Source organism: Aedes albopictus, chromosome 1 (assembly GCF_035046485.1).
Source record: "Aedes albopictus strain Foshan chromosome 1, AalbF5, whole genome shotgun sequence".
NCBI lineage: Eukaryota > Metazoa > Arthropoda > Insecta > Diptera > Culicidae > Aedes > Aedes albopictus.
In genome coordinates, this window is record NC_085136.1 from 246,536,604 (window position 1) to 246,664,425 (window position 127,822).

Consider the following 127,822-nt stretch of genomic DNA (forward strand, 5'->3'; position numbering starts at 1 on the left):
ATCCTCAGCGCAGCATCAAGTTCCGGGTGCACGAAGTTCGCCTTTAACTCGCACACCAGGTGGTTCCAGTTGTAGAACCGCTTCTGGGAACGCATCGCTTGAAACCAAGCCAACGCGTTACCGGTGAACAAATGCATTGCCGAGCTAAACAGTTCTGCCTCGGACATTTGTTCTGACTCAGCGTAATGGTGGACACATTCCAAAAATTCGTTGAGTCCCATTCCTTCGTCATTCCCAGCATACTTCCTGATTTTCCAATCGGACACCCGTTGGGGCCGACGCTGGTAACCGGTGATCTCTACCGATGCTAAGCTTCTCGGCTGATGCGGAAGCGCGAAATTCGGAAGAGTAGGCTGTTGGTGAAAGTTCTGGGAATTGTGCGAAGGTCCGAGATTCTCAAAACTTTTGGAATTGTCCGGATTACGATAGTCAAAACGTCTTTGAAATGGTTGATTGGGTAGTCCAAAGTTCTTGCTAGAAGTTTGCTTCTGCAGGTTCTCCGGAGTACCCAAACCTTCTAACGCTTGCTGATCAAAATCAGGCAAATCCGGTAGATCGGGACTTTGTTGCAATCGAAGATCTTGCGTATCTACCGGCAAACTCGGGGAGTTTACTTTAGGAATGATTTTGTTGACGATGTCCTGTAACTCAGAAATCTTCTCGCGAAGTGTTTGCACTTCGCGGTTAGTTTTCTGTAGTCCGGATGCAATCGTACTAATGGACGCAAGGCCGCTACCTAGTTTTCTGACTACATCTTCTAGTGAATCAACTCTAGATGCAGTCCTAATTTCGCTTTGATTGATCTGCTCTTGCGTCCTTTTAATCTCCGCCCTTATGTCAAGTAAGACATCGCGAATTTCTTCGCCCACCGCCTGATTGGAGGATGCTTCAACGATCGGAAGTTGGTTTCCTTTCGGTGAAACATCCTTTCCCGCGGCAATTTGAGCCAGCAAATCCTCACCATCATCTTCTTTGTTTTCCTCGGTTGGCGTGAGAGGAGGCACCAAACTATTCGCGAAGTGGTAGTTATGGAGGGCTACCACATCGCCCAACAAATCTGCAAAGGTCTTATTGGCCTCCCCCACGACATAGTTTTTGACGATTTGGAGCCGAGCACCCAGATGGAGCAATCTGCTCCGGTAAACCTCCTTGTTCGGACACCTGTACCCCAAATCTTCCTTCATGGACTCCAATTTGCCTCGACAAAGTTCCAATTCAGCGTCAATATCCCCTTTAAAGGAGCGGGTAGCGGTCTCGGAGCATTCCTGCTCGCTGACCAATAACGCTCGCAGTTGACGATGCTTTTTGGAACTGGATTGACTCGATCCAGGAGGGATAACAACACCGCGGGAGTTCAATTCAAAGTCAATTTCGTCAGGTTCTAAGTGATCGGCTCGCAAATGGAAGTAGGCGACGTTGAACTCCCCCAACGTCAACATGTCGATCGGCATTTTGACGAATGAGCAACACAAATTTTCAAAATGTGGACGAAATCAAAACTTACCAACTGTTTCGTAAGTATAAATACGGTGAGGAATAATTTTCTAGCTCACTAACGGTTCCAAAATGGTTTTCAGTTATCAGGTTGAATCAAATGCTACCCCAAATAGGCTTAGAAGAATCAAAAATCCCGCCCTGAGAACAAAGAGACCCAAAATGCACCAATTCGTTCTGCAGACGAGACGAATAACCGATTTAGGACACAAAACAACAAAATAAAATAAATAATACGACCACGCGACTGTGAAAAATGTCCCCGCCACTGTGTTTATTCCACCCAAAATCCAAATTTTGGTGGAAGTACCCCTCGCTCAGTGAGAAAAATCGAATTGTAAGATTTAGGACACAAAACAACAAAATGGTTCAAAACACAGTGGTTCACATAAATGCAGAACGAAATTGTAACCGCGGGTTACAAATGGTTCAAACGTCATTCTGTTTATGGAACGGGGTGAAACGGAACACAGAATCAAAACAAAACAGCCAAAAGGGTTACCATCAGCGTGTTTTTCGATGCCCACAGGGTTACTAGAAGTTCAAATTAGAAAATGAACCCCGTTAGTTTGCATGAGGTGTCGTTCAAACCAACGGGGGTAGACGGTAGTGACCATCTGGCGATTCGATACAGAGTGGAACACGGAGGAAGACGGCCACAGCCGAAGGTCATCGACCGTCATCGGGGATGGCTGACCTCGCGATTCGATAAGCCGACATTTGTGGAGCGATTGTTTATGGAGAGTAACACCGACGATCTATCCAGCGAAGATCTAGTCGGAACCCTAAGCCGTGCATGTGACGCCGCTATGCCAAGGCGATCCCTACCCAGAAATGGACGCAAACCGGTGTACTGGTGGTGTCCAGAAATCGTAGAACTCCGCGCATCCTGTTTAAGAGCTAGAAGGAGGATGCAAAGGGCTCGTACCGATGAGGATATAATTGAACGAAGCGAGGCCTACAGGGCGGCTAAACTGGAACTGAATAAAGAGATTAAGACTCGTAAGCGGGCGTGCTTCGAAAATCTCTGCCAGGCAGCCAACACGACCCCATGGGGTGATGCCTACAGAGTAGTCATGGCCAAAACGAAGGGCGCGTCAGCACCCCCAGAACGCTCCCCAAAGATGCTGCAGAAGATCGTGGAAACGCTGTTCCCGCGCCACGATACAAGACCATGGGCCCCCGTTCCCTATAGCCAAACCGACCATAGCGAGGTAGCCCCGGTGACGAACGACGAACTCATTGCAATAGCAAAGTCGCTTAAGTTGAACAAGGCTCCGGGTCCGGACGGTATCCCGACATTAGCCATTAAGACGGCCATCGAGGCTAAGCCTGACATGTTCAGAATGGCTATGCAGATGTGCCTAGACAGAGGCGAATTTCCGGAGAGGTGGAAAAGGCAAAGATTGGTTCTACTGCCCAAACCCGGGAAGCCACCTGGCGACCCGTCGGCATACAGACCTATCTGCCTGCTGGACACCGCCGGAAAACTGTTGGAACGGATCATTCTGTCGAGGCTGATGGTCTATACCGAGAAACCCGATGACTCTGGTCTCTCGGATAACCAGTTCGGCTTCCGGAAGGGTCGATCGACGGTGGACGCTATTAGGGCTGTAACCAAAACGGCCGAGATAGCGCTCCAAAAGAAGCGAACAGGAATCCGCTATTGCGCGGTCGTCACGCTGGACGTTAAGAATGCGTTCAACAGCGTCAGCTGAACCGCCATTGAGTGCGCAATACACCACCTAGGAGTCCCGGTTAGCCTATGCCGGATATTGGAGAGCTACTTCCAGAATAGAGTGCTAATTTATGACACCAAGGAAGGCGAGAGGAGCTACAAAATCACCGCAGGGGTACCGCAGGGGTCCATCTTGGGCCCGGTACTATGGAACGCGGCGTATGATGGCGTATTGAGGCTCAAACTTCCACCGGGCGTAAAGCTGGTTGGCTTCGCCGATGATATAACCCTCGTGGTATACGGCGAGTCGATAGAGGAAGTGGAACTGACAGCAACTCACTCAATTGGCATAGTGGAGGATTGGATGAGGTCGAGACATTTGGCACTCGCGCACCACAAAACGGAGGTGGTGGTGGTAAACAACCGCAAGTCTGAACAGCAGGCAGTGGTCACCACAGGTGGATGCACGATCAACTCTAAGCGCTCACTGAAGCAATTGGGGGTCATGATCGACGATAAGCTGAAATTCGGAAGCCACGTAGAATATGCCTGCAAAAGGGCAAGCATGGCGATAATGGCATTGTTAAAGATAATGTCAAACAGCTCGGCAATAGTCTCGAGTAAGCGTAAGCTACTCGCGGCAGTAGCGGTCTCCATACTACGATATGGCGCCGCTGCATGGTCGAAGGCGCTAGTGGTTAACCGAAACGTGAAGCGACTTGAGAGTACCCACAGGCTGATGTGCCTTAGGGTGGTGAGCGCATACCGCACGGTCTCAAAGGACGCGGTATGTGTGGTAGCGGGCATGATGCCCATAGCTTTAGTGGTGGCAGAGGATGAAGAATGCTTCGAGCGACGCGGCATAAGAGGCGCGAGGCGTATCGCCAGAACCTCGTCTATGCTGAAGTGGCAGAGCGAATGAGATTCCTCCAGCAAGGGTAGATGGACACACAGGCTCATACCGAGCGTGTCCAAGTGGACGAGCAGGCCCCATGGCGAGGTGAATTTTCACTTGACTCAATTTCTGTCAGGCCATGGGTGCTCTAGGTGGTATCTGCACAGATTCTGACACGCAGGCTCCCCCGCATGTCCGGAGTGTGCAGACTGCGACGAGACCGCGGAGCATGTGCTCTTTCAATGTCCACGTTTCGTGGAGCAAAGGTCGAGTATGCAGGAGGTATGCGGTAGAGATATCACGCCTGACAACATTGTTGAAAGGATGTGTATGGGGGCGGACAAGTGGGACTCCGTTACTTCCACGGTTTCTCGAATCGTACTTGAACTACAGAGTAAATGGCGAGCCGAACAACAGCTAGTTGAGTTGGCCCCCCTTCCCCATCCAGGAGCTTGAGTTCAACGGGTAGTCTAAGTACTAGCCAGGACCCGAGCCTCCAAGGGAGAGTGAACAACTTAAGGCGGTAGCTGGTGGAACGCTTACTATTAGAGTGTACTCATGTACGGTCCCCCCCTTCTCGAAGTCATCCCTAACGGACGTACCGCGAAGGTAAGGAAGAGAGAAAATGAGTTTTTAGTGGGTCGATCCCCACATCACCCGAGGAACCACCTCTTGGGTATCTGTTGCAGATTTTCTCATTCTATAAAAAAAAAAAACATCCGGATGGTGTTTGCAAGGTGAGCTATCCTACGGAAGCTGATTGGACAAAAACCAAGCGGACTATGTGATATACAACTATATACAACCGGGGACTTGAAGCTGAGCTTGACAGATGAAGGACCACTTCAAGCCTACGTAATCGCTGATTGTGCCGGAAAAGCAACACGGTATTCATTTTCCAACTCGGCGGGTCAATCAGCTGGAGAACTAGGAATCAACAGAGTTTTACACTCTCGTCAACCGAAGCGGAGTATGTTGTTGAAGCGATTGCGGACCTGCGCCGTGCCTGCCTACGCGCTAGGCGGCGGATGCAGCGAGCACGATCTGAGGAAGAGCGGAACGAATGGCGGGTGGTACTCACCGCTGCAAAAGCTGCGCTGAAGACCTAGATAACGGCAAGCAAAAGGCCTGCTTTGAGGGTTCCTATCAGAGTACTATTGCGAATGCGTGGGGTGATGCCTATAGGATCGTGATGGCCAAGACGACAGGTGTCCCGCAAGGTTCCATCCTGGGTCCGGTGTTATGGAATGTCATATACGACGAGGTGTTGAGGTTAGAGTATCCAGTGGGAGTGGGGATTGTCGGATTTGCCGACGACATTACGCTCGAAGTCTACGGTGAAAAGATCGAGGAGGTGAAGTTGACTACCGACCACTCGATCAAGGGAGGCGTGGATGCGGTCCAGGAAACTGGAGCTAGCTCACCACAAGACTGAGGTGACGGTTGTTAACAACCGGAAGTCAGAGCAGCAAGCGGAGATCAGTGTAGGTGAGTGCACTATCCTGTCAAAGCGCTCCGTCAAACACTTGGGCATTAGACTGTCCCAAAAAAAAATCGATGTTCGAAAAGTGTAACGGTTCAAAATCTGATTGGAATCGAATCTTGTCTTTTCCTCGACTGACTTCACTTTAGCGCCAAGCAGACGATCCAACCGTTTGCATGTTAAGCAGCAATATGCAATGCCCAGCGAGACTCAGGGCGAGTCCATCAAACCACGGAAAGATTCTTACTCGAAACCGTCCTTTCTCACCACAACTCTGACCCCAATGACCCAATCAATTTAGAGCACAGCTAAAATTCCCAACAAAATCCCACTAAATTCCCATCAAATATCTTTCGTCATCTAGAGTAAACTAGCCAACGTTCAAACTTGCATCAGTGTATTCAAAACCGCTCCTAAACTCCTACGATTCCAATTGGAATTTTCATGCGCACGGCCGTGCTTTACTTTGGTCCCTCAGTTCACTTTCTACTTATTCTATCTGACCTTGATCTGGCTCGACCCGAGCTCAGGCGACGACGTCCAACGATGGATGCGGCGATGGAGACGCAGGGTTGATGATAGCGCAACGGGGTTGCTTTTGTATTGGTGGTTGCAGTGTTGGTTGTGCTTATCGATGACGGGGCTGCCTCTGTGCACGCGTGTAGGCTGTCAGTGGTGCGTGTCTTCGCTAACACCAGCACTCTCACATGCGAGTCCGATTGACTGCGGACCGCCAACTGTCTCGAGGCTAATTGAACGAGAATCCGATGGTGATTGGCTTCCAGTCGAAAATTCTCGGGAGTCGTGGAGTCTCCCAGGCCCGTAGGTGCGATGGAGGTTCACTGGCCGGACGACGAGACCTATAGCCTACAAGCCGCCAAGCTTCTGGATCCACCAAGAGGATTCGTAGTGGTCGAATCCCCCTACAACCTACTTCCGGTTCTAGAACCCGGCAGGAACACCTTCGCGTGAAGGATAGAATTCCTTCACGAACAAGAAAAAGAAGAAGCACATACACGGGTCCATTAGGATCAAAAATTACATGGAACAGCACAATTTCCTTTCACGACACGCAACAAATGGTTCACACATTTACCTGAGCCTCGAGCAGCAGATTCAAGGTTTGCTGGAATAGTGACGTCAGCAACTATCTTAATTAAAGATCTACAAAAGGACACACATTTAGCGGTAATCTACATTATTAATTATCATGGCGGTTTTTCTTCACTCACATTGGGAATGCCTTGTTCCCTGCACTTGGGCCAATTCAACTTTCCACAATATATAGCGATCTTTCCGACTTCTAGAACAATTTAAAATTTAGTTTACAATTCTTTTAGATTTTTATGGGCTTTCCCAACTCACATAGCGTTTTCAAACAGTTAGCTATCACTTAAACTTTTGGCAAAATCTTCCACTTATTACTCTGGGACCACGTCCGCTTTAGCTCACTGTTCGACTCGGAAAGACTATTGATGGGGCTTGAAGCTTCTTTGTAAATTTTATATAATAGATTGTTACGGTCATTGTCTAATCCGTTACAAAATAACTCATTCCATGTAAGAAGATTAAGACAGTGAGTGGGTACTTCATTGCTTTGAGATAAGGAAATATGGTATCAATATCGACCACAGGGAGGCGCTACCGTCATAAAAATGATAATTGAATATAATTGCTTCTTTAGGGTACGATTTGACTCAGCCTTTTCCTGACGAAAAGATGATCAATCGATTTTTAAAACAAGAAAGCAGTTTCAATCTTGTAACCATGTTACAAAAGTCAAGGTGCTCAACCCTTTAAATGAAAGATATGCATATTTGAAGCATTTTTGTAGAACATTTCGATTTTCTAAAAAAATCGTTTAGAGGTTCCGCCAGCGCGATTTTTGAAAAATTACCTTTTTACCCTTCTTACACCCATAAGAAGGGTATAAATATCGCTCGAAAAACCGACTTTCGATCCGAGGCCCGGAGGGCCGAGTCTCATATACCAATGAACACAGCTCGACGAACTGAGCAAATTCTGTATGTGTGTGTGTGTGTGTATGTGTGTATGTGTGTATGTGTGTGTGTGTGTATGTGCGTTACAAAAAAAAAGTCACGCACGTTTCTCAGCCGTCTGTCAACCGATTTGAGTTCTCTTGGAAGCAAATGAAAGCTACTACATCCTAGTAGAACGCTATTGAATTTTTTTTCGATTGGACGTTTGGTTACCGAGATATCTCTCGAAGAGTACTTATGAGTCATACTTCTAAACTTTTTAAGATTTTTCACCAAGTGTATCATAATAAATATTTCGGCCGTTTGTCAATCGATTTAAGTTCTCTTGGCACCAAATGAAAGCTACAGCATCCTAGTAGATCACCCAGAAATTTCATTTCGATTGGACATTTGGTTACAGAGATATCTTTCGAAGAGTACTTAGGATTTATACAACTAAACTTTTTGAGATTTTTGACCAATTGTATAATAATAAATATCTTAGCCGTCTGTCAACCGATGTCGGTTACCCTGGCACCAAATGAAAGCTACAACATTCTTGCAGAACCCTATACAATTTCATTAGGATTGGACATTTGATTACCGAGATATCTTTCAAAGAGTACTTGAGAGTGATACAGGTTAACTTTTTGAAAGATTTTGGACCAAGGGTACCATAATAAATATCTCAGCCATCTGTCAACCGATTTGGGTTCTCTAAGCACCAAATGAAAGCTACAATATCCTTGTATAAGGCCCTGAAATTTTATTTCGATTCGACATTTGATTACTGAGATATCTTACGAAGAGTATTTCAATAAATTCTTTTTTATTATTATATTCACTTGTTATCTTGCATTAGTTTTTCACCAGTCTATGGGAAATTATTTTTCAATAAATAATGCTGATCTCATACAAAGTGTATTCTAGCTAGCAGGTTATTGTTTTCAACAAAATTATAATTAACAAATTACAAATACACAGGAATTTTATGAAAACTAACAATATGTTAAATGAAAGCTTTGAGTTTATATATTGTGGGAAAAATGCAAGAACCGGACAGCCAAAATAACTAGTTAATGCCAAAACTGATTGACTTAGTAGATATGTCATTTTTGTCCTTTTTACACCATAACCATGAATATCAAGTACTTCGGAGCTAATTTATTCGACTGATTAAGAGATATTAGACAAAGTGCATCTCGCTGATTTTCTTATCCATTTGTTAATCGATTCAAGATCTTTTGACAGTTAACAAAAGATACAATATTCCAGAATATGTAAGCTATTTTTTTTAAATTTCACACGAGATTCTAGAAGGTGTCTGGCATTTCTGGTAGTTTAGTCCATGGTCCATGATGCTATTTTGGAAACCAATCCTCCAAGATGCCAAATGCACAATATTTTCTAGAACATTTGGCCCATCACACAAATTAAATATGTAAAATACAAATATAATACAACAATAGTTTTAATAAGTGTAAGAAGGGTTCTGTTCACCATAGGTGGATTAAATCGGGTTTTTCATTAAAATTCTCAAAAAAATATTTTTTTCGTAGTATTTTTTCAACTTCTGAATTTTTTGATATTTTTATATTTTTCTATAGACCTAAAGGCATTCTTTATGGGTATTAGTTTTTGAAATAACGTGTTTATATTGACGGCAGCACCTTTTTTGTGCTGATTAAAAGTCTATTTTTAAGCATTTTTCTTCAAAATTTGCTAAAAAAATACATGGACTATTTTTTATTTTCAACCATTAAAATTTCATCTAATAGTACTATTCATATGCGTCATTTCCCTAAAAAAAAGATTAAAAATATCTTGTCTAGAAGCTGAGATATTACACTTTTAGTGAATGGACAATTTTTCAAATATTTGAAAACTTTGTATGTTGGTCTTTGTGCCACCCTAATATATGTATATTAATAAAGGTTGGACTTAAAATAAAAGCTTTACTTGTTAGATGGTTCAAACATGGATTGTTTTATATTCTGGGATGGTTGGCAGTAGTTTCATGAAAGGCTTTTATGTGAATAACTACAACATTGACGGGTGTCGTGATTATAATACTTGATTATATACTGTAGTATACTGGGTGCGACGTATTAAGTTCGAGATTATTTCATGGAATCCCCGACTACTGCGCCCTTTTTTGTTATGTAGGAATAATCGTTCCATTCAGTGGTTACATAATGACGTCGAAATCAATATAAAAAATAATATAAATTAAGTTAAAATTGATTCTAAATAAATTTATAATATTAAACACAATATTTAGCTTTTGTGGAAGTACTTAGTTTTCTGATGTTTAAACATTGATTCCTCAATGCTTCAAAATCTCAAATTTTCACGTGAAACTACAAATATGCTGAATTTTGTGTATACAAAATACAAATAATTTCTGATCACAAGTTTGGGCGTGACAAGGCAACCAAAATATGAAGAAGTGATCGGACGAGGCAGCCCTTTGATTTACACGTGTGTTGCTCTCCGATCAGTTTTGTACATTTTAGTTGCCTTGCAGCGCCAGAATCAGAAACGTTTTGTATTTCTCATACGTGAAATTCAGCATTATTTGTAGTTTTGTATCAAAGTTTGAAATTTTGTATGAAAAACGGCGTTTGTCCAATCAACTATGCACCACAATGCCGAGTTTCATATGAAATCGTCCAATTTGAAAATTGTGTCTTTACCTTGATTGCATTGATTTGTCTGAAGTTTTGCTTTTTGACAGAGCTTAAGAATTGAATTTACAAAACTGTGGAAAGTTCTGGACTTCCTAAGTCGTGATTTGAATGTAATAGGAGGCAATCAGTGAAGTACTAGATTGAAAGTAGTGAGCTGGATTTTTGTATGGTGAGATGATCAATTCTCCATTTCTGCATTGAAATGGTGCAAACAGCGTAGGTTATATGATTTATTGGCTAATTTGATGCTATTTGAGCAAAAGTTTGAATAACTGTGTTGTTGTATTATTTTTTTCCTGCAACTTCAGCAACACAGTTATCCAAACTCTTGCTCAAACAGCATCAAATTAGCCTATAAATCATATAACCTACGCTGTTTGCACCATTTCATTGCAGAAATGGAGAATTGATCATCTCACCATACAAAAATCCAGCTCACTACTTTCAATCTAGTACTTCACTGATTGCCTCCTATTACAAGACCTAGTCTAAAGTTTAACGGAGAAACAGCATTGTTCACTATTTACACATATTTTTTTGTAATTTAAATGCATACGTATTCCTCCCATTCTGTTTGCATTCTAAATTTGTGTTGAAATTAAAAAAAAAAGAGTTGATTCTACCTGCGATGTTTAAGATGAAAAATTCACTTATTTCCACGAAAATTAAATTTGGTCTATTAAATGAAAAGCCCATTTAGAATCTATCTTGACTTTATTAGGTTTTTTATTTATTACATCACCATAACGTAATCTCTGAATGGAATGATTATTCCTATTTAACAAAAAAGGGCGCAGTAGTCGGGGATTCCATGAAAAAATCTCAAACTTAATACGTCGCTACAAGTAATCACGACATCCGTCAATGTTGTAGTTATTCACATAAAAGCCTTTCATGAATCTACTGCCAACCATCCTAGAATATAAAACAATCCATGTTTGAACCACCCAACAAGTAAAGCTTTTATTTTAAGCCTAACCTTTATTAATATACATATATTAGGGTGGCACAAAGACCAACATACAAAGTTTTGCACTAAAAGCGTAATATCTAAGCTTCTAGACAAGATATTTTTAATCTTTTTTTTAGAGAAATAACGCGTATGAATAGTACTGTCAGATGAAATTTCCATGGTTGAAAATAAAAAATAGTACATGTATTTTTTTAGCAAATTTTGAAGAAAAATGCTTAAAAAATAGACTTTTTATTAGCACAAAAAAGGTTCTGCCGTCAATATAAACACGTTATTTCAAAAACTAATACCCATAAAGAATGCCTTTAGGTCCATAGAAAAATATAAAAATATTAAAAAATTCAGAAGTTGAAAAAATATTGCGAAAAAAATATTTTTTGAGAATTTTCATGAAAAAGGGTCATTTTTCAAAAATCGCGCTGGCGGAACCTCTAAACGGTGTTTTAGAAAATCGAAATGTTCTACAAAAATGCTTCAAATATGCATATCTTTCATTTAAGGGTTGAGCACCTTGACTTTTCGAACATCGATTTTTTTTGGGACAGTCTTGGGCATGATGATCGACGATAAGCTTACCTTCGGTAGCAACGTCGATTATGCCTGTAAAAGAGCCTCCATAGCTATTGCGGCACTGTCCCGGATGATGTCCAATAGCTCCGCGGTCACGACGCTCTCTGCGTCATTACTGGTATGGTGCCTATCAGCATTCTTAGCAGTGAGGACATGGAGTGCTTCGAAATGCGCGGCACAAGAGGCATACGCAAGACTGCCAGGATGGCCTCTATGGTCAAATGGCAGCGCGCGTGGGACAGTTCCACCAATGGAAGGTGGACCCATAGGTTGATACCGAGGGTAGATAGTTGGATTAATAGGCGCCATGGGGAAGTTACATTCCACCTGACACAGGTCCTTATAGGTCATGGTTGCTTCCGACAGTATCTACACCGTTTCGGGCATGCGGATTCTCCCGAATGCCCAGTGTGCAATGGTTTGGAGGAAACGGCGGAACACGTTTTGTTCGTGTGCCCGCGTTTTCGCACAATGCGTGACCGCATGCTTGCCACATGCGGGGAGGACACAAACCCGGACAACTTGGTCCAGAGGATCTGTAGGGATGAGTTTGGCTGGAACGCTGTTTCAACGGCTATCACCCATATCGTCTGGGAGCTATAGAGGAGGTGGCGCGTCGACTCGGAGAATGGCTATTCCAGATGCAGTACAAGAGGTGGTCCAGGGGTTCGGACTCGGCTTCGCAGGTCATACCGGTGCCCTGCGGTCGAGATCGACCCTCACAGCGATTAAGTGGCCGCGGAGAGGAAGTCCCGGTAGCGGTGCTGTCGTGGCGTCGGTCTACTGGGTTGGATTCGAGTCCGCGGTTGGAAAGGGGTCCCCGGCAAGGGTCGGGGCAGGTGGAGACCCTGCTGTCAGCAACCTTCTGATGGTGCAACTAATAGGGCCTGAAGGGTAGTGATACCCTTGCCTGCAGCAGGTCAGATCGGGTTGCACGTGGGCATCAGTTCTTGATGTCTGCAAAGCAGTTGGGTGCGGGCGGGGTTGACCCTGCCTGTCTTCGGAGGACAAAGGGAGTGGCGAGGACCACTGCTACCGTGATGGACTCTCCAAAGCGAGTCATCGATGTTTGTTGCTGTAGGCTACGCAGCTAACCTTGAGGGTGCGATGTGCACTAGCCCCTCTCTGAAGCAATGCCTTCTTGGTGGTTCCGGAGAGACGAAGGGTTTGGCGACCATGGGAATGTGTTTTAGTGGGTCGAGGATAGAGTAGTCCTGAATTTTACTATTGTTGTAGAAGACGGCCTAAACCCCACACTACCCTAACCTTCCTGTTAGGGTGTTTGTTGAGCAGATTTTTCCGATTTTTCCCCCTATGGATTAGAAGAAAAAAAAAGCTCCGCGGTGTACGTCAATAAGCGCAAGCTTCTGGCTAGTGTTTCTACGTCCATACTTAGGTATGGCGGCTCGGCATGGGGCACTGCGCTAAGTACTAAATGCTACCGACGGAAGCTGGAAATGTGCTAATGTGCCTGAGGGTTGCGAGCGCGTATCGTACCGTGTCACACACTCTGTGTCATCACTGGTATGGTGCCTATCGGCAATCTTATCTGTTCTAGGACAGGGAGTTCCCTGAGTGCTTCGATACACTGCGGCACAAGAAGCACACGCAGGACTGCCAGAATGGCCTCCATGGTCAAATGGCAGCGCGCGTGGGACAGTTCCACCAAAGGAAGGTTGACCCATAGGATGATCCCGAAGGTAGATAGTTGGATTAATAGGCGCCATGGGGAAGTAATATTCCACCTGACCCAGGCCTTTTCAGGTCATGGTTGCTTCCGACGGTATCTACATCGTTTCGGTCATGCGGGTTCTGCCGAATGCTCTGTTTGTGCTGGTTTATAAAGAGGAAACGGTGGAACACATGTTCGTGTGCCCACGTTTTTGCACAACGCGTTACCGCATGCTTGCCATGTGCGAGGAGGACACAACTCCGGACAATCTTGTCCAGAGGATGTGTAGGGATGAGTTTGGCAGGAACGCTGTTTCAACGGCTATTACCCACATTGTCTTGGAGCTACAAAGGAGCTGGTGCGTAGACTCGGAGGATGGCTTATTGATTCAGATGCGGTACAAGAGGTGGTCCAGGGGTTCGGAGTCGGCTTCGTAGGCCATACCGGTCGAGATCGACCCTTACAGCGATTAAGTGGTCGCGGAGAGAGCGCACTGGTAGCGTTCCTGTCGTGGCTTCGGTCTTCTAGGTTGGATCCGAGCCCGCGGATGAGAGATCGTTACGTTAGATCTGAACCGAAAATGAACGTTTGTCGACCTCCTTGCAGGACAAAAAGCAATTTGTAACAAGTGGGTTGACACGATCTATCGAGGTTCTAACGAAGGCGTTCAGCGATATAAGGTATTTAAGCCCCGTGGTAGTACGATAAGCAACAATTCGATACCTCACACGATGGTGGTAAATTTTGACCAGATGGACGTGGTCACTGCCCTTTACAGAGCGAACTTGGCGATGAGGGACTGGACATGGTCCAACTGAAGGATTTAAGCAGACAACTGGAACGGTGTGCGGACTCCACCGAAAGCTAAGAGCTATACGGCCTCACAGTTGAACCGCGTATGGAGCGAGAATTTGGACAACATGTTACGAGATTTTGGGCTTTAACGAGCGTTGGCACACTCCTGCCTGTATTATATCATCGACGGAGACAAAATACCATGTGTGAATATATATGTATGTGGATAAACTGCTTAGTGCTTTTTTCCCAACCAATCGCCAATCGAAGTTGAAGTTGAAACTGTATTTGATGAATATTTTCGATATGGAGGATCTTGAAGAAGCCATACACAGGTTAGAAATCCGAGTGGGAATGGGGTTCAAGCATCAGATTCGACAAGTCGGTGGCTGCCAATGCGGTCACAGAAACTACGGAGACGTGAAAGATGTCTTGCAAGGACTGTCCGTTTGTCATTCCATAGACAACTCTTCCGTATATTGCGCATGTAGTAAATACCGTTAGTCAATTATCGGTCAATTTAGATAGACAAGAAAAAAAGCCATCTCGGTCAGCACCACGCTAATGCTAAATACAGAACGCGAGATTTTTTCATCGTGTTGTACAAAATACAACAGCGCGATCACTCGAGGGTTAATATCTTGTTAGGTTTTCTCTATTCCTTGAAACACGCATTACATATTACTATCTATTTTAAATTTTATTAGCCAGCAAAACTCCACATTACCGCTAAAAACTAGCCTCGGTACATTTACTAGGAAAGTCATCTCCTGTCTTCTCTTAGTCGTAGCTCTTTCTTCTTCTTTTTCTCCTATTGGAATGATATAACGCCTATAAAGTCTTTTAAATATACCTGTGGTACTCAAATATCTCCCACGCTTTAAATTTTTGGCAATCCAGCGGCAATGGAGCTCTCAATACCCAGATGATCCTCTCCGCGCAGAATCTTGAAGTATCCATTATCTCCCCAGTCGCTGTTCCATGAGTTCGCAATCAGCCAGTACTTGGTTCCGTTATCAACGCCCCAGCCGAGAATACGGATAGCATGTCCACCAAGCATCTTGCCATGCACATGCTGGTAGACACCCTCCTTGTAGTTCAGCAAGTCCTCGTAAACCGTGAACGCACCCTCAACCGGTCCGTTGGTCATGATCTCCTTCTGGATCTGTTTCTCGTGGTTGGCGATCGAGTAGGATGATTTTCCGTACCGCTTGTCCTTAGCGTATGGAACGTTGTAGCTGGCCTGACACTTCTTGACACACTTCGGGGTCTTGCCGCCTTCTCCTTCGCACGATGGACGACTGCCATTGACGTGATGTTCACACGGTTCAATGGCGTACGGTTGGCAACCTTGATCCGAGCCATAAGGTCCACCACTGACCAGGCCCTTTCGTACCCAGTAGCTCCAGGCCGCTCCCGGGAATCCACCGTTGCATCCGAAACCGCACGTATGGCAGCACGATACCAGGTCTTCAGCGGAAACACGGAAGTGCACCTTGCCCTCCGAGTGGATACAGATACGATCGGACATGGCTTCGACGGCTCCGAAGGCCCAGCACGATCCGCACGATCCCTGATCGCGGATCTCGCCGATGGTCGGACAGTTGGGCCACTGCTCGCGCGAGTCGAAGCTCTCCGGAAGCTCGTCGTCTTTCTCCAAGTCGTGCAGCATCACCGGAGGCATGAACTTGTCCGCGTCCTTGTGTACTCCCATCAGGCCGCGGATGAAGCTCATCGAGGTTTCCGGCGAGAAGTTCGGGCCTGCCTTCCAGGTGGTCGCTTTGTTGTTGATCTGGTCGATGAACTTCTGCGACAGCGGATGGATGCGCTGGCCTTTTCCATGGGCAGCTTGACTGACGGCGATCAGTGCCAGAGCTGCCAGCACTAGCAGATATCTCTTCATTGTTGGGCTCTTTGTTTGAATTCTGGAAGAGTGAGGGACAGATAGGGCAAGAATTAATGTGGGTCAGGTCAGAATTGTTTACTTGATTGTGGCACGCGTCTGCAGACTACGCTTTTGTAGGAAGTGGTGGCTAGGCTTGATAAGCTCACATCTGCTCAAATCATTTATTTACTATGTACAATTGGAATTCTAATGCCAACGAGAGACCTCCTAGAGACAGGTTGCATAAGAAAAGATTATTCAAACGAAGTGACTTCCAACCTGGATAAGATTCGCCTGCATTTCTTTTGTTACTAGTTTACAGAAGTCTGGAAACTTCAGTCGAGTACATGCTGTTCTAGTTGAACTTTTGAGTATCTTTGCGTTATAATTTTTGATAAGATCATAGAAGTTTCGCAAGAAGCTTCCGAAATCTGGCAAAAGCTCGCAATTCCGTCAATGAAGGTTGCACCAGTTTTGCTTTTTGCCTGCAAAGGAACGTTAAAACTGCTACAATGACTTCATAATTGATCAACTATCAAAAAAGGGTGACATTAAAAAAAAGGTGGACAACCTCTGGCTCTGACTGAGCTTGACGATGGATTACGCTGGCGAGAAGACCAACATGAATCATTTCCCGTGTGATTACCATATGGATTACCGGCGTGAATCTAATGCGGTTGTTGCTCGCGTGTCTACGTCTGCGAGTTCTGCGTAGCGTGGCGTTCTAATCTACAAATTCTGCAGCAGCCGCAATGCGCTTTGCATTGATAAGCCGGATCGGATGTGAGCATTCGCAGCGCAGTTGAGCTGATGAACCATGTGTTATTCAGTTTTCTCAAATGACGTTATTGGTGTCCTCGTATAGGTGGAAGCAGAGAGTAAAAAATTCGAAGATTCAAAGTGAAGATTGACATTCTCTTTTTTTCATTCGTATTTAGCCACATTCATTGTCAGCTGATTGCCTTTCTTTTTTCATTCAATTCTCTGTCACGAATATTTTTCCGCACGTCGTAAAATTTCCAATTTCTTTTAACAGACGCACAATTCGGCTTAATGGACAAATAGAGAACACAATCAATATTCTAACTAACTACTATACACAAGTTTTGAGGTGATTGGAAGTATAATCGGAAGTTCCGGTCCAGTTATATTTCTCAGTGAAAATTGTCAGTGACAGAAAAATGAATGAATAGGTGAAAAAATTCATTCGCCAAAATGAATTTTATTTTGATCCCTCGGTTGAGAATCTTCAAAGTTCACGTTGAATTTCACTCATTGAAAATGAAAATTTTAAACTCTGGGTGGAAGACAGTGGAATAGTTTAAACAAATATTAATAAATATGAGCTTCTAAGTAATGAAAAATATTTTTTTTTGCGATTTGGGCTGCCAAAAGATATCCAATATTTGCAACTACGAAGTTGTCGAATGTGCGTGAGAGAAAAAAAAGAAGAAACTACTTTTGACCTTTTTTTAGGTCAATTTCGGACACTAACTTACGAAAGTTTCCAAACATCCAAAGCCCAAAACTCCATTAAACAACCGCCATTTTGATTCTTGTCCACCATTTTGAATTTTGGTCCGCCACGCTGTTTATCATTTTTGGACGTCGGACGTCTTCCTCATGTCAATTATTCTCATATTGCATGGTTTCAGAGCCTAAAACTAAAAAAAAACCGCTATCGTAATTTTTGTTCGCTATTTTGAATGTTGGCCATCTTGGATTATCTTATCACAATTTTGGGACTCCGGATATCTTCCACGTATCAAACAGGTTGCATGTTGCATGGCTTTCGTGCCTAAAACTCCATAAAACAGCCGCCATCTTGAATTGCAGATAAGAAAGATTGCAGATCCTCAGACTGCCACTCCCGCCAAGCCGACTGGAAGGGCAACCCAAGAGCAATGTGAGAACGCCTCCGGTATGGGCGGGGTCAATAAATCTCATTCCAAAAGCACCATAAAGGCTAGCCTGTCCGCATCTAAAGGAAAAGCGAACCCCTGTTCTAGTGGTACCATATCAAAGGACCACAGAGGCGAAACCGGCGATCCAGATCGCTACGAGGAAGAGAAACGGCTCAAACTGTAACATCAAACGACATCCTGATGGTCCGCAACATCCAAAGTCGGACAATCGTCGTCTGGAGAAAAGCGGGAACTCCGAAAATGGCGACTCAAGTTCTGCAAGTGAACCTCCACCATGCTCAGAGCACCACGGGTGTGCTCTGTCTCTGTCGGAGGTTCACCAAAGAGAACTTAACTGTAGCCCTCATTCAAAAACTATGGGCCAATAAATTCAGCTTACAAGGTATTTCAATACACTCGTGTAAGTGACTATTTTATTACATAACAACTATTGATACTTTCCTATTTCAGAATTAATAAAAAGGGACATCGTAGCGGTCAGGATGGAGGTACCTTCCACTAGAGGGAGTAGAGAGGTTTTGGTGGTCTCGGCATACTTCCCAGGCGATGTGGACGAAATCCGCCGTCCAGAAATAGCTGCGCTCGTAGCCTACAGCCACCAACACAACATCCCCTTCGTCATAGGGTGCGACGCAAATGCACATCACACTGTATAAGGAAGCGGTAATATAAACATCAGAGGTGAGTATCTGTTACAGTTCATTTCTTCTAAAAACATTGACATTTGTAATGTTGGTGTCAAGCCTATGTTTGAAAACTCCATTCGTCAGGAAGGGCTTGACTCTTATAAAATAGGATCCGCTTCCCTGATTCAATCCCTGAGTCGAGCATCGGCGACCAAGACACTAGAATTGCTGTCTCGGATCCATAAGAGATATAATCATGGATTTCAGGATCTAAAAAAGACGCAATAAAGGTTGCAAAGGAGCTTTCATTCGGGTCAGGGTAGAAAAGGCTGTGAGATCTTTCGAGCTATCAAGTCTCCTAGCATGGATTGAATATTTCCAGTGTGTTGATCCAAAAAGAGAAGAAAACACTGGTTCCACCCTTGGTAGAGATTTTCAGGGCGAGTCTGATTTTGGGACACACAAATCTAACGTTTGGTGTCAAGCCCGGTCATCATTCCGAAGGCAGGTAAGAGAGATAAAGGTATCAGTAGGTCTGCTCCAGAGGCACGTTCTTCTCATTTTGGGAAATGTATGCCATCGCCATGAGCACGAGCCTATTCATCATTTACCTGAGGGAGAAGGGAAGGAAAAAAGGATGGGACAGGGAAAAGGACAGGTAAGGGAATAGGATCGTCAGACAGAACAGCGGGTCAAGAACAACAGAACATCCTCAAGATTCTGGTTTCTAAAGTCAGTTTCACTTAATAAGTGTTTACCGTGTACTCGGAAACGCAGTTGAGCAAAAACTGAACATTTACATATCAAATGATTCGAAGTTCCATAATCTGATTCATAGCTATCACATACAAATGAATCAGCTTGCCCACACTGAGGATACTGTTCGTATGTTTTTCATAGTTTACATCCTATGAATCAGTTATTTTTATTGTTTTCACCATTTCATAGTTCCCGTATGCTTTTCATACATTGAAAAGCGAAATCCATAAGACTTGTCGTATGAAAAATCTCATAAGAAGCATCGTATGAAAATCATAAGATGTGTTATGAAACAATATTGCTGAAAAACAACAAAACCTTTAATAGGCTTCTAACCACTTCAACTTCCGAAGCGTCGATGGGCGAATGAGTAAAGCACGCACTCGCCAACCCCGACGTTCCTGGTTCGATTCCAGGTTGCAATTTTTTTAAATTTGTGCAAAATATTTCATAAAAATATGTATGATAGTCATAAGATATAGTTTCAGTTTTTATACGTTTTCGGTATGATTTTCATACGTGAGTGTTATGAAATTTATACAGTAACAGTATGATAATAATAGTTGGCGCTTTGAATCGAAAATCATAGTTCGTAACTATGATTTTCGCTAGAAATTCTTGTGGCAAAAAATCATAGTTGATTCGTATGATTTTCGGAGTTGCAGTATACTCAGTGCAGCTCAGTACAATACATTTTTTTGACGGCATGACTCCAAACTATCCCAGTATTTTTGTGTTGAGTAGTGGCAGCCCAGATGTCGATCTAGTCTAGTCTACACATACACAGCCATTCATTGAAAGAATCCTCGAAAATGATAGAATCGACTAATTCTACCATTTTTCTTGTCATTATTAATGTTTGCAGTACATAAGAAATGCATTATAAACATTAAAGCGGCTAGGCCTACCGTGCAGCGTTATTGTTTTTACAATAAAGCCATTAAGTGGGGATATCTCGTACCAATCAGTTGAGTGGTAGCCCAGATGTCGATCTGAAACTATACTCAACACTTCGATACCGGTATAACTGGTTCAAGGCCAATGGAGTCATGTATGTGATGCTCCAGTGCGAGCTAACTCATCAGCCAATTCATTTCCAGCGATGGAAGAATGGCCAGGTACCCATACAAGGTGAACAGCGTTTGCTGAATTCAGCTCCTCAATTTGGGTTCGACAAGCGATAGCTATCTTCGACCTAGAGTTGGCTGAAGCAAGTGCTTTGATAGCAGCCTGGCTATCTGAACAGCCCATTACGTGCTGCTAAAATGCTGATTGCACTCCGCACATAAGAGCAAAGATTTCGGCCTAAAAAACGGTGCAGTGTCTACCAAGTGGATAAGACTGATGCAGCCTTAGCTCACGAGAATAAACACCAGCACCTGCTCGACCTTCGAGAAGGGAGCCAGTAGTGTTACATACGATGCCATCTGAAACACTACTCTTCAGATAACCAGATGTCCACTCTTCCCGGGAAGGTAATTTCGTGGAAAATGTCCTATATGGTAAATTACAAGCAATTGTAAGATCACTTGGAACAAGGACAACTTTGTACCAATTCACCAAAAGTAGAAACAACGATGTGTGTGGTGAACTGCGGTTCACAGGTGTTTCCTCTAGTAAACCCTGTACCCATAGACGGTAAGTGCAAGAAAGTGCTTCTTGTTTGAGATGAATGTGTTTGAGATGGGGAAACGTCAAAGAGAACTTCGAGCGCTGCCGTGGGAGTTGAAGAGAAAGTTCCAGACATCGCCATTGGGCACATCCTTTGGAGATGGCCTAATTTTGATTGGACCGTTCTCACTTCGCCCTTTTGCCGCCACACAAGACATCCATAGGCCAATATCGGTCGAACACCAGTTGTGTAGATCCATTTGATATACTTGGGTTTTAGACCCCAAGTTAAACCAAAGGTTCGCCGGCATTGCCCGAAGGCCATACCAGCTTTCTTGATTCTGAACTCAACATGAGGTGTCCTGGTGCCCAGGAAAGCTTGGAATCAAGAATGACTCAAACGTATTTTACCTGTTCAGTCACATTGATTTCAGAATCAAAGAGACGTAAAGGTCGAACACCATTACGGTTTCGCTTTTCCATGAAAAGAACAATAGATGTTTTACAGTGACGATTCGTTCGTTGAGAGCTCGTTAGATGGGCTGTCTCGATGGTTGAATGTTCACTGGTTGGGGCAAACCCCAACTAAAAAGCACTGTCAGTGTCAAAATAGATGTCAAAACTCCTGTATACAGAACGTTTGCGCAAGTATGTGAGTGTTCCGTGACGTATTTCCCGTCACTTGCGTGTGTCTAGAGCATTTTGATCAGTTGTCAGTTGCCCCAACGAACGAACACGATTCACTAATCGGGGCGCAGTCGTGACCCAACCAGCGAATCCGGACTGTAATCCGTGGAAATAGTCCTGCAGGAACACTAGTAGAAATTCCTGGAGGAATCGCAGCTACAATTTCTAGAGGAATCGTTCCACTAACTCCTGAAGTATTTTCAATAGGAACTCTTGAAAAAATCTCAATAATAAATAATGATGGAACCTTGCGCTGGCCATAAACTACGTAGACTCAATTATGGCAATCACAGACCCCCCTCCTCAATGTTCTAAATTTCACAGGTTAGGCCCATCGGACAAAGTGGTGTTTGTGATATGATAATTTTGAAGTAGTAATCGTGTCATGTCAACTTCGGCAAGCCGAAATCGCACGAAGTTGCCGAAGGTGACGTCACGTTCCAGAAGCTGCGAACAAATTTTCTGGCGAACGTGACGTCGCGATCAGCTGATCGGTTTGTTTACATATTTTGGCGACAAATACAGGCAAACATATACGTTTAACCGGACCTGTGAAAAATTGACATCGCCCCCTCCCCCCTCGTAGACTTTCATTCATACAAAATTTTCAAAATTTGTGTGGACTGTACTGCCCCCACTCGCATAACAGTCCCATTTGCAGTTGACACCCTTTCCTCGTACTCATCGGACGCGTTTACTTTTGCTCGTTTACCTCGTATCGAAAAATGGCTAGTATTAGAAGGAATACTTTAGTGGTGGACTTCAGCGTTTTGCCATCGCGACCCGATGTTGAAAAAGTGCATCAATTCCTCGAAAGAGACATTGAGTTGCAACTTTCGGATGTTAAAAGTTTACAGCTCCATAACACCCGTAAATGTGTATTCATTGAAATGGTGAACAATGATACCGCTCTACGGTATCAGAATACGCACAATATAAAGCGTGTCTTTGTGCATAACAAAAAGGAATTCAAGATTCCAGTATATGTTGACAGCGAGGCAGTAAGTGTGCGCGTACATGACTAGGGATGTAGTACCGGTAGTACCGGTACCGAAAATACCGGTATTACCGACCAATTTTTGGTACCGAAATACCGGTACTGACTGAGCATTGGTACCGGTACTTTCGGTACCACGAAATCTCTCCCGAAGTACTGAAATCCGATCATTAGTATATCCAATATACAATGGAAACATTTAAAACCAAGTACTTTGACAAACAAACGTTTTATATTTGCAACAATTCTGCAAATCCAGGGTATCATAGCAATGATTGGTTTGATAAACGTTGAATGTTGGAATTGGATTTACTTGCTTAGATAAAATTTGTTAGATCAGGGTTTCTTGATCATCAAGAAAAAATATTTATATCTTCTTCTGTCTCACCTTGCAGCTATTTGATTTTTGTACATGTAACGCTGTTCCTGCTTCATTTAAACTGACCAAAATACTGCTTGTGAAACTGCACAGAAGCTAAACAATAGCTCCAAAATAAGTTTCATACAACTACCCAAGTAACAATTTGTATCCTTTCTGCTCTTAGACATTATTTATTGAGGTTTTGTCATGGATTTGTTAAGCCCTTTAAGGTTTGCTGATGCAGTCTAAATTGCCAAGCAGCTTTAACGATACAAGCAACTTTAAAACACTTTGTAGATATCTAGAAATTCATTGAATAAAACTTATCTGCTTGCCTTATCGATAAGCAAAATATTTATTGTAACCGAGCTGTAAAGAGCGTATCAAAACTTGATTTAAAAACCTATTTCTAAGCCGCAGGCATATCACGTCTAATCAGCTTTAAAACCTGATAGATTAAATAAAGTCGTAATAAAGCCATCTTAAACCTTTTTGGAATAACCACTGGAAGCATTAAAGCTAGCTATGGAGCCAGCAATGCGATCATATTTTGATCGATAGATTTATGCCACACAAACAGAAAAGGAAACAACTTTGTTTTATTCTATTTGAAGTAAATCTGATGGGAAAATCTCTGGCGGGCTTAATTTACACAGCTAGGCGGCCAAACTAACCTTGTAATGCGCTTTTGTGACCGGGATTTCAGAAGCAACCGATGGGTGGTAGGGATGGCATCATTTGCTCTGGCTCCGGCATCATGGTAGTTCACTTTTATGTGAGAAAAGCCAGATGCAACCGGTGTGCAAAAATCCTTATTGATTTTCACTGTATACTTACTATGCGAGCAAATAAAACAACTTAGAAAATGAAACACCACTGAAAATTTTGCGAAAATGGTTTGTTTACTTTTCGCAGCAGCAGCGACTTCTAAGGAGTATACAGTCTGGGTCCACATTTTATAAAACCTATTTGTGTTTGAGTAGTGCACAAATGTATGCGTTAAGAATAAGTAGGTATACGCTAGTCTTCGCACCGTATTCATAAAGTACAGCAACTCTAGAACATGTTGCTTTTGCACCAAACTGATCTTAAACAATCTCAAACAAAACTAGGAGGGTTTAACATGACGGCATCCATATTTTTCAACACGATGATCAATTCCTGCTTGGAAATTATGTTCGCCATGTTGATGTTTGGATTGTGATTCGAATGCATACTTTAGCAAGCTGGATTAAAATTGTTATATTTAGAATGCCCAATTCCTCAAAATGGCGTGGCGCTTTGCCTTATTCAGAAGTATTTTAATGCATTACACCGGTAATCTTTTTTGGCATGAATTTATATGTCATAGCAACAGAGATTTCCTCCGTGAAAATTGAAAACTAAATATTATTGACATATATGACCGACATAATTGTCGTTTTTTTTATTATCAATAATTTGCAATTGCACTGCCAGTTTATGTGATGATACTTGTTTCAGATTAACTTTAAGACCTTGGCTTTAATAGTTCTTTTAAGATGTTTTTTGAACTTTTAAACGGCTTATTTGTTTTCTTGCAACCTACAAACAGATCTTATCCATGCTGTGTAGTATACTACAAGAATATACCATAAAACCAAGTAGCATGTTCAACGTTTTAAGTAATGGTTTTAACAACCTCCTGTAGGGTGGGCCCTTTCGGGTTTAATAGGGTTTTATCATGGGTTTATTAGAGCTGTTAAAACCACTAAGCTTTAAAACAAGTTTTAACGATTAGATTATAACAACAACTTGTATTCTATAAGAAAACTAAAAATGTTACTTGGGTAATTACTTTCTATCCTTTTTATTTATCTATAATTTTTGTTTAATTCATTGTTTTCTGGATAGCTTTTATGACATCCCTGAAAACCGTAATTCACAAATGCCTGGTAAATTGTTGATTTTCTGTGCAAAGTAGATTACTCTTCATTTTAGTGAACAATTTTCCAGTACCGGTAATTTACCGGTACTACCGGTACTGTAAGCCCCAGTACCGAAATACCGGTACTCATCAAAAGTGGTCGGTACTGCGACCCCTATACATGACTTGCCTCCTTCCGTGCATCACACTACTGTTGCTAATTTCATGGCGCAGTTTGGAGAGGTTGCATCGATTCAAAGTGAGAGATGGAAACACTATTTTCCCGGCGTTCCCAACGACATTCGCGTGTTGCAAATGCGAATAAAAAAACCAATCCCATCCTACGTAACAATAAATTCAAGTCAAGTCGTCGAACAGGTTGGACGCGTTTTTAATTTGCTCCGTTTAAAGTAAGCCGCGTGTGGTTTAATTCGTTTTTATTGCTGCGTAAGTGAACCATGCCGTGCGCGATAATTAATTGTACCGTCAGTGACGACAAACACGTATGGTACTGTCATGGATCGTGTGGGAAAAAAATCCATGCGGCATGCGTCGGCGCTCAGAGGAATCACGAGAAGAGCATTTTATCCTATATGCTTCCTCTATGCTTCGAATGTCAGAAGCGTTTTGTAATGGAGATTAATTTTGACAAGCTCCATAGTCAACAGGAGGAGAGTTTCAAACTAAACAAGCTATTGTTGGAGTCCAACCACAAACTAGCAACCAAATTAAACAACTTGAATATCGAATACGGTTTTGAAAGTATGGAAATGCTTCTTAATGAGGTAAAAACTGCCGTCATCGATAGCAGGAACGCGGTACCGGAGATTGACCTCAGTTTGAAAGCCAAGAATGATGTGGTTGCAATAAAAAATCACCTCTCATCGCTTTTCGATATTTCGATGCAGGCTACAAAAAATAATGTAATGGAATATGTAGATGCATTGACTACTGACCTGACGAGGGAACTTAAAAATATGTGTTCTGAATTTGAAAAGGTCAGTGCCCTAATTATTGATATGGCGAGTCACTGCTCCGACCATAATGCTAGTCACCCGAATTTAGCTTCAACGGTAGATATCGTCGATGAGCTAAAAGCACTTAGCAGTGCAGTCAATTCATGGAGCGAAATTAAGTCTTCGGCTGCCGTCGTGAATTCACTAGAAACCAATACCGTCGTTAAACCATCTACACCAATAAATGAATCACACCCCAGTTTGGAATCTGAGCTGAACAACGAAATTGAACCTGATGATTCGGGCTGGCGAAATCTTGGAGGGAAACAAGTGTGGAAGGCAAGTTGGGCGGAATATGATGCACGCAAGCGCCGGCGCTTAGATCAGCAAAAGCAAGCTGAAAAAGCCAGGAAGCGGCGCAAGCGGAATGCAGCACAAAATTCTGCTACGAAGAGACCCCACCGTTCGAGCAATCATGTAAATAAATGCAACAACGGTTCTGCTAGGGACCCATCGCGCACGGTCTTCAGTAGTCAACAATTCTGTAACCGCACTTTAAACCGCCAGAATGGAAACCACTGCTGTGAACAATACATTAACAACAACAATAATGAAAGAAGCGTTTTCAACAACCACAACAGGGGTAATGCACTTAACCGCAACACGCCTCTATTTCCACTGGATAGCGAGCTGTTGGCCGCAGCGAAGGATCAATTTTCGAGACCACCACCCACATCATACAGGCCAACTATTAGATTCCAGAGAGGGGAAGTTCTCAACCCCTACCCTACCGAGAATCGACCGAATACTTCGAATAGTATGAATAACCCTTATCTTCAAGCCGTCTCTTCAAATGCTCATCACCTGACACAAGGACACACACCTTTATCTTGCGAGGCATGCACGTGTAGAAACGCGTGTTTTCGTCGGAATTGACGCTCTCTTCGGAGGAAGTTGAAGACAACATTTCGGTGACTACCGACGGTCACCTGGACTTGACGATTTCCCAACAACAGGAAGTAGCGGATACCTCTGCGAAAATGGATACAGAAGGGCAATGTGTTCTTAGTAAAGAATTAATTATCTACTGTCAGAATTTCAATAGGATGAAGAGTTCTTACAAAATTAGTGAAATTTATAAACAAGTGTCGTCTTGTAATTATCAAGTAATTTTGGGGACCGAAACGAGTTGGGACTCTAGTGTAAATAGTGAAGAAGTATTTGACGTTCGCTTCAATGTGTATAGAGATGACCGTGACAAGTTACTATCCAATAAAAAAAGTGGTGGAGGCGTTTTGATTGCAGTAAGTAGTGAATATGAATCTGAACAAATTTCGACTGTAAAGTGCAAAGAATTTGATCACGTTTGGGTAAAACTACTCATTAATGATCAAATTCATATTTTGTCAGCAGTGTACTTCCCTCCGGAATATGCAAACAAAGAATCATATGAGACGTTTTTCAATCTTGCAGCTAGCATTATTTCTCAGTTTACGTCAGAGTCAAATGTTCACATATATGGTGATTTTAACCAAAAAGAAGCTAAATTCATTATTGATGACGAAAATGAGTCTATTTTGATACCTGTTGTAGGAGATAATGAAACACTCCATTCTCTATTTGACAGAAGCGCTGAAAACGGACTCAACCAAGTAAATAATGTAAAAAATCAAAACAATTGCTATTTGGATTTACTATTTACTAATATGTCAGAAGATTTCTGCGTATCTGAATCACATGCTCCTTTGTGGAAAAATGAAGTCTTCCATACTGCAATTGAATACTCCATATTCATTCATGAAAAAGTTACACCATTGGATAACAATTTGTCCGAACCATACTTTGACTTTAGGAATGCGAACTACGTTCTTTTAAAAAATGAATTAAACGGTATTAACTGGCAAGATTTACTACGTAATACTAAAATTGACCGAGCCGTGGATATTTTCTATCGAAACATATATGATATTCTGGAAAAAACAGTCCCAATTAAATACAAGAAAAAATCAAATACTAAATTCCCTGTGTGGTACAATAGGCAGATTATTAATTTAAGAAACAGAAAACAAAAAGCTCACAAAACATACAAAAGAAACAATACTTGTGAAAACCTTTCGTTCTATCTTGGTATATGTGATCAACTTAATTTGGAAATGAGAAACGCACATGAAGAATATAATGCGTCAATAGAAAGTAACATTAAGTCAGATCCAAAGCGCTTCTATAATGTTCTATATATGTTAAACAAAAACAAAAATCTAACTTTTTTCCATCAAAAATGATGTTAGATAATGTAACCGGCAAAACATCAACCGAGATTAGTAACTTATTTGCTGATTTCTTTCAAAATAACTATACATCTCATAATAATTCTGAGCGGGATTTCCAGTATTTTTCATATTTACCGCAACATGATGGTGACATTACTGTTTCTAGTTTACCTTTACATCGAATTTTGAATGCGCTTGAATCCTTAGACTCATCGAAAGGTGCTGGACCAGATGGCTTACCACCAGTGTTCCTAAAAAATCTAGCAAAAGAAATAGTGAAGCCATTATTTTGGCTGTTCAATTCATCTTTAGAAACAGGTATTCTTCCACCGGTATGGAAAGAATCCTTTCTAACCCCGATTTTCAAAAGTGGTAAAAAATCTGATATAAGCAACTATCGAGGGATTGCTATAATATCCTGTATCCCAAAACTGTTTGAGTCCATAATCAACGACAATCTATTCTCACAACTAATGCCATTAATAACTAATCAACAACACGGTTTTGTTAGAGGGCGGTCAACGGCAACTAATTTAGTAAATTTTGTAACATTCGCGCTAGATGTAATGGATAGAGAAAATTATGTTGAAGCTTTGTATACTGATTTTAGTAAAGCATTTGATAGAGTGGATATAAGTTTGTTACTTTTCAAGTTGTCTAAATTAGGATTCAACCCTAGGTTACTTAAATGGATCGAGTCGTACTTAACTGATAGAACTCAAAGAGTAAGATTTAAAGGAAACTTGTCTAAAATTGTAAACGTAACATCTGGTGTTCCACAAGGCTCACATCTTGGTCCATTGTTGTTTATTTTGTTTGTGAATGATGTTGAATACGTTGTCAAGTATCTTCAAGTTTCTATATACGCAGACGATATGAAACTTTTCATGGAGATACGTAAAGCATCTGATCTCGAAATATTTCAAAATGAAATTGATATTTTCTTCAGCTGGTGTAGCAAAAATCTGTTGGAACTTAACGTTAAAAAATGCAATTCAATTACATTCACGAGAAAATTAAACATAACTCATAAAGTGGTAACTCTAGGTGAGAAAATTGTTGAAAGGCGTAATCTGGTAAGAGATTTAGGCGTTATTCTGGACTCGAAACTAACTTTTGTTGATCATTATAACAATATTACATATAAAGCAAGTAACATGCTCGGGTTCATCAAACGATTTAGTTTTAATTTTAATGATCCTTATACAATTAAAACACTATATGTGACATACGTAAGACCTCTTCTAGAATATTGTAGTGTTGTTTGGGCTCCATATCAGGTTGCACACATTAACCGGATAGAGTCTATCCAAAAACAGTTTTTGTTGTTTGCTTTAAGGAAACTAGGCTGGGCTCACTTACCGCTACCATCTTATGCAGCACGGAGCATGTTGATTCATTTAGATAGCCTCGAAAATCGAAGAGATTTTGCCATGATTGCTTTTATAAATGATGTTATATCAAATAGAATATGCTCCCCCACAATATTGGAAAATTTGAATTTCTCTACTCCCACTCGTTTATTAAGGAATAGAAACTTATTTTTAATTAATTACCACAGAACAGACTATGCAAAACATGGGCCATTGAATAGAATGATGTCTTGTTACAATACACATAGTGACAGAATTGATATGACTATGAGTAGAGATATGCTTAAGAAGGCATTTTTTGAGACAAGTAGGGTTAGGTGATAGGTTTAAGCAACTATTGTAATATAGTATACATATAATTGTAAAGGTCTACAAATTGATTGACGACAATAAATAAATAAATAAATAAATAAAACGGCGAAGTCTGCTTCGTCGAGCACCAAAACCAAATTAGGACGTGCAAATGGTGTTCCAGAGCGGTCCATCCTAAACAAAAATGCTTGGAGGTAGCTGCAACTGCTAACAAAAATACAGCGATTGGTACAGCTTCATCGATCGAAACCCCGTTCTCCGATGCTGACTTCCCGCCGATAAACAGTCTACAATCCACCAACAACACGCAAGCCACAAAACAAAGACGAACAAAGGCAGACGACGATGACGACGAAGCATTAGTGCAATCCGGGCCGGTGGTGGCCTTACCTACAGATCAACAGATCATCACGATAGACGATAACGACAACGACGACGATTGTGACGGGAATAGTTCTTCATCACCATACGAAACGAACGACTCAACCAACAAGCGTACGAAGGAGAAGAAAAAACAGTGCTATAATTCTGGATTGCAGAATGATTGTAATCCTAATTGGTCAACTAATATCAATTAGATAAGATGTTATGCGGCCCCGTTAAGCCTTCTGGCGTTTGGGCCTATTAAATAAACGAATTAAATAAAAAAAAAGTCCCATTTGCAAAAAGTAGGAATTGAGAAAACGGCATTTGAAAACTTGTTTCCATATAAAACTTTGAAAAATCTCCAAAATTTGAAAAATATTTCTATCATTTCAAAACTTTTACAGATTGCTTTGCACATGAATATATAACTGTAAAAAATATTACAATCACTACAAAGTTAAATAAAAAGAAAATCGGGTTAAGTACGGTTCCTTTGAATTCCACTAAGAATTTGCATCCTTTGACAGATACGTATTTCGACCTCAACTGTAAGGTCGTCTTCAGTGTCTTGTACTTGACTCGACTGTCAAGTACAAGACACTAAAGACGACCTTACAGTTGAGGTCGAAATACGTATCTGTCAAAGGATGCAAATTCTTAGTAGAATTCAAAGGAACCGTACTTAACCCGATTTTCTTTTTATTTACAGATATTCCCCTAACAAGCCCAGGTTAATCATCAACTACAAAGTTGTTCAGTTTTGCGTTACGTAACACAAAAATCTATGATGGAACTGTTATGCGGGTACTTTTGATATGGGACGCTCATAACTTGGTATTTTTTTCACACATTAACATAAAAATTCGTAATTTTTATTGTTGTTTCTAAAAGTGCATCAAAAATGACGACTATTCATAACGTTAACTCAAAAATGATGAAAAATCAAATGGGACAGTTATGCGAGTGGGGGCAGTGTAGACTTTGATCAGATAGGAGGCACTCTCTAAAAATATCCTGTGAGAAATCGTTGGAGGAAATTTTGGAGAAATTCCTCTGGAAATATCTCGACAGCAACTTCTGAAGCAATCTCAACAGAAAATCTAGCTTATAAACCTCAGCATAAATTTCTGGAACAATACGCAATTATTGTAAGCAAGCATTCCTGGATAAATCCCTACCCTAGAACATGAAGCATTGATCTGTACTTAAGGGAATAAGGTTGTCAGACGTTTATAATCGGACATTCTTATTTTCTTAGATTTTTTTATCATTCTGGAGACAAGTGCCTTTCCAGTTTTAGAAATTTTTGAGCCGTAGGCTGCATTCGAGAATGATTACCTAGATTGTGGAAATAACTTCTTTCCTAAGATACTTGGAATATCTTTTAACCGTAGTGTGGCCAGCAAAAAAAACACCCGTAGAAGGCCGGCAACCCGGGTACCCACGAAATGGAAATGATCATATCTCAGCGATTTTTCCACCGATTTTAAAAGTTTTTGCCTCATTCAACTCAGAAACTCATTATCTATCGAGATCGTATTTGGTTGGACCGGTCCGATCACCTTGGGTACCGGAAAATCCGGATTTACGGATCCATGTTTTTATGCAATACAATATACGGGATTTTCGGTAGGTTAGTAGCAATTTCGGTACCAAGCATCGTAAAATTGCTTTGGCATATTGTATCTGACTGGCCTGGAATCATAAAACGTGTTGACTTTGAAACTGTGATTTCGGAACACGCTTCTCGTGGGGCCATGGTTGACCATAAACACTTTAAGATATCCTAGCCTTAACAATGTGGGTTTCAATATGGTAGAGGGACATGCTCCCAAAAATATGGATTTTCCGAAAACCACGGTGATTAGATCGGTCTAACCAAATATTTCCCCGATAGATGATGAGTTTCTGAGTTGAATGAGCTAAAAATTTCCAAAATCTATGAAAAATTGACGGAGATATGATCATTTCAATTTCGTGGGTACCCGGGTACCCTGCCGGCCTTCCACGTAATAAAAAAATGCAGGAGCCCCTCCCCCTGCCCCTCCTCACTTTAAAATTCGGTCAACCCCATTAATAGATGTATATTCACGAGTTCTAAGATCTAACAGAGTTCCAACATCCTAGTCTCAACAACCATTAAAATATCGAGATTTGAAATTGAAAAAGGTACCCGGGTACCCTGCCGGCCACATAAGTGTTAATATTCATGTCTGCACAGATCAGTGCTACATTGAGTTATAGTAAATATCACGATTTATACAAATATAAGAAAAAAAAACCTCTATTAAAATGCTCAATGGCCATAGTAACATGTTAGACGGTAGAAAGGATCATTTTGGCTTTGCTAGAGCTGCTAAAGAAAAGTCACTTTTCCATATAATACGAACACACAAGTTGGCAGAGTCGTGTTTCTTGTCTAGGAGAGATAACGCCGGATCAGGTTAGGCGCAGTTTGAACAGATTTTATCCCGTGGAACTGGTTCGGTGTTTTGTGTGTTTCAGTGAGATCTATGAAGCAAATCAGTTGATAGCAGCTTTATTTGTGTACATTGACATACAGAAAATTGTGTTCTACTTCATGAAGGCATCCTTGAAAGTTGTTTGCTTTGAAAGAAGGGAGCGATGTAAACAGCTTTACATGGGCAGCATCAGAGATGAAGACGGGAGCCTCTTGATGGACGGAGGTGAGGCGATTGAAAGGTGGAAGCAGAACTTCAATGGACACCTGAATGGCCAAAACAACAAAGCATTTAATGCTGTTTTTAGAATATATACAAATGTTAGCATTTCTATAGGGCCTTTTGAAGCATAGGGTATGAGTGCCATAAATTATCTCATGTTCCCAAATTCATCCTATTCAAAAACAAGTGATTCTGTTCTTATTGTTCTCATGCGTGCTTACTTCAAACAAAAATTCAAAAATAAACAAAACAAATAGCGCTTCCATTCTTTGTTTTTCGTAGGATGAAAATGGGTGCCAGAGACACATGCTTAATAAGGGATATCAATAGCATATGTCGGCACATTCCAAAATAGCATAAATTTCTACATGGGAGACTCACAGAGAAACACACGTAACTCTTGGAACAAATTTCATAGAAAAACATCGTAACCAAAACATAACCTCCCAATGTTAAACGTACTGTGCTTGGTCGGGCCATCACTAGGTGGCAGTAGTGAGAAAACGTCAAACAGGAGCAAAAACGACGCCAGCATAGCGAGTGGTCAATCGTCCTACACGGTCAGAAAATTCACTCATTTTCGAGCTAAAGTGGGACAACTCAAAATTGAGTAATTTTTTTTTCCAGCGATAGCGCTGGCCCCAAGTGCGAAAATCTCATCAGTTTAAGCCGTATAATATTCTTGATGATGCGAAGAATATTATACGGCTTAAACCAGTTGGATTTTTGCACTTGGGCCAGCGCTATCGCTCTAAATGCAATTTACTCATTTTTTGAGCTGTTCCAGTTTAGCTCAGTTTTGTGTGAATCTTACTCATTTTAGAGTAACATTTTCTTAGCGTGTACTACCGAAAATCCTATTTTGTTTTCAAAATAACTATAAATAGTTAGCCGTGGAATTTTATTTCAAAAGTCAAATTAAATATAAACTATGTTAATGTATAAAAATTTAACAAACATTTAATAAAACTTTTTAAGCGTGAAATATCTGTATGGACAATTGTTTGACGCACTGTTCATCTTGTTATGATTTTCGCAGCGCAACTCTCTTTTCGCATGTGGGGATTTTTTTTTATTACCGAACAGGTTTGGGCCGGTTTGCTGTCAAAATACTTCATCAGTTTTGAGAACTATCATGACAAACAATTCGATTGGCGTATACTTTGGTACCTAGATAAAGGTATTAAAAATTTGCTAAAAAAACATAAATCTATTCAACGTTTATTCAATCATGAACTACTTGACGGTATTATGCAAACGTCAAACTACAGGGTGTTCAATAAGTTCGGATACACCATATAACTTTAATTAATTTCATATCTGTAATTCAGATTTTCAAAGTAAATGTATTTATTGAAAGGTCATATAACACTGATCAAATATAGCATATGGTTTTGAATAAAGTTTTTTTCTACTTTTTTTTATAAGTCTTAGATGTATCTAAAGTTTGTTAGCTCCGGCACGCTGAAATAATTTTCGATAAGTTGCTCAAGCTACAGAAGTCTAAAACGTTGACTTTTGAGTTTACATCTCACTATACTATATTAAAATAACTAAATTAATAGACAAAACCTTTACACTGCTATTTCAGTGATAATATGGTGATAAATTTGCAAGTTTAGTTAAAATGAGCATAAATCTATGAGAAAGCCATAAAAACATTATATAAAGCCAATTTTGGTTCAAATTTGCCACAATAGGGATATAATCAAGTTTTGGAAAAGATAACTATGGATTAAACTGAGATATAACGCAGCCTTGCTTTTTGACAAAACAAAAATCATTAAACCAGGTACAGCGGCAATTTTAGCAATTTTGAAGATCAAAATAAAATGAGTCCGTATTTCATCCAATCTGAATCTTATAGATTATTTCATATGGCCATAGTTGCTACCACTAATGCTGAGGACAACAACCTAATTTGATTCAACTTAACACCATTACTCAATAAAAGCTAGACGAAATACCAATGACAGACGTGCGTGCCGGCCAAAAGGAACTTGAGACACATTTGCAATTATTACGAAAGGATAAAGGACAGTTTATTTCAAAACATATACTGTATTTGATCAGTATTATGTGAGCTTTCAATTAATACATTCACTTTGCAAAACTGAATTACAGATGGGAAATAAATTCAATTTTACTGTGTATCCGAACTTATTGAACACCGTGTAGAACATAAACGATCCAAACTATTCGAGTAGCCCAGTATTTGCTTTTCCTACTACCCATAATATATTTGAATTAACCAATGAATCGGAGCACGGTTTAAATTATTAAAATATTGTCTAAAATTGTTTAATGCTCTAAGATGCCGAGTAATTGTTTCATATTAAGAAATCCTCTAACGTCCTCATTTATATTCACATCCTGTACATTTACGAAGCTCCATTGATCAATATTGGGTCCTTAACTATATCTTTTGAAAATTTCTAGTATGCTTTCTTTATTTCTGAACGAATCAAAAGAATTGTAATAAAAAATACAACAAAAATAAACATTTTTGTTACTTACGCAGTTAAAAATATTACATCATTTAACCTGTAACAAAAGGATCTCGTCGTATCGCACACATTTTTCCATTGGGTTATAAATTTCCAGCTTGCTCTCAGTATGAAGCTTGCGTTCAACATTTCATACAAGAAATTATATGACGTAAAATTCAGTTAAGATGAAACAAAGCATCGTTAAGCAAAAACTCAAAAACATTTTTTTCGCTGAAATCTCAACCAAAAGTTAATAAAAAATCATCACTGCAATCTGGCCACCATCTGGATAACAGAGAAATAATATTCAATTACGGTTTTGTGACTTAGAGGAAGAAAACTGCTTTTGAAAAATTGATGATTGTTGATGACTGAATGATGATTATTTGAGCCTTAAATGAGATAGAAATTCGCATGTATATTTTTTTTTCGTCGGGTATAATTTTCAGAATTGTTTCTGTGTAGTAACCATTCTCCGTTAAAAGTTATTCGGTTTCTTAAATTGAAATAGAAAACATATAGGGGTTTGAGTGCAATAAGTAATCCCACGTTCACCGGTGGCATTCGCCTGTTGTAAACCTGTTATTTGAAACACATTTTAGTTACAAACCCGATCATTACAAAACGTGGCTATTCAATGCATTTAAAAGGCACTCAAGTGCCATAGATGCGCAGTCAGTGCACTCCGATACACGTTAGTGTCAAAGTTACGTTGCAATGAGCGAATGTCACTTGCTCGTTGCAATGCAAATGTGTTGCAACAAGTGAACGGCCGCTGTTGTAGATGGCTTCATATGAAAATATAGTGCCTGGCCGTTGATTTTATGGCTATATCTCCAAAACGGTAAGAGATTCCATTTTGGTGTCAAAGAACGAAAGGAAGAACATTAGTTTTTGCGCTTAGAAAAATTTTGTTAAAAATAATCTATGATACAGATGATACTTTTATCAGCATTTTTAGAAGTTTTTTCTCTATGGTGAAAAATTTTCTAGGAAATTTTTTTCCCAGAGTATTTTTATTGGATTGTTGAGGTAATTTGGCGTCGATTTCACTAAAAAAAGTTTGTTCTACGATGCATAGTTTTTGAGATATGATTTTTTGAAGTTAGGGGTGTTTTAGAAAATTTTGAAAATTCGTGATATTTCATCTAGCGTTTTCCGGGAAAATAGTCTACTATGATTTTTTTGAATTCCAAATATGATCATATATCCACGACCTCTAGCTCTGGTGAAATTTTCATTGAAATCGGAAACCCTTCGGCCCAAACTGTTCGGTAATAAAAAAAAATCCCCATGTCATTGACATCCGCACTAATTTTGTCTACGAGTTGCTAAAAACAGCAACGTCACAACTTTCCATTTTATTCCGCGTTGCAATGTCTTTTTGCGATCTTGATTCACACTTGGAACACCGCTTCTAGGCCTATCTCATTGCGTTCGGCTTTGCGGGATGAAACTAAATACTTTTGTTTACATTTATAGCAGTTTTTACAAGCGATAAGCGCATCAGCAGCGATGCCATAATGGAGGCCATCGGACCAAATGTAAATAAGGTCAACTCATTGCTGCGGAATTCTCCGATTGCTGTTTTCCCATGCCTACTGGTTGGCTGTATAGAGGTGCATCTATAACTGGACGAACTCTCGTCAACACATATAGCAGGCAGGTTAAGGTAAACATTGATATGATTGGCTTTTTTCGGCCTTTGACGAATTTCGCGCCAACTCGACCAGTGGTTGGCAACACCCTCTCAGAAACGAATGAAACTTGGTGGGCATAAAGACTAGGTTTTTATAAGCAACTTTGCATACTTAAATTTTCGAAAATTTTCAAGAGTAACATTTGAAGAGGGCCTAACTTTTTTTCGAAGAATTTTTTAAAATCTATGTAACTCAAAAATGACAAGACCGATAGAAAAGTGTTGTATAGGGGACTTTTAGAGAATTGTCCAAGCTTTCATGAAAAAATATTTTAAAAATTCTTTATACATTTTTACACGCTAAAAAATATATTTTTAAAATTAAAAGTCAATTTTCAGAAAATGCCCACTTTTTTATGTTTTGAATTTTTTTTCCAAGAAAGACAATATAGTTGCCTAACTTTCCTCCATACATCACAAGATGGGCACTTTTAAGGAAAAAAAGTTTTTCTAACAAAAACTTTTTCATGTTATTTTTTTTAGCGTGTTGCGCATTAACTCGTACAGGATGTATCAAGAATCCTTATACCCATTTAATAACACTCAATGGGCATTACAACTTTGCCAGTTTGTGCAGTTTTCGGTCCAATTATGGATTGGAAGCAGAATGGCACTTCTTCGCAACTTCACATGGCAAAGGTCCATGTGACGCTGTTGGAGGTACTCTCAAGCGAATGGCAAACCAGCAAGTCTTGCTCGAGATTATGGAAACACAATCACAACTCCTCGAGAACTGTATGACTGGGGCAGTTAAACAGTCAGATATACATATAACAAAATTGAATTTCTGCTTTATTTCAAATGAACAATATGCAAAAATGACGGATGAACTTGAAGAACTATACACATACAGTCTCGTAAAAACAATACCTGGTACACAAAAATTTCATTCATTTGTGCCAATTTCTGAAAATCAAATTGAAGCGAAGAAGTTTTCGAATTCAAAAGATAATCCAAAAAAATTTACTTTGTTTCAGATAGACTAAAGATCTAATATTCACAAAACGTTACAATAGAATGTATAAAAGAAGGATGTATATATTGTAGAAAAGAAAATAATTGAATACACATATACATATGTACATACTTCATCAATACACAAGCGTTTTCATTGATATAAAACCCTAAAAGCAAATTTGTCTTGAGCCCTTTCCAATATCAAGCACGTTTTCAATGTCAAGCACGTTAAGATATTAAAAAAGTAGTTGAGCCCATTAAGTTTTAATGGATTGTCATTAGGATTCTGGATACATTACTGTACGAGTTTATGCACAACACGCTAAAAAAACTAACATGAAAAAGTTTTTGTTAGAAAAACTTTTTTTCCTTAAAAGTGCCCATCTTGTGATGTATGGAGGAAAGTTAGGCAACAATATTGACTTTCTTGGAAAAAAATTTCAAAACATAAAAAAGTGGGCATTTTCTGTAAATTGACTTTTAATTTTAAAAATATATTTTTTAGCGTGTAAAAATGTATTTAGAATTTTTAAAATATTTTTTCATGAAAGCTTGGACAATTCTCTAAATGTCACCCATACATCACTCTTTTGTACATCTTATCATATTCGAGTTATTTTTTGTGAAAAAAAACGGTTGAAGAACTTTGACTCTTTTTAAATGTTAGTCTAGGTTAATTTTGAAAAAACAAAATACGCAAAGTTGCTTGAAAAGGTAAAGTCTTGAAACCTACAAAATTTCATAACATTCTGAGGAGGTGCTGCCAACCCCGAAGACGAGTTGGTGCGAAATTCGTCCTTTGTTCTGTTGGCTGGGCGGCTTGATGATGTATGTAATTTTTTGTTTTGATTGCCTCAGAAATAAACCATACTGCTGTTGTTCCCAACAAACACATCACTATGCACCATTTTTCCTGATGAGTCACTAAGTCCCTTGTTGCGCAGTACATACTTTGATAAGACACTTTGGGGCACTCGAATTTTCTAACGCGATTTTAAATTGGAATAAAACGTTCCTTACCAATTCACTGCTTAATACCAGAGTTAACTCTAAATAAATCCAAAGGAGATCAGAGAAAGCTGAACTTACCTCAGCTGCAACTTGATGTATAATGATTATCGATTCGAGAGACGTACGATGTAGTTCCTCTTGAAAATCTCGACTGCGTCTGTCTGTCTCGCTGTCATGGTCTCGTAAAACGTCAGCACCAATACTTGCATGCGAATGCCAGGAAAGAGATGCAGGAAAGTTCTTTGTTTTGATTACACATTCGACGAATTTGGAATTATGTTTTTACGAATAATGATCATTTTTTAAATATTCTTGGATTAGATGTGACTAACTGGTTACCTAAGTCCGCCATGATGCTATTGTCTTCTAAAAAATAAACGGAATAGTACAAAAAAAATCTATTATATGCTGAATAATACCAGTGCCAAAATAATATTGTGCAAACGTTATCGGCTGACATTTTAGTATTAGTAAGGCGGGATGGAACACACTACCTTAATCGTAAGAATGTTGCACCTTAAGTATTGTGAACACCCGCCTGTAAAGCGGCCATTTATTCAAAGTTTTAATAATCATTATAACAAGGAAGAAATGTACACTGCAAAAAATCCAAACGTCATTGCTACGTGAAAACATACGTAGCTTTTTTCCATCGTACTTTTCACGTAGCACTTACGTGACCCATTGATGATAAAGATGAACGCATGAACCAATGAACTTTTTTCAATCTACCCATTCCATCAGAAAATAACGTGAGAGCTACGTGAATGTTTCGTATCATTTAACAAGTATTTTGATGACGCCTAACTGATGTTGTGGTAACTTTTACGGAATATTATATAGAAACTACCCTGTTCATAATTTCGTCACTATTTTTTGTTTTTGATCAAAATAAAAACAAAACTAACTTAGTCGATGCAAACTTCTATATTTTAGTTACATTATTTATTCACAAAATTATTTGTCCCAAAATATTACTGAAGTAAAGCAAACTGGAAGTCCAAATTATACGCGTTTTTGGTTGATGATCGTGGTACAAGCAAAGATAAATACTATAACGATAAATATCGTTGGTACAAGCTCCGTCACGACAGTTGCAGCAGAGGACGAAAATCTATCCTAGTGATCGTCGTCGGAAATTCCTATTTTAGTGAACAATATTTCAGTGCGATTATCGATACAAAGCATTATGTATTATTTACCTTTACTTTTCCACAAATGAAAAAAATGTTTCTGTTCCGCGGAGTGTTCTAGTCTAGCCAATTTGTCTTCTTCGGGTCGACGCCGCATCACGATTCCATAATTCGAAAAGGTCATGCCCTGTAAAACAGTGAGATAATAAGTTGATGTAGATTACAATACATAGATAAACAACCCCACCTACCTTCCAAAAAATCAAATAAGTTTCGTAAAATTTAACTCCAAGTCTTTGTTTACAATGGCGGCCATCTTTAAACTTTGCTGTAAAACAGAATGAATCATGAAATGAAGCCGAACAGAATGAATTAAAGCATGTACCTAGTTTTCACGTAGGTGTGATAGGTCAAGCACAGTCATAATGATCGGAGCTGCAGTTCAATCCTATTTAGCGACCGGTAACGGTTACCTTCGTCAGGTGAACTGAAGGGAAAGTTCATTTTCAGTGGTTTACGTGATTTTTCACGTGGCAATGACGTTTGGATTATTCTGAGTGTAGAAAGCTGCAAATGTTACACTGTAGAAGCATTCAACTCGTTCACAGTATTCCATATTATGAAAATGCCCATAGAGCTATGATTTTCCCAATCAATTATTTTCATACATTTAGCTGTCTGTGGGGAACACAAGCCACGTGTTCCCGTTTTTTGGCATCGTTTTGTTTTTAAATAGTGAGTGCCAGAGAGATGGTTGCAATACAAATCGTTCAGTGTATGGTGGTTCAATTTCCATGTGATCCACACATTAATTCCAGGAATGCGTAGAAATGGAATGATTTTTCTTTCATATAATTGCAGACATTTAGGCGTTCCGATATGTTAGTTTATTTCCTATCACAGCATTTAAGGGCATATACGAGAGAATCCAAAGATGGTCGAATGGCTACCATGTAAATATCAAGAACACGGATCTCGTCACCTAAACAATATAGAGGCTTGCAGCAAAAACCTAACCTTATCGATTTCTCATACGGTTTGTAAACATTGCCCTCAATTTTTTTGAGGGCAAGGACGGCTTTATGGACCGACGCCGAAGGAACAGAAGAGAAGGAGACAATGATGACGTCAGTGTGCAAGCGCTCATATAGAGCTGAATATGCTACACATGGCTTCTTCACTCGTAATAAACATTGGGTAGAATTTCCAGTTTCGTGCGTTTTGTGGCTGACAAAAACCGTGCTCCATGAAAATGGGAGACGAAAATTTGCCACATTTTTGTTTGAATGCCACCATGCCTATGCCATTCTGTAATGTGGGCAGTGCCGGATTTAGGGGAGCGTGGGCAGATCTCCGGGCCCCCACATTTTAGGAATCCCCACAAAATTTCACTTCACGAAAAAATGTGAATCAAGAAAAAAGAAGTAGTGCAAGATATTTCTCTGGATCTGATTTTTGCCATAAGAACTTAACATTACTGCCCACTTCTAAGATGCATGTGCTAAATTGTGATTCTTTTGAGAAAGACTGCAACTATTTGTCCAGCTATTTATGAAATTTGAAATTTTCTCTCCAAAACTGATTAACATTTATTTTTATTTGTGCAATTTCTCAAGATAACTTACCTCCTGAAAAAACCTACGACTGAATTCTAGAGGAACTATAAAACTCTTCAATAAAATTTAAGAGTCAAAAAATTCCTGCTGAATTTGTATTTTTTTTCCTGCCTAGAGTTTTTGAAAATATTTTGCAGAGTTCTTGGAAGACTTTTTCAAAACGTGATTTGCCCGGGTATCTGCCCTTTTCGCCCTTTCCCAATATACCAATATTGCATGCTTTTAGAGCATAATATATCGCAGAGAAGAAGTATTTGAAAGACACGGACACCGTCTCTAGCCAGCGGATGTACAGACTGAACGAAACTTTACACTAGACAACGGAGTGGATACGGAGAAGAAACTTTTCTCGCTTCAGACGAGAATCGAATCCTCACCCCATAGCATTTTGCGATTAGAAGCTTGGTGACCCTAACCGCGCGGCTACACGTACGTACAAAAAAAAAACAATGCTTGAAAAGTCCAGTTGAATGAAAGATATGCCTATTAGAAGTATTTTTGTAGAACATTTGGATTTTCTAATTGTTATTTATGTAACGAGTTGCAAAAAAGTTGATTATTTTCAGCACGAGTCGTACATAAACACGAATAGTGCTGAAAAAATCGAGTTTTGCAACAAGTTCCATACAAAATGCAATGATTTCTTCATTATATAACTCCTTTGAGTTGCATAATGTTCATAATGCAACCCAAATGTGTTGAATTATGAACATTATGCAACTATTTTTCATTATGCAACTCATTTCAGTTACATAATGAACCAGTTCGAAAAAGTTGGCCATTATGATACCAAAATGAGTCCTATAAAATGGATATTATGATACTGAATTGCATAAAAAGAGTTAGAGAATCGAAATAATAGCTTTGCTTGTTGGATTGTCAAGTTAGTTCAAACATGGATTTTTTTTAAATTTTGGTGTGGTAGGCAGCAGATTCATGAAGAGCTTTTATGTGAATAACTACAACTATGATGGGTACCGTGGTTACTGGTAGCAACGCATTTAGTTCGAGATTACGTCGTGGAATTCCCGACTACTGCGTCCTTTTTTAACTTATATGAATAAAAATGAGTATTTACTCAAGCCTAACTTGACTTGAGCAAAGTAAACTGTTTGAGTACTCAAATCCATATGAATAAAATTGTACTTTACCTAAAGTAAGTTCGACTTTCGAACATAGCATTTGCTTTGTCAAAACTGGTGTTTACGTTTTGGGTTTCGGGTCAACTGAATGAAAATCAATAAATTTAGGAGGAGTTAGGAGCTGAGGATAATGGAACGTATATTCGGATTCAGCTAAAAGTAGTGAGAATCCGAAACAATCTGCAGCCGTTTTACTATGCTAGTGATTCCTCCGGAGATTTATTTTTCGACTTCCAATGAATTATTCCACGAGACCCTCCAGGGAAGCAGTACTTGGGATTCCTATAGAATTTGTTCCTAGGTTTCCACCAGGAGTTGTTTCAGAGATTCCTCCTATAGTTGTTTATGGAAGATCTATCCAAAAGTTGTTCCTGGGATCTCCTCCTGGAATTATGTCCGTTGGATTCTGTGATTGTTTTAAGAGTTCCTCCTGGGATTCTCATAGTAGTTGCTTCTGGAATTCTTCCAGCAGTTCTTCCTGGGATTCCCCCAGAAATTCCTTCATTCTGACTTTTCTACAAGTGTTCCTCCTGGGATTACTCTTGGAGTTCCTCCTTGGAATCCTCCAGGAGTTCCTCATGGGATTCCTCCGAGAGTACCTCCTGGGATATCTACAGGAATTCCTCCTGGGATTCCTGTAAAAGTTCCTCCTGGGATTTCTCCAGGATTTCCTTCTGTGGTTCCCCCAGGAGTTTCTCCTGGAATTCCTCCAGAAGTTCCTCCTGGAATTCCTCCAGGAGTTCATCCTGGGATTCCTCCAAGAGTTCCTCCTGGGATACCTCCAGGAGTTCCACTTGGGATTCCCCCAGAAGTTCCTCCTAGGATTCCTCCAGAAGTTCCTCCTGGTATTCCTCCAGAAGTTTGAGCTGGTATCTCTCCAGAAGTTCCTCCTGAGATTCATCTAGGAGGTTATCCTGGGATTCCTCCAGGAATTTATCCTTGGATTCCTCCAGTTGTTCCAGCTGGGATTCCTCCAGAAGTTCCTCCTGGAGTTCCCCCAGAAGTTCGACCAGGGATTTCTCCAGAAGTTCCTGCTGGGATTCCTTCCTGGGATACCCCCAGGAGTTTTTCCTGGGATGCCTCCAGTAGTTCCTCCTCGGATTCCTCCAGGAGTTCTTCCTGGGATTCCTCCAGGAGTTTCTTTTGAGATTCCTCCAAAAGTTCCTTCTGGGATTCCTCCAGAAGTTCCGACTGGGATTCATCCAGAAGTTTCTCCAGTAGTTCCTGCTGGGATTCCTCCAGGAATTCATCCTGGGATTCCTCCAGTAGTGCCTCCTGGGATTCCTCAAGAAGTTCCTCCTGGAATTCCTCCAGAAGTTTCTCCTGGGATTCCCCCAGAAGTTAGACCAGGGATTCCTGCAGAAGTTCCTCCTGGGGTTCCTCCAGAAGTTCCACCAGGGATTCCTCCAGAAGTTCCTCCTGAGATTCCTCTACGAGCTCCTCCTGGTATTCCTCCAGGATGTCCTCCTGGAATTCCCACAGGAGTTTCTCTTGAGATTCCTCCAAAAGTTCCTTCTGGGATTCTTCCAGAAGTTCCGACTGGGATTCCTCCAGAAGTTTCTCCACTTGTCCCTACTGGGATCCAGGAGGGTAGTTTAATACCCATATTTTGGGCTGCATTATACTCAAAACAACTTTCAATGGCCATACATATCGACTGGACTTTGAAAATGATAAAGTTCAATACCAATGTACAGGGGATACTCAAAATAACTGGGACAGGTAAAATTTTCACTTTTCAGAAAATGTTCAAATCGCTGTAACTTTTCGAAAAGGGCATCAAATATTCTCAAATTTTTACTGTAAATTCATCAAGTAGTTGTGTATCAGTGGTCAAAATTTGAAAAGATCGGGCCATTCTACACAAAGTTATAAAGGTTTTAGAAAAAGGTATAATTATCTGATAGCCAATTTTGAGCTGTTATATCTCCGGATTCAATGATCCGAATGCAATGAAATTTTGATCATTTATGACTTATATAATGAACTAATAAAAACATTTGACTAAACTTAAAATTCTTCACACAAAAGAAAATTTTTTCGATTAGATTATTTTTCTAATATAACACCAGTTTATCCAAAATTTCATCATCGTTTCAAAATTCGAGATAGTAATTATAGTTCATTTAAATTCCCTCTAATTGAATTGAATATATATATGTTTCAAAGGAAAGCAACCAAATAGCCTTCATTAAATTGAAAAAGTAATGGGATGCATATGAAAAATAGATAAATTTACTGAAAAAAAATGGAATAAATAAAATCACCATAACTTTTTTTTCTTATGATTTATTTCAAATTGAGTCAACTGTTTTTCAAAGTTCATTATATTAGTCATAAATTATCAAAATTTCATTGCATTCGGTTCATTGAATCCGGAGATATAACAGCTCAAAGTTAGCTATCGAATAATTATACCCTTTTCTAGAATCTTTATAACTTCGTGTAGAATGGCCCGATCTTTTCCAAATTTGATCCACTGAAACACAACTAGTTGATGAGCTTACAGTAAAAATTTGAGAATATTTGATGCCCTTTTCGAAAAGTTACAGCGATTTGAACATTTTCTGAAAAGTGAAAATTTTACCTGTCCCAGTTATTTTGAGTATCCCCTGTAGGTAAGCCTAAGGTCATGCACTTTTCATAGAAATGGATACTTGTGGCCTTGGAGGGTCATCAGAGCTGCCCTAAGGATGATAATTGCACTCCAAGCAACATCCAGTGATCATAATTCGACGTTTATGTAACATGTATATGCGTTCACTTTCAGCTGCGCATGGTTCGTAGGTGACTCAAGCTATTGTGAGCATTTACTCAGGTTTCCCAACTTTATTCATATGGATTACTATGTTCGAAAAGTAAATGCTCACACTTTAAGCTCCAGGGACAGCCTATATCAGAGTCAAAACTCCATAAAAGATGTGCCATTTTTTATATTGAGCTGCCATCTTGGATATGTTGGTATATTCTTTTTCGAAATTCCCATATTGCTTGATCTAGAGCCCAAAACTGCTTAAAACAGTCGTCATACTGAATTGTGGATCACAATATTGGATTCTAGGCCGCCATATTGTATATTCTTGTCGCCATTTTTGGACTAGGTAATCTTCCTCATACCAAACATACTCACTCATATTTCATGGTTTTAGGGCCTAAATCTCATTAAAACGCCGCCATCTTGGATTTTGGGCCTCCATTTTGGATATTATGGTCCCCATTTTTGGATGCTAAATATCTTCCTCATACTAAATGTACCCATATTGCAAGATTTCAGATCATAAAACTCCCTAAAACAGCCACTATTTTGAATTTTGGGCTACCATCTTGAATGTTCTGATCGCCATTTTTGGCCTAAAACTCCTTAAGCAGCCGCCATATCAATAGGGCTGCAATCTTGTAAATTTTAGTTGCCATTCCTAGTATCTGGACATATTCATAGGATATGCATAGGTTAGAGCCATTGCCATCTTGAATTGTGGGCCGCCACCTTGGATTTAAGATGGCATCGTAGATTTTCCGGTCTCCTGATGAGTTCTGCACAAAATTCGTCAACCATTGCACATTGGGCAAAATCAAGCCCAAAGGTGGAAAAAATTAATAACTTTCTTAATACAAGACACTATGTGACCATCAATGGCTTATTCGAAAGCAAATTTTCTCAAGAATTGGTTGGTGGATGATTCATGTACGGGCAACTTCTCTGAAGCGAGTTATAGAGCCCGTTTTACCCCAGTTCCCCCTAATATTTGTGAATTTCTGTTATTTTACGGCACTTGTTATGATTTTAATGATTATTTCGCTGGTATACCATCGCCCCACTCCCATTGAGTAACGTTACATACAAAAAGTTATTAAAATGTTGGAATTTTAGGGTGTTTTGGGGTCAATTAGGCAATGGTATATTTTCAAGGTAGAAATTCATTTTTTATTTTTATTTATGATTTTTTACGTGACAATAACTAAATAAATGATCGAACACACATGGTTTATTCGTAAAGAAACCATTTTTGGCGAGTTTGATCTCAAATTATTGGTTATATTTAAGTTTTCCCGCATACAAATATGAGTAGTTCCCATCATTATACCACCGATTCCAAACATTTCCAAACGATGAGCTATTGCTTATATACTCCAAAAATATCCTAAATGTTGTTTGCGCATAGCCCCATAGACGGGAGGCGACGGCAGCATATAGTTTTAGAGCTTAGTTTACCCAAACTCCCCTATAAACTTATTTTTTATTGTTTTTAAATTAAAACAACTTTAACTTGAAACTTCTATGCATGATATGAGTTAATATTGATGAAGAGCTAACCGGTAATATTTCTGCAAATTTGGAAATTAAGGGTACAATGGGGTTAAATGAGAAAAAAACATTCAAAAAGCTTGAATGACCATATAAGTTGACAAATAGCTTGTTTGGCAGATAATTTCTATACGAATGATTCTTGTTGGGTCTTGTACCATTTGGACAGGTGTACCTATTTTGGGCACTTGCCCTAATAACTAAGTAAATTTCAAACCGATTGATTTGAAATTTTGTATCGAGTTAGGCACGTACAGTATCTCACTCTGTTCAAAAATTCAAATCAATCGGTTTGAAATTGACTTAGTTATAGCAGCAAGTGCCCAAAATAGGTACACCTGCCCAAATGGTACAATACCCTACTTACGATATTGCTTCAGCGGGGTGTAAAGCCTGTTTCACCCCAATTTCCCTAAAAGTATAATCAAATTGTTCCATTGCAGTTAATATAATATATCATTCATATTATAACATTCTGATTCCAATGAGTATACATGAAAGATTTTATAAATATGACGTTTGAGGGTTTGGTATTGAAGATTAAGAAATTTGTAATCAATACGTGAAATAATATTGAAAATCCATGTCGCACACTTCCATTATTCACCATTCCAAGCATTTCATGATGAAGAGCTGTAGCATGAATTTGATAAGGACTGTTCATTTTATAAAGAGGACACCTTATTTGTGTGATATCTTTTTTATTTTTCAATAAAATCATTATCGGTTTTTTGCATAAATTTCCATAGCTATTCTACAGTGTAGGAAAAATATAACATTATACAAATTGTCCTTAGTTATGGAACTGAAGCGGTTTTCGTTAAAACTCAATAAAACCCCATTTCTCAAAATTCTACACAACTTTCCACATACATAACTTTAAAATTTTCATGAACTTTTCAATGTGTTGGGATCTAATACTATTCTTCTAAAGGTAGAGTGTAATAGTTGGTCAGTAATAATGCACCAAGCATTATACAGCTTGATATAGTGAGTTGCCTTGTTATCAATGAAATTGATAAAAAATACTTATTTAAGTCCAGTGATGCAATAACACTACGGAATCAGTTCAAAATTTGTCTAGTATAGAAGAGAATCACATTCTCAAAGATACCGAAGAAAAATATGCTTTAAAGTACATACTTCATCATAAATTTAATACTTAATGATGGCCATAATGAAAAATTACATACTTTTTGCTCCATAAATGCAAGTTTTTGATTCTAGAGAAGCTTATTATTATTTATTTTCAGCAAGGTCTAACCCTATGTGATTATATACCTTATTTGAAAATAATTACATGTTAATTTTTATTTTCGACATCATTGTTAAGTTGTATTTGCAATAGAGTACATCGTTATTTAGAAGAACCTTCAAAGAACGAAGCGGTTTTATCTCCGGTAACTGCCATGAAGCACAGTAACCAAGCAAACAATACTATCAAGAAGCGGTTTTCTGCATTTGAAATCGCATTATTAGTACTTTCGACTAGATCCATTGAAAACATTCAAAATTGAATATTTTTATATATTTTTGTTTAACAAATAAATTTTATTCTGAAAATCGAGTCCAACTTGTAACTTTAATATCTCAACAACCATAATTCCGATTAGGTTCATATTTTGCCAGACTATGTATCACTCAAACTGCTGCAGCATGGCAAACACTTTTATGCAGTTAAAAACGATACACCGATGTTTTACAGAAATTTTGTGTTTATCTTTAGTTTTTGGGAATTGAAAAAAATGATCTCTCGAAACACTTTGCCACATTTCTATGAAGTTCAATAATTTTAACCCAATTTATTTATGGTTATTATCTGCTAATATAATGTACTGAACAACTAACCAAGGCTGCTCAAATTTGAACTACGCGTTTTCTTTTTATAGCCTTGCAAAGTTGTCCTCTTTATAAAATGAACAGTCCTTAATATCCAAACTGCTGCTTGCCGATAGACTTTATGGGGGTTGTAGTAACACATTGTAAAAAGTCTCCAAAATGCATTCGTTATATTTTTGTTAACGAAATAGCAACTGAAACATCAAACAGGTATTTATTTTGTTTAGCTATACACTAATAATATGACAGTCTTATTCCACTTAGCCAAGTACACTACCCGTCATAAGTATATACTCAAAAAATGTATTGCAACAATATTGTATCGCATTTACTCACCTTGATATCTCCAATACCTTACAAAGATGCTGTCTTCATCAATATTATTCAGAAGACCAAAAGCAACAACTTTTCTGAAAGTGGCATTTTTGTAGGTGTTCTGGTTTTAAAGATATCGAGGTGAGTTAGGGCGATCCATTATTATTGCAATACTTTTTGTGAGTCTCTACTTATGACGGTGTATGTCTTTTAGTAATAGATACTAGATTTCCTAAGCACATCTCTTTGAACTTCTGATCATAATCGAGGTCACCTTCATCTGGCGTTGCGTTCATTGAAGTAGAATCTTCCCGTTTGTGGTGGTAGTACAATTTCATCGTTTTTATAAAGACATACATATTTCACGCACTTTGCTCTGGGGATGATTCCCTTGCCAGATGTTCTAGAACAAACTTATGTCGTATATACAGTCTTTCGCCTGCTTGTTCGCTAACGAAGATCAGTGGTGGATATGGTCAATGCAAATGAAAAGTTTAGTAATTAATCAAGTTCAATTGCACAAAAAACAAAACTCTTCAGGTTAGATATAAATTCCTCAAGATGTTGGTATTGACTTGATTTTTTTTGTATTCGGCTAGATACTTTGCTGTACGTACTGTGCAAAATCACGTACCCTGTCCAAAAAGTCTTGCACCCTACATTACACACACTCAATTCTTTCTTTGCACGGGTTGTTTTTCGACATAACTTAATGAATTTTTAATCAATCCACATTAAAATTGACGGTCAGTACTATCCATATACGAAAAATCAAGTCAATATGTTGATACATCCATCAATTCTGAGGAAATGCTGTCATTCATTTGACATTATGTCAAGGGAATTTCAATAATGCCAAACCCCGGACCGACACAAAATCGAACCCAACACTCTCAGCATGGTTTTGTTGAATAATCGCGCGTTTAGCGCTTCGGCTATATGTGTTCAACCTGTGCATCAATCAGTCATTAATAAATTCGTATGGATATTATCTTTTAAACAAGTTATTTGTCAACTTATATGGTCATTCAAGCTTTTTGATTGTTTTTTTATTTAACCCCATTGTACCCTAAATTTCCAAATTTCATAGGATGCAGTGATATTACTGGTTAGCTCTTCATCAATATTAACTCATATCATGCATAGAAGTTTCAAGTTAAAGTTGTTTTAATTTAAAAACAATAAAAATTAAGTTTATAGGGGAGTTTGGGTAAAGTAAGCTCTAAAACTATATGCTGGCGTCACCTCCCGTCTATGGGGCTATGCGCAAACAACATTTAGGATATTTTTGGAGTATATAAGCAATGGCTCATCGTTTGGAAATGTTTGGAATCGGTGGTATAATGATGGGAACTACTCATATTCGTATGCGGGAAAACTTAAATATAACCAATAATTTGAGATCAAACTCGCCAAAAATGGTTTCTTTAGGAATAAACCATGTGTGTTCGATCATTTATTTAGTTATCGCCACGTAAAAAATCATAAATAAAAATAAAAAATGAATTTCTACCTTGAAAATATACCATTGCCTAATTGACCCCAAAACACCCTAAAATTCCAACATTTTGATAACTTTTTGTATGTAACGTTACTCAATGGGAGTGGGGCGATGGTATCCCAGCGAAATAATCATTAAAATCATAACAAGTGCCGTAAAATAACAGAAATTCACAAATATTAGGGGGAACTGGGGTAAAACGGGCTCTATAGCTCGTTTCAGAGAAGTTGCCCGTACATGAATCATCCACCAACCAATTCATGAGAAAATTTGCTTTCGAATAAGCCATTGATGGTCACATAGTGTCTTGTATTAAGAAAGTTATTAATTTTTTCCACCTTTGGGCTTGATTTTGCCCAATGTGCATTGTGAAGGTTACAAAAATCGGAGCATCTTGATGTGTCGCATGATGGGATTTGGTTCCTTTGCATATATGACCAGTTGCACCGGTGCTGTTCACTATATTTTTTATTCCTTATTTATTCCCTAATTGTTGGGTATATAAGTCACTGCGATCAGTTATTAGATCTATTGTGACATGCTGTTCACTATAATGGCATATATGTAATTCAGAACGATCTCAACCGATCCGGAGCTTTTTAAATATTTAGCAAACAATGCGGTAGAATTAACCCTCTAATACCCAAATTTTTGATTTTGTTCTAAACATAATTTTTCGGCATCTAAAATCGATTTAAACTTGTTTTGGAAGATGATCCTTTTTAATTCTCGATTTCGTGAAGTTCGGTTTTTTATTTTTTTAATTTTTATTTTTGAACATTCCCACACGTTTATATGTTTCCTGGAAGCCTATTTGGGGTATGGATTTTTTTAAACGAAAACATTTTGAGATTTCATGATTTTAGTTTAAATATTTTTATTTTTATTTTTTTTCATTGAAAATTTTATTTTCTGTGTAATAATAAGGAAAATAATTTTAGAGTGTATTAAACTCCCTTAAACTATTAAACTAAGATAGAATGATTTGGGAAAAATAAATAAATATGTTAATTGTGGCGATTCAATGACTTCAATGACAATGACTTCTAAAAAGTGACTAAAACAATGATTTTTGAATGATTATTATAACATGTAGGGTAAGTGTTCCAATTATGGCTATAATAACAATTATTCGCCATAGTTAATTTTTACTCTTTAACGATGTAAATCAACAAGAAAAAATTTGTGAACAACAGATCACATTCACAAAAGATAGTCGCACTCATTTAAACTTCACATTTTCCTCAAATCATGGTAGAAATAAATCATTTTCCTTAAAATTTCGGCCAACCCTTTAAGGAATGCATGCAAATAGTGCGAAAAGGAACCGAAGTTAACAAATGTAACCATAACCAGTGTTGGTAAAAACTCAAATTCTCAAATCTCATGGTTGAGTGATTTCACACGCGATTCTTGACTCGTCAAACTCACCGCTGAAAAAATCATGCATGTGTTGACTCATGATTTCACTCATTGCTTTATTTCTTGGTGTTCTTAATATTTACATCAATGTTTTTAGGATTGTATGATAGAATAAAAGCAAATCTAGCGTACAACAACATTGAATGCCGTTCACATTGATTTGGATTCGTTTTACAAGCGGACAGCTTGACTCGGGAGAGCGAGATTTTGCATGAAATTCTCGCGCGTGAGAAAACGATTCAAAATCACGCACGAGTTTGCTCACGCAGGAGCGGTTCATGAGTGTGCATTGAGTGTGAGTTTACCAACACTGACCATAACTGGTACAGGGTTCCTATCATTGGCACACGATGTAATCAATACTAAAAGTTGTTTTGGCTCCGTTTCTATATTTTCCTGTAAAGTATGGAAACTAAGGTGTCTTTTAACTTATTGATGATATTCGTTGGTTGATTGATTGTTTTGCCTTTATTAAAGAGACTTTCAGCCCTTAGCTGGTTCGTCTCTTTCATTCGTTGGTCTTCACGTTATTTTTGTATAAAAAGCTTTCCTTAGGTAGTGCCATAATTGGTACACGCACCCTAAATACGCTTTAAAATACCCCAAAAACCATTTTGAGATACATATACAGAACCGTCCTAAATATTAGCCAAAAATATAAAAAAATGATTTTTCACGAAACAAAAATTACAAAAATGCTCAAACTATACCCCGTCTAAAGGCGGGGTTGGGTATTGGAGGGTTAAGGTTCGATTCGTGCTGAAATCGTTGAAACCTGCTAATGCACAGTTGTGCGAGGGCGGCCGAAACCCAAAAAATAAATATGCTTTTCGCGTAGATGTGATATTTTTGTCAGCTTCCTAAACATTTCAACAAATTTCGAATTGATTCAGTGAAATTTGAATTTTTAACAGCCTCTTGAACGTACCGGGGTTTATGGCCTTCACACAAAAACTGTAATGTTTAATCACAGCTTGCTGATATGTTTGTTTGCTGATATGTGAAGATCATCTGTATGGAAGCTGTCTTAAACAGAGTTATCCTTCGTTATTCTTGAAAATCATCCGTTTTGAGTCAAAATTGATCTTAAAATATAATAGGATGCGCGCGCCAGCAATGCGGTTGTGTGATGTTGTAAGCCTAAGACCAGTGCTTTTGACTGGTGTACGATTTACTTTGCGAAAACTTGCGATAGATTTAGAGATTTTCATACGTTTTTGAGGGTTTTGAGTAAGAGGTTTTGGCTGCATTTTGTTCAGCAACGCACACTGTGCAATGGGAAGTGTCTTGAAAGTGAAATTTTTGGTACACACACATACATACTTTATCTCAATTCGTCGAACTGATTTGATATGTATGTGCGACTTGATAATCCGAGCCTTCTATTTACTACAGCACCAGCGGTGCGATAAGGTTTAACCCTTTAACCCTTTATAAGGCCGAGGAAACTAGAACACGCTAAGATCAGTTTACCTATAAATAGGTAATTTATTTACCCATATTTGGGTTTTATATGTATTACCTGTTTTATGGGTAAAATATACTGAGAAAAAGCAGTAAAAAATACTCATATTATATGTAACGTGAGTTTACTCAAATATGGGTAATCATGGTTTACCCATATTTGGCTGAAAAATAGCTCTTGGAATCGTGCTATGTAAACAACTGTTAGAACGCTAAGTGCTACTTTTTGTAGTTTTTGTCGTTATTCTCATAGTTATTAATAATATTATGTAAAATTTTGTGAATCGGAGTATCGGGCACATTACCGGGAAATAAAAACACTTATTAGTTTTGCTTCACCAGTAACATGAACAGCACTATTGCGAATTTAGTTGGATCCCGTTGGATGGAGAAAAACTTGGTGGAAAATGGCTGTAAGGATACCAGGCAATACCATAAACAACGGGGAAAGGAATTTCTGTCGGGATCTTCGTAAGTTACATGTTTCAATATATTCCAAAACAGCATTCAATGTTCCGTTTTTTTTTTCAGTCTGAAGATTTGCACCCACACTCCCACTCATACCAGGAACCAAGGACCAACCAGAGGAAATCAGTGATGAACTTCCCGGAGCGGATCGTTCGGAAGATCGACTTGTCCCCTCCAATGTGCTGACGTTTGCGGATATACTGTAGACAGGTAACGCAGAATCACGTCACATCCAGGCCAAGATCCAGGCATCGTAGAAGCCACCAACGGACGAAGAAAAACCTATTGACCCAGCCAGAACCTGATCCACGATCCGGCCATCTTTGACGTATTGTTACCGACCGATCCATGGTGCAGTCTCGGGTGCAGTGAAACATTCCGCAAGGCAAGAACCCAAACCATGGATAATTGCATTTTTTCCACTTGTTATACATTATTTATAAAATAAATATAAGAAAAATATTTCCTGCCTCACTTTTGGGTTGTTTTTCGTTTGTCCCAATAAAGGTTGGATTTTACAAATTAAAACCGAAAACATTTACTCAAATATGCGTACAATTTACCCAAAATTTAAAATTCATGTATGGGTAAACATTACCTATATTTTGCAAAAGCCATCATACCTAAATATGGGTAATAGGACTTTACCCATAAAATGAGGTTGTGCACTTTTCGGCGATTATGGGTAAACCTTACTCATATTTGGGTAAGCTGACCTTAGCGTGAAGAGTTGTCAAAGCGTACTATTATGGAAATGTTTATATACAAAACAAATTTTGTTTGAAAGAAACTCTCAAAAATCTAGGTGGCAATATAGTTGCCACTGCCCGTTAAGCCCAAAAACGCTGGTGGCAATATAGTTGCCACTGCCCGTTTACCTCAAAAACGAGCTTTTGAGGTGGCAATATAGTTGCCACTGCCCGTTTAGGCCACCAGCGCTGGTGGCAATATTCTTGCCACTGCCCGTTTAGGGTACTTTTCTTCTTTGGATTTCGACAAAAAGCCGGAAAAGAGATTTTAAAGTGGTATTACATGTGCCGTATTACTAATTTTTGATACGCGTTATTACCGTGCCCGTCTGCATTCACGCGGGTCAAACGGAGACTCGTTTGGCGGTTTTCTTAAATCTTTATAGACTTAGAATCGCCCTAGGGACATTTCTTCGGTGAGTGATATTTACGACTGGTAACAGTCGGAAATCACTTCGAACAAGTCGGGTCTCTAGTTTGAAAAAGACTGTCTGTATTTCTGAAGTGGTTAGGTTTTTATAGCTTACCAAGTTGTAATGGTTAACATATGCTTATCCATAATTCAATGTGTTAAAAAGAGAAAGAATTAACTAGACGCCTGGGACAGAATGCTGACAACAATATAACTTTTGGCGATGCACCCATCGATGCCATTGATTTGGTTATTCGACTCTTCTGCTTGTACCCTGCACTGCGGGGCCACTACACTCGTAATACGAGTCAGCAAAACATGTGTCCGCGCGTCGGTTCAGAACGTTCGGACCGCACATGCATTCCTGACCATTCTCACTGTGTGCAATGTTTGGAAACAGCATTGATGAGTGTGCTTCCTAATTGAATTGAATATGACTTGGTAGATACTGTTATTTATGGGGTGTAATTGATTCTACGGAAAGATGCATAGCACAGTGGATTAGGGCTTAACCCATAATATAAACTGTGTAGTTCAGCTCATGTCAACCCATTATTTGATTATTTCTTAAAATATTTATCAAATCTATAATTCAATAACAAATTTTAAAAACGACGTATAGGGTAACGGTTGAATTTTGGACTCTTAGAGGACATTGGTTTGAATTTAATTCAAAATCAAACAGATTCAGAGGGTATTCACACATAATGATGATGTTAGTATGTTCGTAAAAGCCTCCACTGTCCGTTAAAAATGCCCACAAGGTCATTTCTGGCTGAAAATTTGATGAAAATAGCTGATTTTTGAAGCATCAGTTTTCACTGTATTGGACATCCCAATATATTTTGGACCCTCTTCAGTATATATTTTGGACACCCGGTGTTTAATCTCGTTTGAAACTGTTTAGGAAGAATTTGCCGCTTGAATATGCTGGATCACATCCTAATTACTTGATTGACAAAGGCTGATTAGACGAACTTTGCGAAATTAATGCGCTAGAATGATAAACGTTTTTGTTTACATCTGCAAGTTTCCTCAGCACCGCAATCTCTTTTTGTAAACATGATGCGACACTCATACGGATGACGAGATTGGCAAAAACTAATTTCAAGGCAAATAAGGATATTTCCAGTGAAGAAATGATTGCTGCCCGTGCAGAGCGATCTTATTTAGCGAATGATTCTAAAAATTTCCGTCATCTCATCGTTTTTTTTTTTTTTTTTTTTTTTTTTTCCTTGTTGGGGACATAATGCCACTGCGACCATTGATTTGATCTATTGTGGCGTCATCTCATCGTTAAACCTGTGTAAGTTGTGATAATAGGACAAAGGGGGTCCAAAATATATGGGGGTCCAAATTATATTGGTTACCCTAATCAATGGTGTAGCATTTATTATACGTCGTTTTCAAAATTTGTTACTGAATTTTACTATAAGTTTGAGCTTATTTTCTTTACGCGGTCAAATTTAGCCATTTTTGAGACTACAAATGGCTCCCAAATTGTTGTTAAAGCTTTGTTTAATATCAAAAAAATACCAGGCGTTGTTAGTAATCCCAATTTTGCGTGAACCAAAAAAAAAGTTTGAAATAAATTGTTATAAAACAGAAAAAAATACAAACAGTAGGTGGCAATATAGTTGCCACTGCCTTATAAAGGGTTAAAACCGGATTTTTTCCAAACGTTAGTGTTTTACGTATTTCTATAGTCTTGGTGCTTCACAGCATAAAAACGGTACACGCAGAAAAAAAACATGGTAAATTCAAAAATATTTGAGGTTAATTCAAATAAATTGTCTATTTGTTCAGGCCACAAAAATAAAACTGTTTGGAGCAAACGTCACATTTGAAGTGAATGCAATCCATGTTTGAAACAAACATGCATGTTGCGGGAGATACTTGTTGTGGCTAAACCGACTCTTACAGCAAACACGACATTTACTGTCTTCGTTAGCTAAAAAGCTAAAATAGCGTTTATTAGTATATTAATAAATACATTTACCTTAACTAATTTACAATTTCGGTGACCTGTCACGGGAACACCTCCTCGCTATACTGACAATCCCAATTTAATTAATATTCTTCTAGGTCAATGTGTATAGTATTGAACCGCAGGGGTTCTCAAGTACAACTGAAATTGCCTTAAAATTTAAGATACGCGACTATGCGTAACAATGCATCTTCTGACAGGTTATGTTAGAAATAAATGTAAAAATTTTCGTTTTTTTTTGTGACACGTCGGTCCTACGGAAATATTTGTTTTCCCATTAAATTTACAAAGTCACTTCCTTTCGTTGGGAAAACCTTCTTCCCGCGTGGCTTTTCCAATGCCAACATCATGTAAATAACATACGCTCCCGAAAACAATGGGATTTTGTGGAAAATTCTGATGAAACTTGACTTTTTTTGCAGGAGGAAATCTTGTTTGGTGTTGCAGCTGGAACTTGTGAGTTTTGTTTATGTTCTCGACGGCGGAACGGGGAGCTCCTTAATCAGGGGTTCTCAAACTTTTTCAGCTTGCGACCCACTTTTGTTTTTAATAGAATTTGGCGACCCATCAGCACGTATTTACATAAAAAACCTCATTTTTTTTTTTTTGCAAATTTGGACTGTCATTTAGAAAAAAAATACAATTTCTCACTTTCATGATAAACGTACGTTACGTAACTTTTAAGTTATTTTTAGTACTCTTTTCGTTTTATGATGCTCTTTTCGTTTTTTGGAAAGTTTTTAAGTAAGGTTAAGGTGCCCCAGTGTTCAGCTCTCTTAGTCTAAAAAAATTGAGATGTTAAGTTCCTAAATAAATGAAAAATACAAGTTACACCACGGGTTCCCAACCGGTGGTCCGCGGCCCCCTGGGGGCAGTGAAGCCAGTCCTGGGGGCCGTGATGTTACCAAAGAAAATTGTACTATTTTGTGCAAATTATGAAAAATTCAATTTTGTATACCGCCACCCCCAAAAGCCACAATTTGAGGTACAAATTTCAGTATAAAACGCCTCCAGAAAAAAAAAATTCGGCTGCGCCGCTATTTTTCAGCGATAGCCCATATAGCCGAGGCGGTAAACGCACGGGTATTCAGCATGACCATGCTGAGGGTGACGGGTTCGATTCCCGGTCGGTCCAGGATCTTTTCGTAAAGGAAATTTCCTTGACTTCCTTGGGCATAGAGTATCTTCGTGCCTGCCACACGATATACGCATGCAAAATGGTCATTGGCAGAGGAAGCTCTCAGTTAATAACTGTGGAAGTGCTCATAGAACACTAAGCTGAGAAGCAGGCTTTGTCCCAATGTGGACGTTACGCCAAGAAGAGAGAGAGAGAGAGAGCTATTTTTCAGCTACGACTCAAATTGAGTGAACATGACATTATACGAAATTATGAGATCGATTAAAAAAAACCCTATCATTGATCGTTGAAAATCCCTCCCACAGAAAATTTCTGGCTACGTCACTGTACCCAAAAAAACTCGGTTTTGTTCATTTTACTCATATTTTTTTCTAAAAAATTTCATTGGGCCCCAGATGTTTTGACAATTCCTAAAGGGGGTCGCCACCTCAAAAAGGTTGGGAATCCCTGAGTTACACTAAGTCTTTGAATATATTTACGGTGGTAGTTTTAAGCTTCTGTACAACTTTGAAATGAGAGATCGGATTGTAAATGTCTTAATTATTTACAGCGAGTGGGTCAATATCAAGTAGAGTTTTTAGAATAACAGTACTGCTGGATAGTCAGATGATTTTTTTTGTTATATCCTCCATACACACTTCTTTTATTTCTATTTTTATTGAGATCCCTTTTCAGTTGTTCTGATTTCCGTAAAAATAAAGATTATCGACATTCAGTAAAAGTTTAATGAGAAACATCAGAGAATACAAACATGGCTGCCACAATGGCCGACTTGGTCCCCTACTCACGTTTCAAGAGCACCAATTTTAAAAATTTGTAAACAAATGCTCGCGATTTGTAAAAGCTGTCTCTTTTTGGAAGTGAGCAAAGCCAGGAAAAACAAGTGCGGCTTGGCTCGAAGCATTGTTTGTCAGATTTGTGCTTCTTAAGTTTGTATGAAAAATTGCAATGGGATTTCTTGATGTTTCACCTTAACGAAGTTTAGATTTACTGAAGTTGGGTAAAGGTAAGGTTTCTTATCGAAGTTTGGTAAATTGTTGCTGATTATTGATATTTCTAAACCTACTGAACTTGACGTCTGAATCTAACTGAAAATGCAAACTCAAAGCATCAACTTGGCTCATTTTTTAAAGAACACAATAGGGGGATTCACTTAACAGCGTAAACTGATTAAACTGATTAAATGTCGCGATCATCAAGGCAATCTTTGATTATTTTATTCGCAAAATCATGAAACATTTCAAATAAGCAGAAAATCATGGCTTACGCAGCAATTTAAACTGTTTAGTGAGTACCCCTAATGAAATATAAAATTTCACCCTAATCTTAAACCTTCTGATTGAAAACTCATAGTTTCAGAAACGATTTCAGAACGCAAACAGTAGTTTCAATATTCAATATACTCGAGATTTTGACTAATAATACAAAATTTTGAAAAGAATTGTTGAGAAACCGAATTTATAGAAATAACTCTGCCGATTTTCCAAGAGAGTATTTGTATTTAGAAAATGGCTAGGAATGTCATTTGACATAAGTTAAATATGGCTTTTATTGCAATATCGCCCAAGCATTCGCGACCCACAAAAAATCAGCCCGCGACCCACCAGTGGGTCTCGACCCATAGTTTGAGAAACACTGCCTTAATGGGTATTGTAGAAATGAATATGTAACAGAGTTAGTTTAAAAAATTTAAATTTTAGTTTTAAATATTTTATTACTTTACCAATCAAAACATAAATGTTTTTGTTTCAAATGAACGAAATTTGTCTCCGAGTAGAATATGATGCAGAATATTTTTTCAGGATATCCTAAGCCATCCAAACTATTCTTGAGCTTAGATCCTAAAGGCTATGGGTGTAGCGGTAACTTCTTTCATTATACAAGCTGCGATATGTGATCTATCATGTCCAGGTAATCTTCTGAATGTTCAGCCCTTAAGGCTGGCTGGTTTGTCTTTTTCTGTGGTACATTCGGAACTAGAATACCTAGCTTACTTCCAAGCAGCTTCAAGACCTCCAAATTGTTTAAATATTAATTAAATTAATAGTAAATGATTACAATATAAAACTATATTACGTTGTGGTATTAGTTCACGCACAAATCTTCCAACAACAGCGCACCATTAATCGTTGTTCTGCCTTTCACGAACTCAAATGCACTGTCCTTTGTACGCAACAAACTCTATATTGTCTCTAAATGATTGATTCCGGATCCCAGCAGGTTATAATCATGTATGCAATATGCACATATATGCAATATTATTGTTTATTGTGAAATCACACAGAATGATTCTTGTACATTTGAAGGACTTCACTATAGGGCAGTTTGAGAACACCTAGAACATCCTAGAATATGAAACACCTTCTGATATTCTTGACGAAGTTTAATTGAATGCATGCAAACGTTACCCATATCCAAATTCAGCTTTAGGAACAACTGATATGACAATTATTTTGTTTCTCCTAACTTCATGATGTTCTAGGTTGTCAATAAAGTCTCAAATACAAATGTTCCCATTTTTCATAATAGAGGACTCAATTTGCAACAACTTTGCCGAAGACAGTGTTCTGTTTTATTCAGTGTGTGTGAATTTATACAGCCGTTTCTATGTTGGGGTCCATATATGACCCTTCCGGCCCCAAAGGGTTTTAACTGATTTCATGTAATTTGTGTGCAACCGATGAGTGGAAAATCGCTAAAACATTGTGTGGCGATTTTTTTTGCAGTCAAACACATTACTCAAAAAAATTTGGGTGCGGTTGTACACAATGATGACCGATTTTACAATGAGGGGTCGGGAAGGCACGGGTAATCCATTGTATCCCTCTTATTTTGCTGAAAGACGTTATTAAACACCAACAGAGGTTTCAAATGGATTTCGGAATATTCTAGAGCATCGAAAGATTCCTCAATGGTATCATTTCTTCTAGGTAATTGAATCTTAAATCTACGCTTTGTATTGTTCATCTTTGTCTACCATTAACCCTCTAATACCCAATACCGCCTTTAGACGGGGTATAGTTTGAGCATTTTTGTAATTTTTGTTTCGTGGAAAATCAAAATTTTTATATTTTTGGCTGATATCTAGGACTGTTTTGTATATCTCAAAATGGTTTTTGGTGTATTTTAAAGCGTATTTACATTTTTGAAAAATCATTGAAAAATTGATGTTCTAGTCACCTTCTAGAAGTCATTGTTTATTTTGCATTTAATCACTGCAATTAACATATTTTAAATTTTTCCCAAATCATTCTGTCCTAGTTTTATAGTTTAAGGGAATCGAATACACTCTAAAATTATTTTCCTTAAAATTACACGGAAAATAAAATTTTCTATGAAAAAAATTTAAAATAAAAATATTTCAACAACAATCATAATATCTCAAAATGTTTTCATCTCAAAAAATCCGTATTCCAAATAGGCTTCCAGGAAAAATATAAAACTTTGGGGATGTTCAAAAATAAAAATAAGAAAAATCAAAAACTAAAATTCACGAAATTGAGAATTAAAAAGAATCATCTTCCAAAACATGTTTAAATCGATTTTGGATGACGAAAAATGATATTTAGATCAAAATCAAAAATTTGGGTATTAGAGGGTTAACACAAAATTACTACTTATCGCCATTTATTGTACATGTACCTATTATAACAAATGCCTTCTTCCATTTTCATTCTGTTGAACACAACCAAGCGATACGAAGGTTGTCAATAAATTAACATTGTGTTTGAATAAGCTACGGAGTTGACAAGGTTTCTTCAGTTCAAGTTGAATCTTAAAAAAATAACCCTAAATAGAAATCATTAAAAGCGTCTGGCGCCTTTACCTGCCGAAGTAATATCGAGTCGTTCAAATTCGTAATCTACTTGCTGCTTTCCCCCTTGCTGACGGCGCGCTTCACAGCTCTGGCACGAATATTCTCCATTGTCTTCAGCGTGATCTTACGCGAAACAGCCGGCGAGACGAATCCCAGCATGTCGATGCTCAGCTGCAGCAACGAGTGCGGGTAGTATCCGGTGGTGTGGCGTGCAATGCCCAACGTGCTCAGAGCATTGGACACGAACGATTTCGGCGAGCAGGCCATCCACGTGGATCGTCGAATCTTGGACATATTGGTGGCAACCGGGCCGGGCAGGACCGACTGAACCAGAATGCCGTGTTTGGCGTACTCGGTGGCCAGGTCGTCGCTGAACTTGTCCACGAACGCCTTGGAAGCGGCGTAGACCGTCAACATCGGTGCCGGAATGACCGCCGACAGGGACGAGATGTTGATGACGACTCCCTTCCGGCGCTCGACCATTCCCGGCAAGAACAGGCTGCACATGCGAGTCACCGAGAAGATGTTGCACGTGATCAGGTTGGCAACTAGTTTTTCCTGCTCGGGCAGTTCGAGGAACCGCTCGGGGTTGGCATAGCTCATGCCGACATTGTTGACCAGGACACCGATTTCCAGACCGGTCGTTTGCTTGGCGATCGTTTCGTAGATCTCCGCTCCACCGGTGAAATCAGCAGCGATGACCTTGGTTTGGACCTTGGATTCGGACTCTGCGAAAGAGTGGTGAGAGTTATGAGGTGGAATGGATCATTGATTGTGTCGTTTGTCTTACCAATCTCTTTGGCAACATCTTCCAGCTTGGATAGGGTTCGGCTGACCAGCACCACGTTGAGGCCCTTCTTGGCGAGCTGTAGGAAAAAGGTGAAAAGAGGGAAAACAAGTTTTTACTAGGCATATCAGGTTGATATACAAAGCGGATGTCGGCAAGTGCATGATGTGTGGAGTAGGAGAAAACGGAATAAGGCGGGCCGCCCTCTCAGCATAATGCGATATATGTATGAATTATGGATGTCTCTAAATGCTAAAGGGGGTCTGATGTTCCATAAGCTGTTGCACTTTCTCATTTGCTCGACTGGTGGAATGGTAAATTACTATTCGCTTGTTCTCTCCGCACCTGATGACGTGACGCGTAGGAATTTTTTGAGAAAACCCTGGAAATCCTGGAGGGATTCCTGGAAGAATGCCTGGGGGAACTTCTGGAAAAAATCCTGGCGGAATCGCTGAAGACATTTCTGGAGGAATCCGTGGAAATTTTTTTGAAGACATCCCTTGAGAAATTTCTGAGAACTTTCTAATGGAATTTCTTCAGAAATCCTTAGAGGAATTTCTGGTAAAATTTCCGGAGGAATTTTTGGAGGAATTCTTTGAGAAATCTTGAGGAATCCCTGCAGCAATTCTGGAGGAATGCCTGGAGAAACTTCTGGACAAATTCCTTACGGAATCTCTAGCGGATTTCCTAGAGGAAAACCCAAAGGAATCTGAAGGAATTCAGGGAGGAATCCCTTATGAAATTTCTGAAGAAATCCCTTGGTAAATTCCTGGAAGAAGTCCAAGAGAACTTTCTGATGGAATTTCTTTTGTAATCCTTGGAGAAATTTCTGGTGGGTTTCCCGGAGGAATTTTTTGAGAAATCGCTAGAGGATGGCCTGGAGGAATCTCTGCAGCAATTCCTGGAGGAATCTCTGGAGGAATGCCTGGATAAACTTCTAGACAAATTCTTGACGGAATCCCTGGCGGAATTCCTAGAGGAAAACCCGGAGGAATCCCTGAAGGAATTTAGGGAGGAATCCCTTATGAAATTTCTGACCAAATCCGTTGAGAAATTTCTGGAAGAAGTCCAAGAAAACTTTCTGATGGAATTTCTTCAAAAATCCTTGGAGGAATGTCTGGTGGATTTCCCGGAGGAATCCCTGGAGGAATTCTTTGAGAAATCCCTAGAGGATTGCATGGAGGAATCCCTGGCGGAGTTCCTGGAGGAAAACCCGGAGGAATCCCTGAAGGAATTCAGGGAGGATTCCCTTATGAAATTTCTGAAGAAATCTCTTGAGAAATTCCTAGAGGATGACCTGGAAGAATCCCTGCAGCAATTCCTGGAGGAATCTTTGGACGAATGCCTGGAGAAACTTCTAGACAAATTCCTGACATAATCTCTGGCGGAATTCCTAGAGGAAACCCCGGAGGAATCCCTGAAGGAATTCAGGGAGGAATCCCTTATGAAGTTTCTGAAGAAATCCCTTGAGAAATTTCTGGAAATAGTTCAAGAAAACTATCTGGTGGAATTTCTCCAGAGATCCTTGGAGGAATTTCTTCCCGCAGGAATCCCTGGATGAATTTTTGGAGGATTTTTTTGAGAAATCCTTATAGGATGGCCTGAAGGAATTCCTGCAGCAATTCCTGGAGGAATGCCTGGAGAAACTTCTGGATAAATTCCTGAAGGAATCCCCGGCGTAATTCCTGAAGAAAAACCCGGAGGAATCCCTGAAGGAGTTCAGGGAGGAATCCCTTATGAAATTTCTGAAGAAATCTCTTGAGAAATTCCTGCAGAAATCCCTAGAGGATGGCATGGAGGAATCCCTACAGCAACTCTTGGAGGAATTTCTGGTGGAGTTCCTAATAGAAACCCTTGAGGAATCCCTTGAGAAATTACTGGAGAAATTCCAAGACGAATCCCTGAAAAAATCCTTGTAGGAATTTCTGAAGGAATTCCTTGAGGAAACCTTGGAGAACTTCGTGGAGGAATTCCAAAAGGAATTTCTGGAGGAATTCCTGGAGAAGTCTTTGGAGAAATTCCTGGATAAATTCCTGGAGGAATTCCTGAAAAAAAAAATGGTAGTAGATATGTCTGGAAAAATTGCAGTAGAAATTTCTGGAGGAATTCCTGCAGAAATTCATGAAAAAAATCCTGGGGTATATCCTGAAGAAATTACTGGAGGAGTCCTTTAAGATGAAATCTTGGAGGAATGCCTGGAGAATTTTCTGAAGGAAATACCCGGAAGAATTCTTGGAGGAATATCTGGAGGTATTATTTTGGAAGTCCCTGGATGAATTGCTGGAGGAACTCCTGGGAGAATGCCTGGAGGAATACCTCAGAGAATCCCTTGAACAATACTTCGAGGATTCCCAGAAAAATTTTTTGGAAGAATTCCTGGAGACACGCCTGTAGGAATTTCAGTATGAATCTCTACAAGAATTTCTGGAGGAATATCTAGTGAAATTCCAGGAGAAAACCCTGCATAAATTCCCGAAGGAACCCCTGGAGTATTTCTTGGAGAAATACCTAGAGTAATTTCTGAAGGAATCCCTTGGGAAATTTCTGCAGGAATCCCTAGAAAAATCCCAGGAGGAGTTTCTGAAGAAATCGTCGGAGGAAGTACTGAAGAAATCGCAGAAAAATTCTTGAAGCAATCCTGAAGGAATTCTCAGAATAGTTCGTGAATTAACTTCTGGAGGAATCTCTGTAGCAATTCCTGAAGCATGTGAAAGATTAGCCTGAGTTAAAATTCACGAATAAAAAGAAATTAAAAGAAAAACAGTTCCTGAAGGAATCCCTGGAGAAACCCCAGAAGGAATCCCGGAAGAAATTCGAAGAGGAATTCCTATGGAAATCCCTAAACAATTCCTGGTAAAAGTGTTGGAGTCATTCCTGGGGGAGTTTCTGAAAAAAAATGCTGGATGCATCTTAAGGTAGCCAAGTAAGTCGTACTGTAACTATCACAAGTTTTCAAGCTTTTACTCACGCTATAGGGAACTGCATGAAATTCACTCCATCTCTCTTACTTTTACAGAAATTTTGTTAACAACAAGGCCAAGAAACGTCAAACTTCCATACAAATTCAAAACAATGTAGTGTCCTATACTTACAACTTTCACAAGGTAGGCCAGTAACACGTGTAAATAAGCAGTTTCAAAGCAAACATGTGTCGTCATTGCCTGTCATTCCTATCCCTGCGCATGATTGCCTGTAAAGTGTCTCGAGTATACCAAAGTGGAGAATCCTTGTCGTTTTGACAGGTCTCCTGCTCGATTGGAACTATGGGGATGACACTAGATCGACTGTTCCAATTTTGACGTTTCTCCTCTTTGTTTTATCCAGGCTCGTTAATTGCCTGCATGATGGTACGAGGTAGCGGGCTTTTCTCTTTTCTCTTGTACTCGGTCTATCAGTGATATTAACTACGTCATCACCAAATGTCAGTTATACGGAAAATATCACCTTTTAAATGTTGTACGCCGTGCGGTACAAATGATAACACAGGCTGTTAATACAGACGTAACACTTCGAACATTTTTCGATTCAAATCATAGTCACGAAAACACATGCGCCCAATGCTAAAAGAACCGAGTTTGGCCAACCTTTAACTAGGTGGCGGTAGTGGGCAAACGTCAAACTCGAACAAAAACGATGCGAGAGCCACGGGTGGGTCAGTTGGTCAACTATCAAAATTTTAAATAGATCGTTAAATCGGTGTACGATGAGAATTATCAGAGTGTTACGTCTGTTTATCTGTGATCAAACAATGAGCCATTTTACGAAGAGACAACACTGTTGATAATGATATTGATATTGTTAGGGCGCGAGCTCCTGTCAAAATTTCCTTCATAAAATCGGCTCGTAAAATGGACTATTGCATTATTTGAAGTGAGTTGCATTATGAACTATAATGCAATCCAAGTAACCATTAAGCCGTAAAAATGGCATTAAGTCGGCTTTATAGTCGAATGTAGAACCTGGCTTACAGAGCTAATTGGTTCTATATCCTCTTATAGAGCTGCTCAAAAGCCACTTTTGGCGAATTATTCGGCTGATATACTGCCAACTTCAAAATATCAAAGTCTCTGGAGCGAAAGTTGTCAAAAGTGAGACAAAGAAAAAATAAAAAAAATATTTTGTTTATCCCCTGTTCTTTTCTAACTTATTTCGCTTCCGTTGAAGTTGCTTTTTTGCTACATCATCCAGATTCTAGCTGTTTTTCTCCGGGTTCCTGATCAAAAGTTCAAGTCCGTTGCTTTTCCCATCTGCTACACCAATGCACCATGGGAATGGTGTGATCAAACTAGTATTTAAACCACGAAAAACAAAATAGTTTGGGCATTTCGATGGTTCAAAATGATATGGGATGAGGATGATTCAGTGGTAAGCTTGATGGTGATGAATGCAGGAATTGATGCAGGAAAAGCAATATTTATATAAATGGTCGGGAAACGTTTCAGAAGAGGAGGGCAATGATCTGGATTTCGTCTTGATTGCAAAAATGGAATAATCAAGAAAACCCGATCCCATTATCTATTTAACAACACCATTCCGAGCAGCATTCTAACAACAAAAATGATCCCGTTCCGCCAATCCCGTCCGACATGGATGTTTAAAATGTATTGATCATGACCGACTTGAGTCTGTTTTGGTCGAAATCTATTTTGATTGATATAATCGTCATGTGCTCCAAGCCCTGTGACAGCACTGACAAACTTCTTTACAGCTTGTAGGCTTTATATAGGCTTACAGGGTTTATTGTAGTTCTTACTGGTTATAGTGCCTATAAGCATTAGGAATGCTTATATAGAGCTTTTCAGCACTGAAAAGCTGTTTAATGGTCGTTACAATGTTCAGAACAGTGCTTAGTATTTACCTGGAAATTGTTTGGTATCCTTCAGGGTCCTAAAATCATCAGTTACACTACATTTTTTTTAGAAGTTAGGCCTGTTGAGAAACTTTCAACACATCCAATTTGGTGCTGTCCATAATCTAACTAAACTCATTTTTGACCATCTCAGACCTCCCTTCCCCCTCGTAGACTTTTGTCCATACAACATTTATTGAAATTTTTGCTAGACCTATCCTTCTCCCCTAAAAGTCAACGTAGTTTATGGATAGGCCTTCCTTGCAAAATAAGAGACGGCCCAATTTGGGCACTAGCGTCCCAAGTCTTTCGGATTATTTTAGATCATTAAATGAATTGATCCCACAGGATATTTCCCAAAAAAAATGTATTCCACTAAAAAAAACTGGTCACAATTCACCACGTGAAGCCTATTTGTTTGCGGCGGCTAGCCGGTGAGCTTCTGCTCGGGCATGCTCCAGTGTCTTCAAAGTAACGAGGCGAGCACCAGCTGGCGTTAGGAAGTCCAAGATATCCATAATTTTCTGTATCAGGGCATGTGGATAGTATCCGGTAGTTTGCCGAGCAATTCCCAACGTGCGCAACGCGTCGCCTTCAAATTTCTGCGGCGAGCAAGCCAGCCACGTAGATTTCCGGATCTTGGACATGTTGGTGGCAACCGGGCCAGGAAGGACCGCTTGAATCAGTACGCCGTGTTTGGCGTACTCCGTGGCTAGGTCGTTGCTGAATTTCGTAACGAATGCCTTGGTGGCAGCGTAGACCGCTAGCATCGGTGACGGAATGACCGACGATACGGATGAGATGTTGATGATGACACCCTTCCTTCGGTTGACCATTCCCGGAAGGACCAGACTGCACATGTGAGTCACGGAGATAACGTTGCAAGTGACCAGGTCGGTGGTCAGCTTGTCCTGATCGGGTAGCTGAAGGAACCGCTCGGGAATATCGTAGCACATGGCCACGTTGTTGACCAGGACACCGATTTCCAGACCGGCCGTCTGCTTGGCAATCGTTTCGTAGATTTCTGGTCCAGAGGTGAAATCTACCGCGATGATTTTGGTGTTGATTCTGGATTCGGTCTCTGATGGAAACGGGTTGGTTAGCGGAATCATGGTTTTTTACGCTGAGTCACTAAAGTGCTTACCGATTTCTTTAGCGACGTTTTCCAATTTCGATCGGGTTCGGCTGACAAGAACTACGTTAAGACCCTTTTTGGCAAGCTGGGGAAAGTTTCGAGGAAAAGAGTGATAAGTTCGTCACTATGCAGCCTAGGAATTGATGGAAGATACTAATGATGATTGTTGGCAACTTACTGCGGCGCGACTACACTTCTCGTATGCATTACCATGACCAAGGACCATCAAGATGACTTACAGCACACGTGTATGAAATATATTTGGATCAGCAAGACACAACTTTTGACAGAAATGCAACGTACATAACACAACTTCACGGGTTTGTAAGATTCAAAAAGGATGTTTATTGCGTGATTTACCCTAAGACTTATCTGTAAACCTAATTCACTGATGTTTCCTTCTAAATCTCTATGTAAAATGGTTCCATTCAAACTAAGTTTTCTTTATTTGGATCCTTCAACTCAAAACTTATTCTTAAAAAATCACATTGAGAGTGCAGTACACGCAGGGCCTATATAGCTACAGCTGTAATGCCATCGGTATTCGGCATGACTATACCAAAATAAGGGCTGCAAAACGGTGAGTCGATAAGGAGAGCGTCCAATATAGCTCTGGTCCTCACAAGTTCCTACCTCATGCTTCCACGGGTCAAACGATGACAAAGACCGCCAGCTAAGAGTTGTGTGCTTAACTGGTAGTGCAGCCTGGGCACTGTTGTCCTTCTGACTTCAGCTAGATTGAGGAGGTACGATGCGAGCGTCTGTTCACCAAGGAGGTGCGGCTCAAACAGCGTCTGTTCTGGCATCCAGCGACTGAATAAGAAACGCTGCACCACGCCCAGCTAGGTGGTAGCCCTATCGTTCGTTCGAACCCCCCCCCCCGTTGTTCGTTGGGACGTTAAACAGAACTGGCACGATGGCCCTCCGGCGAGACAGGAGTGTTGGCGTAGGCCCAATAAGCCACCCGTAAAAATCCCCATTGCGAATAACATAGGAGAAAATATGACTCGATACAATCGGCAAAGACCCACGCGACGAAATAAGACTACGATTGGAAACATGGAATTGCAAGTCACTAGGTTTCGCAGGATGTGACAGGATAATCTACGATGAACTACATCCCCGCAACTTCGACATCGTGGCGTTGCAGGAACTTTGTTGGACTGGACAGAAAGTGTGGAAAAGCGGGCATCGAGCGGCTACATTCTACCAAAGCTGTGGCACCACCAATGAACTGGGAACAGGATTTATAGTGTTGGGCAAGATGCGACAACGTGTGATCGGGTGGCAGCCGATCAACGCAAGGATGTGCATGCTGAGAGTTAAGGGCCGTTTCTTCAACTTCAGCATCATCAACGTCCACTGCCCACACGAAGGGAAACCTGATGACGAGAAAGAAGCGTTCTACGTGCAGTTAGAGCAAACATACGATGGTTGCTCGCCGCGTGACGTGAAAATCGTTGTCGGCGACATGAACGCGCAGGTAGGAAGGGAGGAAATGTACAGACCGGTAATCGGGCGAAACAGCCTGCACGCCGTTTCGAATTATAATGGCCAGCGATGCGTAAACTTTGCAGCCTCCCGTGGTATGGTAGTCCGAAGCACCTTCTTCCCCCGCAAAGATATCCACAAAGCCACCTGGAGATCACCCGACCAACAAACAGAAAACCAAATCGACCACGTTCTAATCGACGATAAATTCTTCTCGGATATAATCAATGTCCGCACATACCGCAGTGCGAATATAGATTCGGATCACTACTTTGTCGCTGTACGCATGCGCTCAAAACTTTCGACAGTTATCACCACGCGTCGAAATCGAACGCCGCGGCTCAACATCGAGCAACTTCGTAACGTAGAGGTGGCTCAAGACTACGCGCAGCAGTTAGCAGTGGCCCTACCAATGGAAGAGCAGCTTGGCGCAGCTACACTTGAAGATGGCTGGAGGGACATTCGATCCGCCATAGGTAGTACCTCGGCTACAGCACTAGGCTTCGCGACTCCGAATCACAGAAACGACTGGTATGACGTTGAATGTGAACAGTTGAAAAACGAGAAGAATGCAGCATGGGCGAGAATGCTGCAACACCGTTCGAGAGCGAATGAGGCACGTTACAAACAGGCGCGAAACCGGCAGAACTCAGTCTTCCGGATGAAGAAGCGACAGCAGGAAGAACGAGATCGCGAAGTGATGGAAGAGCTTTACCGCGCTAAGGACACACGAAAGTTCTACGAGAAGCTGAACCGCTCGCGCAGAGGCTTTGTGCCACAAGCCGACATGTGCCGAGATAATCACGGGAATGTTCTCACGAGCGAGCGTGAGGTAGTCAACAGGTGGCGGCAGCATTTTTTAAAAAGACACGGACACGTTTAATGCGATGAGCACCTCAATGGCGACGTTGCAAGTACCGAAGGAGGCGTGGTAACAGATCTTGGAGTATGTGCACAGGACGAAAGACTTCCGGCCCCTGACCTCCAAGAGATTGAGGAGGAGGTTTGTCGGTTGAAAAACAACAAAGCCGCTGGAGCAAATCAACTACCAAGCGAGCTTCTAAAATACGGTGGAGAAACACTGGTGAAAGCACTACACTGGGTCATTACCAAGATTTGGGAGGAGGAAGTATTACCGAAGGAATGGATGGAAGGTATCGTGTGTCCCATCTACGAAAAGGGCGACAAGTTGCATTGCGGGAACTACCGCGCGATCACACTACTGAGCGCTACCTACAAGATACTCTCTCAAATTTTATGCCGCCGTCTATATCAGCGATTGCAAGAGAGTTCGTGGGGCAATATCAGGCTGGATTTATGAGTGAGCGCGCTACAACAGACCAGATGTTCGCCATCCGCCAGGTGTTGTAGAAATGCCGCGAATACAACGTGCCCACACATCACTTGTTCATCGATTTCAAATCGGCGTATGATACAATCGATCGAGAACAGCTATGACAGATTATGCACGAATACGGATTCCCGGATAAACTGATACGATTGATCAAGGCGACGATGGATCGAGTTATGAGCGTAGTTCGAGTATCAGGGACACTCTCGAGTCCCTTCGAATCTCGTAGAGGGTCACGGCAAAGTGATGGTCTTTCGTGCTCGCTGTTCAACATTGCTTTAGAGGGTGTAATTAGGAGAGCGGGGATCAACACGAGTGGAACGATTTTCACGAAGTCCGTTCAGCTGCTTGGATTCGCTGATGATATTGATATTATTGCTCGTAAATTTGAGACGATGGCGGAAACGTACATCCGAATAAAGAGTGAAGCCAGACGAATCAGATTAGTCATTAATGTGTCGAAGACAAAGTACATGATGGCAAAGGGTTCCAGGGAGGAATCAGCGCGCCCGCCACCCAGAATTCATATCGACAGTGATGAAATCGAGGCGGTTGAAGAATTCGTGTTCTTAGGCTCACTGGTGACCGCCGACAACGACACCAGCAGAGAAATTTAGAGGCGCATTGTGGCTTACTTTGGACTCCGCAGAACTCTACGATCGAATAAAGTTCGCCGTAACACGAAGTTAACCATCTACAAAACGCTGATTAGACCGGTCGTCCTCTATGGGCACGAAACATGGACCCTACGTGCAGGGGACCAACGCGTCCTTGGAGTTTTCGAACGAAATGTGTTGAGTATCATCTACGGCGGAGTGCAGATGGAAGATGGGACTTGGTGAACGCGAATGAACCACGAGCTGCATCAGCTGCTGAGAGAATCAACCATCGTGCACACCCCGAAAATCTGGAGCGCTACGGTGGGCGGGTCACGTCATCAGGATGTCGGGTAGCCACCCGATTAAAATTATTCACAATGAGCAATCCAATTGGTGCAAGAAGACGTGCGTAGCTTGCTAAGTGGGTCGATCAAGTGAAGGGCGATTTGCGAAAACTTCGCAGAGTGCGGTACAGCCATGGACCGGGTCGATTGGAGATGACTCCTACGTACAACAGGGGACACTCAGGCTTTAGTCTGATAGGTAAGGTAAAGGGAACGAAATCTGCAAGCCAGTGTTAGACTGGAACCCAGCAGAGGCAGTCCTGAGCACAGCCCCAACAAGAAAATAAATAAGTCGATAGAAATTAGACCTTAGGTCAAGGCGATGCGATAGAATGCAACCGCCTAGGATGGAAATCTTTCATTTCGGCCCCTCTGCATTGCGTTGAATACTCAGACCTGAAAGTTAGTAAGTATAACAACTCAACTTAGACGAGGCCTATGTAGTTACCAGATTAGTGTCTTATGCGTACATCCACGGTTATTCACTGTTATTAACTGACATTTTTTGCGAAATGATCATAATTCGCCAAGTAATTCATTTGCATGAAAGTTTCGGAATATTTTGGAATATCAAAACGCCTACGGTTAGGTTATGGCACATTTATGAACATTTTATACAGGAATTGGAATATTTTAAAACAGCATATTCTTTCTATTTGGTACCCTTGTAGTCGATCGCTCGAACATGCTCCATCGTCTTCAGCATGAACAGACGAGCACCGCTTGGCGATACAAAGTCCAACGTATCCATGACCAGCTGTAGCAGGGTATGTGGAAAGTAGCCGGTAGTTTGACGAGCGATTCCCAACGTAGCCAACGCACTGTCGACAAACGTCTTTGGCGAACAAGACATCGACATGGAATCGGACGGCATGATGGACATATTGGTATTCACTGGACCGGGAAGGACCGCCTGAATAAGCACTCCATGTTTGCTGTTCTCAGTGGCAAGGTCGTCGCTGAACTTGGTGACGAACGCTTTGCTGGCAGCGTAGACCGTCAACATTGGAGATGGCATCACCGAGGACAAGGACGAGACATTGATGATGACTCCCTTCTTGCGTTGGACCATTTCTGGCAGGAATAGACTGCACATGCGAGTTACGGAGAAGATGTTGCACGTGACCAGGTCGGTAATGAACTTCTCCTGGTTGGGCAGCTGAAGGAATCGTTCCGAATTGGCGTAGCACATGGCAACGTTGTTGATCAGAACTCCGATTTCCAGCCCGGCTGTCGTCTTGGCTATCGTTTCGTAAATCTCCGGTCCAGAGGTGAAGTCAACCGCAATGATCTTGGTTTTGATCTTCGATTCGGTCTCTGATAGAAACGATTTGATTAGTTGAAACTGCGTTTCTATGATTAAGTTCGTGGACGTGCTTACCGATTTCCTTGGCCACTTTTTCCAGCTTCGACTGGGTTCGGCTGACAAGCACGATGTTAAGGCCCTTTTTGGCAAGCTGTGGAAGTTGTGAGGATTAACGGTTTATTCCACGTAAATCATCCATGAATGTTATTTGGAATGACCAATGGCAACATCTCCCAACAAACGACAACATATAAACAAATGAACATGCATTACGGACGGAATTATCAGCTCAAGCCAACTTTCGACATACCACGGCGTCATACAACTTATCGAACCGTAAACGCTGACTGCTAAGTAGCTGCTAAACTGCCTTAAATGACTCCCCTCATTCTCGATCATCGTTCCCTAAGCCACGCTAAAAAAGCAACGAAAGTTTCCTGTCATTCCCGATAAACCGCGTGACTCGCCCAGCTTACTCCAACTTTGACTGATAAAATGAGAATTTTAAAATGCACAGTCATCAGCTTACGAACGGTACGAGTGCGGAATACAAATCAATCAAACACACGTACACAAAAAGTAAGTAAATCATTACTGCCGGTCATCGGTTAATCGATCATAAGTGGAGGAAAGCGCGAAATAACACATTCAAAAGTTGACAAAAACTGGCGAGAGTCGTTGAGGCAACGTGGGCATTTACGCGCTTCTGTCTATGAACTGTGAATTGCGTCAATATGGAGAAATAATGGGTAACTTACTGCGAGGTACTAGATTCGTGACGAAAGTAGGAAATTTTTAGTTTTGACATTGAACTTATGCCCGCGCCCGGTATAATCGGTAGATACTTTTCTTATCATGACACGCAGGTCTCACCTGCTGCTAGTACGATTTTGTGCTTATAATACCTCTAATGCCTAGTCATTGAAGGGAGCAAACAATCTAAACTGGGTGCTTCCCGATCGGCTTGCATGCTAATGCAAATTACTTTAGTATACTTAAGGTGGAGGTTTTTACCATGCAACCGTTAACTGTGCAATAAATCAGCGAGTCAATTCGAAATGCTCACACACGGGCGAGTGTGCAGTAAGCAAATGTTGAGAATGGCTGTCACATCATCGTTGCAACGAAACAAACCCTCAGTAGATCAAAAATAGAAAATTTGTAGCAATAATTGTTGCGATAGACTTAGCAGGAGTTCTTTCAGCGGTAATCAGTCCCGAGGAATTCGGTGAGATCAGCTTAAAGCTAAAAGGATAGTTTATTGTAGGATAGGTTTTATGAATGAAATTCATGTTTTGCTCACATTTCAGTGTCCGTACATAAATAGGTAAAAATAAATTGAGGCGGTAAACATGCTTGAATGTTGGCATAATTCGGGCGTTAATAATTATGCCAACATTTATAGCATAAAATCTTATAGAGAAGTATAACATTGCCCAATGTCCAGAATTAAGGTTTATGAGGAAAGATGCATTCATCTCCTCCGAATGGTTTTTCGACAAATATGGTCCTGTCTTCTACGAAGTTGTTCCTAACAATAAGGCCCTCATTATAATGTACACGAAAATAAGGATTCAAAAATTAAAAACTTAACTTTTTCAATTTGCAGGAATAAACATATGATTTTTCAGCAAAGTTGTAGTTCTTTAAATTTTAAGCTAGCTTGCTCAAAAAATTTTATGTAGCTATGCATTCGATCGATTTTGATTTTTTTTTTCAGAATAACCACCATGAGGTTCAAGAACACCCGGTTTTTTGCCAGTTTTCTCAAATTTTATTTTAATTTCTCATCACAGTTACCCACACCGACAGAATATTCGTGTGCAGAGATTGTTATTATCCCGTGGTTCAAGAAAACGGGCGTTTTGTCGGGATATCACAGTTTATTCAAATGTTGATACATATATCATTACAGAAAAAAAAAATATCTCAGCACCGTGCTGGTGCTGTTTACAATAAGCGAGCTTTTTTCAACGTGTTGTACAAAATCCAACAGCGCGACTATTGGAGGGTTAAAGAATAACTATCCTTCCAAAACATATTAAACAATAGAGACGTGTTGTTTTTGAAGCAAATTTTGGATGAAAAGTGAAAATCATCAATTCTGAATGGAATTCAATTCTGAATAGCACCAATCTCAACACATGTAAATCTGCGTTTTTTGTAAGCACTATAAAGTGGCTCTTCAACGTCTTTGGTGAGAAATTTTAAACAAAAAGATAAAGCGATACAGCAAGCTTATATTTTTATATTCTTCAACCACACCTAATTTACAGCTCTTTTGTCCACTAGGGAACTGCTTGAGCGATTCCAATTGGCGGCTGCACATACACGTTGTACAGCGCCTAAATGTATTCTGTTCTAATTCTACTATTTCGAACTGGTTTCCGTTGCGCTGCTGTCACTTTTCTACCTTGTCCATGGGTAGAATAGAGCTTGCTGACATTTATTCACCTTTCTCGTTCAAACATGCAGGCGGAATAGGATTTGTTGTCATCAGGAAAGGTTTCCCGATGAAAACAAATCCCATCCCGCCTGCATGCTTGAAAGAGAGAGGTGAATAAACGTCAGCAAGCTCTATGATGAGCACGTGGATGCGGATGTGTGGCTTTTGTTCCTTCTCCAGTCCGATTCTTCATTACACCAACGAACCTAACCTCAAAATGAGTGACAAATCTCAGGTCATTTTGACAGATGTAACATGAGCATGAAAAGGACGGCAACGAGATCGATAAAGTAGAATATGTCATCCGTCTTTTTCGTGCATGTGTGTGGTCTGTCAAAATGACCTGTGAATTGTCAAACATTTTCATGGCTAGCTTTGTTAGTGTAATGAAGAATTGGGGGTACATTATGAGTTTGCCGTTGGCCGATATCCAAGTTTCGGGGTCTGTTAGAGCATTGAGTTGTCCAAAAAAAAGTCTCACGAAACCTACTGCAAGCCTATCCATATACGTGAGAACAAAAGATGTTTACAAAGTTCTTACAGATAGATTAACACGGGAAATCTGAACACAAACCACTACCACACAGGAATTTGGATTAGTTAATATGCTCAGAGGAGGGTCAAGTGTCAGCTGCTCTCGAGGGGAAGAGCAACTGACGAAAAATTGCAAGTACCGGGGCTGGGATCGAACCCATGCCCATCCACTTATGAAGTGAACGTGTAGCCACTACGCTATGGGCCCCGGCTTCAAGCTGAATTTGAAATCACAAATTTTTTATAATACCAACGAACCTAACTGACAATTCTCAGGCCATTTTGACAGATGTAACATGAGCATGAAAAGGACAGCAACATGATCGATAAAGTAGAATATAGGTGGTCAGGGGTAGGGGTCCCTGCTAGAAAGTGAGCAAAATTCTGGCGGCCATCAGCACTCGTAAAATGTTGGATCAACTTTTCTTGAGATAAAATCTATGGGATCTGGCTCAGTACCCATCGAATCAATTAATTCATCATCGAATTGCTTTTCATATCCTGATCAACTTTGCCGGGACAACATTCTAAGTAAAATTTCTAAGACCTTTAGCGCCACCCAGCGGATAAATTTAGAATCAAATAACGTGTCATTGGATAACTCTTGATGTCTTAATATTATCGTCGCAGCACCAAATCAAAGTCGTCTGAGTCGCAGAGTTACAGAGGCGAAGTAAATTTGAACCGATTTTTGGCATTGCGCATCATTCGGCTTATCAAGAGCTACAATATGCACTCATCCAAATCGATTTGCCACACATAAAAGTGGGTAAAAACCCATTTTTTGCACCCCAGGTAACTTCAGATCTCAAGCAAAAGCATAATAAATTTGGCCTAAAACGAAATTCTTTAGTGGTCTGATTCTCAAAATACAGAAGTTCAGAGCTTCTCACAAGCGCTACCGAGCAAATGCTTTCAGGATCAACTAGTTCATTAGGAACCATTCATAAACCACGTTGATGACCAAACTCAAGACCCCCTCTCCCAAAAAGCCTACGTGGTTTATGAAGAGTACATTATCAGATATCTGTTGATGTTCTAATCAAGTTTACCGAAGACGAGATACTTCAATGTTATCTGATTCTCTGGCGGATACCCAGGTAACCAGTAAGCACTGTATATAGCATTAATTCAGCACTATATGCGCCTTTACAGCTGGTCATTTAACGCCACTCAGCGTATATGCTCCTTTAATGCTACTTAAATGCAGATTTTGGTCAAATATACGGCTGTTTAAATGCTAGACCTTCAGGAACTTTATAAAGAACTGTCAAAATCTGTGGCGTCTCATAACCTCACTTTTTACCTGTTCAACGACCCTAAAACTTGCAATTGCGGAGGATTCAGGATCAGAATCAAATTGCACAAGGACGGAAACGGCTATTCTCGTCATTTTCTACAAATTACAAGCCAGTTTGTTGAGAAAATTAAAGAATTTACATTCGTTGAACAGGTAGATTTGAGGTTAGGGAATCGCCACTGGTTAAAATAGTAACACCAGACTGTAACGCCTCATATGAGACAAACCAAAATAGTGAATTCACCCCTCTTACTTCCGCTCCTCCACTCGTTCGGTCATTCTACACTCTCATTCTTTGCGGCATATTTTCTGGTAGGTGTTTTTTTTGCTGATTTCTACTCTGAGTGCGACTCGATCTCAATACCCTGCGATTGATTATTTGTTGAAAGGAGCTGCTGCGCGCTACAGGATAGGCTGCAAATGAAACTGTGAAGTGCGCTGATTTTTTGTTCTATTTTATACTTGACCAGGTGGCATTACTTCGCTTCGGATTTTTGTTCGATGTTGAACAAGGAAGTTGGGAATGGATGCAGAATCATGTAAAATCATCTTTTTCCTATGCCATGTTTAGGTTTGCATGAGTAATTATTTTACTACTAACCTCACCAGACGTCGATAATGGTTTACACTGACGCCACAATGAGACACAAATAGTATGAACGAAATGAGTTGTTCAAACATAGCAGCAACACATAACTTCTCTGGCAATGTTGTGGCTTTAAAATGGCATTTGCGATGCTTAAAAACCAAAACATATTGTGCATTTGAAATGCTTCATAACAGCTAAAGATTTTTGAACTGCATTTTGTATGCTACTTAAAGGCGTCTAAGCTGTCAAACTACTATGCTAGGGCACCAAGCAGATGAAATGCAAATATACGACTAATGTACTGCTTATTCGAATGCTTATTGATTACATGGGTATATTTAGAATCAGCTAGCTTATTATCGGATAGCTCTCAATTTTTTTCGAAGACGCAATTATATTATCTTAGAATTTCAACTGTTGATGGGAGGTATGGCGTTCAGTCTTTGGAGGAATAACTCGAAAACGGATTCTTAAGCTTTCATACGACGTTTCGGTCGCTATATTGCGCCTTCTTCTGGGAATCAACTATGCTCTGTTTTTTCGTCCATATGAGCCCACAGTGGACGAAAAAACGGAGCATAGTTAATTCCCAGAAAAAGCCGCAATATAGCGATCGAAACGTCGGATGAAAGCTTAAGAATCCGTTTTTGAGTTATTCCTCCAAAGACTGAACGCCATACAACGTGACGTAATTATATTTACGATCAGATTCTTGAGATACAGCAGTTTTAAATTTTCCAAGAATCACTAGCGCCCCTAGCGCCACCTTGCGTATAAACCAAGAACCAACTAGTTAACTATCGGACAGCTGTTGATGTTCTGATCAACCTTGCCGAAGACGAAATTCTTCTATATGGTCTGATTCTCGACATACAGGAGTTTGGAATTTGTTAGAATCACGAGCGCCACCTAGCGGATAAACAAAGAATCAACAAGTTCACTATTGGATAGCTCTATTGATGTCCTGATCAACTTTGCCGTAGACGAAATTCTTCTATGTGATCTGATTATCGAGTTACAGGACTCAAGAATTTCTAAGACTCACTAGCGCCACCTAGCGGATAATCCTGGAATCAACTAATTCACTATCCGACAGCTGAGGGAGGATGTGCCGATCAACCTTGCCGAAAACGAAATGTGAAATGGTTCTCGAGATACAGCAGTTTAATTTTTCTTAGACTCACTAGCACCACCTAGCGAATAAGCCTAGAATCAACTAGTTCACTATCGCACAGATCTTAATGTCCTGATCAAATTTGCTGGAAACTCCGCATTTTACTCAAGTATGGTTTAAACTTTTGCGAGGTACACTACGCATTGCAAAACCACGCTTGACATTCATAACACGAGCACGACGATACTGGCAATAGCTATTGATACAAAGCCTGTCAAAGCAAAAGTCTTATGATCACCAGCGCCGCCTACTGAAGCAAATGTGTACTAAATTACATACTACTAGCTGACCCTGGCAAACTTTGTCTTGCCTACTGCGTTTTTTGGCGTTTCAAGTCTTTAGCCAAGTCCAAATCCCCGTTCAAGAATGAAGAATGGATTTTCAAAAACTCTCAATTTGTCCATGTTTTATGGCTCATAAACCTTTCTTGGGTGAAACCTAACAGAACAAAACTAAGATGACCCACCCTCCATTCGCAAGTTATGCGCGGTCCCACGTATGCCACTACATTTTTATCTATAGATGTATCGTAGAGTCCCTGACCTCCTCAACAACTTTGCTGAATGCGCTAGTCTTCCAATATGCCTCAATTCTTCACGCTAATCGCTAAAGCTACTGATCTTAGAGATCACTTGGCATGCCGCAATCTGATCTATAAATAGATCGCTGGGCGTAAGACGTGTTGACTTTGAAGCTGTGATTTTGGAGCAGGCTTCTCGGGGGCCATGGCTGGTCATGGTCACTTAGAGGCCTAGCCTCAGCAATGTGAGCTTCACTATGGTATCAAATGCTCGCGAAAATCCGGGTTTTTCGGAAACCACGGAGATCAGATCGGTCCAACTAAATATTTTCTGGATAAAATTTATCCAGAGTGTTTGAGTTGGATGAGCCAACACATTTTAAAATCGTTGGAATTGACGGAGATATGATTATTTCAGTTTAGTGGGTACCCGGGTACCCTGCCGGCATTCCACGTAATGAAAAATTATGAAACCCCTCATCACTTTAAAATTCGGACAACCCCATTAATAAATGCATATTCACAAATTCTAGATATATTTCTTACTTAATACAGCCGACCAAAATAGGACAACATTTTAGACAAATGCATGTAATAATTAATAACTAATTTAAAACTCAAACTAATTTAAAAAATGTTACACTTTTCGAAGGTATCAAGACAAAGCTAATGGAATCTTTGCTAGCGGACTTCTCTGATATTTTTTGGGAAATATTCTCATGTCATTTGGCTCGAAGTTTTGTTTTTTACTGAAATTTGAGATTCGAGATTCCATCCGAAAATTCCTTCAAGAATTTCATCTGGAGATTCCTCCAGGAATTCCGTCTGAGAATTCCCCCAAATGTCCAACCGAGAATTCCTCAAGTATTTCCTTCCTGAGGATTATACCTGTAATTTCCTCTTGAAATTCTTCCAGAAACTTTATTCGAGAAATCCTCCATCAATTGCATATAAGAACTCCTCCAAGACCACACCCGAGAATATCTCCAGTAGTAATACCTAGGGGTTGCTTCAGGAATGCAATCTGAGGATTCCATTTGAGATTTGATTTCCTCCAAAATTCCGTCCAAAGAAACCTCCCAGAAACTCCATCTAAGTTTTCCTCCAAGATTATCATATTCTTCCAAGAATTCCGCCCGCAAATTTCTCCACAAGCTCCACCCGGGAAGTCCTCCAAGAACCTCACCCGGAAAATAATTTCATCCGAGAGCTTTTCCAGATAGTTTGTCCAAGAAATACCTCAGGTTTTTTGCGGCCATTCTCCCAATAACTACAAATTCTTCCAAGAAATTCGCATAAACAACCATGAGTTGAATGAGAACATTAATGAGTTCTGGTCGGGAATTCCTCCAGGAACCTCATCTGAAAAATAACCCAGAAATCCCATCCGTGAATTCCACAAGAAAATCCGTTAGGGAAGTTCTCTAGGAACTTCATTCGAGAATTCTTCCAAAAAACTCCGACCGAGAAATTCCACCTGGGGATTGCTTCAGGAATTTCGAATGAGGATTCCTCATGGAAATCCCATCCAAGAATTTCATTCAAGAATTTCTATAGGAATTCCATTTCATCTGAAAATTCTATCCAAGGAATCGTCCAGGAATTCAATGTGGACATTGCTCCAGGAATTCTGTCTGGCAATTTCTCCCGAAACTTCGTCCGAGAATAGCTCCAGGAATTTCATCCAATTATTCTTTCCAGAACTTCATCCGAAAATGTATCCAGTTCATCCAAGGATTCCTCTAGGAATACCATCCAAGAATTCCCTCAGGAATTTTATCTTGAAATTTCTATAGGAATCCCATATGAGAACTCCTCTAAAATTCCATCTGAGAATTCTACCAGAAACTCCATCTGGAAACTGCTCCAGGTATTCCATATGAGGAATACTCCAAAATTCCATTCGAGAATTTATACAGACAATCTAACTGGAGCTAGTTCTGGGAATCCCTCCAGGAATTCCATCCGGGAAATCCTCCAGGAGGATTCTCGGAAGCAACTCTTGTGGATTCTCGGAAGGAACTTCTCGAGGATTCTCGGAAAAAAAAAACGCCTGGAGGGTTTTCTAAAGGAACTCCTGCAGGATTCTCGGAAAGAACTCCTGGAAATCTCTTCGAAGCTATTCATTGAGGATTCTCGGAGGAAATTCCTGGAGGGTTCGTAGAAGGAACTGGTAGAAACTTCTGTGGATTCTCGAAGTATACTTCTGGATGATTCTCGGAAGGAGTTCCTGGAGCACTTTCAAAAGGAGCTTCTAGTGTACTCTCGGAAGGAACTTACCAAGCATTTTCAGAAGAAACTCCTGAAGGATTATCGGAAAAACCTCCTAAAGGATTCTCGGATGTCACTCCTGAAGGATTGCCGGAAAGAATTCCTGTTGGAACTCTTGAAGCACTCCAAAAAGGAACTCCTGAAAGATTCCTTGAAGGAACGCCTGTAGGATTTCGAAAAGAAATTTCTGGAGAATTTCTGAAAGAAACTCTTGAAGGAATGCCCAAATCAGCTTCTGGTGAATTTCCGGAAAACATCTGGTGGATTTCCAGAAGGAATTCCTGGAAGGTTCCCAGAAGGAACTTCTGGAGAATTCGTCGAAGGAACTCCAAAATTGCTCAAAAGAACTTCTGGTGGATTTACGGAAGAAACTCTTAGAAGATTCTCGGATAGAGCTCGTGCAGTATTCCCGGAAGGAACTTCTGGAGGATCCCGAAAGGAACTCCTGCAGGAATTCCTGAAAGCACATCTGGAGGATTTCCGGAAGGAATTCCTGGAAAATTCCCGGAAGGAACTTTTGGGAGATTTCCCGAAGGCACTTCTGGATTCCCTGAGGAACTTCTGGTGGATTTCCGGAAGGAACTTCTGGACAATTCCTGGCAGGAACTCTTGCAGAATTCTTGGAAGGAGCTCTTGCAGTATTCTCGGAAGAAACTTCTGGAGGATTTCCCGAAAGAACTTCTCAAGGAGTTCCGGAAGGCATTCCTTGAAAATTCTAGAGGATTCTAGTAAAATATTCCTGTGTATTCGCGGAAGGAACTCCTGGAGAACTCCCAAAATGAACTGCTAGAGAATTCCCAATAGAAACACCTGGAGGACTCTTTGAGGAACTCCTGCTGGATATCCAGGAAGAACTCCTGCAGGATTCTCGCAAGGAACCCAAAGAGGACTGTATAAAACATCTTCTGTGGATTCTCAGGAGAAACACCAGGAGGACTCTGAAGATGAACTTCCAAAGGATTCTCGAAAGAATTCCTAGATAATTTCCAGAAAGAACTAGAGGATTTTCGAAGGGAACTCTTGGAGGATTCCAGTTAGCCTAGTGGTTAAGGCTATGGATCGCCAATCCGGAGACAGCGGGTTCGATTCCCGTTCCGGTCGGGAAAATTTTCTCGACTCCCTGGGCATAGTGTATCATTGTACTTGCCTCACAATATACAAATTCATGCAATGGCAGGCAAAGGAAGCCCTTCAATTAATAACTGTGGAAGTGCTCAAAGAACACTAAGTTGAAGAGAGGCGGGCCAAGTACCAGTGGGAATGTCGAGCCATAAAGAAGAAGAAGAAGAAGTCTTGGAGGATTCCAAGAAGGAATTCCTGGAGAGTTCTTGGAAGAAACTTGTGGAAGATTTGCAGACGGAATTCTTGGAAAGAACTACTGGTGGATACTCGAAAGGACCCCGGTAGGATCTCCTTGAGTATTACAAGAAGAAACTCTCGGGTTCCCGGAAGAAACTCCTGAAGGATTTCCAGAAAGAACTTCTAGTGGATTCTCAAAAGGAACTCCTGAACGATTCGTGGAAGGAACTTTTGGAGGATTCTCGGATGGAGCTTCTGTAGGATGTTCGGAAGACACTCCTGTAGGATTCTCGGGAAGAACTCTTTTGTCTTTTGGATTCCCGGAAGGAACCTTTGGTGGATTTCCGGGAGGAACTTCTAAGGCATCCCAAACTTTTCGGGTGCGCGACCCCCCTTTGCCAGCAGACGTACTTTTCGTGACCCACCATAGAAATTCCCTCATTTGTTGTCTGTTACAGTAAAACATTTAACTGTCCCTCGCGACCCCCTGGATGAAGGCCGGCGACCCCTCTGGGGAGTCGCGACCCACAGTTTGGGAAACTATGTTCTAAGGAATCCAGGGAGGAAATTTCAGCTATTCCTCGTGGAACATTCCGAGAGTTCCTGTCGGGAATGCTGCATAAGTTGTTTCGGGCATCGTTCAGGAGTTCCTTCCTGGAACCATTCAGGACTTCGCTCTGGAAATTCCTCAGAAGCTCCTACTCAAAAATTTTCAGAGTGTGCCTTGAAAAATCCCTGAGGAACTCTTCCTAAGAATTCACCTTCTAAGAATTCTGCACGAGCTTCTTTTTTGAAGCTCACAGAGCATCTGCCGAAAATCAGCCAGGGACACCCTCAGAGATTGCTGCTAGCGTCTGGTTTTTTTTTTTTGGAATTATCCAGGAATTCTTTCTGAGAAACCTTAAGGAATATCCGTTCGGTAAATTCTGGTGGAAATTCCTGAAAAATCTCCAGATGGAAGCCCTTGGTTTCGCTTGAGGAAATCCTAGCAAGATTTCCTGGAGGAACCCCCAAAAACAATTCCTAGAAGAATTCTTAGAAGCTATTTGTGAAGTAATACCCTGAAGGAATCCTAGAAAAAATCCTAGGCGAATCCCTAAGTGAAATTAAAAAAAGAAACAAAACAAGATAATTTCCTGGATAGAACCCCTAGAATTCCTGGAAGCAATTTCTTGAACAATTCATAAACTGAACTCTCGGAGAAACTCTAGCATGGGAAACCTCGGAACACAGAAATCTCCAGATCAAAATCAAAAAAAGGATTTTTTTACTCTGCTTCAACTTTGCTTACCCTTCTACCAAAAATTAAGTCAATTGTTTCAAAATAGGCCTCCTTCCCAAATATATTATTTATTTATATAACAAGTTGCAAAAAGTTCATTTTTCAGCACGATGCGTATATTTATCCAACGAGAATAGCCGAGTTGGATAAGTACGAAGAGTGCTGAAAAAAAAACGAGATATGCAACGAGTTACATACACAATTTCACGTAATGTCTTTTTCATTATACAACTCATTTGAGTTGCATAATGTGCGTAGTGCAACTCAAATGAGTTGTATAATGAACATTATGCAATTATTTTTCATTATGCAACTTATTTCAGTTGCATAGTGAAACAGTTCGGAAAAATTGGCCATTATGATACTGAAATGAGTTAAATAAAATAGAAATTAAGATACTGAATTGCATAAAGGTACGTATCGATCGGTAATTTGAGGAATTAAGTCACGAAATTGTGAATTCTGGACCACAGCTGCAGTATAGATGCAACTGGAAAGTACGGAAATAAACATGCTTTTCTAATTGCGACGGAGGAAAGTGTACACACAACCAAGCTAGGTAAAAATGAAGAAGGCAAATGGGTGCGATGAGGGCTGGCTAAGTAAACATCACCGTGTGTGTTCAGGCACTGGTTTTATTTAGTACCCGTACACAATAATGGGTTAAGCTAGTCGCGGTAGGAGGGTTGATCGATCACTTACCGCTTTAGCGTAAGCTTTGCCAATTCCATCGGTTGCTCCGGTGACCACTGTAAGGGAGAAAAAGAAACGAAAAAACACGAGATATTTAGTGTCACAGTTAGTGCGATATGATGCGGCATAACGGATTTGATGGTGAGAACCCAAAGCACCCCCTAGCCCACAGCTAGAGCTCACTAAGATCGAAACAGGTCTAAGCGAACCAGCTCAACCCAATATCTATGACACATGCACAGCACATGGTGTAATTAGTTTTCTACGTGATCAGCGAGGAAGTTCTCGGTGAAGGTTGCGATGTAAATTAACGGGTTGTAGACAAGAGCTCAGAAGCTGCAGTTCTTCCTGATAGAATCAAAGTTGAATAAAAGCTCAGTTGTTTAATGGAAAATTAAAATCGATAGTTTTTTGTCAAGTTCGATTGAACGTTCTAAAAACTTCCACAGAACTATAAAAACTTAAATAAATATTACATGATCACAAAAAAAGTTTCCGTTCGTTAGCCTCAACGGTAGAGTAAACATCGTTACATCCGAGAGAACCGAGAACACTTAGGGGCTAACAGGGAGTAATTTACGATTACGACGCGATGCACTCACAATCGCACCATTAGTATTACCTATAACCAATGATCACTCATCATTACCGTTGTCGGATAGGGTTCATAGGGATCAGCGATGCTCCCACCTTCATTCATGTTCTAGATGTCCAACCGGCGCGGCGTTGGATCACCCTCATCCTCTCCTTGACATTTGCGCTTCCCTCGGGATCGCTGGCTGGATTACATAGCATACCTGATCGGATTGGGAGTTGCGTGTTGTCAATCAATGAGGGTTGGCTACGAATAGCGTTCAATATAGGGAAGGAATTTCATCGGCGAATAGCAATGATAACACCCATTGTGCTATTGTTGTCAATGCGTACGACTCCCTCATCCGGTTTCACGGAACTTGGTTTGCGTCACGGAATTAGGCAGCACGGCAATTAGTGCAACACGTGTGGGATTGCAATTCAATACGCATACTAGCTGCTATGGCAAGCATGGGGAAATTTGAAGGATGGAGGTAGCACAGCTGGCTATAAAGTGGATAGTAAGATCGCTATTTCAAGATGCAAAATTCACGCGATGATTTAAATATATTATAGGTACCTACTTTGTTTTATACACAATATGAGAAGGTTCGACAGCGATGACTGTGAAGTTACAGTAGTCATTACTGTTGGCGGTTTTCGCACCATTATAAATCGGCCGTTTTGATAGGATGGGCAATTGTTTATCTGGATTACGTTATTTCAATTAACTGCCTTGCTTGATTTCCTACTCACTGCATGAACATGTTTTCTTTACCCTTGATCACTAACTGCAAGCCATTTTTTGAGGGAGACATTTCTAGACCAACATTTGAAAAAGGCGGAACAGCAATGCTCTTCTTCTTCTTGGCGTAACGTCCCCACCAGGACAAAACCTGCTTTTCAGCTTAATTGTTCTTTGAGCTATTCTGCAGTTCTTAACTGAGAGCTTCCTCTGCCAATGAGCGTTTAGCACGTCAGATTTGAAGTTATGAGCTCAATTCAAATTGTTTCTTCCTTATTCATATTTCTCATAGTTATTCCGAAGCAAGATGTGGTATTGTTATTGAATTCAAAATGTGAGTTACCAGGTAACTTACCGTTCGTTGAGAAGTGTATTAATGTATGTCCTGCTTGTGTGGTTTCGCCAAGAAGCTTAGTTCTGGGATTTTTCCCAGACATTCTTCCTGGGATTCCTTCAGGAGTTCCTGTTGAGGCGCTGGATTCGCACCTGGAAAAAGGAAGTCGGGATCTTCCCCGGAATTGCGCCGGAAGGTCTTTTTGAAGTCTTCCCTCAAAAGTTTGCCTAATGTCAAAGGAGGCGGGGTAAACTTAAAAACTCCGAAGAATCAGGTTCCTTTAGCTTCAGATCCATGTTGTAGCAAGAACCTGTCACCCCCGTCTCCGCTTGTTAAATACACTTCAAAGAGAAATATTCACCTTGTCGAAGATGCACAAGAGTGCATTAGAATCACAAAAACGACGTGTTCCAAGTGCAACCTTCAAAAAAAGACCAGCCACACTAGGCTAGGATGATGATTGCACCCAGTTGTATCTTAAAAAATCTGATGCTTTCAAAACTTTTCGTAGGCCTGATACTTCAGATCTTTATCAAGAGTACGCTAAGCTTGAAAGACAGCTGAAGAACCTGCTGAAAGCGAAAAAGCGTAGTTATTGGCGACATTTCATTGAGGGTCTCTCATGAGAAACTTCGATGACAACGCTTTTAAGAGTGGCTCGCAACATGCGAAACCGCTCATCCTCTAATGAGAGTGACGAATACTCCAATCGCTGGATATTCAACTTCACGAAAAAGGTCTTCCCAGACTCGGTCCCAGCTGAACCGCTCTCTTGGGAAACTTCCTCAGGAGACGGCTCTCTGGACAGACCATTCTCCATGCTGGAGTTCTCTATAGTTCTTCTTTCTTCAAAAAATTCTGCTCCGGGACGCGATATCATAAAGTTCAATCTTCTAAAGAATCTCCCAGATATCGCGAAAAGACGATTACTGGACCTGTTCAACTCATTCATGGAGAACAACATTGTTCCGCATGAATGGAGACAGGTCAAAGTAATAGCTATTCAAAAGCCTGGTAAACCAGCGTCTGATCATAATGCTTACCGCCCAATCGCGATGTTATCATGTTTAAGAAAATTGTTGGAAAAAATGATCCTATCATGACTCGACCATTGGGTCGAATCGAATAACTTGCTTTCAAATACACAGTTCGGGTTTCGCAAGGGTAAAGGAACAAACGATTGTCTAGCGTTGCTTTCAACAGATATTGAACTGGCCTTTGCGGAAAAGGAACAACTGGCTTCAGTTTTCGTGGACATTAAGGGCGCCTTTGATTCAGTTTCCATAGGCATATTGTCAGTAAAACTGCACAATAGTGGACTTCCAGGAATTTTAAATAATTTCTTGTATAATTTGTTGTCAGAAAAACATATGACCCTCAATCTCGGACAACTGACAACTTCCACAATTAGCTACATGGGCCTACCCCAAGGCTCATGTTTAGGTCCCTTGCTTTATAATTTTTACGTGAAAGACATTGATAGTTGCTTGGAAGGCCAATGCACGCTAAGACAACTTGCAGATGATGCGGTGGTTTCTCTAAAAGGCCCACATGCAGAAATGTTGCAAAGACCATTGCAAAATTCTCTAAATAATCTGTCAATCTGGGCAAGAGATTTGAGGATCGAGTTTGCTCCGCAAAAAACTCAATTGGTTGTGTTTTCTAGAAAGCGGAACCCAGCCCAACTAAAACTCAATGTTTTGGGAATAGAAATCGACCAGTCATTGACTTCGAAATACCTTGGGGTCTGGTTTGATTCAAAAGGCACTTGGGGTACCCAAACTAAGTATTTGGTTCAAAAATGCCAACAAAGGATCAATTTTCTACGCACAATTACCGGAACATGGTGGGGTGCTCACCCGGAAGACCTTATAAAACTTTACAAAACGACTATTCTCTCTGTTCTCGAGTATGGCTCTTTCTGTTTCCTCTCAGCAGCAAACTGCCACCTAATAAAGTTGGAACGAATTCAATATCGTTGTTTGCGTATTGCTCTCGGCTGTATGCACTCAACGTATAATGCGAGCCTAGAGGTCCTGGCAGGGGTAAAACCTCTCCAGAACCGCTTCTGGGAGCTCTCGCTAAGGTTACTTATCAAGTGTGGAGTGAGCAACACACTTGTTATTGAAAACTTCGAAGAAATGCTCAGTCTGAACACTCAGTCAAAATTCATGAGAATTTATCTTTTCTACATGTTGTCTGACATAAGCCTACCAAGTTATAACTCTCCTCGTGTACACTTCACTGATGACAGTTCCTCTGTTAAATACGATCTGTCCATGAAACAAGCTATTCAGGGAATACCAGATAAACTTCGATGTTTATCTATTCCCCGCATTTTTAACGAAAAGTACTAAAATGTCAATTCCTGTAAGAGATTCTTCACTGATGGGTCTCGCATAAATGAATCCACTGGTTTCGGTGTCTTCAATGAAAATTTCACCGCCTTCCGCAAACTTCAGGAACCTTGTGCGGTTTATGTTGCTGAGCTGGCAGCAATCAACTTCACTTTGGGGATGATTTCCAACACGCCCCTAGACCATTTCTTCATCTTCTCGGATAGCCTTAGTTCGATTGAGGCACTCCGGTCGATGAAACCTGTTAAACATCCATCTTACTTTCTTACAAAAAAAAATGGAGCAGATGGGTGCACTGGTCGAAAGATCCTACAAGATTACCTTTGTATGGGTCCCCTCGCATTGCTCAATTTATGGCAATGAGAAGGCGGACTCTCGCAAAGGTGAGCGCACAGGAAGGTGAGATCTATAATAGAAGAATTTCACATGATGATTTTTTCCATTTTGTTCGCCAGAGTTCTCTTCAAAGTTGGCAAAATGATTGGCGAGATGGCCAGCTGGGACGGTGGTTACATTCCATTATTCCTAATGTTTCTTTGCGAGTGTTGTGATATGGTTTGGATGTAAGTCGCAATTTCATTCGCGTGATGTCAAGACTTATGTCCAACCATTACTCGCTAGATGCGCATTATACAGGATTAACCTCGCGCTGAGCAATTTTTGTACTAAGTGCGGTGCCGGTTATGATGACATCGACCACGTAGTTTTGCAATGCCCGGATAATGACGCCTCCAGAGCGCTACTATTGGATACCCTTGAGACCCGAGGTAGACAACCCTTTGTTCTTGTGAGAGATGTGTTGGGGACCCGCAATGTCACATATATGGGATGTATTTTCTACTTTCTTCGCTCTGCTGGTATAAAAGTTTAATTCGCTTGTATTTTCTTCTCCAGTTTTTTTTTCTCTGTTTTGTCCTCTTTGTGTTACCAAGCTGCTCCTGGCCATCCGGAAGACCAAGTTCCACAGCAAGTTGGTACCAACACCACAAGGCACCGAATACGCTAGCAAGATGCGATTCACCCCCGGATGAGCTACAGTGAAACCTTTGGTCCAATCCTTACCCTGTCCATCCCTCAAAATGTGACCTTCTAACCTCGAGCTGTCACGAGTACCCTGGCTTCCACCCATTACTAACAGATATCATTAAAAAGTTATTACTCTGTATAATGTATACTATTAAGTACATAGAAAGATCATCGGCTCCGTAAAGCGTTATGCGCGATTGAGCCCCAAATAAATGAACTAGATAAAAAAAGAGGCGCTGGGTTGCCTCAAGGGAAATGTTCACGGGTTGGATGGGGACGGTTTTTCTCCAGAAAGATAACGGGTAGGGGGTGATCTTTTGCAGAAGAAAGATGACGGGTTTTCACTACTAAATTTTTTATTACTTGTTGACCCTTTGCCAGGTCGAAATGGACTGTATGTACTGCTCTAGAGGAGTACCGTTTATAGGGCTTTGAAGGTGTTTGGAACCTTCTGGATGCCTATTGTCACCATAGTGGTGACTTATTTACAATGGATGGAAGGATGCATAGCATTGCTTTTAAGCTTCCTAAAGATTGATACGATTATTTACAATATTGAGGTAATGACAGAATCAAACTATTATAACCACGTGCTAACCGGAGCGATTTGGACGCGAACAGTTCCTTTCTCGGTTTCTTCAGCAATTTTTTCGCGATTAGGGAGCTGTTTATGAGATTCCTGGTTTATAAAGAATACCTCTTCGAGTACCTTTGGAAGTTTCCTCAAGGATTCTTCCAGAAGTTTCTCCAGAAATTGCTAAAGAGGTGTCATCTTGGATTCCTCCAGCAATTATTTCCAGGATTCCTCTGGGTTTCCTTCTTCCCGAATTTCTTCAAGAACTTCTTCTGGGATTTTTCCATGAATTTGATCCAAGACTCCTTGAGGAACTCTTTCAGAAGTTGTTGCAGGGAGAGACTCAACAGGGAGAAATTTACGGGTTTCTTCTAGGACTTTCTTCTGAGATTCCCAAGGATGTTCCGTCCAGGATTCCTCCAGGAACTCCTTCAGAGATTTATCCAGAGATTTCTACCAAAATTTCTCCAGATTTTTTTTTCTGAGATTCTTTGGAAGTTCCAGGATTCCTAAGGGAATTTTGAAAGAAATTCCTTTCGGAATTCGATCCAAAATTTTTACAGTCCTCAGAATCTTCCAGGGATTCGTTCTCGACATCCCTCTAGGACTTCATTCCGAGAGTCCTCCGTTCCGAAATTCCTGAAAAACCCGATATTCCTCCAGGATTTTTTTCACCATTCCTCCATTCTTCCTGGGATTCCTCTAGGAATGCCTTCCGGTAATGGAACTCTTGAAAGAGTCCTAGAAAGAACTTCAGTAAAAATCCCAGAAAGAGCTCAAGGAATCTCAAAATAAGGAAGAAGAACTCTTTGAGAAGTCCCACAAGGAATTTCTAAAGGAATGTCAGAAGGAGCACGTTTTGGAATCCCTGGTCAATTTCAGAAGAAAAAATAACATTGAGAATTCCTTAATTCCTAGAAGGGACTTTGGGAGAATTTCCGAAAATAATATCTGAAGGACTTTTAGACGGAGAAGGTGAAAAAAATCAAAAGGAGGAATCACGGAAACATTTCCTTGATGAATTCTAGCAAGAATTCCTTATAGAATCCCAGATGGGACTCCCAATGGAATCCCTGACCAAACTTCTAGAGAAATCTCCGTAGGAACTTCTGGAGGAATCTGGGAGGGAATTTGTACAGGATTTCCGGCATTTTAGAAGGAATACTAAAGAAATCGTAGAAAGAATTCTGGAGATCCTGGAGGAATAAATAAAGATAACAGAAAATCATTTCTAACGATACACAACAAGAACAATAAGGTCCTAAATTTGAAGACGAAATCTCGCTTTGATTGAATAATACGATACGGTATTATAATTGGAATTGTACATTACTCGAACTCGAAATACAAAAGAAAAATGAGAAAATTCGAAATAAGTAATATGGTAAATAGTTCTAGTTTGACATTTGAGGTCGACCTTGACGTGATGGAAGACGATGTTTTTCGTACTGGGGTTTCAAAAATGTTCTTATTTAAAATACACGATAAAAAGTCACTCAAAGTATGTAAACTAGAAGTGGCACAAAAGATTTAAGAATTTAAATTTATGTATTTTTCATCACGACCAATGAAAACGTCAAAAATTGAGTAAACATACACTCTTGGATTATATTTTGTGGTTTGAACCAAGAATCTAGACAGGGTTTTAGGAACCTGTTGCAGGAATCTTTTGCGGTTTCTCCACAAATTTGTTCCAGGACTCTTCCAGTAATTTCTTGAGGGATTCCCAGGGACTTCTTGATGAGATTGTTTCGGATATTTATTTCGGATTCCTTCAGAAGTCCCCTCTGGGGTTCTTCCAAGAGTTTTTTCCCCTGAGATTCCTAAAGTGGTTGCGTCTGGGATTCCTTCAAGAGCTCATACCAAGATTCTTCCAGAAATTATTTCCTGGTTTGCTTGAAGAATACCTTCTAAGGTTATTTTTGGAGTTCCTGGATTTTTTGAAAAATTTCTTCCGATTTTTTTTCTAGAAGTTAGTTCTGAGATCCCTCTTGCATTCCCGAATAAAAAATACAGTAGAAAAACCGAACGTTGTATTGTAACAGTACTACACGCAGAGAAAAGTCGCATATTAGAATCAAATACATTACTACTTTGATTCAAATTCATTAAACATAGGTACTTTGAAATTGACATAGTTTTTTGCACAAGTCATTGTCATCATTTTGTCGATGCGATCATAAATTGACTCGCCGAGCGAGAAATCGCAGTTGAAACGTTGTTAAAATTTTTGGTTTGGCGGATGATTTTGTGGGAACCTTCACAGGTAAGTAAATAAATGTAAGTAAATGTTGTTCCTTGAAAGCCTTGTTTATTTTTATTGGATTGAATAACAATTAATCTATCAAATAATATTTTTTAAAACAAATAAATTTTGTTTTTAATTCTAAAATATGTGTTTTTTGTTTCAAAAATAATTATTTTTAAAACAAAGCAGTAATATATTTGTTTCGATGAAATGAAGTATTTGAATCAAATATTTTTTTACTTTGAATTTACAATCAGGCTCACGATAGCTAGACTTAGAAACAATAACAAAAGTGCTTTGAATCTAATATTCAGTGTTATTGATTCAATGAAAATTGCACTTAGGCCGTGGATCAATGATTATTTTTCTTTATTTCAAAGTCGTTTATTTTTGATTTTAATATATTTTTTTCTGCGTGTATTTAGAACCACTGTAAAAATAAAAATACAAAAACAATAAGATGTAATTTAGACACCATACAGTGAGTTGTGTGAGGGGTCTCCAGTTAGCCTAGTGGTTAAGGCTATGGATCGCCAATCCGGAGACGGCTGGTTCGATTCCCGTTCCGGTCGGGAAAATTTTCTCGACTCCCTTGGCATAGCGTATCATTGTACTTGCCACACAATGTACAAATTCATGCAATGGCAGGCAAAGAAAGCCCTTCAATTAATAACTGTGGAAGTGCTCAAAAAGAACACTAAGTTGAAGAGAGGCAGGCCAAGTTCCATTGCGAACGTCGAGCCATAAAGAAAAAGAAGAAGTCATAAGTGGTTTTTCTTCCAAATTGCCTGCAACTTAACCATATTAAACAGTTTCGTGGGTGCGTGTAGTGAATGTGTCAAAGAAATTTCGAACTCTCTTGAACCCACATCCAAATAAAAAACCTGTTTAAGACATTTCGCTTAGTCTAGTCATCGATCGTGTTTTTATTTTTGAATATCCCATAAAACCGTTCCAGGTTGCATTTTCAGTCTTGATCAGCGCTTCTGTCCATAATATGTGTGTATATTAGATACAGCTTTCCCCGTTGTAAAAGTTGACTAATCGGCACGCTTCCTGTCCAAATTCCCCATATATCTACGCTCGATATCATCTAAGCTAACAATGGAAAGGCATGGAACCATGCTGCTTATCTAATAAATTAAACCGGTATGGATGGTCCCATAGACAGCAACACATATAGGTGACCTTCCACTAAATTTGGCTGGACCTGTATGTGGGTCAACTAGTGACGTGAACCGCGATGTTTGATATAAACTAGTTTTGCATGGAATGGCTTCAGTTAGCTGTGTTTAGCCATATTTAGATTGTATTTAGTTGATTGACGGCCTCTCGCTGTATGTGATATTATTATGATCTGTGGATAAACTCGAACTGACCTACCAGTGCCATGCTAATATTTGGCGTGGGTTGGGTATTCAGCATGACCATGCTGAGGATTGTGGGTACAATTCCCAGTCACTCCAAGAACTTTTCGTAATGGAAACTTTCTTGAAGAAAGCCATAGGCATATCTGGGCGTGACAAGGCGTTCGAATTGTGCAAAAGTGATCAGACAGCGATACCCCTTTGATTTATACGCAAATATACAGCATAGTAGTAGTTCCGTGTCAACAATAGTTACAGCATCACGAATTTTGTATGAAAATCAGCGTTTGTCCGATCAATGATGCACCACAGTGTATGTGAAAACTACATTTTTTTTGCCTTTTTCTCGTCAGGGTATCTAATAGTTCTTAAAACATATGACCGATTATATAAAACTATATGTGCCTAAGATGTGCCGAAAAACTTTGTCAAAGCCCCCATAGTGATTAGACGTTTGTGAGAATAGATATTACCTACAGACTGTCTGGTGGTGCTTATCATTTAACACAAATATATAATATAAGAGCAATAAAATTTTGCTAATTGTGCGTGGAATGCCTAGGACATAACTTTTTTCACAAGCGCATGATAACTTTCCGGATTTTGACAAAGTTTTTCGGAATATCTTAAGCTATAGGGTGATTGTTTCCATCGTTGTGGTAGTACCTAATGTTGCGGTAATGGCAATGAGCACTTTTTCGACTGAAATGCTACCAAAAGGTATTTTTATAAAGATGTATGGTGCTTAAGCACCATTTGTTTGCTTCAGATTTGCCCAAAAACCTATTTAAAAAAATATTTTCCTTAATGTGTTTGCTGTTGTGTTCCTATTGTTGCGGTAGTGTTCCTAATTCAATTTCAATGGGATACCGCAACAATAGGAACACAATGTTCTTTCAGATAAAATCGAATAAAATGTTCATAACAACATCAAAGTGGTAATATTTCGTGGTTTTCCCGTAGATTAAGGATGGATTTTATTATTTTCAATTCAATCCATGTAAAAAGTTTGCTTGGGGCGATACAATTGTGGTTTAAACATGAACCCAGTGCTTAACTCCTTCATGATCGGATCAATTACTCTAGTTCTATATTATGAGTTATGTGATCGTCGTATAGATTGAAACGGGAAGAGGGTCCATCTTTGACATGTGATTTTTCTATACAAGCGAATGCCATGTTTCACTTCGTGTTGGGCAAATATTCAACTTATTTGGTAAAATATATATGTACTATGCTATGCGTAATGAGTTTTCAAGTCTCGTTTTAATAATTAATATACAACGGGACCTGTAACTCATGTTACAGACGTAGAAGCTGTATATGGTCTGGTCATATACATTATGATGGTGTAGTGCCCTTGTGTTGGCAGAATACATACTATGTTCTGTCGTACTATACAGGGGATACTCAAAATAACTGGGACAGGTATAATTTTCACTTTACAAAAAATGTTCAACTCGCTGTAACTTTTCGAAAAGGGCATCAAATATTCTCAAATTTTTACTGTGAGTTCTTCTACTAGTTGTGTATCAGTGAACAAAATTTGGAATAGATCGGGCTATTCTACACGAAGTTATGGAGATTCTAGAAAAACGTATAATTATCCGATAGCCAACTTTGAGCTGTTGTATATCCGGATTCAATGAACCGAAAGCAATGAAATTTTGATCATTTATGACTTATATAATAAACTTTGAAAAACAGTTTACCTAATTTGAAATTATTAGTAAGAAAAAAAGTTATGGCGATTTCATTTATTCTATGTGTTTTTAGTAAATTTATCTATTTTTCATATGCATCCCATTAATTTTTCATTTAAATGCCGGCTATTTGGTTGCTTTCCTTTAAACCATAAATATATTGAAGTCAATTAGAGGGAATTTTAATGAACTATAATTACTATCTCGAATTTTGAAACGATGATGAAGTTTTGAAATAATTGGTGTTATATTAGTAAAATAATCCAATCGTAAAAATTTTCATTCGTGTAAAGAATTTTAAGTTTAGTCAATAGTTTTTAAAAGCTCATTATATAAGTCATAAATGATCAAAATTTCATTGCTTTCGGTTCATTGAATCCGGAGATACAACAGCTCAAAGTTGGCTATCGGATAATTATACCTTTTTCTAGAATCTTCATAACTTAGTGTAGAATGGCCCGATCTTTACCAAATTTTGTCCACTGATACACAACTAGTTGATGAACTTACAGTAAAAATTTGAGAATATTTGATGCCCTTTTCGAAAAGTTACAGCGAGTTGAACATTTTTTGAAAAGTGAAAATTTTACCTGTCCCAGTTATTTTGAGTATCCCCTGTAGATTGTTCTATGGCACAGGAAAGGTAACTTGAATATAGTTTTGATACAGCTTAATTTAGATGAGATTGGTGTTCTGAGATGAACATGCAAAATACACCTTGAGTTGGGCTGAGGTGCAATACTATACTTATTCCACCTGCTGGTACCGAAAAAAAGTGATTGGGTTTAAAATTAGTGGCCAACAAAATAGGTTCCCCTGCCGAAATGGTTCCAGACCCTACCTTGAGGAACGCCGCACAATGAACGCTTTGTTGCTCACTACAAATCCCGTCAACCGTAACCTTCTGATATCGGTAGGTGAAATGACTATTAATGAGGCCATTCTCAATACCACAGATTCCATAGCGCAAAGACCTATCAAAGACCATAGATAGCCAAAAACACTGCTTTGACTCTTTTAATTTGATCTACAGATTGAGCGATATCATCCATCAGCTCTAAAATAGCCACATCAGTCGTGCTCTCCAGGAAACAGTGGAGACGTTAGAAGTTTTTCAAATATGTAATTGATAGCTGATAGGACGGATGGGAATCTGTATATTGGTTGGATTTTTTAGATAACAGTCAGGATAAGCCAAGGGGGAGACGCTTAGCACATTTTCACTTGTGCCAACTTTAATTCAAGTGCTTAAACTGTGCCTCGGGGTGCCTTGGAGTACTAAACGACACTGCAAGGCACATTGTTCTGAACGACAAACCCCTTGGAATAAGCTGTGTACCCGAGCAGAAGAGAAAAACAACAGCATAACAAAATGCGTTATTTTGGCAAAATAACTGCATAACGGAATTAGTAATTTTCATGTTATTAACATAACATATTGAGTTATAAACTTGGCTGTCATAAGCGGCAAAATAACAAGTCACATAACAAAAATTTGTTCCTGAAAAATCAATTTAATAACATGTTTTGTTAGTGGCAATAACAACTTAATAACAGTGAATTTGGGAAATATTTCAATAACAAATTTTGATATTAAAGAGTTATTGATAACATTTCGAAAGCAAAATTAGGGTAAAAACTAACTTTTTTTACTCATTTTTGGGTAATTATTTTAAGTGTGTTATTCTATTTTTAGAAAATAACAGGTCACATAAAAAAATTTCGAATTCATTATAAAACTTACAAACATGGACGGGATTTGAACCTCCAATCCTGCTATCGTAAATTTTCAGTCGCCTTTACCAATGAGGCTATCACAGAACTTGCAGTGAGGGACGATAGAAGCTTTACTGGTTCTACGTATTGCCAGTTTCCCCATTCCCCCATTTCATGTTTGCCAGTCGCAGGACAAAAATAGACAGAGATTTGAATGCAAGATCAAACAATGAACCTCTCTCTCTTACCAACAGCGCTATCGCGGTGCGCAGACATGTGCACTGTAACACTAATAACAGTGGTGGCGTTCGCATGGCCCGTCGTCGGCTGTTTCGGAACAAAGAGAACGACGAAAAAGTTGCTACCTAGTCGACTATTTATGATTGAGCTTCGTCATGGGGTGCATTTTGGCGGTGACAAAGATTCTTTCCAGACGGAGATGATTTTTTTTTAATTTTTTGTTTTGTTCGCGTTGTGAGAACGGCGATTATACACGTACCTACGTGAGCGAAGGTAAAAGGTAATTATATCATATGCCGATATGATTACTTCTGCAGATGCTGTTTAGTTTTATTCTGTTTTAGATTATTTTTAGTAATGAAAAAAGATATTTATGACATAATGTCAAACAATATATGATCGAATAATAATAGATCGAAAGAAAAAAGTTATAATAGACAAATGCAATCATCAATTGAGCAGAATTGTCTGTATAGTTGACATTTTTATTGATTAGAATTATTTAGTAGGTACCATATTTGCAATCTCCACTCTCACTAACATTCATTACTTCGTAATAGGGTATTGGTTCCCTTATTAAGCATGTGGCTCCTATTTTCATCCTACGAAAAACAAAGGATTGAAGCACTGTTTGTTTTGTTTCTTATTTTTGTATTTTTTGTTAGAAGTGAGCACGCATGAAAACAAAAAGAACGGAATCAATCGGTGCCGTAATCGCTTGTTTTCGAATAGGATGAAATTGGGAGCATGAGATTACTGATGGCACACAAACCCTACATAGTCTGTTCGGTACTTTTTGACGTTATAATTAGAGGTTAGAATAGCAGTACTGTTAAAATGACATATAAATTCAACTAATTTTACTCAATTTTGAGATAAAAAAAAAAAACTCATTTGCAGATGTATCACTTTTTGAAGGTAAAATTTTACTTAACCTATAAGAATTGGGAATCGTAGAAAAGTGATAGGAATTTGGCACCGTAACGGGACTGGGATATTGAAAGAAGGAAATTAACACAAAGATAAACATATCAATAGCTATGATGCTATATTTACCCAAAACTCAAATTATAGCAATGAATAAAATAAAAAATACGGAAGAGTCTGATGAAATTTCTAGAAGTTGCAATGCCTTTATTTTTTACTTCATAATATGAAACAGCAGGCAATAAAATAAAGAAGGTAAACTATGTAATGGTTATATCTGCGATAAATTTTCTCCGATTTTGACAATATTGATCTCATGTGATCCAGATTTATTTTTTCCATCAACAACAAATCCGACTGAACCGATCTGGTCATCGTGAGTTAAGAAAAAAACCCGAATTGCCATTAGACCGGCCCACATTTGTATGACGCGAAAAAAAAGTTTTCAAAATTCACGGGGCACCCTCTAGAATCGTGCCTTTGGATGAGAAGAACAATCTGTGAAAGATTCAGCTCAATCGGTTGAAAACTGAGCTGGCGCAAATGAGTTGAAGGTTTATATGGGATGTTCAGTCCAAATATATGGGAAATTCGATGACCTGCAGTCTCTCATACGGCACGCCGGTTTGGCGTGTTCGATTTGGCTAAGAATTGAAAGAATGTAGTTGATACCCTAATGAACAACTTTGTAGAAGACTATATCACGATAAAACTAAATTTAGTTACGGTTTCAGTCAACGAAAGCAGGATGAGGAAATCTTCCCCGGTTTACACTCGGTTGTTACATGCAGCACGTGTTTTCCTTTCGAAACTTGCGCACTACATCATAGGCGGCTATTTTGTCCTTCATTCCCATTGCTCATGCACGTGCATGGGTATCGAGACAATGAAGAATTACATAGCTGCCTATGATGTAGCGCGCAAGCTACGACCGACAAACACGTGCTGCATATTACAACCGAGAGTAAACCGGGGAAGATTTCCTCATTCTGCTTTCGTTGACTGAAACCGCAACTAAATTTAGTTTTATCGTGATATGGTCTTCTACAAATTTGTTCATTGGGGTATCAACTACCATTCTTTCAATTCTTAGCCAAATCGAACACGCCAAACCGGCGTGCCGTATGAGAGACTGGAGGTCATCGAATTTCCCATATATTTGGACTGAACATCCCATATAAACCTTCAACTCATTTGCGCCAGCTCAGTTTTCAACCGATTGAGCTGAATCTTTCACAGATTGTTCTTCTCACCCAAAGGCACGATTCTAGAGGGTGCCCCGTGGAATTTTTCGACATTTTTGTATTTGGGCCAGTCTAATTGCCATACACGTGGAATTTTCCATAGACCAGCTGCAATTGGCTTCTTTAGTGGTGTTGAGATAATTCCATATTCACAATCTACATGCCAAACTGAGCCGACATCCAAATTTTCATGAACTTTGGTGCCCGGGAACCTATTTAAAAATCGATTAAAAGTTTGTATGGGAGCGATTTGTCGAATCACCCCTCGTCGCATTTCGTACTGGGCGGAGCTGTCAAGCAGTTGCCCAGCTGTCTAAAGGTGATTTCAAAAAATCTTTTTGTAATTGAATTTAGGTATCAAAATAAAGTTTTAAAAATCTGAAAAAAATCATACTGGCTTAAAAAAGGTGCTCTTTCGAATAAAATCAAAAAATCAATAAATTATTCTTAATTTGAAAACCCAATTGGTGATTGGTACAAATTAAGTACCTTACCAAGAAAAAAATGTTAAATTTAAATTTATACGTTCAATATGTAGTCCGTCCAAAGTCTTACACCGTACATCAAACCGTTTTTAATAAGATTTTGTTTTAGATTTTATAGAGGCATTTTAAAATCTTCTCCTGTGTGGTAGGGATAGGATTTTTCAAAACACCATCGTTCTTCTTCTTCTTCATGCACCATCAAATCACCAATAGCATATCTGCCCAGCCTAGGCCCAAAGTACACTAAATTCTGTTTTTACGCGATTTTTTGTTCCGCGTAAAAAAAATCGTGTAAAAAAAGTACAGGGTATCAAGGATGATAAGAGAGATCTCTGGTAGAAATTTGAGCCCCATCGGAAGTAAATTGCGACCAGGAGAGAAGATTCTTTCCAAAAACACATCGCGTAATTTCGAGAAAATCGTGTAAAAAAATCGTATAAAATAAAATCGCGTAAAAAAGATCGTGTAAAAAAAGAATTTAGTGTATTGACTTCAAAGTAATCATTACGAAGCATAAATGTCAATTTCTTGATTTTGCTTTGGCTGACCAAGCCAAGGTTGACCGTAGCATTTTCATAATTCAAATCTCAATTTGTTCATCGAGCACATGTTCTGTTGTGCTGCACGTGGATGTCAAAGCGTTTTCAACAGTGTAATTACAAAGCATGTTTCACGAGAGACCATATTTTTTCAATACGCTAACTCCACAACAACGCCGATATTACTGCGCCACTTGGGCAGTGGCTGGTATTTTGGGTACTTTTCAGCTACAACTCAGTCAATTTCAGAAATTTAGCAAAACCTCGCGCCGCCCAGCAGGGACTTTGTTTTGTACACATTACAGCACCTCCATGTCACGTAATATACCACACCTCTTATCAAATGTGATACCGTAAGCGTACCATACTTTGCGCACCTAGGGCCTAACTTTGCGCACTTTTCAAAAAATCGTTTAACAGTTTTTCTGGTGCATTATGCAAAATTTTTCCCACGGAATACTAGCTAGTGATATGGGGCATGCACTTTGTTTCAGTTTGGATGTAATGATAAATGGAAGAGGAGGACAAATAGATGAGTGAATATGCAGTTGCTTTCCCTCAAATGCTGTAAATAACGTTGTAGAATGACGTAGGTTTTGTTTCAAAATTTGTTTTAGTTTAGATAGCAATACCATAAAGTATTTGTGCACTCTCAATAATACAATAATAACCAAACTTGTTCCACAACAGAATGTAATATTGAAATGTTTCTTAACCCTTTATAAGGCAGTGGCAACTATATTGCCACCTACTGTTTGTATTTTTTTTCTGTTTTATAACAATTTCTTTCGAACTTTTTTTTTGTTTACGCAAAATTGGGATTACTAACAACGCCTGGTATTTTTTGGTACTAAACAAAGCTTTAACAACAATTTGGGAGCCATTTGTAGTCTCAAAAATGGCTAAATTTGACCGCGTGAAGAAAATTAGCTCAAACTTATTGTAAAATAATAGAGTTGGTAAATATTTTAAGAAATAATCAAATTATGGGTTGACATGAGCTGAACTACACAGTTAAAATTATGGGTTAAGCCCTAATCCACTCTAAAATGTCTTTTCCGGCTTTTTGTCGAAGTCAAAAGAAGAAAAGTACCCTAACCGGGCAGTGGCAAGAATATTGCCACCAGCGCTGGTGGCCTAAACGGGCAGTGGCAACTATATTGCCACCTCAAAAGCTCGTTTTTGGGGTGAACGGGCAGTGGCAACTATATTGCCACCAGCGTTTTTGGGCTTAACGGGCAGTGGCAACTATATTGCCACGTAGATTTTTGAGAGTTTCTTTCAAACAAAAATGGTTTTGTACATGTAATCATGTATATTATCATTTCCATAATAGTATGCGTTGAGAACTCTTCTAGTTTTTACGGCCTTATAAAGGGTTAAGGGCTGCATACCAATTGCTTGGTCATAACAAAATAAGATTGTCCAACAAAACATGTTATGGAAACGAAATGCCTTGATAATTCAATAATAACAAAACAAGATATAAAAACAGGTTTTGTGATTTTGTAGTTATTAATTTGATATTCCCCTCTGCTCGGGTATGGAAAAAAGAAAAGCATAAAAACCAGATAACCATGAGAAGTTTTGATATTTCTCGTACATACTTTCATCATGAGTTCTGTTTGACTCCTTTTGTCAGAAAACACGTTGCTCTACATAATGCCTTATACCTTCATATTTAATGAAAAAAACTGCTTTGACTGATCTAGATCACTTTTGTTTTTCTTTCGATAAGCCTCTCGAGAGCTCTAGATATGCATCTTGTTGGAAAGCAGTTATTGTTAAAGTGTTTCGGTTTAGTTGATACTTCTTACGTCTTCGGTTCCGATCTTGATCTGTCTCAAGTGATCTAGATCAGTTTTATTATACTCCAGAGCTCTGGATATGCATCTTGGATGGTTGCAGTGCTACGTTTGTAAATTGTTGTGAACATTTTGTCAGTTTATTTTGTATGTTATACTAAGGTTTGTACACCTTTCCCTGAATTCTAATGTGCATTTGTAGCGCTCCAAACATTTCAGGAGCGATCCAGCACAAAACGCGCAAGCCGTCCCCTAACACGGACATCAAATTGTAGACGGTCTTGTGTTGTTGCACAAATCTAGATGCCCCCTTGGGATTAGAAATTCCTAGACCAAGCACAAGCGATGTAAGCAACCAACGCTGCGAACAAGAAGGCAATCTGCCAGAAGAAATACGATTACAGGATTGACTGATGGACCAAGAACAAAAATGAAACCTCGTCATCCTGGGATTGGACTACGTTATCTATTTAGATAACTGGGCACAATTAATATTATGTGTTGCATGTTTGTGTTTTGTGCATTTGTAATGTTCCATTTTATTGTTCGTATCAAGTTCCCAAACGTGGGGCCCGATACGGAAAATAAAATGAGCATTCGTAAGGTTACAATTTCATTCGTTACAGCAGTCTTCTGAAAGTGATTTGTATTGGTTGTTACTATAGTTTTACGTCTTCGTTGTTAGGATAGAACTAACACTAGATCTGCATCAGTTTGATCTTTTGATATGACTCTCATGCTCCAGAAATATGAAAGCGTTTAGGAAGATGGTTTCTTTGGCAAAGTATTTTGAAAGTCAAGGATTTACAGTTGTTGGGTCGTTATTTTCATGGTTTCATAGCACAGCGTAACAAAAAATAACTTTGTGTCTGTCTCAAGAGCAAACTTATGTGTCTCCGAAGGATTTTGGGCTGCTGAATCCGAATCCAGGCTCAGATTTAATCTAACACGTCACAATTTTGAGCTATACCTCAATTTATAGGGCAAAATGTGCAATTTTGGGCTTTTTTGACTGCAAGCCATTAAGCAAGGCAATATTTTTTTGAAGCAATCGAAAGGTTAATTGGTCAATAAACATCTAAATTAAAGACTCATGTAAAATATTTCGTTTTACCAAATCGAATTTGATAGTTTTAAGCGATTTATGATAGGTACGATATTTCCCATACAAGTCATCCTCCAAAAGTTGCATGCAAGTTTTCATACTAACATAAAATGCTTAAATCTATCAAATTTGATTTGGTAAAACGAAATATTTTGCATGAGTCGTTAATTTAGATGTTAATTGACCAATTGGTCGGCGTTAAGTCAGAGTGGACTACGCAATTTTTTGGGCAGGTAAAGATAAGCGAAGGAATTCGATATTTCTGAATTTTTCGACGTTTCTTGAATGTTGATGGGTCATTGTATAAAAGAACTACAGTTTTTCAGAAAATAAGGCGCTTGATTTGATATCCCAAGTGCTTGCAGGACATTTCCCCAAAATCATTGAAAAACAGATGGTCCGGTCTGACTTAACGCCGACCAATTAACCTTTTGATTGCTTGAAAAAAAATATTTCTTTGCTTAATGGCTTGCAGTCAAAAAAGCCCAAAATCGCATATTTTGCCCTATAAATTGAGGTATAGCTCAAAATTATGACGTGTTAAAGTAATTCTGAGCCTGGATTCGAATTCAGCAGCCCAAAATCCTTCGGAGACACATAAGTTTGCTATTGAGACAAAAAAATGTTGCGCAGTGTAGTTTTTGGTTGAAATTTCTCTAAAAGTATTCAAAATGCGGTACCTTTTCCACTTTAAACATATGTTGGTTTAGTCAAATGTTTATCACAGACCAATATACTAGACACAAATGTTCAAAATTTCATTTAATTCGGTTCACTTAATCCTTAGACAAAGCGGTTTAAGTAACGGGTGTCAAATAAGAAAAAATAATAACTGTGCTCTAACTTCGAGCTGAGTGACCTGATCGAGCTAAAAATTGTACCAATTACAGCTAACTAGTTAAGAAACTAGCAGTCAAAATTCGTTCTCATTGAAAGTCGTGTGTAGAGTGTAAAATTGTGGAGATTTATCCTGAAACAACGTGGAGATTCCCCCAGGTATCACGTAGAGGTTCCCCAGGGAATCTCTTGGAGATTCTCCCTGGAATTTCGTACAGATTTCCCTTGTAACCTCATGGAGATTCACTCTAGAATCTCGCGGAAATTTTCCTGGAAGCTGGTGGAGATAGCTCCTGCCCCTACGAGGAATTTCGTAGAGATTATTTCTGCAACCTCGTGGAGAATCCCTCCAGAATATCGTGGAGATTCCCTACGGAATCTCGTTAAGATTTTCTCTGGAATATCATGGAGACCCAGGATCCCGGGATTTTTATACAATATAAATTTTAGTGGAAATTTGGAAAAAAACAATTGAATCACCATTTGTAAGTTTTTGTCTATCCATTTAGTTGAATATGGAGGGTAATTACCCTAGTCACTCATAAGAACAGTTATGTTAGCTTCAGACATCCAAAAAATACCAATGGCTCTTAACCCTCTAATACCCAAATTTTTGATTTTGATCTAAATATTATTTTTCGTCATCTAAAATCGATTTAAGCATGTTTTGGAAGATGATTCTTTTTAATTCTCGATTTCGTGAATTTCTGTTTTTGATTTTTCTAATTTTTATTTTTGAACATATCCACACTTTTATATTTTTCCTGGAAGCTAATTTGGGAAACGGATTTTTTGAGATGAAAACATTTTGAGATTTTATGATTATTGTTGAAATATTATTATTTTAATTTTATTTCACAGAAAATTTTATTTTCCGTGTAATTTTAAGGAAAATAATTTTAGAGTGTATTCGATTCCCTTAAACTATTAAACAAGCATAGAATGATTTGGGAAAAATTTAAAATATGTTAATTTTAACGATTCGATACAAAATAAGCAATGACTTCTAAAAGGTGACCAAAACATCATTTCTTCAATGATTTTAAAAAAATGTAAATACGTTTTAAAATACACCAAAAACAATTTTGAGATATACAGAACAGTCCTAAATAACAGCCAAAAATATAAAAAAAATGATTTTCCACGAAACAAAAATTACAAAAATGTGCAAACTATACCCCGTCTAAAGGCGGGATTGGGTATTAGAGGGTTAACGAGATTTCAATATGCTGCTGGTTAGATGACTCACCACCTTTTTGATTAGATACAAAATATGAATAATCTGGAGTATTCTGGAAATCTTAAAAATTTTGAAAATAAGTTACAATGTTTCAACATAAAAAATATGAATTGCTTAATTGTGATTTCTAAGTCTGACGATGCAGTTCCAACTAACAAAATTATTTGGTTTTCTCTTTACTTGAATTTCTAAGTGAAAAGCATTAACATTTATGAAAGAGTAGGTTTTGACTTAAGGAACTTCACCAACTTTGCATAATGCTTTTTGAATATATATTTGGTTTCATATATCTTGGCTACGAAAAGGGTGAAAAAGTTTTTATCTCGATGCAACACATTATGTTATACGAATAAAGCTGAGTACATAAATACTCTTTACTTAATCTTTGTGAAGCCGTGAAAATTTTGTTTACTTGATTGTTTCAGAGGATTTCGTGGTCTAGTGGTGGAATTATTGAAGTAGTCGAGAGAATGTGTCGTCTAGTCTAGTCTAGTCTAGTCTACACATACACAGCCATTCATTGAAAGAATCCTGGAAAATGATAGAATCGACTACTTCTATCATTTTTCTTGTCATTATTAATGTTTGTAGTGCATCAGAAATACATTACAAGCATTAAAGTGGCCAGGCCTACTGTGCAGCGTTTTTTATTTTACCATATAACTAATGAGTGGGGACATCTCGTACCAACCGCTCAGTTTTATAGAAAGCAGTATACGAGAAAATCGGTGGAGGTGACGATGCTAAGAAGGTTAATGTCACCCCTTGGTCCTGGGTCATTGGTTTTCCTGGGAATGTGTCGTTAACAAAAACTCAACTGTCCTTTTGCAGGCCCTATCAGAAAAAAAATCTTGAAATTTAACGATAATAATGGGCATATATTCATCCAACCCGGAATACCCGGGAACTCTGGGAAATTAAAAATCAAATCCCGGGATTTGGGAAATCCAGAAATTGCCTAAAACCCGGGAATTCTTGTCCCGGGATGAACACTCTACTGCGCACGCTAGAGATGCAAATACAGAACACTAGACCGACACACAAAAAGAAAAATTGTCTAGAGCAGGTCCGCCAATCTAGATTAAAATCGAAGGCTTGTCAATCAATCCTAGACACTTCTTCAAACACTCCAATCATTGATGATGCATATCTAGAACACTAAATAATCATATCAAAAGATACAACTGATCCAGATCTGTTAAAGCAGATCAAGAGCAAAACCGAAGACGTAAGAATGTTGTACCAACCAATCCAAAGTACTTTGCTGAAGACTCCAACCCTCTAGGATGCATACCGAGAACACTATAGCATCGTATTAAAAGATAACACTAATCTAGATCAGTTTCAGCAGATCTAGATCAAAACCGACAACATAACAATGTAGTACGAATCAATCCAAAGCTCTCAGCCGTTGGAGTCTTCCCTCTAGGATGCATATCGAGAACACTAGATTGTCGTATTGAAAGATAAAACTTATATAGATCAGTTGGCAGATGTTGATCAAAACAATGATCATAAAAGTGTAGCACCAATCAATCTAGATATTTTTGCTGAAGATCCAAACTCTCAAGGATGCTTGGCAAGAGCACTGCAGAGCTTGATCGCCGAGAGCCACAATTGATCGTAGTTAGGGATGTTCAAGATAGTTGCGAATATTTTGTATTATCTCTGCACTATGACTTGTTAGCAGAAATCACGGTTTTCAGCCATTTTATGTTGCCACGACTTAAATTTAACATGCAATATCAATTTTTTTTAAAAACGTTCCTCATGCGAAAAATGCTAAAACAACGTTTTCCCATATAAACTCCTATACAAACTTAAAATGAGTTCAGCATCACCCAAATTTTAACGGATTTAGCTGAAAATGAGAAGGGTGCCCATCGAACTTTTTGACAAGTGGTAGTTACCCGGGTAGAGGAAAAGAGCTCAATAATAGCATATTTTGATATTGAGATCAAAAAGTGATATTGGTTTGATTGATATAAGAGATAAAAGATCTGAAAATAATATCTAAAATTTACTCCTGGAACATCATTATCAGATCATAATTAGATCTTGTAAGATCTAACCAATAGCAGGAAGCTATTCGTTTGATCTTGAAATATCAAATTTTGATATTGTTCAGATGTCCCAGGAACATTTTTCAGATATTATTTTCAGATCTTTTATCTCTTATATCAATCAAACCAATATCACGTTTTGATCGTCAGTATTTCAACTCTACCCGGGTACGCTACCCCATATCCCTTTCGAGACGGAGCTCAAAAAACCGAAATTTCCATACAAATTGCTCAACTTTAGCGCTCCAGCACTTTAAGATTTCCCAACAAAACAACAATTGTTATCCCTCATTTGGAAGAACCACTATTACTCTTTCGTTTTCTAGCTTTAACTACCTAGATAAATCGAAAATCAAAAATATGCAACAGATAAAACTTTTTCATGTTTTTCGGTTTTTGTCAACCTTTTGTTCAGTGGTAAATCCCACATGCAACGTAAACAAAAGTTTTTTTGCACACATACAAGTATAAGTAATAGTTCAATTACTAAAACAGTTTACATGCCATGAAACAAAGGTAAAGCAGATGAAAAAAAATATGCAAACCTGTTATTGCTCAACAGCACAATTGTGCTGGTTCGTCACGAAAGGGATATGTTGCCGAACAACGTTATCCAACGCTTGATCCGATGTCCAAAAAAAAAAATCTAAGATGTTATTATCTCCTGGAAGTAGGTACCATAGAGATTCCCTGACACAATTAAAGGTCCGCGCAATCATCAGGGCCCATATAGCCGAGGCGGTAAACGCACGGGTATTCAGCATGATCATGCTGAGGGTGACGGGTTCGGTTCCCGGTCGGTCCAGGATCTTTTCGTAAAGGAAATTTCCTTGACTTCCTTGGGCATAGAGTATCTTCGTGCCTGCCACACGATATACGCATGCAAAATGGTCATTGGCAGAGGAAGCTCTCAGTTAATAACTGTGGAAGTGCTCATAGAACACTAAGCTGAGAAGTAGGCTTTGTCCCAATGAGGACGTTACGCCAAGAAGAGAGAGAGAGAGAGCAATCGTCTTAAATTTATAACTTGATACTTACATGCCCAGGATCCCATCTCGCGCAGCTTCACCGCGGAACCGAACAGTTTCGGCCCGAGCAGATTCTCGTAGATCCATGGGAACACCTTCCGCAGCAACTGCACCGACACGACGAAAACGCACACTCCACTGAAGATGTCGTACGCGTTGGCCATTTTTCTCCTTGTTGGCAGAATTTTGATTCCTTTTAAAATCGCTCCCGGAACGCACCTTCACTCGGTTGGGACAAAATGGGAAATGCGGGAAATAAGGGCGAAAACACACTGAATTAGGCTTCTATATGAGGCAAATTATATCACTTTTCTGTGTTAAATTTTCGACTTTTTTTCATTTATGGGATTATCGCGAGAATTTCGTCATCGCCACGGCGCGATAGCCGACGACCGACGTGATGAATTGGCGAAAACAAAACCACAGAAACAGAACCGAACTCGTGAACGGCGATAGGTAAGTACCGCGGTATAGGTGTAAGTACCTTTGCGCGATCCGATAAGAGCGAGGTGTGATTGAACACTAGGTACGACACGAGGCACCCAACCAGCCAAACCCAACGATACAGCCTACTGCGACGACGTCGAAGTGACCTGCGTGGAGGAGAGATAGAAAGAGAGCCGGTCGATCGATCACCACACGGCCAGTCGTCACCAAGCAAGCACTGATGAACACACACGGCCGACTTCGATTATGCACACTGACGGAGCCCTGCCTACTTGTACTACTAGGCTAGTGCTAGATAGCAGCAGTCTAATTGAGCTTCCTGGAAACACACGAACGATGCGAAACGGCACGGTTCAGCTCGGTAGCAAACCGGTGTGTTTAGAATTCGTAATTGCTTTCTTTTCTTTTTTTTTCGTCCGCAGACGATATAATGGTATTTTTATCAGCAAGTAACCACGTTGAACACGAACACACTACCGACTGCAGTACTAGAGCAAGAGCAGGGCTACACAGAATAAACGTGACGAGATCTGACCGCTTGCAACGATACCGAGCAACTAAACTGCAGTCGAGAAGCAGGGGACAACTCGAGGAGGGTCCGTTCGAAACTTTCGCCCAAAACTTTGTTGATTTTTGGAACTGGTTGGTTGCGGGTTATTTCATAACCACCGAAAACCTGACCGTGGACGAACGGCTTGCCGCAAGCATGTGAACTCGCGCGACATGGGCCCCCTTTACAACATTCGGCCTGTTTTTGGTTGGTGTGAGCTGAGAAACACAGAAAATCACATCAAAATACTGCAGCAAGCAGCATGTGCCAGCAGGAGGAGGTACAAGGGTTGCGTCGTCTAAGTAGGCCTGTATTGGTGCAAATGTTCAGGAGAAATTGTTCGCGACGCTTACGATGATTTTGTTCAATCTAGTATGCGGTAACAATAGGTCACCAACACCAATCAAGCCTACTGTGATCGTTTTTCACCAGGTAGAGAAGGAAATATTTACAACTCAGTCGAACTAATTGAAAAAAGTTGCCCGTTCATGGTTTGCTGCGAACGTCGCGACGTGAAACGGATGCAGTCGAAAGTGAAGTCGACGTTGATGGGGGCATACCTTTACGATGATGGCGATGATGACCACTGAACTGACCAGGCCCTCGAAGATGACGGATGGATGGAGCAACCCTACAACGCAGTACACAAAAGGATGCAATCAAGCGGCCGTCCGTCAGCCGGTTCGATAGGATTTCGAACGAAGAAAGTCACAACCAGCCTCCTGTCACGCGGCCATGTTTTTGAGGTCAGCATCAAAATCCAGGAACGATGATCGTACGATACAGGGAGTGATCGTAGTGTGCCCTGCGAGCGACAGGACGCAAAATTTTGAACTGTCACGAATTTTCTCAAAAGTATTGTGTTAATATAAGTGTTTTGTTTGGCTGATAATTTCGCGTTAATAACAAGTTTCAACGAAAGTGAATTACTAAGTGCTCAAGATTTATTCGCTGGAGTGACTTATGAAGAAGAACACTAAGAAAACCGCAATGGAAAACGCCGTATGGAGGAAGTGTCCAGTAGCAGCAACTGACTGATCTTCATTCAAGCATGATAAAACACTCGGTGAGGATGCTCCTTTTACTATGTCAACATCATCCAGTAATTATTAGTTATTTTCACTATATTGATTGTTTCATTTGTGTTACTGAACTAAATACGCGCCAGCTTCGAAGATTATCTTTGAAGCAGGAAGTGTGTTTGTAATATCATTATCCATTTGATAATGGTAATGCACACATGCGGGGCTTGTTGTAAGTGAAAGTGACCTCGGAATGGACGTGAGTAACCAGACATTCTGAAACGGGTCACTGGATCCCAACAGAGCTATCACCTTTCAACTCCCGGGCTAAAGATGATTTCAGTTTTAAGTGTGAAATTCAGTAAAAATCGCACAGACAACTGCAAACATCTTTCTTCCATAATACCACTGCCGGACAGTGGGAGTTGAATTGTATACACACACACACACACAGCATCAAAATCCAGGAACGATTATTGACTGTGGCTGAATCATATCAATAACAGTTATAAATTTTATGGAAACTTTATTCCCGTGACGAAGACAAGCTGATACTATTACGACTTCATTTTTAAATAAATAATTGCGAAATTAAAAAGCAAGTTTTGCTTAAACTAACGATTTAAAAAGGTGAAAAAAAAATTAGTTGTGAAAAAAGGTTTCGCCGCTTTTGATTTTTGCTCCTGGAATTATGTTTGTTTACAAACTTTGCGCTGTCATGGGGAACCAAGCCGCCGAGCCGCCGCTATTGAGTTCAACGAGGCGGCTGGAAGTGGGAACCAGAGATGTTGGCTCGTTATTTTCCTGTGGGGCAGTATTGCGGTGACAAGAGGCTGGTCACAACAAATTCGCGTACTGCGCATTGGCGTATCTAGGATTTTTTCCTAGGGGGTGCCTAGGGGGTGCCAGTTTCAGTGGCTACCAGGTTGTTTTTGCTTTTTTTTGTAAAAGTAAATGCCGATCCACCCTAAATTTCTATAATAATATACTGCGTCACGGAAAAAAAATAGTCCGCAAATTTAAACGCACTACATGTTTTAAAGAACACCTTTTTTGGAAAGTCCTAACCATTGTACTGATTTAACACTCTCTCCGCCATGTGAGGTTTGAAATCTTGATAACTTGATTGCGTATAATACATGGATTTTTTATTTTCAGTTTGAACTTAACATCACAACAACCCCTTTGTTTTGTGAATTGAAAACAATCAGGTCCGTTAGAATACATTTTCAGAGCAATTATTAGAAGTGTTAATCTCAGATACTAAAAATATCCACAAATTTGCGTGTAACTTGTATTCATCGTAACATATTCTATGTGTTATTGCAGGATAACAATCCTTATAAAAATAGTTTTCAAGAATAATTGAAAGATTAGAAGACACACACACGTTTAATGCTACCAGTGAGCTATTTGCTCTTTGAAGGAAGCACAACACTAGACAACGGACTAGCATGCAACGCCCAGTGGCACAGCCGAAAACTTTTCCTGACAGCTGCGGCGGGAATCGAACCCGCGCTCCTTAGCACGATGCGACTTAAGGCTTGGTGACCTTAGCCGCACGACCACGAAGCCACACAAAATACTTAAAATTGCGATATCATGTACTACATAGTTTGACCCCGACACTAATGACGACAGCGTTTTTGTTTCATTAGTTGAACACTACCACGTGGGTGGACATGAAAATACTTTGACAGAGAAATTATGAGTATGATTCTTAAAATTACAAAATTTGGACTCAATTATCCTGAGTTCCGTTCAGAAGCTTCACGAACATATTATCAATCTAGGCCGGAATTTGGTGCGATCAAACTTCGATTTTTCTCTTCAGCATTCCAATGCTCGCACCGAATTCCGATTTCGACTGGATTGATTATATCTGGTGAACGGAATGCTGTATAGAGCTGAAATTTTGACATACGTAAACTAACATTGTGATAATCCGACAAAATTTCATCTTCGTACATTTTGGACAATCGAGTCTGGTTTATACATAATACAAAAAATATATATATTTTCAGCATAACATTCTTTCGGTAATTTCTCAGGAAATATTCCCGTAAATTATTTTGTAAATTGTTCTGCAATTTATTCAAATAAGACTTCTTTTGGAAATCTCTCAGTAATTCCTTTGAATTTGGCAAATTTCTTCGGTAAAATGTTTGGATCCCCTTCGGCAATTTCTTTAAGAATTGATTTGGAATTTGATACCAAACACCTTCACGCATCCTATGAAAATTTCATCGGTAATTCCATTGGCAGTTTATTTGGCTTCTTTATTTCATTGGTCAATCCTTTGAAATGCATTCTCGGGAGTTCCTTCGCTAATTTTTTAGATGTAACCAATTTTAGTTGTTAATGTCAGCAATTCTATTGATATTTGCTTTTTAAAAACAGCCTTTGGCAATTAATTTGACAATGTCTTCTTCACTGGAACTTATCACATTTTTTTTCTGATGATGTTTTCGGCAAGTCATTCTACTTTTTCTGGGAGATTTTCGTCGATTTTTGGGTCTTTCATTATCTATGCTATTCGGTATTCCTTTGCAAATTCTTTCATGAATCGCTTCTATAATTTCAATGAAAATTCTTAAGATAATTTCTTCTAGAATTCTTCAGTAATTATCTAAGGAAATCCTGCAGCAGATGATTTTGCATTAAAAATTTATTTGGCAATTTCATCAGTAATTCCTTTGGAAATTTTGGTAACTACGAATATTACTTCTTCGGTAATTCCTTAGGAAATTGATTCGTCAAATTTCTTAGAGATTTTCTACAAGAAATTATTTTAAAAATCTTTGGCGGTCCTTATAAAATTCTTCCATACTGATTCTACGGCAATTGCTTTTGGAATTCTTTCTAAATTTTCTTCAAAAATTCCTTTGAAGATTTTGGAAAATTCTTTGAGAATTTCTTCGATTTTTTTGCGAATGTTTGTGGAAATTTTTATTGAGTATATTTCGGCAATTTATTTTGAGATTGGATTTGGCCAATTTCTTTAAAAAGCCTTGATATTTTCTTCAGGAACTCCTCTGGTAATTCTTATATGAATTCATTTGGCAAACACTTTGAAAGTTCTAAGGTTATTTTGATGGAAATTTGTCCGGCAATTTCTTAGGGAATTTGTCAGGAAGTTTTTTTTTATGAATTTCATACGATTTCCTTTGAGCAAGCTCGGTTGAGAATTTCTGCATTTCTAGTTCAGCAATGTTCAGAAGTAATAAACATAAATACAATTAAATCTTTAAAATAACAGAAGTAATCACGATAAAATTGTCGGAGAAATTGGCAAAATAACTAAAAAAGAAATTGCTGCAATTATTTCAGAGGAATAGCGATTGAATTTATAGAAAAAATCTAAAAATAATGCTGATTAAATTCCAATGATACTACCGCAGAAATAAAGAAAAAAAAACCTTTTCCTTCGCATCCCTTAAGGGTCTAGCGAATACGGAGTTGTGAGTTAGAATCTCAAAAGAATTCGACTTTTTTTCACAAATTCATCTCCTAATTTGTCAATTAGCGACAGTCTGTGCCTTCTAATTAATAGCAAGTTTTTTCCGTACATTCCTATAAGATATCACTAGAGATTTCATAAGTAATACTTCCTAGGATTTCTCTGGAAATTCCAACTATTCTCGAAATTCATCAAGGGATTCCTCTGAAGATGTCTATTGGGACTCCTTCAGCTGGAATTCCTTGAAGAAGGCCAAGATGAGTTCCAGGAGTAATACCATGATTAATTTCTAGAGTCATCCATGTATAAAACCAAAGTTTCCCATTGCTCATGTGTACATAAATGGGACAGCGAGCCTCCCACTAATTGTCTCCCAGCCTAGCTCCCAGCTCTTCAAAATCGCAGTGTGCTGCGCTGCTTGGAGGCTCACGAAAATCTAGTGGGTGCGAGCTAGGCACATAGCTCCCAGGGAGCTCGTCTCATGTGCTGCGTGAGCTGATGGTATCTAAGGTGAAAAACAACTTCTTGGTAATGAAGAACCTCAACAACTTTTTCCCACACAGAACACAAATGCCTGATTAGTCTATGCGGTACGACTAGGGACTCTCAATGCAAAGGTTAAGGTTTCAATTCTCGTTCGTTTAGGAAGTTTTTGTTGTGAAATTGTCTATTTTAATCAGCGCATGAGACGAAGCTCATGAGACACATCTTGAGAAAAATGAGGCGCACAACTTTCAGTCTCATAATGTACAGTGCTCCTGGGAGCTCGCTTGCAATGTGGCTCCCGTACATGGGACCACAGCACGTGTACATCAACTCTGAAAAACTCTGGAGGAATTCCTGGAGGAGTCTTTCGAAAATTCCCTGGAAGAATCAAAGGCATTTCTGGAAATATCCTAGGAAAACTGCATAGAAGACTAGAAGCATGATTCTTTCTTTCTTCTTTTGTTGGGTTCGAGGGACTTTAACCCGAAGGTCATTCGTCCCTTTACTAGAAGCATGAATGCCCGGAGAAATCCCTAGAGAGATTTCTTCAGGCATCACAGTAAGAATTTCTGGAGGAGACCTAGGAGGCATTCCTGAAACAAAGCAGCAGAAATCGCTTATAGAATCCCAGGAGGAATTCCTGGATGAAAGTCAAGAGGAGTTCCTGGAGGAATCTAATGATAAATATTTGAAGAAATCCCAGGAAAAAAATCCTTTAGGATGTCCAGGAGGAAACATCGAAGGTACTTCTGCAAGACTCAAAGGAAGATTGCCTGGAATATTTCCAGCAATTTTTTGAAGAATTCCTGGAGAAATTCTTGGAAAAATCCCTATTCCGAAAGGCATTAAGTAGAATTTCTGGAGGAATCCTAGGAGGAATTGCTGGAGGAAGCTATACAATAATTTCTAGAGAAACCCCATCAGTAATGCCTGGGGGAATCCAAAGAAAAAATCCTGGGAATACCTAGAGAAGTCCCTGCAAGAACCGGTAGAGGTATTCTGGAAGAATCTACAGAGAAGGCCCTGAAGAAATCGCAGCAGGAATTTCTGCAGAATTTTTGAACGTATCATAGTAAGAATTTCTGGTGGAATTGCTGGAAATTGGTTGAGGTATTCTTGAAGGCAGACCAAAAGCAGTTTCTGCAAGAACTCCATGAGAAATTTCTGGAGGAATCTTTGGATGAGATCTCTGGAGAAATTCCTGGATGAGTCTTTGGAGAAATCCCAACCAAAGGAATTTCTGCAAGAATTCCAGGAAGATTGCCTGGAAAGATCTCAGCAAAAAAAGCCTGGAGAAAGCTCTAGAAGAGGCCGTAGCATAATTTCAGAAGTACCACAGTTAGAATTTCTGGAGGATGAATAGTTGGAAGAACCGCAGGAATTGCTTGAGGAATCCCAGCTGTAATATCGGGAGGAATTCCTAGAATTCCGGAAGGTATCATAGAAGTAATTTCTTTAGAAATCCAAGAATCAGGAATACCGGGGGTATCCTAAGACAAGTTCCTCTAATAAATACCTGGAGCAATACCTACAATTGTGCTAGAAAGAATCGGTAGAAGTATATTGGAGGAATCCATGATGGAATCGCAGGAGGAATTTCTGGAAGAATCTCCGGATTTCCCGAAAGTATTACAGCAAGTATGTATGCCAGGAGAAATCCCTAGAAGTGTTTCTGAAGGAGTCCTGATGAGAGTTGCTTGAAGAATTCCAGCTGAAATTCATGGAGGAAGTTCTTGGAGAAATCCCCTGTGGAATTTCTGGAACAACCTCTGGAGGATAAATCACTGAAGGGATTTTTAGAAAAACCCCAGGGAGATGTTCTGAAAGAATTTCCCAAGTGGAATTCCTGAAGGTACCACAGTGAGAATTATTGGAGGAGTTCTAAGAGAAATTGCTGGAAGAATCACAGCAGGAGTTGCTTTAGGAATCTTAGCCAATATACCCAAGTGACACACATGTTATAATAGAGTTACGACAGCGCATGTTTTGGTTGTATAGAAGTTTATTTGACGTTAGTTCAACACAATGTTAGAATTACGTAAAATAAACTTCTATACAACCAAGACTTGCGCTGTCGTAACTCTATTATAACATGTGTGTTGCTTGGGTAAGCTCCTGAAGGAATTCCATGAGAGATTTCTGGAAGAATCTCTGAATAAAATCTCTTAAGGAATTCCTGGAAGAATCATCAGAGGAACTTCTGAATGGATCCCAGGAAGAATGTCTTGAATATGCTCACCAGGAATTCATGAAGGAATGCCAATAGAATTTTTTAGAGCATCTCATAGAATAAATCCGGGAAGTATCCAAGTAAGAATTTTCAAAAAAAAAAATGCTAGAAGAAATTGTTGGATAAATCTCTGCAGAAATTTCTAGTATGTACAACTCCATTAGGACTGCTTGGAAAATCATAAGGAAAGTTTATTGGTGAAATATCGGGAGGAATTCATAAAGGAAACCTTGAGAAAACACTGTATCAATAGATAGAGATATTTCTGGAAGAATTCATGGAGAAGTATGTTGATGTTCTTACCAATATCCAAAACACCCAAACGTACAACAGGTATATAAGTAATTCCAGGTGTGCTAAGTATTGTTGAAATGTGCCATTGATAAATATGTATAGGAATTATTGTGTGAAGTTTTAAATTTTAGGTGACTATTAATGAAAAATTCTAGGGGGTGCCACATTTGTTCTAAGGGGTGCCAGGCACCCCTGGAACCCCCCTAGCTACGCCAATGGTACTGCGGTTCACCCTTTGCACTGGCCTGCTATGCCGCTAGCTGCTATTAGCTTAACCGTTATCGCAGCGAACACCCGGAGTTATGTCACTCAAAATAAAATTTTAATCGCTCGACGCGCGGCTCGCGGATTTTGATATTAAACCACATACAGTCAGAGTCGCTCGCTCTAGGCTAGGTTAGTTACTAATGCTAATGCCGCGATTTCTTTTCTGTGCCCACCAAACTACCACACCACCGCGCGTTGAAGTTGGTGGTTGGACCGAATCGGGTGACGACGTCGGAACATCACACATAGACATCGTTTTCCCCTACTTTCATTGATTACAAGAGTGAAATCGGACAGCTGCAGCCAGCCAGCCAGCCGCGAGGAGCCGTTGATGACGATCCATTTTTCGCCCTTTTTGCTTGTTACATGGTGAGCGTATTGCGATTAGATGTGTTTTACTGGTTCGTATTTGGTTCCGTAATCAGTACATATACAGCTTTGAGCGAGTCAACTGAACGCTTCAATAAAACGATAGACGCATTCCCTTCGTATACATTCACGGATGCTTTCGATCTCACAGCCGTTTGAAAATTTGAATGCGCATGCGTGCGCGCCACAACAAATAAACGCACATGTGTTCTGTTGAATATACGGGAGTCGTTTCATTTTCACCACATCTAGAGCGATGCGTTATTTGTTCATATTAGTGCTGTTACTTACATTGGATGTTACATTCATTTTGACAGTTAAATTAAAAATAAGAAACATTGTAGAGTTCATTAAATCTATTAGAAATCGTTGAACGGTTTATAGTAGTTAAAATATGTATCGTAGCAGGCAATGTGATTTATAAATACAGACAGTCATTAGTTGCCCGAACCTGAGTAAGACATATTTTATCAGGTTACGGGCCTAGAACACTTCCCATACTAAAGACGTTTGTTAAGCTGTTGGTCGGCCTGTCGATATGTAAGCTGGCTGCACGCAAGACTATCCGAAGATATGGTTTCGTTGCAAGCAAGGGAAGTGCTTCGGGGATCGGAAAGTAAACTGCTGCGCGTTTTGCACCAAAATGGTTCGCATCAAGGATCGGATCTGGTATGCTCTGACAGCGGATAGGGTGAATGCAAAAATCATATAGGAAATCAAGGTCACCGCAGCGTCCCGAAATTGTTCGAAAATGATGGTGCGTTTCTCCCAAGGCGTTTCAGGGGGTTTCCAAAAGGTTGTAGGAACTTCCATGGTGTCAGTGGGTCGCAGGGGGATACATGAGCGTTTCAGGATTTTACAAGGTGTTTCAAGGCCATTCCAGGGGGTGTTTGAAGGTGTTCTAGGGGTTTCAGGGGCGTTTCAGGGACGTTTCGGAGGGTTTCAGAGAGATTTAGGAAGCTCCACAAGCACTCCATGAGCTTTCAGGGGTATTTCTGCGGGTTTCAGAAACGTTTCAATGGTTTTAAAAGGGGTTCAAGGGTGTTTCAGGTAGTTTAATGGGCATTCCTGGGGTGTTCCGGAGGGTGTTAGAAGTGGTCCATGAGGTTTCTGTGACGTTGCAGGATGTTTCAGGGCTTTACATGGGGTTTCAGAGGCGTTCCAGAGCGTTTCAGGGGTGTTCCAGAGGGTTTTTGGGAATCCCATGGGGCGTTTCAGGGGTATTCCAGGCGATTTTAATGGCATTCCATTGGGTTTTAGGGACGTTCCTGGGTGCGGATTTCAGGGGTTTCATGAACAGCTAATTCCGTTGTTTGTTAAATAAAACGTGTTGCTTGGCTGTAAGTATTGGATCAGCCCTTGGGTCAGTCAATCGGGAGCGACTTAGGGAGTCCCCTACTCAACTGCCTCAGGGTCGGCACGCTTACCATTAATCTATCACGGAACAGGGAATTTTTCGAACCAGACCCAGAAAACCACAAGCACTTCATTTTTACAACTCTCACTTTATTTCCTACTTTTACAAGGTACCTGGCTGTTCCTTATCTTACACTTTCTCCCACTTTCTTACTCACTAATCTAACCTTTTCTTTGTCGGTGCTCCTCTCCTGGCCGCCAATGTCCTTTTCTTGTGCTTCACGGCTTCGGCTTCCAGGGACCTTCCTACACGTCCTAGCCTATCGATATTGGCGGTCTTCGGCCAACAACGATGCCAGAATTCGCCCTGAATGAGGCACTACGACAGCGTAGAAGCGGTAATAGAGATATGGTGGTTTCTATACCAAAAACGGCGGGGTCCTGGAGTGAGTGGAATGATCAAACCACGGTAATAGAAAAATAGTGGTCCATGGCAGTTACCTGATGTCCACTTTCCGCTCACTTCTTCCCCTCCTCTTTTCACAATAGCTTCCGTGTTCCTGAATTTGCTCACATATTTTAAATTTTCTTCGAACTAGTCTCTTGAACTGTTTTTAGGCAAGTGAGCGAAAGGAATTTTAGCATTGGCTTTCGGTCACTACCCTTTCATTCTGGTTTGTTGTAATGACCCCTATTTCGCCCTCCTAATGGGCGTCTGAATGGAGCACTTGAAGCCCTCTGGTGGCGGGTTTCTGAAGCTGGTAGCTGGTGGTAGCCAGCATAGGTGGTTGTTTGGTAATGAAAAAGACATCGGCCCAAAGTTTTGATGAATTTCCTCTAAGAGTTACGTCTGTTAGGTATTTTTTCAAAATATTTTTTTAGAGGGTAGATGTCTTCAGCAAAGTTGTAGAACAAGTAATTTCAAGTAACTTTGCTGAAGACACCATATAGCTTGGACTTCATTTTTTGGGAGAAAATATGAAAGTTTAAAAAACAACCTCAAAATCAGTTTTATGAACTTTTCCATGATTATATCGTAAAATTTCAACGTGATATGTTCTACAAGTTTGTAGGTACTACTGGAATACACTATCTTGCCGAAGACACCAACTCTGTAAAATTGAAAATTGCTCCAGTAAACCAATTTTTTTGAAATTTTTTCACCATTTTCACTATTGAATATTTTTTGAATAGGCACTTTTTGGCAGCCGTGCTATCAAAATTTCAATGCTTTATCATGTCCAGAATAGACCAAAAGTGACTTAACAATCGGGTCTGATAAGGCACTTTGATTTCTGATGCTATTTTAATAGTCATTTTTCAATGAAAATATTCACAAATTTCATACAAATCATTTGATACAAACTGAAAACTCACGAAAACTTTTCGACATTAATATTTGTTAATCAAAATAGTATTTTTGTTGAAATAGTCTACATTTCTAACACTGTGGTTGACTTAACATTGAATATCCGACAAAAAATATCGGTTTTTAAATTTTTAGATGCGTTAAAAACTCACTATTGAATATTTTTTGAGTAGGCACTTTTTGGCAGTCGTGCTGTCAAAATTTCTATGGTTCATTATGTCCAGAATAGACCAAAATTGACTTAACAATCGGGTCTGATAAGGCTCTTTGATATCTGAAGCTATTTTAATAGTAATTTTCAAAGAAAATATCCACAAATCTCATACAACCTTTCGATATTATTTTTAGCTCATCCAAGTAGTAATTCTGAATAAAAAAAAAACAAGTTAAATAAATGTAGACTATTTCAACTGTTAGTGTCATTTATTCTGAACTACAAATTTTGAAAGAGGTAAAAGCCTCTTTGAGTGATTTCCTCATCTACGAAATCTTTCTCAAAAAGGCACAAAACGATTTTATCTTTTCAAAAAATCGTTATAGGGTGCGTGTACCAATTATGGCACTACCTAAGGAAAGCTATTTATATAAAAATAATGAGAAGACCAACGAATGTCATCAATAATTTAAAAGACAGCTTAGTGTTCATACTTCACAGGAAACGGAACGGAGCCAAAACTACTTTTAGTATTTATTACAGCGTGTGCCAATGATAGGAACCCTATACCAGTTATGGTAACATTTTTTTACTTCGGTTCCTTTTCGCACTATTTGCGTGCATTTCTTATGGGGTTAGTCACAACTGGTACACTATGGCAAAAAAGGGTGCAAGGAAGCCGAATTTATAAGGAAAATGATTTATTTCTGCAATGATTTGAGCAAAATGTGGAGTTTAAATGAGTGCGACCATCTTTTGTGAACGTGATCTGTTGTTCACATTTTTTTTGTTGATTTACATCGTTAAAGGGTGAAAATCAACTATGGCTAATAATTGGTACTACAGTTGACTCTCTACATCTCGATATTGAAGGGACCATCGAGATAGGGAGAGATCAAACTCAAGAACAAATTTGTAATGCACACTAGATTGAAAAATCGTCCGTAACTAGGAAAAACCGTCAACAAACAGATGTCACTTCACCTTCCCAGAATGTTTTGCTCCTAAGAAACGAGATCTAGCAACCTGTAAAAACGGGCATATCGACATATGGAGAGAAAATCTCGAACAAAAACGAACGAGTTCGCATCGAGATAGAGAGATATCGAGATAAGGAGATATCGACATGTAGAAAGGTAAAATGTATGCAGATTGAAGGGGCCGACCAAACCATCGAGATAGGGAGAGATATCGAGATGTAGAACATCGACATGTGGAGAGTCGACTGTATAGCCATAATTGGTACACTTACCCTAATATAAACTTAAAACTAAAGGCTCCTCCGGAAAAGAATCCATAATCGAGCCGTGATCTTGATGCGGATTTGTCAAGGAATTTTGAAAATCATGGGCAGGAATCGACCTAACGGACGCAGTTCTTGAAAACTGGAAAAAATAAATTATAAAGAGTATCAAACAGCATAACCAATTTCAATATAATATCTGTGAAGAATTTTCATCATGACGTAAGATTTACAACCGAGAATATCGCTAACAGATACTGGCTATTTCAATGTGATGTATCAATGTTTCACTCGTTTTATTTTATTTTTTTTTATTTTTAACACAAAACTTGTAGAGGCATTCATTATATTTTCGCCTTTTTAGTTTTTTAACCGAAGTTATAATGTTAACATAGCAAATGAAAAAAAAAATGTTATCATTGTTTTAGTTGATTGCCTGATGTATGTATTTTTACATAAACAAATGCATTGCGAATTACAATAAAAAAATAGATAAAAAACACAGTTTTTAATTGGAGTTAAAAACTCATCTAAAAATTTAAAAAGCGATATTTTTTGTCGTATATTCAATGTTAAGTCAACCACAGTGTTAGAAATGTAGACTATTTCAACAAGAATACTATTTGGATTAACAAATATTCATGCCGAAAAGTTTTCGTGAGTTTTCAGTTTGTATCAATTGATTTGTATGAAATTTGTGAATATTTTCTTTGGAAAATGACTATTAAAATTGCATCAGAAATCAAAGTGCCTTATCAGATCCGATTGTTAAGTCACTTTTGGTCTATTCTGGACATGATAAAGCATTGAAATTTTGATAGCACGGCTGCCAAAAAGTGCCTATTCAAAAAATATTCAATAGTGAAAATAGTGAAAAATTTTCAAAAAAATTGGTTTGCTGGAAAATTTTTCAATTTTACAGAGTTGGTGTCTTCGGCAAGAGGCGCTTCAGGGGTATTTCTACGAGTTTAATAAGGTTTGAGAAGTGTTTCAGTGGGGTTCAGGGGCATTCGTGGGGTGTTCCAGGGGCTTTCAAGGGTGTTCCATGAAGCTTCAGGAACGGTGGCAGGTGTTTCGGTGGGTTGTGGATTGCGGGAGCGTTTCAGGGGTTCATAGAGTTTCAGGGGTGTTCCAGAGGGTTTCTGGGAATCCCAGGGGGCGTTTCAGGGGTATACAAGGCGATTCAAAGGTATTCCATAGGGTTTCAGGGTTTACATGGGGTTTCAAGGGTGTTCCAAGGGATATGTCCCTGATATCACCTGAAACCCTTAAACACCTTTAAACACCTATGTATACCCGTGAGATGTCTAAATTCAATGCCAAGCAAGACCACGACTTGTGAGACTCGTGAAAACTGCAGCAGTGGCAGCACCAGCGAAAGCAAGAGTTGCGAAGTCTACCCAGACGCCTTCGCTTTCGCAGGTAATGCAAGAGGTGTGGGCCACTACGACTATTTTTGATAATCGCTCGTAGAAGCGGGTGAGGAGCTGTTTGGCGGTGCCCGCAAAGCCAGGCGAATACCTACCCCGAAGGGCGGCAGTAATGGCTGTTGGAAATAAAAACACAGGCGAGTTTTTTTTTTGTCCAATACCAGGCACTGGATATCGCTATCAGCTTAGTGCCTCTTCTTTAGTTTAGCTAGGAATCATATTTACAATTTATAACCATGATGCTTTACCCACAAGTTTCGTACCTAGCTCAGCTGAGCTGTGTGATGCATCCTAAAAAGTACCTAAAAGTACCTAAAAAGTACACTCCTCCTCACCACACACTTAGATCCGACGCGGAGCTCTACCTGGTCACCGTACTCCTCCTGGATCCAAAGCCCATCAAGCTCCAACTAGCAGCTTTGCTATCACTACCGAGCTACCTTTGCTTCCAAGTTCCTCCTGGCTCCAAGCTTTATCCGACACCGAGTACCTTCAGCCCTTCCGCTAGTGCGTTCACCTATCAACCAGCACCGCTTCGACCTGTGGTTCTCACGTAGGTCCCCCAAGATACTGGATCCTCACCGAGTGTTAGTCCCTTTCTTTACAATAGCAAGGATGCAGTGGCGAAGGCCATAAGACACAAGGCTGCACGAGTCCACCCACATGTTTGATTTATTCCGAGAAATCCGTGAACCACTATGACGCAGCCCAGCAACTGCTTTGTCAGGCAGTTTCTGAGTGGAGTAGTTCGAGTACCGGCCGGTAACGGCATTTGGGTCCCAGAAGGGTCCAGAAGTCCAGGTGGGCTTCGTGGCCGAGTGGTTAGCGGCGTCAGTCGTTTAGGTGTCTCGTAAGCCTCGGAGTGTGGGTTCGATTTCCGCTCCAGTCGGGGAAAACTTTTCGTCGGACGAAAAATTCTCCACTGGGCCACTGGGTGTTATATGTGTTGTCCGTTGTCAAATGTTAGTATTTTTCAGTCTGTAGAGGCCGCGAGGTCGAAGACGGTGTACTTGCCTTTTAAATTTGGTGGCAATATGGACGAGGGCTTCGTGGTCGTCAAAGTCAACGGAGTCTTCTTCTGTAGCTGCTATGCACATCCGCGGTGGTGAAACGATGCTAGAATAGAGACTAGGAACGTTCTAGAACGAGCTAGAAACGTCGATCTGGCTAATGTCGGTACCAAAAGCACCTTTAGTCGGAACGAAGCGGAGTCGATTATCGACGTTACTTTTTGTAGTCCTGACCTAACAAGTAGTTCGAACTGGAGAGTAGACGATAGCTACACTCACAGCGATCACCTGGCGGTTTGCTACAGTATCGATTACAACAAGAGCAGGCAGCGGGTTGAGGTAGAGGCGGCAAGGCCAAGCCCTCTAAGGTGGAAGACATTATGTATATATTGAAGAAGGGGTATTTAGGGAGACGCTCCGCCGTGAGCGAAACGTAGTTGGTTTAAGCGGTGACAAGGTGGTAGCGCAGCTCTCAGAAATGGGAGACCACCGGCTTGCTAGGTGCTAGCAGACCTGCGCCACGCCTGCCTACGGGCTAGGCGGCGCATGCAGCGAGCACGATCTGAGGAAGAGCGAAACGAACGGCGGGTGGTGTTCGCCGCTGCAAAAGCCACGCCGAAGACTGAGATAAGCGCAAGCAAAAAGGCCTGCTTTGAGGGTCTCTGTCAGAGTGCCAATGTGAGCCGGTGAGGTGACGCCTACAGGATCGTTATGGCCAAGACGAGAGATGTAATGGCTTTTACAGAGCAATCTCCAGAGATGTTAGAGGGGATCATCGAAGGGTTTTTTCCGCGACATGATCCTAGCCATTAGCCTCTTTTCGCAGGACATCCGGGGATTGGGGCTGGCGATGAGGAGTGGGTCATCGATGATGAACTTGCGGGGATAGCAAAGTCCCATAGCGTAGGTAAGGCTCCAGGTCAGGACGGAGCTCCGAACCTGGCCTTAAAAGTTGCTATTGCAGAGGCTCCCGAGATGTTCTGGTCTGCTATGCAGAAATGACTGGACGAGAGAATTTTTCCAGAAGCATGGAAGAGACAGAGCCTTCGGCATATAGACCAATATGCTTGATTGACACGACGGGGAAGGTGCTCGAAAAGATCATCCTCAATAGAATGTTGAGGTACACCGAGGGTGAAAATGGTCCTTCGACTAGCCATTACGGCTTCCGGAAGGGGAGGTCGACCGTAGATGCTATCGTGTCGGTTACAAAAACCGTCGAGGAAGCACTTGAGTGTAAGAGAAGAGGGATTCGCTACTGTGCCGTAGTGACTCTGGATGTAAGGAATGCGTTCAATAGCGCCAGCTAGCCAGCTATTGCCGATGCACTCTTACGTCTGGGGATACCCGGGTACTTCTACAAGGTTCTCGGAAGTTACTTCCAGAAACGAGTACTAGCTTACGACACAGAGGTGGGTCGGAAGTGCTTTCACATAACCCCAGGAGTCCCGCAAGGTTCCATCCTGGAACCGGTGTTATGGAATGTAAACATCGACGAGGTGTTGAGGTTAGAATTTTCAATGGAAGTGGAGATTGTCTGCTTTGCCGACGACATTACGCCCATTACGCTAGAAGTCTACGGGGTAGGTGGAGGCCCTATGTCGGCACGTCCTTATGT

General features: G+C 39.8%; 2 protein-coding genes across 8 annotated transcripts; both read right to left on the reverse strand.

Annotated features, from left to right (window-relative positions):
- Nucleotides 1-14,910: 14,910 nt before the first annotated feature.
- LOC109411856 (cathepsin B) lies at nucleotides 14,911-39,347 on the reverse strand. Its single transcript, XM_019685474.3, has 2 exons — nucleotides 39,161-39,347; nucleotides 14,911-16,154 (listed from the first exon to the last, which is right to left on the reverse strand). The coding sequence occupies exon 2, from the start codon at nucleotides 16,130-16,132 to the stop codon at nucleotides 15,110-15,112; it is 1,023 nt and encodes a 340-aa protein (XP_019541019.2). The 5' UTR covers nucleotides 16,133-16,154; nucleotides 39,161-39,347; the 3' UTR covers nucleotides 14,911-15,109.
- Nucleotides 39,348-61,484: 22,137 nt separating this feature from the next.
- LOC109411854 (very-long-chain 3-oxoacyl-CoA reductase) lies at nucleotides 61,485-119,587 on the reverse strand. 7 transcript variants are annotated; one of them, XM_029860384.2, is made up of 6 exons: nucleotides 111,442-112,054; nucleotides 111,002-111,110; nucleotides 110,528-110,736; nucleotides 86,371-86,417; nucleotides 63,182-63,257; nucleotides 61,485-63,119 (listed from the first exon to the last, which is right to left on the reverse strand). In XM_029860384.2, the coding sequence occupies exons 3-6, from the start codon at nucleotides 110,679-110,681 to the stop codon at nucleotides 62,437-62,439; spliced, it is 960 nt and encodes a 319-aa protein (XP_029716244.1). In that variant the 5' UTR covers nucleotides 110,682-110,736; nucleotides 111,002-111,110; nucleotides 111,442-112,054; the 3' UTR covers nucleotides 61,485-62,436. The 7 variants fall into 7 exon arrangements, with proteins under 7 accessions (XP_029716244.1, XP_062702556.1, XP_029716245.1 ...); XM_062846572.1 differs by lacking the exons at nucleotides 111,002-111,110; nucleotides 111,442-112,054 and adding an exon at nucleotides 119,016-119,587; XM_029860385.2 differs by lacking the exons at nucleotides 111,002-111,110; nucleotides 111,442-112,054 and adding an exon at nucleotides 112,075-112,232.
- Nucleotides 119,588-127,822: the final 8,235 nt, after the last annotated feature.

Coding starts and splice junctions, on each gene's coding strand:
- LOC109411854 (XM_062846572.1), bottom strand. CDS start 110,681: ATGGCCAACGCGTACGACATCTTCAGTGGAGTGTGCGTTTTCGTCGTG. Junction 86,418..110,527: donor CGAGATGGGATCCTGGGCAT/GTAAGTATCAAG, acceptor TCTCCCTTACAG/TGGTCACCGGAGCAACCGAT. Junction 63,258..86,370: donor GCAAAGCTTACGCTAAAGCG/GTAAGTGATCGA, acceptor TTTTTCCTACAG/CTCGCCAAGAAGGGCCTCAA.
- LOC109411856 (XM_019685474.3), bottom strand. CDS start 16,132: ATGAAGAGATATCTGCTAGTGCTGGCAGCTCTGGCACTGATCGCCGTC.